The following is a 144,179-nucleotide window of genomic DNA, read 5'->3' on the forward strand; positions in this document are numbered from 1 at the left end:
ATAAGAAGATTAGAAGACTTCAAGGGCTGCCGCATAGGCACTCTTAGTGCTAGATATAATTTTGACATCTCATACTGCAGCTCCATCACCTTCCCCGGCGGCGCTGTATACCTGGCGCCCTGGTTGCCGGGTACTTACAGCGGAGGGCTCCGGTTTTTCTCTTCAGGCACACACACTCGCCGCAGCTCTCTGGGATTGCGTGGCCGCATCAAGGGAGGAGGTAAGAGGGTCCGCCAGACGGGACCCGCTGCAAATCGCAATCCGGCGCGCCCATTAGGAGACAGGCTGCATGCGCTGGCGTGGACACTGTGTTGGTACAGGGACCCCCCTAAACCTCCAGGGCAAGGGCACATGTTGGATTCTCATATAATCCATTTTTGTATTGCCCGCAGTACCCAATGGTGAAGTCCAGCAAGGGGATAAGGCTCTGACCTGTAGCCCCTCCCCCAGCCCCTGGGCGCCATTTACAGTAAATGCTCCCACCCTGGAGCTGCATCTCTCTGTCTCCCTCACTCCCTGTCAGCTTTTGGCTTCCGATGAAGATGGCGTGTATGCTGACCACTCAGACACTGATCCAGATGTTTCTAATGGGGAGTCTGTTTCACAGGTGGATGTTCCTGACCTCTTAGAGGCTATCGGGCTGATTCTTCAAACTGATGATGATCCAGAACCTGCTGCTACCTCTAAGTAGCCGGATAGATTCAAATGTCAGAAGATTACTAAATTAGTTTTGCCTCATTCTGACCACTTGGTTGACATATGTCAGGAATCCTGTGAGAATCCCGGAAAGAAATTCACACCTCACAGGAAGGTGCTAGCTCGCTATCCCCTCGCTGCGGAGTTATGTAAAAATATGGAAACACCGCCGCCAGTGGACTCACAAGTCGATTGGCTGGTGGTGTCATCTGCTCTGCCTGTCACTACCGTCACTTCTCTCAAGGAACCGACGGATAAGCGTGTGGTGGGTTGTTTAAAGTCTATTTATACACTTTCAGGAGCTCTGCATAGGCCCACTATTGCGGCTACTTGGGCTGCAGAAGCTATTGAAGCATGGGCTCAGGCGGTGGAGGCTGAGCTGCCGTCCAATTTTCCTGATAATGCTAGACAATGTCTTCGTATATTGTTCCAGCCTCTCATTACATTAAAGAGGTGGCTTCTGATGCTGGTGTTCTGGCGGCCAAGGCCTCTACTACTTCTATTCTGGCTTACCGAATTCTCTGGTTGCGGTCCTGGTCTGTGGATCTGGACTCTAAGAAAACCCTGGAGGTGCTCCCGTCTAAGGGGAACATCCTTTTTGTTGAGGATCTCAACAAGATTGTTGATGACTTAGCTTCTGCTAAGACAGCATGTCTGCCTAGTACTGCTCCTTTAGCTCCGAAGGTTAAGAGTACTTCCTTTCATTCCTTTCAACCTCCAGGTAAATGAAAAGGTCAGGCGTACCCGAAACAGTCTCGCACTTCCAAAACCACCAAGCCCAAACCTAAACGTGCCTGGGCTGCCCGTTAGCCTGCTTCCAAATCAGACAAGCCTGTTGCATGACGGGGTGGGCCTCCCCATGAGGGATTCCAGGGTGGGAGGCCGACTTCTGCGGTTTACCCAGGTATGGTTGAAGACCACTTCAGACACTTGGGTTAGGGAAGTCGTCACTCACAGATACGCCATATCCTTCAAGACATGTCCCCCTCCTCACTTTTGCCTGACAGACATCCCTTCAGATCAGGTAAAGGCAAAAACTCTTCGTTTGGTGGTACAGTCTGTCCTGGACACAGGAGTGGTAGTGCCGGTGCCTCTGGCTCAGAGGGGCAGGGGGTACTATTCAACGCTGTTCCTAGTCCCCAAATTGAAAGGTTCCTCCCGGTCAATTCTCAACCTCAAATCTTTGAACAAGTTTGTGAGGGTCTCCAAGTTTCATATGGAAACTCTTCACTCTATTGTTCTGGCTTTGGAGCCAGGGGACTACATGGTATCCCTGGATATACAGGATGCTTACCACATCAGCAATACCTGCGGTTTGCTATTGGCAACCTCCATTACCAATTCCAGGACTTACCTTTTGGACTGACCATGGCTCCGCGAATCTTCACCAAGGTCATGGCGGTGATGACGGCTCTGCTCCGCCGTCAGGGTATCAGGATCCTACCATATCTGGATGACTTGCTGATCCAGGCGAATTCCCCAGAAGTTCTCCTCCGTCATCTGGATCTGACGGTCCACTTTCTGCTAGCCCACGGGTGGCTCATCAACTGGAAGAAATCATGCCTGGTCCCTGCCCAGAGCATGGTGCACCTGGGGGCGCTGTTGGACACACACAACCAGAGGTTGTTCTTGTCACAGGAGAAGGTCCTGAACCTTCAGGACAGGATACATTGCTTCCTCTCTCGTCCGCGAGTGTCGATACACTCGGCGATGCAAGTACCAGGCCTCATGGTGTCGGCTTTCGACATGGTGGAGTACGCTCAATTTCATTCCTGCCCTCAGCAGAAACTGATTCTTGCCAAGTGGGACGGCCTGCCTCACCGGATCAGGTCTCAAATGATCTCCTTGTCTCTGGAGGTTCATCTGTCACTGACCTGGTGGCAACAGGACCAACGATTGAGCAGGGGTCATCCCTTCTGGATCTCCAACTGGGTCCTCCGGACTACGTATGCCAGTCTGAGGAGGTGGGGCACGGTGTTGGAGCAACACTCTCTTCAGGGTTGGTGGACCAGGGAGGAGTCTCTCCTCCCGATAAACATTCTGGAATTGCGGGCGGTGTTCAATGCTCTGAAACTGGCCCAGCATCTGATACAGAACAGGCCTGTTCAAATACAGTCGGACAACGCTACCACGGTGGCGTACAAAAATCATAAAGGCAGCACTCGAAGCTGCATGGCAATAATGGAAGTGTAAAAAAATCTTCGATGGGCAGAACGCCATCTGCCAGCCATATTGGCAGTGTTCATTCTGGGAATCCTCAACTGGGAAGCGGACTTCCTCAGTCGTCAGGACATACACGACGGAGAGTGAAGCCTTTATCCAGAAGTATTTCAACTCCTAGTGGACAAGTGGGGCCTACCCGATGTAGACCTGATGGTGTCTCGACTCAATCACAAAGGTTCTGGTCTTTGGAGCAAGAACAAGGGATCCTCAAGCAGCGTTCGTGGATGCACTGGCAATTTCATGGACTTTTGGCTGCCATACGTGTTCCCTCCGGTGTCATTCCTGCCCAGAGTAATAAGGAATTTCAAGCAAGAAGGAGGAATACTACTTCTGATTGCTCCATCGTGGCCCAGACGGCATTGGTTCTCAGACCTACAGGGTCTCTCATTAGAGCGTCCTCTTCTGCTTCCTCGTTCAGGGCCCTTGTGTCTACCAGGATTTGCCTGGAGGCGGGTATATAGAGGAGGCGGCGCTAGTCATCCTGGGAACAGTTAAAGCTTTTAACCTGTTGGTGCCTCGGATCAATATCCTACTCTACACCCTGATGTTATTCCCTGTGGAATCCAGTGTGCCTCACAGAAAGAGATTTAACAAAGGTAAGTTCTTACCATAAATCTCCTTTTATATGGTGCCACCAGGGATCCGCAGCGCCAAATTACAAAGTACATAAACAAATAATCAAAACAAGAAAACAGTGACTTACAGTTCAAGACAATATAGGACAAGTATAGGGTATACTGTATAAACCTAGCTGCATCAGCAGAGAACACTGAAATACAGAAAGTATCAGGGTGGCATAAAACTGAGGGATTTGGTGCTGTTGAAGGGAGTTTGAAGTAGAAGATAGTTTAAGTTTGATAGGAAAAGCACATGAGGGAAGAGGGCCTTGCTCGTAAGAGCTTACATTCTAAAGGGAAGGGACAGATAGATAGGGTGACAAAGATGGGGTAGACAGTGAGTGAGGATGAAATTTGTCTGGGTTTGGTGAAGAAGTGGGTCTTGAGAGCCAATTTAAAGTTTGTAGAGAGGTGGAGAGTCTGAGGGGGAGAGGTAGGGAATTCCAGAGAAAGAGATCAGCACATGCAAAATCATGGAGGTAGGAATGGGAGGAGGTAATTAGTAGGCATGAGAGGCGGCGTGCATTAGCAGAGTGAAGAGGATGGGTGGGAGTGTAAAGGGATATAAGATCAGAGATGTAAATGGAAAAGGAGTGGGTGATGGCTTTGTAAGTGAGTGTGAGAAGCTTGAATTGGATTCTAAAGGGGAAGGGGAGCCAGTGAAGGGCTTGTAAGAGAGGGGATGTGGACGTAGTATGTTCGGTGAGGAAGGTGTGCCGGACAGCAGAATTGAGGATAGATTGGAGTGGAGAGAGGAATTTATCAGGGAGGCCAGATAGGAGAAAATTACAGTAGTCTAGTCTGGAGATGACAAGTGAGTAGATGGGGGTCTTAGTGGCATCCTGGGTGAGAAACGGTCTGATCCTGGAAATATTTTTGAGATAAAAAAAAAACTGGTTTGTGAGAGGTACTGAATATGTAGTTTGAAGGAGAGGGAACAATCAAGGATTACTCCAAGACAGCGCACTTTGGGGCTAGAGCAGATATAGTGCCATCAATAGATAAAGAAATTGTGGGAGGTGAGGTTGTGTGGGAGGGTGGGAAGATGATCAGATCAGTCTTAGACATGTTAAGTTTAAGAATACGCTGGGACATACAAGAAGAGGTAGCAAATAGACAGTTGGAGATATGAGTGAGGAGAGCAGAGGAGGAGCCAGGTAAGGAAAGATGGTGGCTAGTTGCTGATGGTCTGGTGGAATGTGATGTACTGATTTATAAGTTAATTTGGATGTGAAGTAAGTGGCAAAGTCAAGAGCAGAGAGTGAGTAGGAGAGATGAGGTGGGGGTGGGCATAGGAGGGAGTTCAGAGTGGCATAGAGGCACCGGGGGTTTGAAGATTGGGAGGATGACATCCTTGAAGTATCACTGTTTAGCTAGGGAAGATCCCCCAGAATGGGAGTAGAGGTATCTGAAGGCCTGGCCACAAAAAAATCTGCTCCATGGCAATAATTGAGATGCATCAAGGTGTCTCTGGGAACACCTGCCAGGGCATTCTTTGCTTTAGGAAGATGATGTATGCGTTCGAAAAGGAAGTACTGTAGCGAGCCGTTTCATGAAAAGAGGTGTAAAGTATTGTGTAAGATCCACATTGGAGACAGATTCAGATATGCATCCTGTCGTCCAAGTTGCCGACTTTACTTTGCAAGGCCATGACCGCTGCTTGCAGTTCCTCACGAAGGGTGATCAGGTCATTATGGGATTTAACGACTTCATCGAGTTTATTTTCAAGGTAAACTGTACAGTGTCCTATAGCTTTGAAAGACTCTTGACAGGTCTGTAAGGCAGCCTTGAATTCTGTGGAAATGTCTGTTTTGAAGGAGGCCAATAGCTGCTTTGGGTTGGGTTTGTGTGACCGGCGGTCAGGAGACCGCCGGTCACAATACTGACACTGGGATCCTGGCTGTTGGATGGCTGGTGGGGAGGGAAGCTCAACAAAGCCCTTTACAGGCCACACCATGAAAATGTATATATTTCCTTCATTTTAATTCTTTTACACCCCCACCATCATCGTTGTTGATTACAACATCCCTATGAACAGTCCACATTCTCCTTGTGTCTCTAAACTACACCTTCCAACCTACTCTCTTGGCCTCTCCCATTTGACTCTTTTCTTTTTTTAATTGATCTTTATTTACTGATTTGATGGCCACTGAATTGATCTTGTATTCACTCGACTGTCCTTAGTTTCTGATTATCTAACATTTTTTAACACTACCTTCCCTCTCTCAGATCATCACCGTGCCATCTGAAAACTCTCCTCTGTACCTTTTATTGATACTGCGTCACGCTGCAGTTAGGGTGTTCTGTCAGCAGCTGTTAGTTCCCCTCTCTATCAGCTGTGGTGGTCAACTGTGACTACATTGGAACTCAGGGGTATATTTACTAAGGTCCCGATTTTGACCGAGATGCCGTTTTTTCTTCAAAGTGTCATCTCGGGAATTTACTAAACTCAAATCACGGCAGTGATGAGGGCATTCGTATTTTTTTGGAAGTCCTGCAAAAAAAATATGAATGAATACACCATCGGTCAAATACGCCAGCAAATTAGTAGAACTCAGTCATTTACTAAAAAGTGCAAATCTCAAAATATCCAAACACTGCCGTGAAAAATTACAAATCGTAAAAAAGTGCTAAAAAAAAACAGACCGTCTTTTTTGAACCGTGATTGGATAGGCATGCACGGATCCATGAGATCCATGCATGTATATCAGTGGGAAGGGGTGGGAAAGTGTTAATTGTAATTAAAAAAATTGCGTGGGGTCCCCCCTCCTAAGCATAACCAGCCTCGGGCTCTTTGAGCCGGTCCTGGTTGCAAAAATATGAAGAAAAAATTGACAGGGGTTCCCCCACATTTAAACAACCAGCACCGGGCTCTGCGCCTGGTCCTGGTTCTAAAAATACGGGGGACAAAAAGCGTAGGGGTCCCCCGTATTTTTGAAACCAGCACCGGGCTCCACTAGCTGGACAGATAATGCCACAGCCGGTGGTCACTTTTATACAGTGCCCTGTGGCCGTGGCATTAAATACCCAACTAGTCACCCCTGGCCGGGGTACCCTGGGGGAGTGGGGACCCCTTCAATAAAGGGGTCCCCCCCCTCAGCCACCCAAGGGCCAGGGGTGAAGCCCGAGGCTGTCCCCCCCATCCAAGGGCTGCGGATGGGGGGCTAATAGCCAAAGTTAAAAGTGATTGATATTGTTTTTAGTAGCAGTACTACAAGGCCCAGCAAGCCTCCCCCGCAAGCTGGTACTTGGAGAACCACAAGTACCAGCATGCGGCGGAAAAACGGGCCTGCTGGTACCTGTAGTACTACTACTGAAAAAATACCCCAATAAAGACATTACACACACACCTTGAAAGTATAACTTTAATACATACATGCACACCAACATACATACATACTTACCTATGTACCCACGCAGGTCGGTCCTCTTCTCCAGTAGAATCCATGGTGTATCTGTTGAAAAAATTATACTCACAAAATCCAGGGTAGAAGGCTCCTCTTCTTCTTGTAATCCATTTGTAATCCACGTACTTGTTAAAATAAAAAAACGGATACCCGACCACGAACTGAAAGGGGCCCTATGTTTTCACATGGGACCCCTTTCTCCGAATGCCAGGAACCCCCTCTGACTTAAGTCCAAGAAGGTTCCATCAGCCAATCAGGGAGCGCCACGTTGTGGCACTCTCCTGATTGGCTGTGTGCTCCTGTACTGTATGACAGGCGGCACACGGCAGTGTTACAATGTAGCGCCTATGCGCTCCATTGTAACCAATGGTGGGAACTTTGTGGCCAGCGGTTGACCGAGAGTCACCTCACCGCTGACCTCAAAGTTCCCACCATTGGTTACAATGGAGCGCGTAGGCGCTACATTGTAACACTGCCGTGTGCCGCCTGTCATACAGTACAGGAGCACACAGCCAATCAGGAGGGTGCCACAACGTGGCGCTCCCTGATTGGCTGATGGAACCTTCTTGGACTTAAGTCAGAGGGGGTTCCTGGCATTCGGGGAAAGGGGTCCCATGTGAAAACATGGGGCGCCTTTCAGTTCGTGGACGGGTATCCGTTTTTTTATTTTAACAAGTACGTGGATTACAAATGGATTACAAGAAGAAGAGGAGCCTTCTACCCTGGATTTTGTGAGTATAATTTTTTCAACAGATACACCATGGATTCTACTGGAGAAGAGGACCGACCTGCGTGGGTACATAGGTAAGTATGTATGTATGTTGGTGTGCATGTATGTATTAAAGTTATACTTTCAAGGTGTGTGTGTAATGTCTTTATTGGGGTATTTTTTTAGTAGTAGTACTACAGGTACCAGCGGGCCCGTTTTTCCGCCGCATGCTGGTACTTGTGGTTCTCCAAGTACCAGCTTGTGGGGGAGGCTTGCTGGGCCTTGTAGTACTGCTACTAAAAACAATATCAATCACTTTTAACTTTGGCTATCAGCCCCCCATCCGCAGCCCTTGGATGGGGAGGACAGCCTCGGGCTTCACCCCTGGCCCTTGGGTGGCTGAGGGGGGGGGACCCCTTGATTGAAGGGGTCCCCACTCCCCCAGGGTACCCCGGCCAGGGGTGACTAGTTGGGTATTTAATGCCACGGCCGCAGGGCACTGTATAAAAGTGACCCCCGGCTGTGGCATTATATGTCCAGCTAGTGGAGCCCGGTGCTGGTTTCAAAAATATGGGGGACCCCTACGCTTTTTGTCCCCCATATTTTTGGAACCAGGACCAGGCGCAGAGCCCGGTGCTGGTTGCTTAAATATGGGGGAACCCCTGTCAATTTTTTCTCCATATTTCTGCAACCAGGACCGACTCAAAGAGCCCGAGGCTGGTTATGCTTAGAAGGGGGGACCCCACTTAATTTTTTTTTCCATTTTAAACTATTTTATAAAATAAAAAAAGGTGCACAATGAACCCCAGCACGGGTCTCACAGATCCGGCCGTGATTCATTGTGTTAAAGTCGGCAGTGTTTTGCCAATCACTACCGTAAAACACTGAAAAAAATTACGAATGACATCGACATCGGAAAACACGAAAATGCAGAATACGACAGCTTAGTAAATTAGTCGTAATAAATTCAAAAAGTTGCAGTTTTACACTTTCGATTTCATTCGTGATTAATCTCCCACCAAATTGGGAGAATTATGAATGTTAGTAAATATACCCCACAGAGTTCATTGTGTGAAATAGAGTATATGTGCCTATATATCCCATCCGTCTCCTATGGTAACAGGGTAATAATGTATTCTTAGAATATAACCCACTGTGTACCGGCAGGTATAGGGCCATCACAGAAACCATTACAATTCAAACTCTAATTTAAGACCGTGTGGTTAAGTGTGTTAAGTTCATAGATGATCTTCATTTCGGCTTTTGCCAGTTGTGTACTAATATCCCTTTGTCGGCAGTGCCCTTTAATAAGTTTATTCCCCGCAAACCTTTTAATATGGTCAGTTGAGCAATTGTGTTTACTGTTAAAGTGGCTGGATAAAGAATGTGTGTCTAGACCTTTCCTTATATTCCGGAGATGTTCCCCCAGCCGAGTTTTTAGCGGTCTGGACGTCCTGCCAACATAGACCAAACTACAGGAGCACTCTGTTATGTAAATGATATTCCTACTATTGCACGTAATAAATTTCTTGATTTTTGTTTCTACTCCATTTAACTCTATTTTCCTTTGCTCACTTTTTACATTCCTGCACCCTAAGCAATTCCCGCACCGATGGAATCCTATGGTGAGAACACTACTCCTTATTTGTGCTCCGGGGTGCATGCTTTTTAACCACTTTGCTCCCTATATTTGCCGCTTTCTTATAGATGAATACTGGTTTTTCGGGTATGACTTTCCCTAAAACTGAATCCTTCTTAAGGATTCCCCAATGTTTGTGAAATTATTTTTCCACTGCTTTATATTGTGAATTGTAGCCTGTAATGAACGCCCATTGGAATTTATCCTGTCCTACTTGATGGGCAGGTTCTGAACATTAATGGATAGACACCCTGAACGAAGGGAACAACCCATGAAGAACCATCTGCATAGGTATCCACTTAGGACTAGTACGAGATCAGGGGAAAGAAATTAACGACCCTACCGGAGGGAGAGAACAACTTGGAAGAACGAGACATCGGATAGGTATAGAACACGGAATTATGATGCCTGATATACCAGAGATGATAATAGGAATAGATTTGCACCCCTTGAAAATTACAGAGATAGGTACCCCCTTTTTTAGGGGAAGGGAAGAGGAAGTTCCCACACAGGGATTAAAATCTAATAGGAAAATCAAGAGGGGTAAAAGGGGATGGATCAATACAAAGAAAGAAAAAAGGAAGGAAGGAAAGAAGGATCTAAGGAAAAGATGGAAAATCCTCAGGATGGCTACAAGAAATGAAGAAATGGCCACATGGCCAGAAAAACGTGTAGAGATTGTGAAGATTTGCAATATCAGTACACATGTGTTGACAGATGCAGAGACTAGAGTGCTTGGGAAGGGACTAAAATATGCCCCAACAGCAACTCTCAATAAATTTTCAGTGTTCATTGATGTCAATAAGTTTATACGAAAATTATGTATAAAGAAATTCTTCCTATCCAAGGAAGGAGAATCTGTAGAGGTGGACCAATGTGACGCCACCCCTTTTAGACCTAAGTCTGTTTTTTATCCCTCACATGTGAAAGGCAGTTTTATTGAAACATTCTACATTTTAGTGCATGACGACATTAGAAAAATTGAAAACAAAGGAGTCAAGTATAACCTAACAGGGAAGGAACGAAAGGCACTCAAGGACCTCAAGATGAATACAGGAATAGTCATTAAGCCTGCCGATAAGGGGGGTGGTGTGGTGGTTATGGACAAGGTCTAGTATGAAAATGAGGTCCATAGACAACTGGACAATGGATGTACCTATCAGAAGTTAAGAAATGACCCAACGAGAAGGATCATGATAGAACTACAGAGCCTGATTGAGAGTTATCGACAAAAAGGAATCTTAGAAGAGAGGGAGCAAAAGTTCATCTGGAACCCAGAACCAACGATACCAGTGATATATGTGCTTCCCAAAGTCCATAAAGATCCGGTACAACCACCAGGCAGGCCCATAGTGTTGGGGATTGACTCCATTACTGCCAAACTCTCGGAGTTTATAGACCATCACCTCCAACCACTTGTACTTACGAATAGGTCCCACATGAAAGACACTAAAGATGTACTTTCACTCCTACCCACAATCCTGTGGGAGGAGGATTACATTTTGGTGACAGGAGACGTGAAATCTCCATACACAATAATTGAACACACGGCGGGCATCAGTGCAGTTACTGGATATCTAAGGAGTAGTAACATAGAGAAAGGAGTACAGGAGTTCTTGATTGAGGGGATCACTTTCATTTTGAACAATAATTATTTTATGTTTGCAGGGGATTTCTTTTTACTGAAGGTTGGCACAGCCATGGGCACTAGGTTTGCCCCGAGCTATGCAAACATCTTCATGGGACAGTGGGAGCTCGATTACATCTGGAGCAATAATCCCTATGGGGCGAACCTAGTGTCCTGGATTCGTTACATAGATGATGTGCTTTTTGTTTGGAGGGGAGGGAGAGATCTCTTGGAAGATTTTTTTGGCTACCTCAACACAAATACACTGAATATACAATTTACTTTTGATAGTAGCCTGACCTCGGTCAACTTTCTGGATCTGACTATCTATGTGGAAGAAGGGGTCTTGAAAACAAAGACATACACTAAGCCAACTGATTCACAGGTTTATATTCATCCCACCAGCTGTCATCACAGCAATTGGCTCAATTGTATACCAGGCGGCCAGCTCAAACGTGTTAAATGTAATTGTTCAGACGAGAGTGTGTATCAACAGCAAGCAGAACAACTTATGGCAAGGTTCAAAAAGAGTGGGTACACACCAACAACGATAGATAAGGCCTTGAGTCAAGTACAATCCATGGATAGGCTGAAATTACTGGAGAAATCAGAACCTGCCCATCAAGTAGGACAGGATAAATTCCAATGGGCGTTCATTACAGGCTACAATTCACAATATAAAGCAGTGGAAAAATCATTTCACAAACACTGGGGAATCCTTAAGAAGGACCCAGTTTTAGGGAAAGTCATACCCAAAAAAACAGTATTCATCTATAAGAAAGCGGCAAATATAGGGAGCAAAGTGGTTAAAAGCATGCACCCCGGAGCACAAATAAGGAGTAGCATTCTCACCATAGGATTCCATCGGTGCGGGAACTGCTTAGGGTGCAGGAATGTAAAAAATGAGCAGAGGAAAATAGAGAAAATAGAGTTAAATGGAGTAGAAACAAAAATCGAGAAATTTATTACGTGCAATAGTAGGAATATCATTTACATAATAGAGTGCTCCTGTAGTTTGGTCTATGTCGGCAGGATGTCCAGACCGCTAAAAACTCGGCTGGGGGAACATCTCCGGAATATAAGGAAAGGGCTAGACACACAGGGGTAAATTTACTAAGGTGGGAGATTTTTAGAACTGGTGATGTTGCCCATGTCAACCAATCAGCTTCTACTTACCATTTATCTAGCTGCTTCTAGCAGATAATAGATATAATCTGATTGGTTGCTATGGGCAACATCACCAGTTCTAAAAATCTCCCACCTTAGTAAATTTACCCCACATTCTTTATCCAGCCACTTTAACAGTAAACACAATTGCTCAACTGACCATATTAAAAGGTTTGCGGGGAATAAACTTATTAAAGGGCACTGCCGACAAAGGGATATTAGTACACAACTGGCAAAAGCCGAAATGAAGATCATCTATGAACTTAACACACTTAAACCACACGGTCTTAATTTAGACTTTGAATTGAAATGGTTTCTGTGATGGCCCTATACCTGCCGGTACACAGTGAGTTATATTCTAAGGATACATTATTACCCTGTTACCATAGGAGACGGATGGGATATAAAGGCACATATACTCTATTTCACACAATGAACTCTGTGACTCTGTAGGTTTCATATTTGTAACTTTTCCTTTTTTTGATATGCATTCTCCTATTTTTGTTTTTGAGGCTAAATAATTTATCAAGCCCGTGGACATTGAATGAGGATGCCCCGCCATAAGAAAGTTTTGGGCTCCCAGAAAGAAAGGTGTAAATGAAAAGAAATTGTACAGCTCAATCATGCATCGGAAATATAGGAGAGAGATATGCGCAAACAAGGGAACGAACGAACATCTTTATATAGTTTTACGGGGCTTGTGTATTGTATCTATGACGACCAAATTTGATAGGAAGTTATGTATGAGGTACTCCTGAGGCATGTTTACCGTTACTATAGGAACCGGGCCCCCAATGAAGTGATGTATCGGACACTTGTGGGGAAGCTGATGTTTTGCTATGAAGACGCGGTTTGGAGCGCTTATGTCAGCATGGACAGAAGAGCATCGCATGGTTTCCATGGAAAGAAGGAGGGGGGACTTTGACACATGACCGCGTAGGACAGAAGGGATTGGTTAAGGAGCTCACACAGCTGTGGGTAGTGAACAGAGATCAGCAACCGCTCTTGATTGGACGAGGGCATTTTAAAAAGCATGTGGGGAAAGTGCAACACACTCATCACCTTGGTGAACACAAAGAAATGTACAATAACAGTGACTGCGCAATGAAAAACTCTGGGCAGCCTAGCTTCCACACATGAAGGGAAAAACACATAAAAATCCCTAGAATTTATGTACAACAAAATGATATGTGTGGCATACACTGGTGCTCGGAGTTTGAAGATGCTTCCCTAAAATGAATAGGGGTGTATTAATCCACAAATTTCAATGGACCAGATGATTTCATCTCAGAAATTAAAAATATATTTATTAAAAACAAAATACTAAAACACAATAATGGCATCTGACATATACATAAAGTGCAATCCGTGACTTGGCAGCAGAGGCTAGTGAAAGTGACCGTGCAATTCGTGAACACAAGATCTCTCACCATAAGATGAAGCTGCGGTGGGCTAGCTTGTGATTAAGCAGTAGGGTCCTAGGCTGAAAGTAGCCCAGCACCACCGCAGTAGGCTTGGTTCAGCGTATGAGTCCTTCCACTGGTGTCACTGCTCCTCGTCCATTACGTCCTCTGTCCAAAAAACAACCTGCATTCCAGCAGATAAATAATGTTTCTGGAATGACAGGTTATGAAGTCCCTAATTTTGTACTTTTTGCCATTCACTGTAAATTCTGTAGTTTTGCGAGGGACGTCTTTTCTAGTGGTCGTTCTGCACATCAAACATGCCCCACACCTGTGAAACCCCTGATTACATGTTCTCATCAGGGAATTCTCAGGAAGGCTACTCTTCACCAATCTATCTTTCAGAGTTTTAGCTTTTTTATAGATAAACATTGGTTTTTTGGGGATAATATCCCCAATAATTGGGTCGTCCTGCAGGATCCTCCAATTTTGTTTGAAGATCCTTTAAATTTTTTTATGGTGTGCACCATCTTGGGTGATAAACGCCCATTCATATGGATTTCCACTGCGTTCAAGGGTTGTTTTCTCCGTCAAAAGATCTTTTCTATCTGTACTTCTCACTTGTGCCTCTGCTCTCTTCTCACTTGTGCCTCTGCTGCCAAGTCACGGATTGCACTTTATGTATATGTCGGATGCCATTATTGTGTTTTAGTATTTTGTTTTTAATAAATATATTTTTAATTTCTGAGATGAAATCATCTGGTCCATTGAAATTTGTGGATTAATACACCCCTATTCATTTTAGGGAAGCATCTTCAAACTCCGAGCGCAAGTGTATGCCACACATATCATTTTGTTGTACACTCATCACCTTGAAAAAGACCCAGATAAAGGGTTGAAACGCGTTGGTGGGGCACAGCAATGGTGATACAGGCTCTGCACTTGCCAGGAGGGGTCAGAGGTCCAGTAAGCGGGTCCGGGTCGCTGACTGGTTATCGATCTTTTCTCTCACTCCCAGGAATTTCTGGTAATTGATTGAATCTTATTGTCACCTGAGCTGTTCCCATGATCTGAGTGTTGCCATTTGGAGGAGGACGGTGGATTTTAGTTTTTTATTGCTCATCTTTTATTGTTAGCTGGTAATTGCTTTGGATTCATCATTCAGTAGCCGCTCCGATTTAAAAAAAAAAGTGCTGTTTTATTTAAGTGTTTATTAAAAACGTATTATGCTATGCGTTTTTCTCTATCTTTCTAAATTCATGGTACATATGGAGGAAAATCGGTTGATGAAAACTGCATAACAAGTGGTACAAGGATGGAGAAGGAAGATTGCTTGTTTTGATACCGCCTTGATTTACGGATTAAAGAAATATATATACTGTATCTTCCTCTTCATTATAGTTGGTGCCTACATAGAAATTGCACACTACTTTCTGACACGTACCAGTTATCTGCCCTATTAGTGATTAATTTACGTTATCAGCATCTGCACTTCAAGTATCCCTGCTCCTGCAACCATCTGTTTGTCAAGCATTATTTCATATCACTGGTTTATCCGCACACCCCTGTTTCTTGCGTGTACCTGTAATAAACTTAATTTTGTGTTCACCGCCATCGCCAGTCAATTGTGGCTTCGCCGTTACCTAGGGGAGTTCATAACACTCAGTGTGAGGTACGCGGTCTACTCACCGGGCACATTGAAATCACCCACCTACATATTAGACTCCGCTGCCTTAGTACTGGGTATTCACCATCTCCATAAGTATGGTCAGCACCCATTGTCCTTCCGAGAGTTGTGATATAACTGCTGTTGAGCTCTAACAAGCTAATGACTACAAAGTTGATTCATTCAGACCCCATCGTTGTTATGGGGTGCAGCACAGTTTGCGCTGTGGGCAAAAAGTGGCTGCGCGCGCACACACACACACACACACACACACACACACACACACACACACACACACACACATTGCAGTCGCATCCCCGATTCACAGCGGTGGGTATTTTTGAGGCTGCAATGTGACATTGGGATGCAGGGTCGGGTTAACGGGGTGGGCTGGGACCATTTTCAGGACGGTTGCTTTCAACATCAGAAGTTTTAACAAATTATGAGTAACATTGGACCCATACTGCTTTAAAATCCCATGATAAAATCCTTCATACCTCAGCACCTAACTTCATATACAGGAAGGCACCAAACTTAAGAAACAGATTGGTGAGACATGCCCTGCAGCACAATACAGGCAACACAGTCAGACCTACAGGCTGCCGTTGGTGTAGAGTCTGCATTGCCTGGTCATCCATCCAAGATAATGGAGTTGATGGTCAAAGGACAATAAGAACCACCAATGTGATATATTGAATATGAGCCAATGTACTGTACCTTATCTAGATTGACCGAGCTTCCAGGGTAATTTATACCAGACTAGCAGAATACTGGAGAAATATTTTTTTTAAAATGGAACCTTATCCAATGTCACAGCAGATGTGAAACAGTTTATAGGTACACAGAAGGGTAATGATTTGGGGAGTCTGATTTCTTTAGCCTTAATTGGCTCAGCATCCGGGACTTGTGTTGGCTGCCAGGTATATGGACCTGGACACAGATTGTGTGGTCAGATATGTCCCCCATCAGTTCTGGAATTGCCATAAGGGGGTGGCTATATTGCTTTTTTTCATTACAAGGTATTTTGTATATACATTCAATAGGGACAGATGTACACTACTAAGGCTTGGAGAGTGACAGAGTGGAGAAAGATAAAGTACCAGCCAATCAGCTGCTAACTGTCATTTTCAAACACAGCCTGTTACATGGCATTTAAGAGTTGATGGGCTGGTGGTACTTTATCTCTATCCACTACATTTGTCCCATAGTAACAGTTTGATGAAAATACCAAAAGGTTAACATTATTTTACATTTTAAGCATTTTATCTTAATGTAACTATGTAGCATACCGTCCCATTTCTCCAAAGTATTTTCCTTGAGGCAATGTGTATCTTCTCTCCATCAAATTCTCCCGTTTTTATAAAATGTATATTAAACTTTTTTTCACGCTTAATAGTCACCCAATTATCAAGGACCAAATTGGAAGACAGTTCTCCTTTTTCATTAAAATATATTTCTTTACCATATTGATCTTTATACATAACCTTTTTTATATAGGCATGAAGCTTTTCCCAATTAAAGAGAGAGAGATTTAATGTTAGAGATAGACATTTATGAGCACATGTAGAAAACATAACTGTATGGTTAAAACAAAATAGTAAATTGGTGCAGCAGATTCAAAACACATTAATGATACAATATTTTGATTGTGAATACTCTTTATACAAACAATAAACCCATTTTTACATACCTGTTTATATTAGTCAGTACTCTAATTCAGATTTTTCAACTACTGTACATATGTGAATCATTAAAATATTTGGTTACATGATGTCACCCAAATAGGTCCATTCAGAATAAAGGGAAATCATCAGCAAACTTTGCAGATCTCATTAATACCCCTTTCACACAGAAAGCCAAATTAACGGATGAAGAAGTTCCACCCTGTAATTTGCCGATCAACACGGGTCCTTTTTGCTGTGTGAAAGAGTCATCCCGGATTGAAATTGGAGAGGCACTCTCCCTGCTTTGCATCCCCGCTGCTGCGCCTGGGCCCCCTGCTGCGGCTGCCGGCTGCTGTGCCTGTCACACTGTTTGACAGGCAGCGGCGTCGGCAGCATGAAGCTTCCCCCTGCCCCTCCTGACAGTGTCACCTTCAGTCCAGCGTCATTGTAGGTCCAGCCTGAAAAAGGGGCGGCGCTTACCGGCACTGAGGGGCGGAGCTACACGGGACCATGGCCATGCTGCAGAGGAAGGCAGAATACAGAGCCGGCCAGCCAGATGGTGAGTTGAGGGAGAGTGAGTGAGAAAGTGTGAGTGTGTGTGAGTGTGAGTGTCTACAGAATGTGTGTATTTGTACTGTATGCAGGGCCGGCTCCAGGCCTACTAGCACCCTGAGCGAGAAAATGTAAAAGTGCCCCCCCCCCCCCCCCGAAAAGTGGGCGTGACCTCTGGAAAAGTGGGCGTGGTCTCGTAACTTCATATCATCAAACTATAAATGTATTTTCACACAATTAGCAGCCTTACACATAGCCACAGTAGTGTTCCTTACACACAATGTCTCCAGTATAGTGCCAGATACACATAATGTGCAGTGCCAGATAGACATGACATGCCCCCCAGCAGTGCCAGCTACACATGACATGCCCCGCAGCAGTGCCAGCTACACATGACATGCCCCGCAGCAGTGCCAGCTACACATGACATGCCAGTGGCAAACGCAGGATTTGCATGGGGGGGTTTCCAGAACTGGGTGGAGCCAATCACGGGGGTGGGGACTGAGGTGACCCAGTATATGCTGGGTCCATAAAACTAGTGTGTCTGTGTGTGTGTGTGTGTGTGTGTGTGTGTGTATATATATATATATATATCTACACCTATATATACATATATATATATATATATATATATACATACACATACACATAGCATATTAATAATAATAATAATAATTTTATTTATATAGCGCTCTTTCTCCAACAGGACTCAAGGCGCTTTACAGACATCAAAAACAATACACATGATACAGAGGATTTAAGTAATACAGCAATAGATAAGCCACACAGACATAAAAGAAAACCTTAAGCACACAGAAAGCATAATGCAGGATTGGTGTAGGCATTTTGGGTAATTAAATATGCATACATATATATATATATATATATATATATATGTACACACACATACAGTACACATATATATACACATGTATATATATTTATCATATGTGTGTGTGTGTGTGTTTATATGTATGTATGTATGTATGTATATACATGTGTATATATGTATGCAGTGCACATGGCTATATATGTACTATAATTAAAATAAAGTAAACTTTTATTGCACTTGCAAGTGCCACCAGGAAGACAGCAGGCTGCAGAGGACGCTAGACAGTCATTAATAATACTCATGCAGCTTAAACAAAAAAAAAATTATTTTTTTTTTTTTAGTGGAGGGGGGTTTCTGGGTACTCGGAACCCCCCCCCCCCCCCTGGGTGCGCCACTGCATGCCCCCCAGCAGTGCCAGCTACACATGATAGTGTTCACTTTTTAGGGCATGGTGCTGATCACAGGGAGGGCACATTTTTAAGTTAGGAGGGCAAAATTATGTACATACTGCTTGTTGTTCCCATACCTATATGCCAAAGCATGGACAGTGCGCGCCGAAGGCGCGCAGCAAAAATTAAGGGGAGTTACTTCGTGGGGAAGGTACGTGGCCACATAATAGTGGCAATTTGCATTACACCACACAGTAGTGCAGCTAATACACACTGCACCAGGTAGAACCTCCTATACACTTTGCGCCAGGCACAGCACTGAGACACATTGCACCAGGGAGAGCACTGAGACACGTTGCCTAGCCACAGACGCCTAGCGGGAACACTACATGACATGCCCCCCAGCAGTGCCAGCTACACGTGACATGCCCCCTAGCAGTGCCAGCTACACGTGACATGCCCCCCCAGCAGTGCCAGCTACACTGACATGCCCCCCAGCAGTGCCAGCTACACGTGACATGCCCCCCAGCAGTGCCAGCTACATAAATAGCCACACAGTGCCAGATATGCACCCACAGTTCAGATACATAAATGCCCCCAGTGCCAGATACATAAATGCCCCCAGTGCCAGATACATAAATGCCCCCAGTGCCAGATGCATAAGTGCCCACACAGTGCCAGATACATTATTGCCCCCCACAGTGTCAGATACATTAATGCCCCCAGTGCTAGATATGCCCCCACAGTGCCAGATACATTAATGCCCCCAGTGCCAGATATGCCCCCACAGTGCCAGATACATTAATGCCCCTAGTGCCAGATACATTAATGCCCCCAGTGCCAGATATTCCCCCACAGTGCCAGATACATTAATGCCCCCAGTGCCAGATATGCCCCCACCGTGATAGATACATTAATGCCCCCAGTGCCAGATATGCCCCCACAGTGAAAGATACCTTAATGCCCCCAGTGCCAGATATGCCCCCACAGTGCCAGATACATTAAATGCCCCCAGTGCCAGATATGCCCCCACAGTGCCAGATAAATAAATGCCCCCCACAGTGCCAGATAAATAAATGCCCCCACAGTGCCAGATAAATAAGTGCCCCCACAGTGCAGATATACCCCCACAGTGCCAGATACATAAATGCCCCCACAGTGCTGATATGCCCCCACAGTGCCAGATACAGAAATGCCCCCACAGTGCCAGATACATAAATGCCCCCACAGTGCAGATACATAAATGTCCCCACAGCGCAGATATGCCCCCACAGTGCCAGATACATAAATGCCCCCCACAGTGCAGCTGACCCGACAGTGCCAGATATGCCCCCACAGTGACAGATCCGTAAATGCCCCCACAGTGACAGATCCATAAATGCCCCCACAGTGCAGATGACCCCACAGTGCCAGATATGCCCCCACAGTGCCAGATACATCAATGCCCCCAGTGCCAGATATTCCCCCACAGTGCCAGATACATTAAATGCCCCCAGTGCTAGATATGCCCCCACAGTGCCAGATAAATGCCCCCCACAGTGCCAGATAAATAAATGCCCCCCACAGTGCCAGATAAATAAATGCCCCCCACAGTGCCAGATAAATAAATGCCCCCAGTGCCAGATATTCCCCCACAGTGCCAGATACAATAAATGCCCCCAGTGCCAGATATGCCCCCACAGTGCCAGATAAATGCCCCCCACAGTGCCAGATAAATAAATGCCCCCCACAGTGCCAGATTGCCAGATAAATAAATGCCCCCCACAATACCTGCGGCGCGGGAAGGAGGCACTGCTGCTGTCAGAGGGCGCGGGCCGGGACCGGAGGACTCTTCCAATGGTGGTGTGATCTGCTGGGAGGGGGAGTGTGGCTGTCTGCAGGCTTGCCTGGATGACTTCAACGGTGGTGTGCTGTATGCGCGCTGCGCGGCGCCGGCGTCTGACGTCAGACGCCGGCGCCGCGCAGCGCGCATATTGCGCACCACAGTTAAAGGCCGGGGACTCGGGGAGAGCTGCACAGCAGGGTCGGCTCCAGGTACGAATATGGCGGCGCCAGCGCGCGGCGCCCATTAAGGGTGGCGCCCTGCGCGACCGCTCTATTCGAACATGCCTGGAGCCGGCCCTGACTGTATGTGTGTAATGTATGGACAGTATGTGTGTGTATGTACAGTATTTGTGTATGTAGTGTATTTGTGACTGTGCAGCATAATGTGTGTAAGCGGCACTGCTACAGGGGGCGTTACATGTAAATGTTACTGGTACAGGGGGCGTTACGTGTGTCAGCATCACTGGTACAGGGTGCTTTACGTGTGTAAGCGGCACTTATACAGGGAGCATTATGTGTATACGTGTCACTGCTACAGGGGGCGTTACATGTAAACGTCACTGGTACAGGGGCATTGCGTGTGTAAGCGGCACTGGTACAGGGGGCGTTACTTGTGTCAGCATCACTGCTACAGGGGGGCATTACGTGTGTCAGCATCACTGGTACAGAAGGCGTTACATGTAAGCGGCAATGGTACAGGAGGCGTTGCATGTGTAAGCGTAACTGGTGCAGGGGGCATTACATGTAAGCGTCACTGGTACAGGGGGGCATTACATCTGTAAGCGTCACTGGTACAGGGGGGCATTACATCTGTAAGCGTCACTGGTACAGGGGGGCATTACGTGTGTAAGCGGCACAGGTACAGGGGGCGTTACGTGTGCCAGCATCACTGGTACAGGGGGCGTTACGTGTGTAAGCGGCACTGGTACAGGGGGCATTACGTGTGTAAGCGGCACTGGTACAGGGGGCGTTACGTGTGTAAGCGGCACTGGTACAGGGGGTATTACGTGTAAGCGGCACTGGTACAGGGGGCGTTACGTGTGTAAGCATCACTGTTGCAGAGGGTTTTACACATGTAATCGTCACTGCTGCAGGGGGAGTTACGTGTGTAAGTGCCACTACTACAGGGAGCATTTTGTGTAAAAGCATTATGTGCGCTGTCCCTTTGTAAAGTATGGGAGGGCGCAAATTTATAGTTTGCAGGGCGGCTCCGAACACCCTAGCACCGGCCCTGACTTGAAGCCATTTGCCACTAATTGTGTATCGTCGTACATCAAACATTATAATAGCCTGGATCGACCATGATTCCATAGCCCATACGCATGGAAATATAGATTTTGGATGTGATTAGAATGATGGTGTCACTTTGGGTGGTTCCCTGAAATGTCTTAGACGATTGGTATCAGCTAACTATGGGCTCAATGTCACTGGTACAGAACAGACCTGTTGAAGTACAATCAGACAATGCCACCTACTTTACCCATCAAGGCGGTACCCGAAGCCAGATGGCAATGTTGGAAGTGTCCAAGATCAATGGGCGGAACGCCATCTGCCGACCATACCGGCAGTGTTCATTCCAGGTGTCCTAAACTTGAAAGCTGACTTCCTCAGTTGTCAGGATGTTCACTCCGGTGAGTGGGGTCTTCATCCCAAAGTCTTCTAACTCCTGGTAGACAGATGAGGCCTCCCAGACACGGACCTCATGCCGTCTCAACACAATCACAAGGTTCAAGTCTTCAGATCACGAACCAGGGATCCTCAAGCGGCATTCATAGATGAATTGGCAGTCCCGTGGAACTTTGGTCTTCCTTACATATTCCCTCCAGTGTCACTTCTGCCCAGGGTCCTTCGGAAGTTTGAATGAGAAGGAGGAATTGTCATTCTGATCACTCCAGTATGGTCCAGACATCACTGGTTGTCAGACCTACAGTGACTCTCGGCAGAGTGTCCCCTTCTGCTTCCTCAATGACAAGACCTTCTACAGCAGAGCCCTTGCCTGTATCCAGACCTGGTCAGACTGGCTTTGATGGCATGGCTCTTAAATCATCACTCCTAAGGACCAAAGGGTTCTCTGAGGCTGTTATTCAGACGATGCTGAAGGCCCGCAAACCGGCCTCTGCCCGGATTTATTCCAGAGTATGGCACCCTTACTTCACCTGTTGTGCTGCTAAGAATTATAATTCCTCTAAGTTCAGAACTTTCAGAATTCTGGCTTTTCTCCAGAGAAGTTCGGACTTGCCTCTCTCAAGGTATGCATCTCTGCCTTGTCGGTATGGTGCCAACCCAAGATTGCCTCCATACCTGATGTACACGCACTCCTTCAGGATGTGGTACGTATTCAGCCTCCCTATGTCCCTCCAGTGGCTCCATGAGACCTATCTATTGTACCGAAATCTCTTCAAGAGACTCCGTTCGAGCCTCTGGAATTAGTAGACCTAAAATGGCTTACGACCAAGGTCATTTTCTTGCTGGCTATTGCCTTTGCAAGGAGGGTTTTGGACTTAGGCACATTGTCCTGTTGTCCTTCCTTTTTAATTTTTCACTGTGATAGGGCAGTTATCCAAACTAGGCCTGGTTACCTACATAAGGTGGTTTCATCCTTTTACCTTAACCATGAGAATGTGGTTCCGGCCTTTATTGTTTCAGACTTGTCGGCTAAAGATCGGTCTTTGGATGTGGTTAGGACCCTATGTATATACGTGGACCGTCCAAACCCCATTAGATGGTTGGATGCCTTCTTTGTACTGTTTGGTTTCCACAAATGTGGCTGGCCTGCTAATAAGCAATCACTGGCCAGATGGATTAAAATAGTGATTGCACATGGTTATACGCAAGCTGGTCTTCCAGTTGCAGCTTCCATTAAGGCCCATACTTGGTCTGTTGGACCTTCTTGGACAGCCCGCCGTGCCAGGTCCACAGAACAATTGTGCAAGGCAGTTACGTGGTCATCGGTGAATGCATTTCTTAGGTTTTATGCCTTTGATACCTTCACCTCCCAGGATGCTTCCTTTGGACGCCAGATTCACACATCCTTTCCCTTGAGTACTGCTTTAGGACATCCCTCATGTTTCCCGGTGGAAATTTTGTGTACCCTGCTGCAGAAAATAAGAGTTATGGTAGACTTACCATGGTTAACACTTTTTTTTGCGAAGGACATTGGTTCCACAGGGTGCCCACCCTGATGCACCTAAGCTTCTTTGGCTTTATATGGCATTAGCCACTGGTACCTTCTCCTGTCAATGAGATTGTGTTCTTATGTGACTAACATCTTCCTTCTCTCTTGCCTGCTTCCTGCATTGGACTGGTAAACAAAGCTGAGTTCACAGTGCCTGGAGGTGGGTTTATAGAGCAGGGGAGGCAGGGGAGGCAGTACCTCCCCTGTCATAATAATTAAAATAATAAAAAGAAGATATTTATAACAGAGTCTGTGATAAATATCTTATTTTATTATTTTAATAATCTCCCCCCCCCCCCCCCGTGAAAATGTTGGGCTGGGAGGCAGCGGGAGAGGTGCCTCCCGCACCTAACATTAAAGTCCGGGCAGCGGGGGGCAGGCAGGGGGCGGGGCGCTGCAATGGGCTGTGAAAGCCCATTGAGAAAGTACAGGGAAGCGGCACCTATACTGGTGCCGCAATGACAGGGGAGTGCATTCAGCCCCGACGAATGCATGCCCCTGTCACTGCCCCAGATGTGATTGGCCAACGGATCCAGAGCTGGATCCGCTGTCCAATCACTAGCGAGCCCCCTTCCTGGCTGCAGCAGGCGCCGTGGGCTGTGTGGGCGCCCTCTGCAGCCGGCGCCGCTGACTGACAACAGGGGTCATAATTGACCCCTAGTGTCTGAGCGGCGATACAGTGGAAGAGACGTCATGAGTCATGATGTCTCTCCCATAGTACAGCAGAGACGAGCCGGCGGCCGGAGACGGAGGACGTCACTGCAGGAGCGGTAAGTACGTTTTTTTTTATATATGTGTGTGTTTGAGGTGCAGCAACGGGGGCACAACTACAAGGGGCGCAGCTATGGGGGCACAACTACCAGGGGCACAGCTATGGAGGCACAACTACCAGAGGTGCAGCTACGGGGGCACAACTACCAGGGACACAGCTACGGGGGCACAACTACCAGGGGCGCAGCTACGGGGGCACAACTACAAGGGGCGCAGCTACGGGGGCACAACTACCAGGGGCGCAGCTACGGGGGCACAACTACCAGGGGCGCAGCTACTGGGGCACAACTACAAGGGGCGCAGCTACGGGGGCACAACTACCAGGGGCGCAGCTACGGGGGCACAACTACAAGGGGCGCAGCTACGGGGTCACAACTACCAGGGGCGCAGCTACGGGGGCACAACTACAAGGGGCGCAGCTACGGGGGCACAACTACCAGGGGCGCAGCTACGGGGGCACAACTACCAGGGGCGCAGCTACGGGGGCACAACTACAAGGGGTGCAGCTACGGGGGCACAACTACAAGGGGCGCATTTACGGGGGCACAACTACAAAGGGCGCAGCTACAGGGGCACAACTACAAGGGGCGCAGCTACGGGGCACAACTATCAGGGGCGCAGCTACGGGGGCACAACTGCAAGGGGCGCAGCTACGGGGCACAACTAGCAGAGGCGCAGCTACGGGGCACAACTAGAAGGGGCGCAGCTATGGGGGCACAACTACAAGGGGTGCAGCTACGGGGGCACAACTACAAGGGGCGCAGCTACGGGGGCACAACTACAAGGGGCGCAGCTACGGGGGCACAACTACAAGGGGCGCAGCTACGGGGGCACAACTACCAGAGGCGCAGCTACGGGGGCACAACTACAAGGGGCACAGCAACTGGGGGCACAGCCACAAGGGGCACAGCTACTGGGGGCAAAGCTACAGGCCAGCCGGCAGCAGCACTCTCCCCTGTCTGTGCTAACGTCTTCCCGCGTCAGCGAGTGCATAATATTCATTCATTTCTCTCTCTCTCTCTCTCTCTCTCTCTCTCCTCCTGTGGATTACTTCGTTTGTAAGTATAATTTTCATTTTTACAGGTACCGGCCCTATTGGATTCTACTGGACAAGTGGACGTGACCGGCGTGGGATGTAGGTAAGTAATCTCTCTCTCATTTTTACAGGAACCACCTATTGGATTCTACTGGACAAGTGGACGTGACCGGCGTGGGATGTAGGTAAGTACAGTATGTGTGAGTGTGTAAGTTTTTTAAAAAACATTTTTACTTTCACGGTGTGTGTGTTGTGTTTTTATTTGGGTATTTTTGTTGTTGTAGAACTACAGGTACCAGCGGGCCCGTTATTTCCCCACATGCTGGTACTTGAGGTTCTCCAAGTACCAGCAAGTGGGGGAGGCTTGCTGGACCTTGTAGCTCCACAACAAAAAACAATATTCTTTTTTTTACACACTTATGGCTATCAGCCCGGCACCCACCGTCCAGGGGTGCTGGGGACAGCCTCGGGCTTCACCCCTAGCCCTTGGGTGCCTGGAGGGGGGGAGACCCCTTGATTTAAGGGGTCCCCACTCCTCCAGGGAACCCCGGCCAGAGGTGACTATTTGGGGGTGTAATGCCACGGCCGCAGGGACCTACATAAATGTGTCCCCCGACTGTAGCATTATGTCCCTGGCTAGTGGAGCCCGGTGTTGGTTTTAAAAATACGGGGGACCCCTACATCTTTTGTCCCCCATATTTTTGGAACGAGGACCGGTCTAAGAGCCCGGTGCTGGTTGTCTAAATACGGGGAACCCCTGTCCGATTTTTTCCCAGTATTTAAACAACCAGGACTGGCTCAAAGAGCCCGAGGCTGGTTATGCTTAGGAGGGGGGACCTCACACTTTTTTTTTTTTTTACATTTTTTAACCAATTCAGACCCTTCTCCATTAAGTTAATGGAAGCCCTGGACAACAAAATTGCATTCATGTCCTCCTCCCACTCCCTTCCCAAACACAAATTTTTATTTATTTTTCTATAAAAATGTACAATATATCACAAGTATGATGAGCAGGCAGGCAGCGGGCATTGGCGGCATCGGACTGAGATGCAAATTTGTGGCGGAGGGCTGGGTCAGTTGATGGTAGGCAAGTTTTTAAGCCATTGGCGGTGGCAACAGACATTGGCTCAGAGGCAGTAGTGGGCATTGGCTCGGCGGCGGTAGGGGTCATCGGCAGGATCTGGCGGACATTATGGCTGTAGTCCCTCATCAGCCACTGACCTCACCGCACGCTACTGTTATAGAGGAGGGCCCCAATACATCCTGGGACAGCTAAAGCTTTAACCTGTTGGTGCCTGGATCCAGATCCATCTCTACACCCCAATGTTTCCCTGTGGAACCTATGTACTTCGCAGAAAAAGAGGTAACTATGGTAAGTCTACTATAACTCTTATTATATGTGTGTTTAATGACATTGGGGTCAAATTAATTAGATGCATAGTGTGCAAGTTGCCATTTCAATGGTGTGGAAACACCAGCAACAGCCCCACACTCACCTTTTATGCGACCCAGTCTTTCTCCAGATCCGTTGAGTTTTGTATGCAACCCTAAAGGGCTGAAAACAAAAAATTGTGGATTTTCCTGTCCAATTGCCTGAGAGACATTTACCATTTACTACTGCATTTTTTTTGCTGCCCCAGAGCATTCCAGCCAGTGAAGCGTCGCTAGTATCTAGGCCCAAGCAGGCACAGATGTCAACCCTGGTAATAATGGTACTGATACTACAGGCTGACAACATAACGTGTTACTCCTGCTGATTTCTACACTGCTCCTATTTTTCCTTTCTGGATAGAATGATATTATCTTATGCCTCAAGCGATCACTCACATTAATGCCATTAGGTCACAGTTACATGATCTGGTGATTATCTCAATAGGGATTATTGCACAGTTAGCCATACTGGTATCCATTTCTCGGACAAGGAAGGACTTTGGTCAACACATACAGGCTCTTAACTGCTGTACATACGGGCTATTAACTGCAGAACAACACTTTGCAAATGAGTAATACAATACAAATACAGCAGTGTGAATTCCTGGCGCAAAAAGTTGTCAACCCAATCTAAATCCTCAACCGATCTGTCCAAATAACAGGTCAAACAACAATGAATAAAAGTACAATGAGAGGATAGATCAAAGGCGATAACAAATTAAATTTAAGATAATACGTCACATATTTGGGTGTCCTTTCAGATGTTCACTCTTTCGATTGTCTCATGATATCCAGTTGTCAAACATGAAAAAAAGAAAGATGATACACATGCATGGGTGGTATTGCTTGAAGCACTTATTTGAACACCCTCTAAGTGTCCAGAAAAGAGAAGCCTATGGTGCCGGGCCCAATTTGCTAGTAGATGAGGATAGTATCTCGCCACCACTCTCCCGATTTTTAAGGACGTACCGAAACTCACATCAGAATAAATGAGATTAAGTGTGTAAAGGTATCTTTAGAACTCTATATCCCACGTGATCAAAAACAAGAAGAAGGCTGCTCTAGAAGCGTACCCCACTCACTTGGGAGGGGGATTAATTCCACATGTAAAGGTATCTTTCAAGCCGGGTTCAGGAATGGCAACCGCAGTAGTTCAAAAAGAATTTTATTAAGAGTCCATAAAACAACAATGAATTGCTTTTCTATGTGGTTTCCACTCTCTGGTCTGTACACAACATGCAGGTCAGGAATCATAGACAAAAACTGATGCAATCCGGATTTACACCAGTACAGTCCTGTTATGTTGGACATACTCCAAAAGTGGTGTCCCATAAAAAACAAAATAATTGAATAAAAATGATGAAAAACTCACTACCTGGTTTCACCAACGACGTTTCGACCTCCTGGGTCTTTTTCAAGGTGCATATCCAGGTAGTGATTGAATCAATATTTATGCTCCCAAACAGGAAATGATGATAATCGCAATGTATGATGGGTACAACGTTTTTGCAAGCATTATAATTAATTAAAAGAAAGGAATATGATAACTTAATATATCTAATAGGTGTAAAACATGCTTATAAGATCCTTAAAATATTTAAAACTAGTGGTGATGGTGAGGGTAGAGATTGCAAAACGGAACCGCCATGGCAAACGCCATGCGTTCCATTTTGCGTTTCACCTAACCGGAAGTGGAGAGCCGTGCGTGTCACGCTGCGTTCCACTGAACCGGAAGTTGTGCCGCGGTTCTTCCGCGATCGTTTGCGGAGAAAACAAACTGAACTGCTGTTCTTTGAATGTAATGAAATCTTTGTTTTCATATAGCACCGCCTTATTATTAGCCCTAAAGAGGGTGAATCTAGACGACAAAAGGCTAGGAACCGTAATAACAGACTTCCAGCATTAAATCATATACTTCACCTCACCGGAAGTGCGGCGCCATGCGTTTCAAATTGCGTTCCACATCTAGGAAGTGGATTAGCAAAGTTGTCTTATGCCAAAAAAATATTGCTTTTAAATAAAAATCTATATTCATGTTAAAATAAATAAGTGGGAGAGAGGGGAATTACCTTGTACAATACACTCAATAACCCTAGACATGGATTATGAAAGACTTAAATTTATATATGTGGATTCTGGAAAATAAGTTTAACCATTGTTGATGACGCTATTCTAAAGAAACCATTTGAGTTCGAAATCAGAGTTCAAACCTAAGGGAATCAGGGTGTTTAATTTAAACATCCAGTGCATTTCTGCTTTAGCTAAATTCCCTTCAATATCCCTATCTCTCCAGTTCGACCTCACTTGCTGAATTCCAAGGAAAAAGGATATTTTTGACGTGGATTAGATATACTACATTCGTTGTCACACAACGTGTCACACAACGAATGTAGTATATCTAATCAAATGTGAATGCGGTCTACTGTATGTAGGACGCACAGGTAGAGCATTAAAAACTCGTGTAGCCGAACATCTACGTAACATTAAAAAGGCGTAACTACACATACCCTATCAGAGCATTTTTTAAAAATACATAAATGCTCCACGTCAAAAATATCCTTTTTCCTTGGAATTCAGCAAGTGAGGTCGAACTGGAGAGATTTGGTTTAGGTTTGAACTCTGATTTCGAACTCAAATGGTTTCTTTAGAATAGCGTCATCAACAATGGTTAAACTTATTTTCCAGAATCCACATATAGAAATTTAAGTCTTTCATAATCCATGTCTAGGGTTATTGAGTGTATTGTACAAGGTAATTCCCCTCTCTCCCACTTATTTATTTTAACATGAATATAGATTTTTATTTAAAAGCAATATTTTTTTGGCATAAGACAACTTTGCTAATCCACTTCCTAGATGTGGAACGCAATTTGAAACGCATGGCGCCGCACTTCCGGTGAGGTGAAGTATATGATTTAATGCTGGAAGTCTGTTATTACGGTTCCTAGCCTTTTGTCGTCTAGATTCACCCTCTTTAGGGCTAATAATAAGGCGGTGCTATATGAAAACAAAGATTTCATTACATTCAAAGAACAGCAGTTCAGTTTGTTTTCTCCGCAAACGATCGCGGAAGAACCGCGGCACAACTTCCGGTTCAGTGGAACGCAGCGTGACACGCACGGCTCTCCACTTCCGGTTAGGTGAAACGCAAAATGGAACGCATGGCGTTTGCCATGGCGGTTCCGTTTTGCAATCTCTACCCTCACCATCACCACTAGTTTTAAATATTTTAAGGATCTTATAAGCATGTTTTACACCTATTAGATATATTAAGTTATCATATTCCTTTCTTTTAATTAATTATAATGCTTGCAAAAACGTTGTACCCATCATACATTGCGATTATCATCATTTCCTGTTTGGGAGCATAAATATTGATTCAATCACTACCTGGATATGCACCTTGAAAAAGACCCAGGAGGTCGAAACGTCGTTGGTGAAACCAGGTAGTGAGTTTTTCATCATTTTTATTCAATTATTTTGTTTTTTATGGGACACCACTTTTGGAGTATGTCCAACATAACATGACTGTACTGGTGTAAATCCGGATTGCATCAGTTTTTGTCTATGATTCCTGACCTGCATGTTGTGTACAGACCAGAGAGTGGAAACCACATAGAAAAGCAATTCATTGTTGTTTTATGGACTCTTAATAAAATTCTTTTTGAACTACTGCGGTTGCCATTCCTGAACCCGGCTTGAAAGATACCTTTACATGTGGAATTAATCCCCCTCCCAAGTGAGTGGGGTACGCTTCTAGAGCAGCCTTCTTCTTGTTTTTGATCACGTGGGATATAGAGTTCTAAAGATACCTTTACACACTTAATCTCATTTATTCTGATGTGAGTTTCGGTACGTCCTTAAAAATCGGGAGAGTGGTGGCGAGATACTATCCTCATCTACTAGCAAATTGGGCCCGGCACCATAGGCTTCTCTTTTCTGGACACTTAGAGGGTGTTCAAATAAGTGCTTCAAGCAATACCACCCATGCATGTGTATCATCTTTCTTTTTTTCATGTTTGACAACTGGATATCATGAAACAATCGAAAGAGTGAACATCTGAAAGGACACCCAAATATGTGACGTATTATCTTAAATTTAATTTGTTATCGCCTTTGATCTATCCTCTCATTGTACTTTTATACTTTGCAAATGAGGATGAAGTAGTTAAATATATCTACCATAAGTAGTGGCAAAGGAGAGGTAATGTATCTATTGTTTTTTTTCTCTTGGGATGATGGGGTATAAGGAGTTGGCTTTAAACTCCTATCTATGAGTCCGGTTCTGAGCCGCTCAATCAATTGTGGTTTGGACTCCTGTAGATGAGCTATTCAATTGCTTTGCCAATGGGAGCAGGTGCCTATTATTTCTGCTCTCACGCTCCTGAGGTAGTGAAAAAATTCCTCCAAAAAGTTCTGCTTTGGGTACCCAAATGGCAGCATGACCAAGACTTTAATGAATCTTGAGCATTTGGGCATGACAAGTGCATTAGGTAATGGGTGCCTGCAGCACTTGTGCCTATCAGCAATTTATGAATATCACCGTTTGGGCTCACATGACTTACGGGCACCCAAAAACAACTGAATTTCCCCAGTGGGTCGATTGTAAGAAAGTGTTGATATTTCAGCAATTTACAGCAAATGCAAGATTAAAAGCAGCAATTGTTGACACTGATTGGAATGCTGACACTGGCATCCTGACATTGATTGCAATGCCAGCACCGGAATGCCGAATGCCAGAATCCTGATCGAGCCACCTGTAGACTTTGAATCTGGTAAGCCGTGGATGGGGGTACTTGGGTTAAGGTTAGGCTGCGGGAGTGAAAGGGTTAGGTTTTGGCTGCGGGGAGGGGAGGTTAGGGTTAGGCTCCACTGGGGAGTGTTAGGGTTAGGCTACGGGGGGAGGGGGTTAGGGTCAGGCTGAAAGAAAGCTGGGTAGTGGGTTAGGGTGAGGTGGTGGGGGATCAGGGTTAGCTCACCTTTTGGGGAACTGTCAAGATTTTTAGCACCGGGATGCCACTGTTGGTACAGAATATTGACAGTCTGCATCCCAGGCACCATGCTATCGTATGTATTCCATATTAAAGTGTCTGGTACTGTACAAACTATCTCCCATTCTGTATGTGGGACTCATTGAGCCACCAAGTCCACTGTCTGGGAGTGGAGTGTGGAAAGGTCAGTGTTAGTGAAATTGGAGCATGATCTTACCAGTTAACTGGATCTACAAGGCATCACTGAGCAATTGGAGGTGTCTATGACTCATAAATAAATAATCTAGATGAGAATAAGTCTTATGGGGGTGGGAGTAGAATGAATAGTCACGATCTGTGGGATGTAGGAGACTCCAAAAGTTGGCCAGCTGGTTCTCATGAAAGTCCCACTTAACTTGATGGTGCTTAGCTGCTAAGAACCAATGGAAACTATTTGAGGTGTCAAGCAAAGGGTCCAGAGTCCAATTACGATCCCCTCCTAAAACTGTGATACCTTTCACTAAGGATTTAACTTGGTCTAAGGTAGATTTAAGAAAGGTATGTTGAGCATGATTAGGAGGTATACTGTATTTACTAAAAAGTTGATTTGGTTCGATGTTGATCGATTTTTGGTAAATTTTTGATTGATTTTGTGTTTCACGGTCTAAATCACACATTTACTAACAGATGAGTTTTGACATTGTTTAAAGAAAAATCTGGCAAAAATCATCTGTTAATAAATATGGGATTTAGACCCTGAAATACAAAATTGACCAAACATCGACCAATAGTGGACCCAGATCAATTTTTAGTAAATATACCCCTAAATTGCATATTTACTAACAGATGATTTTTCCCCATTTTTTTTATAAAAGGGTATCAAAAGCAATGGTTAGTAAATGTGTGATTTAGGGGTGTATTCAAAAAGAGTCAGAAGCTGCTGTTTTGTTGGAAAGACGGCAGCTTCCGACTGATTTAGGTCGGAAGGGGTTCTCACCTATTCAATAGGGGCTATTTTTTTCCGACAAGTCGGAATTCCCAACTTGTCGGAAAACATGTGGATCAGCGGAATAGCTGCGGATCCAATCGCTTTTGTCGGAAACGCGGCAAAATCCGTCAGGTTTTGGCCCCGTTTCCAACAATCTCAATCCGACTTACAAAAAAGTCGGATTGAGGAGATGAGATGGGGGAGCGGGGCGAGGGAGGGGGAGAGAGTGCTTACCAGCAGGCAGGTAGCTATGACTGGTGTCCCCCCGGCTAGGCTCTTTCGACTGGCACTGGGCTACACGTCTCCCTCCAGCTGCTCCCTCTATGGCTCCCTTCACGGCTCCAGCTGTGTCTCCCTCCAGCTGCTTCCGCTGCTACTCCCTCCACGGCTCCCTCCACTGCTCCAGCTATGGCTTCCTCCAGTAGCTCCCTGTGATCTCATACACGCGGAGCTGCTGACAGCTGCAGCACGGACAGGGCACAGGGAACGGGCAAATCTGACAGTCGGATTTGGCCGCTCATTGAATAGGGCTTGTCGGATCCATTCCGACAAATGCATTTCGGAATGGATCCGACTCTTATTGAATATACCCCAAAGACCCTGAAACACAAAATTTATCAAAATTGACCCAGCATCAACCAAAAATCGATCAACATCGACCCACATCGACTTTTAGTAAATATGCCCCTTGGAGTATAAACATTAGGAGTCTGCCTGGAATCAGTCTATGGACCATAACTTCAGAGATGGGGAGCCTCCATGAAAAAAGGATCACAACCCCTTTGAACTTCCCTTCAGAATTGTAACAGGAAAGCGGCAAACACAAAGTGAAGGGCCAAGGCAGGGCCGTAACTAGGGGGGGGGGGGGGGGGGGCAAGGGGGTCACACGCCCCGGGCGCTTGAATGAGGGGGGCACCAGGGAGGCTGTTTCTGCAGCCATAATTATCTGTGGGCACCGCGCGCGATTCTGGCTGCCGAGTTGTGACGTCACACGCAGCACGCATCGAGGAAGGAGAGGGAGAGAGGACAGAGACAGGAGCCTGGCCGGCAGGATTTGAACCCTTGCGCATAGAGCGCTGGAACGATGAGAGCTCGCTGGCTGCAGTCAGTGACAGTGAATGTCACTCACGCTGCAGCATTCTGCACTGTATTCAAAAGGCTCCTCTGACGGGAGCTTTCACGGAGTCTGCATGTCTCCAGCAGCCCTGAGCACACAGCCCTCCCCCATTCCTGGGAACAGGGGGAGGGACACAGTGCAGCAGTGGACTCTGAAGACGGGGAGGGGGGGGGGTAATCTGGTGCCGACTGTGACAGGGAAAGGAGATTTACGAGGTATGTTTCTCTGCCTGGCAGACAGCTCCCCCTGTACAACGTGTGTGTGTGTGTGTGTGTGTGTGTGTCAGTGTGCATCTGGTCCCTATACAGTGTGTGTGTCAGTGTGCATCTGATCCCTAGACAGTGTGTGTCAGTGTGTATCTGGTCCCTATACAGTTATACAGTGTGTGTCAGTGTGCATCTGGTCCCTATACAGTGTGTGTCAGTGTGCATCTGATCCTTATACAGTGTGTGTCAGTGTGTATCTGGTCCCTATACAGTGTGTGTCAGTGTGCATCTGGTCCCTATACAGTGTGTGTCAGTGTGTATCTGGTCCCTATACAGTGTGTGTGTGTCAGTGTGCATCTGGTCCCTATACAGTGTGTGTGTCAGTGTGCATCTGGTCCCTATACAGCAGGGCTGGCCAAACCGGTCCTCGAGATCTACCAACAGTTCATGTTTTCCAGGCCTCCTGGAGATCTGTAGAATTGTCAGCTAGGAATGAATGCAGCACATCTTAATTAATAATGACTACACCTGTGCACCAGCTAGGTGGTCTGGAAAATGTGAACTGTTGGTAGATCTCGAGGACCGGTTTGGCCAGCCCTGCTATACAGTGTGTGTGTGTCAGTGTACATCTGGTCCCTATACCGTGTGTGTGTGTGTGTGTGTGTGCGCTGATATACAATCTGTGTGCTCCTTGTCTGTGTGTGAGTGTCAGTGTTCCCCTGGGACCTGCACCATATGTGTGTCAGTGTGCCCTCTATACAATCTATGTAACGTGTATAAGCGGCTGTACTGTGGTGTAACGTGTATAAGCGGCTGTACTGTGGTGAAACGTGTATAAGTGTCTCCTCTACGGTGTAACGTGTATAAGTGGCTCTTTTGTGGTGTAACGTGTGGGATTTTACACACACACACACACACACACACACACACACACACACACACACACACACACACACACACACATATAATTAATTGTATTTTAATTATAATTTGGGTTTGTTTGTTTGTTTGTTCTTTTGGGGGGGGGGGTGCAAACTTCTTGTCTTGCCCCGGGTGAGAGCGATCCTAGTTTCGGCCCTGGCCAAGGCCAGACTTAAAGTGGGTCTCTTGTATCATAGTCACATCCACGCTACCATCCTAAAGGGAGTGTAGTAGTTTGGATCGCTTTTCAGGTCAATTAGGCCACGGGTGTTGATATAAGAAATTCTAAGTTTAGGAGCTGGAGTCATCGGAAAAGATTTAAAGAGCAATGTGGTGACGATCCCTGGAATGGGGTAGAGGAGGATGGGAAAAAGGAAGAATGAAGAAAGGAAGGAGGTCAAGAGAGTGAAATAATAAACATTAATATAATATAATGACAACAACAGCATAATTCCCGCAACCAAGACCTTGGAGCATAAAACATGATCCAACAGTTCAACGGATAGAAAGATTAATTGAAGGTAGAGGGGGTAAGTATCAAATAAGGCCCTAAAAGTTACAAAAGTATTGGCTGAATTATAACATGTTAACAATAGAATAGTACATTAAAAAACATAATATGTATTAAGCATAGAAAAACAAGTGAAATTGGATAAAAGCAAAAACATCTTAAACATATGGCAACAGTATGATTTCCCGACGGATGGAATGACGGTGGTCACAATACTGGACAGCGGCATCCCATCCATCAGAATCCCGATAAGTCACTGTAAAGTACACTAACCCTCCCCTGCCCCCTACCCTAACCCTCTTTTGTGGGTGCCTAACCCTATCCCTTCTGGGTGGTGCCTAACCCTAACCCTCCCGGGTGGTGCCTAACCATAACCCTCCCGAGTGGTGCCTAACCCTAACCCTCCTGTGTGATGCCTAACGCTAACCTTCCCTTCTCAGCTGCCTAAACCTTACCCTTTGTGCTTGGTGCCTAACCCTAACCTACCCTTCCGTGTGCCTAAACCTAACCCTCACTCCCTGGTCCATAACCCTAACCTTCCTGGCCCTGCCCCATAATCCTAACCCCTGTTCTCCTGCCTAAACCTAACCCCCCCCCCCCCCAGCGCGGCACCCATAGAGGGAGAATATAACCTGTGGTGAGCGCAGCGAGCCACCGTGACCGCAGCATGGTGAGCGCAGTGAGCCCGCAAGGAACTTGCTATCGCTCACCACCATGCCGGCATCTTGGTGGTTGTGAACCGGCATTGGTATACTGATGGCCAGCATCCCGACATTGGCGTTTCATGGGTGCAATGTGGGTGGTGCATACGGTCCCCTGGGTGCAGGGGGGCCAAACAACACACACATTGCACCCATGTAGTTTTAACACTTACCTTTCTACAGTCCCACGATAGGTGCTGTAGCCACTTTAGCTGCAGCAGCTGCGGCAAAAATTGTACACACAATGGCCGCCACGCATGCACAATACGTAATTTGTCTCTGGACCATGGAGGGCGCCATGTTTCTGGAGACCTGCGCATGCCCAGTAGACTCTGGCTCAATGTTGGAGCCTACAGCGCCATGGAGAGGAGGGGGCCAACCCGGAGTCTGTCCATGGGCCCCTCCTTTTTTTTTTAAACCCAGCTGCATCCTGGCCATCAATATCTCATACCGATTCCCCTGACTGCACCAGTACAGTATATTTTGGGATTGTGGGAGGAAGACGGAGTACCCAGAGGAAACCCTCGCGAGCACTTGGAGGATATACAAACTACAAACCGTTAGAGCTATGGCCTCAATGCTGTGAGGCAGTAATACTAACCACTACACCATCCGTGCTCCCCATGTAACACTTATCAAGTGCAATCTATAAAATGTTATAAGTAGTAGCTGATTGGTTACCATAGGCAAGTTCTCCACTGGCACACTACTCCACTCTTCACTGCTTCATGAATCTATCTAATTACTTGTATATAGGCCCTCATTCCGAGTTGTTCGCTCGGTATTTTTCATCGCATCGCAGTGAGAATTCTCTTAGTGCGCATGCGTAATGTTCGCACTGCGCATGCGTCAAGTAACTTTACTAAGAAGAAAGTAATTTTACTCACGGCTTTTTCGTCGCTCCGGAGAACGCATTGTGATTGACAGGAAATGGGTGTTACTGGGCGGATGTACGGCGTTTTAGGGGCGTGTGGCAGGAAACGCTACCGTTTCCGGAAAAAACGCAGGCGTGTCTGGAGAAACGGTGGGAGTGCTTGGGCGAACGCTGGGTGTGTTTATGACGTCAGCCGGGACCGAAAAGCACTGAATTGATCGCACAGGCAGAGTAAGTCTGGAGTTACTCAGAAACTGCTAACTCGGTTTTGATCGCAATATTGCGAATACATCGGTCGCACATTTAAGATGTTTAGATTCACTCCCAGTAGGCGGCGGCTTAGCGTGTGTAACTCTGCTATAATCGCCTTGCGAGCGAACAACTCGGAATGAGGGCCATAGTACACTAGACTTGTCTCTACTGCCACCTAGTGGCTAAAGTTATTATTTACCTTTAAATTAAATCTGTAAGACATTGGTGGTCTTTCTGAGTTGTTAGCTCGTTGCCGTTCTTCGTAACGCAGCGATTCGGTGGAAAATGCGCATGCGCATGGTGCGCAGCGTGCATGCGCTTAGTTATTTAAAACAAAACTTAGTAGATATGATGTTGCCCGAGTGGCGCTTTTCAGTCGCTCTGCTGATCGGTGAGTGATTGACAGGAAAGGGGCGTTTCTGGGAGGTAACTGAGCGTTTTCCGGGAGTGTGCTTAAAAAACGCAGGCGTTTCAGGCTAAAACGCAGGAGTGGCTGGAGAAACGGGGGAGTGGTTGGACAAACGCAGGGCGTGTTTGTGACGTCAAACCAGGAACTAAACGGACTGAGGTGATCGCAATCTAGGAGTAGGTCTGGAGCTACTCAGAAACTGCAGGGCAATAGCAATAGCAATTTAATAGCAATTCTGCTAATCTTTCGTTCGCAATTCTGCTATGCTAAGATCAGGGCCGGTGCTAGGGTGTTCGGCGCCCCCCTGCAAACTATAAATTTGCGCCCTCCCATATTCGCGCCGGGAAAAGGGGTGTGGGCTCACAAGTAAGGGGCATGGCCACACAATAGTACCCCCATTTAAAATTACGCAACAATGTAGCACAATCTTATTCCTCTTATACATAATGCCCCACCCGTAGTAGTAGCGTCATATGTAATGCACCCCAGTAGTAGTAGCATCCTTATACCTAATGCCCCCCAGTAGTAGTAGTATCCTTATACATAATGCCCCCCCCCAGTAGTAGTAGCATCCTTATATGTAGTGCGCCCCCAGTAGTAGACGCGTCCTTATACGTAGTGCACCCCCAGTAGTAGAAGCATCCTTATACGTAATTCCCCCCTAGTAGTAGTATCGTCCTTATACGTAATGCCCCCCCAGTAGTAGTAGCGTCATTACGCGTAATGCCCCCCTGTAGTAGTAGCATCCTTATACGTAGTGCACCCCCAGTAGTAGAAGCGTCCTTATACGTAATTCCCCCCTAGTAGTAGTATCGTCCTTATACGTAATGGCCCCCCCAGTAGTAGCGTTGTTTCACAAAATGCCCCCCAGTAGTAGTAGCGTCCTTACATGTAATGCCCCCCCCCCCAGTAATAGCGTCATTATACGTAATGCCCCCCCAGTACTACCATCCATAAAGTGCGCGTACACAGACCTACCTCTCGCACACACAAACACAATTCACACATATATACACACCCACCATATACACACACACACACACACACACACACACACACACACACACACACACACACACACACACACACACACACCATATATACAAACACACACTTCTCTCTCACCCTCTACTTACCTAAGCCAGTCTCCCTCGGTACAGCAGCCTGGTCCGTGTAGCCCCGCCCCCTTCTGGGCCGTTTAGCTCCGCCCCCTTCCGTCCCGTACACAGCCACTGCCACACAGGTGAGGTGAGGGGAGGGAGGAGGCTTTTCACGCTGCAGGCTCCGCTGCCAGTGACTGTCACAGTCATACAGTGACAGACACAGCACTGGCAGCAGCAGCAGCAGCAGCAGGGGGGCCAGGACGGCGCAGCAGGGAAGGAATGCAGAGCAGGGGGAGCGCCTCTCCGTCCCAGCGCCTCCCTGCACTGCATCCCTTCGCTGAGCGGGTAGCGCCGGGCCTGGCTAAGATACACTCCCAGAGGGCGGCGGCCTATCGTGTGCATTGCTGCTAAAAGCAGCTAGCGAGCGAACAACTCGGAATGACCACCATTGAAGTAAATATAGGCGTTAAATGAAGATACCACTTTTTTTGACTAAGGGGGTTATTCAGAGTTGTTACCAACCATAAAAGTTAGCAAATGGGCAAAATTATGTTGTACTGCAGGTGGGGCATATGTAACATGTGCACAGAGTGTTAGGGGTAAATTTAATAAAGTGTGAGTTTTTTTTAGAAGTGGAGATGTTGCCCAAAGCAACCAATCATATTCTACTTATCATTCAACAATTTTGAAGATAATAGTTAGAATCTGATATGTTGCTATGGGCAACATTTTCACTTCTAAAAAAATCACACTTTAGTAAATTTACCCCTCAGATTTGTCTGGAGTGTGTTTAAAATCTAAATTGCAGTGTAAAAAAAAAACACCAGACACTATTTACCATGCACAGAAACAATATAACCCACCCAAATCATCTCTCTGCACATGTTACATCGGTCCCACCAGCAGTGCAGCAGGGTTTGGCCAAATTGCTAACTTTTTTTAGTTTGCTAACAACCCTGAATTACCCCCTAAGGCCAGTATTCAATTAGCTGCAGTAATTTACTGCAGCTAATTACATACCTGAGACTATTCAATTGTTCCCGACGCTGGAATTTATCAGGGATTTTGTTTCGCCAGCCTAAGGCAGGGGAAGCAAAATCCATGATAACCAACACTATCAGCCTCATTTTTATCATAATAACACATAGGTCTGGGAACTTATCAAGATTCCTATGTGTTTACACACAAAAAAGGGGGGTAATTGAGTAGCCCAAAGTGAAACATCAGACAAAAATTCTGATAAAAACCCATTTTTTTTCATGCAAACTTTTATCGGAGACAATTGAATACCCCCAAGGATGATATTGCAAAGGTTTATATGTCATTTATTTTCTACCACATCTGGTAAAAAATATATAGTTAAATCCAAGTTTAGTTTCTTTATGAAGTCATAAAGTTCTCCTCTGACATAAATACTGTAGGTTTCCAGTAAGCAGTAAAAAAAAGTGTTGTAAATACAGATGAAACTCAGAAAATTAGAATATCGTGCAAAAGTTAATTTATTTCAGTAATTCAACTTAAAAGATGAAACTAATATATTATATAGACTCATTATATGCAAAGTGAGATATTTCAAGCCTTTATTTGTTAGAATTTTGAAGATTGTGGCTTACAGTTTAAGAAAACCCCAAACCCAAAATCTCATGATGTGCTCTAACATGTCCTGGAAGATGGCTGCGTTGACTCTGGGCTTAATAAAAGACAGTGGACCAACACCAGCAGATGACATGGCTCCCTCAATTAACAGCAGCCAAGCTTTATGGAGATGCTGAATTCATTTTCCAGCAGGACTTGGCACCTGCCCACACTGCCAAAAGTACCAAAACCTGGTTCAATAACCATGGGATTACTGTGCTGGATTGGTTAGCAAACTCTCCTGACCTGAACCCCATAGAGAATCTATGGGGCAAAGCCAAGAGAAAGATGAGAGACATGAGACCTAACAATGCAGAAGAGCTGAAGGCCGCTATTGAAGCATCCTGGTCTAACACCTTAGCAGTGCCACAGGCTGATAGAATCCATGCCACGCCTCATTGAGGCAGTAATTCATGCCATAGGGGCCCAAACCAAGTATTGAGTACATATGCATGATTATACTTTTCAGATGGCCGATATTTCTGTATTTAAAATCCTTTTTTAATTGATTTTATGTAATATTCTAATTTTCTAGTTTGTGATCTAACCTGAATTAGGCCCTTTATAGTATACTCACTTTGTATACATTTGTTTGAAAAAAGTTTATTTTACCATTGTTATTTAAAAATAAATACATATCATGCAAAGCTTGAGCCATGGTAGAGATAGCAAGGTACACTCGGTAAGGAAGTGCATCTTTAGTAAATTGTATGTAATATTGAAGATATGATTCTAATGTGCAGTTACGGATGGGCATATCACTTATTTTTTGGATAAGAATATTTTTTAGTTTATTTTTAGAGATGCAGTGAAATTCACTTATCCAGATATCCTCCAATAATGGGTCAATTGATTCATTTGGTTGGTGAACAATATCTAGAAATTCCTGTGCTCCAGGGATGTCATATGCAGGAAGTGAGAACACAAGACTACAGTTAGTTGGTAATCCCCATTTATGGGGTGTTGCAATCTCTGGTACAAGTGACCATGAAGCTGGAAGAATAAATGTCTTATTAACAATACATTGTGCTATTCTTACTAAAAAGTAAATAAAATGACGAGAATTTGTGCCACAAATTATAATAATCTCGGCAGTAGAATTCTGAAAAACATTCTCACTGATCATCTTCTCAATATGTTGGCCATGAATTTGTATCTTGAATTCCACACATATCCCATGAGTATATAACTGTCTGCTCAGCTGTTGGAGCTCACGGTCTCCACTGTCATCATCAGATGTTATGATCCCAACCCAGTTCCAGCCAAACCATTTCAATAATTTTACAATTGCCAAAATTTGCATCTGATCATTGTGAATTGTACGAAAAAAATGTGGATAAATTCTTCTGTCACTCAGCGCAGGGTCTCTGGCTCCATAACTGATCTAGAATTAACATTTATTTACAGTTAGATGACAAAATGAAAACATTTTATTTTCCTCTAAAACAAATACTGTAGGAAAAACTATAGTATGACTTATTTCAACTAAAGGAAAATATGAACTTTATAGTATGTGCTCAATAATATCCAGCAGCGGCTCCTACCTTTGTGGAGGAAGGGGGCTGCCGCTGGCCATGTTGCTTAGTCTGGAGGAGGAGAACCCCTGCCGCTGGCTGGGTTATGGCACCTGCACAATGGAGTTGACAGGCGCCAGCACTTGTGCATGGACACATGCGGGGGCTTGGCTGCACATGTGCAATCCCCCGGCTTCTATGGACTGCATCAGCTGCAGCCCATGGAAGCTGGCTAGGGTTGATGACAAGGCAGGGAGTGGCTTCCTATAGGAAGCCATCTCTCTGCTAATCACAGCCCAGTCTGGCAGTCCGAGAGGGAGGGAACACCTCCCAATGGGACTGTCTGTCCTGTGCGTGGCTGGCAAGTTGGACTTCCATTAGGAAGTCACTGCCAGTCACAGTGTAGCCACAATGGTGGATTTTACTCAAGGGGCTTCAGTTCTGCAGTCCATATTGTAGGTAAAACTTAAAAGCCACCACTGACAATATCTCTGTTCTGTGGCTCACTGCACTAATAAATACATTTACAAAGGATCCGTAGAAATTAGTAATAATCAAAATTAAAGATGTGCGCTGGCCCATTTTTGCTGCTTTTGGTTCTAATTCGTCATTGAATTTTAGTTTTGGATTCAGTTTTGCCAAAACTGCCTCATGTGTTTTGGTTTTGGCAGGGTTGCTTTGAGGGCTTTCAGCGACCTGGGCGGGCAATAGGGGGCGTGGCTTCATACAGGGGGCGTGGTCAGTTACACCCCCTGTACAGTAGTAGCGCCACTGAAATGATGTGCGGTGCGCGATGACGTCATCGTGCACCGCACAGTAAAGGTCCTCTCCACAAAGGGAAGCTAGACGCGTTGCGTCTAGTTCCCTTCACAGCGGGGGGCAGCGGCAGCGGGACAGAGCGGGCAGCGGGGGGCACAGCAGCAGCGGATCTTGCCATGGTGCGGCGCCCTCCGGATGGCGCCGGCGCTCCGGGCAAAAGTCCTGCTTGCCCGTGGCAAGATCCGCTACTGGGTTTTGGATCTGTATTTTTTTTCCAAAAATTGATAACAGCTCAAAATCCCATAATTCTGGCCTTTTTTTATTCCTACAGTATTTTAAACTCAATAACATTAATTTCCAGTTTATAGCACATCAATGAAACCTTGCCACACAGCAGTGACAGAAAAAAAGTGGTGCAAGATGGAATTGTCCTTGGGTCCTCCAAGACAACTTTATTTTGCATATTAAAAAAGACAATAGAAATGTTTTTGTTACAAGTGCAGTGAGGTAGGACAATACACAGAAGAAGTACAAACAATAAAACAATACATCTTTTTTCCCCACAAAAGACCTCTCACATTGTGGGGTATCACAGCACGTATGTATGTGCAAACAAATGCAGTTGGGGTCAGTGCACAGAGGTTAAACAAAAAAAAAAAAAAAAAAACCTTTTTCTACTTTTTAAAACTTATTTCAACTTTTTATTAACTTTTTAACTTTTTTTTTGCAAATGACAGTGTGAAGTCACACCGCTTATACTGTATTTATTGTGAACACAATGGGGTATGGACTGCAGAGTCACAGTGCTGCACCAGTGTGACACATACAGTAGATGTATAATTAATTTCATGCACTATAAAAAATAATAAACAATGATTTGCTAATTGTCTGTACCGTAAATCTAGTTCGGTCAATATTACACTAAGGGGCTGATGGAGTGGACAGGTAGGTCAGCTAAGCACTGGCATGGATGGACACAGTGGACAGCTCAACAACTGAAGTTTATGGACACATATACAGTATATGTCAGAAGCACTGGAGTGGATGGACACTGGACAGATATATAAATCAGCAGCACTGGAGTGGGTGGACACTGAACAGATATATAAATCAGCAGCACTGGAGTGGATGGACACTGGACAGATAAATACATCAGCAGCACTGGAGTGGATGGACACTGGACAGATAAATACATCAGCAGCACTGGAGTGGATGGACACTGGACAGATAAATACATCAGCAGCACTGGAGTGGATGGACACTGGACAGATAAATACATCAGCAGCACTGGAGTGGATGGACACTGGACAGATAAATACATCAGCAGCACTGTGGATACTGGACAGATATCAGCAGCACTTGAGTGGAAAAACACTGTACAATTATATGTCAGCAGCACTGGAGTGGGTGGACACTGGATAGTTATACGTCAACAGCACTGTAAGTGGATAGACACAGCACGGCACAGCAGCAGCCATGGAGTGGATGGACAGAACACAGCAGCCACCACTGGAGTAGATAGATGTATCACAGCACAGTAGAGCAGCCACTAGAGTGGATGGATGGAGCACAGCACAGGAGCAGCCACTGGAGTGGAGGAGAACAGCACAGGACAGGAGAGCACAGGAGAGCAGCCAATAAAATGTATGGACAGAGCACAGCATAGTAGCAGCCACTGGAATGGATGAGCACAGCACAGCACAGCACAGTAGCCACTGGAATGGATGAGCACAGCACAGCACAGCACAGCACAGCACATAAGAGTAGCCACTGGAGTGGATGGACACAGCACAGCAACGTGGACGAGTCTGGAACTGGTGCCCGAATCACTGCCGCGGGTACGGGTCATTGGATAGACACAACTTAGGTCTACAGTCATTAGGTCGACCATGGATGGTCAACATGCATTAGGTCGACAGGGACAATAGATTGACAAGGGTTTTTTGACTGACTTTGGCGTCATTTTCTTCGTTAAGTGACCGAGAACCCCAATTAGTGCACTGTGTCCCCTCGCATGGCTCGCTTTGCTTGCCATGCTTCAGGAAAGGTGCCTCGCTCTGCTACCGCTTCGCTCAGCACAGGTTACCATTCCAATCGTAGTCCACGTGGAACGTTAAGTATGAAAAAATCCAAAAAAGTGATAAACCCATGTCGACCTAGTACATGTTGACCTAATGACCATGTCGACATATTGACCATGTCGACCTTCAGTGATTGACCTAATGACTATCGACCTATGCTGTGTCGACATAACGACCGTATCCCAAGCCGCAGGAGGTGTCTGTAGGATACAGATGCCTCCCGCCAGCATCTGTGATCTGCGGTGATGATCACGTCCACCCAACCATCAGAGATGTATGCAAGCCACCAGGTTTGCATTTGTCTCTGAATCAGGCACTATAAACTGGAAACAAAGTTAAAATATTGAGCACATATTTCTTGTGGAAATTGACTTTTTTGACTATTGTACAGAAAGTATAAAACACTACTGAGAATTTTGTCTCTCTGTATAAATACCTTGCATGACAAGATAAGGGTTATTCTATACATGATGATGACAAGATAAAACTGTCCCTTTAAAATCCTGATACATTCTCTGTAAGACCATCCCTCTTTCATTGCCATGAAATACATGAAATACTTGCTATTGGAGTCACTTTTATTTGTTAGATATTCATAACAATAAGAGGACATTGAGAGATATAGATGTGTACAATTTATATTTATGTACTGTACTGGAGATGAGCAGTTCAGATTTTAGAAAATCCGAACCCACCTAAACTTTGCCAATCTGATTAAATCTGAGCTGCTGCTCAAGTTTTCCCACCAGACCTGGATTCCACATCAAGGCAAAACATCATCATACCAACATCGTATTCTTGCAGGTTTTGGATTCTATATAAGAACTTGTTCTGGTGACTCTGCACCATTTGACTCCGGGCACACTGCTAAGTGCTGCATTTTGCTCTGCTGTGTCCATCCACAAGCTGTCACTGTCACAGTGTTACTCTGTCCCTTTGTACATCCATCCACAAGCTGTCACAGTTTCCCTGTGTACATCCAGTGAAATTGAGGACTCCACCGTGGAAGTGCAAGAGGAAGAGGGGGGTATTTGTGTTGCAGACAATGGCACTAATGGTGATGTTGAGTATGATAATGTTGTTTGTGTAAGTCAGGCACCAGTGGAAGCAGCTCTTGGCCATGATAAGAAGAAGGCCATTGTCATGCCTGGGCATACAGTAGGACCAGAAAACCTACCTCTTATGTGTAGAATAATTTGTACCCAATTCCTGACATTTGTCAAGCCATCTGTAGCAATTATTAAATCACAGTTAGTAGAGGTAGGTACGATAAGCATCGAGCAACATCCTCCCTGTTATGTCATCTGTAGTGAGCTTACAGTATGAAAAGTTTTTGTCAATATCAGAAGCTTGTGCTAAAAAAGTAACAAGAAGAAGTCCTGTATCAGTTAGCTCATTTCTTTCAACTAGATCCCAGAACCTGTAATCTCCGACACCAACACCTTCATCCTCAATATCCTTAGTAATGATCGGAGGTACAGTAGTCCTGTATCAAATTTGATAAGGCTAAGTGACTCCTAGCCTATCAGGATTAATAAAAAAGTCCTTTAGTGCTAGGCCTGCTGCTGCTGGTAATACATCTTTATCCCAGAAGGGAACCAAGAACACTAGTATTTAAAAAAAAACTATTGACTGTTAAACAATCTTTTGCAAGGAGAAGCAGGTATGACAACTGCCGACCGGTTGCACAGTGGATTACTGATGCCATGATGGATATGCTAGTACTAGATCTGTGGCCAATATCTGCCCTTATTGCAGTGGATTTTAGACAGTTAATTGAGGTCCTGTGTCCCCAGTACCAAATTTCATCTCGGTTCCATTTTACTAGACAAGCAATGCCTTGCCTGTACCAGGACATTATTTACTAATCATTGCCTAACTAAAGAATACATGACTGTGACATCCCACTGGATGGGTTTCAGCAACAGCAGTAGTAGTATCTAACAAACAATGGGGGTCATTCCGAGTTGATGGCACGCTGCCAATTTGCGCTGCGCTGCGATTAGGTCTCTACTGCGCATGCGTATGCACCGCAATGTGCACGCGCGTCGTATGGGTACAATGCGGATCGTTGCTGAGCTATGGATTTAACGAAGAATCCATACACACAGCCGATCGCAAGCAGATTGGCAGACAGTTTATGGGTGTCATCTGACTGTTTTCTGGGAGTGGTAGAGAAAACGCAGACGTGTCCGGGCGTTTGGAGCGTGGGTGTGTGACGTCAATTCCGGCACCAAAAAGGCTGAAGTGATCGCAAGGGCTGAGTAAGTTCAGACCTACTCTGATACTGCACAAAATGTTTTTGCACAGCTCGGCTGCACAGGCGTTTGCACACTTGCAAAGCGAAAATACACTCCCCCCTTTGGCGGCGACTATGCATTTGCACGGCTGCTAAAAACAGCTAGCGAGCGATCAACTCGGAATGAGGGCCAATACCAGCTAATTCAGAGGGGTGTGATTCATCAAATCGACAGTGTCTAGGTCGACAATGTTTAGGTCGACCACTATAGGTCGACAGTCACTAGGTCGACATGGATGGAAGGTCGACAGGGTTTCTAGGTCGACATGTGCTAGGTCGACAGGTCTAAAGGTCGACATGAGGATTTTTTTTTTGTGTCGTTTTCTTCGTAGAGTGACCGGGATCCCAAATTAGTGCACCGCGTCCCCTCGCATGGCTCGCTTCGCTCGCCATGCTTCAGGAAAGGTGCCTCGCTCTGCTACCGCTTCGCTCAGCACAGGTTACCATTCCAATCGTAGTCCACGTGGAACGTTAAGTATGAAAAAATCCAAAAAAGTGATAAACCCATGTCGACCTAGTACATGTTGACCTAATGACCATGTCGACATATTGACCATGTCGACCTTCAGTGATTGACCTAATGACTATCGACCTATGCTGTGTCGACATAACGACCGTATCCCAAGCCGCAGGAGGTGTCTGTAGGATACAGATGCCTCCTGCCAGCATCTGTGATCTGCGGTGATGATCACGTCCACCCAACCATCAGAGATGTATGCAAGCCACCAGGTTTGCATTTGTCTCTGAATCAGGCACTATAAACTGGAAACAAAGTTAAAATATTGAGCACATATTTCTTGTGGAAATTGACTTTTTTGACTATTGTACAGAAAGTATAAAACACTACTGAGAATTTTGTCTCTCTGTAGAAATACCTTGCATGACAAGATAAGGGTTATTCTATACATGATGATGACAAGATAAAACTGTCCCTTTAAAATCCTGATACATTCTCTGTAAGACCATCCCTCTTTCATTGCCATGAAATACATGAAATACTTGCTATTGGAGTCACTTTTATTTGTTAGATATTCATAACAATAAGAGGACATTGAGAGATATAGATGTGTACAATTTATATTTATGTACTGTACTGGAGATGAGCAGTTCAGATTTTAGAAAATCCGAACCCACCTAAACTTTGCCAATCTGATTAAATCTGAGCTGCTGCTCAAGTTTTCCCACCAGACCTGGATTCCACATCAAGGCAAAACATCATCATACCAACATCGTATTCTTGCAGGTTTTGGATTCTATATAAGAACTTGTTCTGGTGACTCTGCACCATTTGACTCCGGGCACACTGCTAAGTGCTGCATTTTGCTCTGCTGTGTCCATCCACAAGCTGTCACTGTCACAGTGTTACTCTGTCCCTTTGTACATCCATCCACAAGCTGTCACAGTTTCCCTGTGTACATCCAGTGAAATTGAGGACTCCACTGTGGAAGTGCAAGAGGAAGAGGGGGGTATTTGTGTTGCAGACAATGGCACTAATGGTGATGTTGAGTATGATAATGTTGTTTGTGTAAGTCAGGCACCAGTGGAAGCAGCTCTTGGCCATGATAAGAAGAAGGCCATTGTCATGCCTGGGCATACAGTAGGACCAGAAAACCTACCTCTTATGTGTAGAATAATTTGTACCCAATTCCTGACATTTGTCAAGCCATCTGTAGCAATTATTAAATCACAGTTAGTAGAGGTAGGTACGATAAGCATCGAGCAACATCCTCCCTGTTATGTCATCTGTAGTGAGCTTACAGTATGAAAAGTTTTTGTCAATATCAGAAGCTTGTGCTAAAAAAGTAACAACAAGAAGTCCTGTATCAGTTAGCTCCTTTCTTTCAACTAGATCCCAGAACCTGTAATCTCCGACACCAACACCTTCATCCTCAATATCCTTAGTAATGATCGGAGGTACAGTAGTCCTGTATCAAATTTGATAAGGCTAAGTGACTCCTAGCCTATCAGGATTAATAAAAAAGTCCTTTAGTGCTAGGCCTGCTGCTGCTGGTAATACATCTTTATCCCAGAAGGGAACCAAGAACACTAGTATTTAAAAAAAAACTATTGACTGTTAAACAATCTTTTGCAAGGAGAAGCAGGTATGACAACTGCCGACCGGTTGCACAGTGGATTACTGATGCCATGATGGATATGCTAGTACTAGATCTGTGGCCAATATCTGCCCTTATTGCAGTGGATTTTAGACAGTTAATTGAGGTCCTGTGTCCCCAGTACCAAATTTCATCTCGGTTCCATTTTACTAGACAAGCAATGCCTTGCCTGTACCAGGACATTATTTACTAATCATTGCCTAACTAAAGAATACATGACTGTGACATCCCACTGGATGGGTTTCAGCAACAGCAGTAGTAGTATCTAACAAACAATGGGGGTCATTCCGAGTTGATGGCACGCTGCCAATTTGCGCTGCGCTGCGATTAGGTCTCTACTGCGCATGCGTATGCACCGCAATGTGCACGCGCGTCGTATGGGTACAATGCGGATCGTTGCTGAGCTATGGATTTAACGAAGAATCCATACACACAGCCGATCGCAAGCAGATTGGCAGACAGTTTATGGGTGTCATCTGACTGTTTTCTGGGAGTGGTAGAGAAAACGCAGACGTGTCCGGGCGTTTGGAGCGTGGGTGTGTGACGTCAATTCCGGCACCAAAAAGGCTGAAGTGATCGCAAGGGCTGAGTAAGTTCAGACCTACTCTGATACTGCACAAAATGTTTTTGCACAGCTCGGCTGCACAGGCGTTTGCACACTTGCAAAGCGAAAATACACTCCCCCCTTTGGCGGCGACTATGCATTTGCACGGCTGCTAAAAACAGCTAGCGAGCGATCAACTCGGAATGAGGGCCAATACCAGCTAATTCAGAGGGGTGTGATTCATCAAATCGACAGTGTCTAGGTCGACCACTATAGGTCGACAGTCACTAGGTCGACATGGATGGAAGGTCGACAGGGTTTCTAGGTCGACATGTGCTAGGTCGACAGGTCTAAAGGTCGACATGAGGATTTTTTTTTTGTGTCGTTTTCTTCGTAGAGTGACCGGGATCCCAAATTAGTGCACCGCGTCCCCTCGCATGGCTCGCTTCGCTCGCCATGCTTCGGGCATGGTGCCTTCGCTCCGCTACCGCTTCGCTCGGCACACTTTACCGTTACAATCGTAGTCCACGTGGATCGTTAAGTATGAAAAAATTCAAAAAAAGAAAAAAAAATGTGAAAAACTCATGTCGACCTTTAGACCTGTCGACCTAGCACATGTCAACCTAGAAACCCTGTCGACCTTCCATCCATGTCGACCTAGTGACTGTCGACCTATAGTGGTCGACCTAAACATTGTCGACCTAGACACTGTCGATTTTCAGACCGGATCCCAATTCAGAGGCAGGCTACTCTGTGTAACACCTGCTTCACTAAGAGGCATACCACCGACAACCTCTTAGAAAAACCAAGGGATGTCATGGCAAAATGGCTTACCCTGCTTGGGCTGTCCTAAGGATTTGTGAATTCTATACTAATTAGTCTAAGGCAGTGTGCTGTATATTGGGAATACACATGTGAATACCACTATATATAAATGACAGCAGCCACATGTGAATTATTCCCGTGATAAGGATTCTGTAACCCTTTGAAACTGATGAATATAGAGCAACGGTGATATTTAATGTAGGAGTGTGTAGCATTGGACACAATTGCATTTACTAGTTGAATGTATAAAACCAGCCTGGCAGCAGCATTATACTACACATTTCAGAGACTGCTAAGAAAAGGATGTATACATGAAGCTGATTTAGGTGGCTAACCCGGTGGCACACAACATGATACAATATTGTATTCTGGCATAAATATACTGTATTCAATTAGGCTGTGACTGATAGGCAGGAAAATGGTTTACTTACAGTATGATAAATCCTGTAGATAAGAATACTATAATTTCAAAGTCACGAGCATATATTTTGATGTCAGGGCCTTGATTAGCTGTCTCCGTATTAGATACTGTTCTATATTCACTCATAAGCGTTTATGTAAAGGGAAAAGACCCAACTGTACGGGCTGTTACAATGTTGCCGCATTGGGCAATAAAACCACAACACTGTAAGATCTAGTATGACACAGTATGACTCTTCTTAATAAGCCTCCTAAATTCAGTCTCTGTAGGCAATGTGCTTCTGCTATTATATATGCATATTAATTACTATAGCAATATAGGCAGGGGCATTGAATAGAAACATAGAATTTGTCGGCAGATAAGAACCACTTGGCCCATCTAGTCTGCCCCCTTTTTTTAATATTATTTTTATCTCTAACCTTAGTTAGTTTTGGTAATCCATGTCAGGGTTATATTTAAAGTGTTATGACAATAGGGAATTAAGGACAAGCTGTGATATATACCTCAAAGGCAAATAATAGTGAGGATTTTGAAGGCTGCAGTAACTTGTCGGACCCTGAATGCATAATCATATTTATTAAAGTTTATCCTCATACTGAATAGTGAAATTATTATATGGTGGTCCTGGTTCTATAAACACCAATAACACAGCATATGGTAATATAACAAATTACACACAGTGAATACTTTTAATGGAACCAGTATCTTTTATTTAATAATATTTTTCCGTATATATTTCACATCATTTTAATCGTTTGACATTAAAAGTTATATTTTAGATTAATTATAATATTTTCTTCTTTCCGTGCGCCAACAAAGAGACAATCTTTTCTATCCTCTTTTTTGTCAGCTACACAACAAACCATGACATTGGGAGAGAAGAGGAAAATGAAGGAGTAGATGAAACTAAATTATTCCGCTAAGTACTGTATGTCAGCCGTGTAGATCAAGTCCTTTATTTGCTTTGCCATGATCCAAGGGTTGCCAATACAGTGTCTTGAAATTGAATCACTATATTATGGCGATCGTGCATGATCCTATGATTAAGTCCTATATTGTGTCTTTCTTTCCAATAGACCCAGATCTTAAGATATGCAAATAGCTCCTAGTGAACAAGTTGGCAGCTCAAGTGACACATGGCACTACAATGTCTCCTCCTTCAGTTTTTTAGGCAACTACAGTTGCCAGGAAAAAACTCAGCTTTCCCAAAAGAACCAGAGGTAATGCAAAGTCAACACAACTTTTTGACTTCTGGTTGGGTCTTAAAGAATTTACTAAAATTAGTGACACCTCTACTGTAACTCCATCTAATATCGTCATCAACCAGAGAATAGTGAAGGGTTATTTTATTGACACCATACAAACAGGCATGTCAAAGAATCCCTTTGACTACTGCAACTAAAAAAAAGGCAATTTGGAGGCCCTTGTACAAACTGGCTTTGCATTACTTAAGCTGCCCACCCACCAGTGTGTACTCAAAAAGAGTTTTCAGCACAGCCAAGAGCCTTGTCAGCGATCGGTGTAGGAGGCTACTTCCTCAACATGTGGAAAAGCTGATGTTCAGCAAAATGAACTACAAATCCACAAGGAAGAACCATACTAGCAATTACATCAAAGAACAGAGACTTCTGTAATGGTGGATTCCAGCAGGAATTAATTGATATTGTGTGAGGATGATGTACACACTAATGGGAGTGAGGATGGAGATGATAATGATGACATCTTTTCACTAGTGTAGAGATTTTATCTTAACTGCCTTAAGCCCATGGTAGCGAATTTTGTGGGAGCCCACACAAACCAAGCACTTCAGCCACAAAAGTGGTAGTCCCTGTCGCAAAAGTGCTTGGTTTGTTAAACTGTGCATATCTAATAGAAGGGTGGCTGGGAGGGCCCAAGGACAATTCCATCATGCACCACTTTTCATTTCTGCCACTGCTGTGTGCCAATGTTTCATAGATGTGCTACACATTGCTGTGTGTTTTGTGCCGTTGCTCTGCCACTTAGTAACCAGCCATCTTGCTGCAGCCTTTGGTCTAAACTGGATGAAAATAATATTGTGGGGTAGTCAAAATTGAGTGGAAATGACTAGAAATTAATATTAAACTGAAGCAGGTGCAAACGTACGCATGCACCCATGAATGCCATGCTATGCCGGGATTAATTGCATGTGATGCAGATGCATTGCAGACAAATATGTATGAGGACACATCTGTATAAGCTGTAGAAGCTGCAGCAACTTCTATACTGTTTACTAACTTTGGCAACTCAACAATAGGAGTACCACCATTTGTCTTCACAGAAACCTCACATTGCCAGTGCAGTCACCTGCATACAGCAATACAACAGTCTCTACAAAGTCAAGCAGCTTAACAGTTCCAAAACTCTGACCTCTCAGAGATCTCATACACTGTCAGCACAGCTACCTACATAAGACAATACAGCAGTCTCTACACAGTCAAGCATCTACACCCCACCACCATGTCACAGAAAATGACATCTTCATACAAAACAAGGCCACAAATCTGTGGTTCTTCAAAATCATCATCTGTCAGTAATGCAGTCATCATTGCACGTGCAAAAGCTGAAGTCGCCAAAGTATGGTCAAACTTTGCGGTCAGAAGAGGCAATTGAAAATAGAAAAGCCACATTTAGAAGCACAGAAACAAGCAAAGAAATCACATTTGGAAGCAGAGAAATAACATCTGGAGACAGAGAACGATATGGAGAAAAAACCCTTAGAAGCAATTAAAACTCACTGCCGAGAAAGAAGTTGTAGCTGCGGTAGCTGAAGCAGATTTCTTGGATACTGCAGAACATTCTAATATTAAAAGAGTCATTAATGTACTCAGCTCAGAGCTTGGATCCCAAGATTCACTGCAACACACATCATAATATATCTATCAAGTCTATAGGCAGCAACCCTCCATCAGTACAAGGTATGCAACCAGACTTCCTCAGTGAAAGAAGCAAAACGCGCTTTGCAGTGCCACCACAAGTCAGCAACAAACTCAAATTTGCAGGAAAGAGAATTCTATACACAGTCTACCTACGAGCAACAACTCTCCCCCATGCCAGGTGCTTGAATCTGCAAACTGCAACAAAGACACTGTCACAATCCTGACTGTAGGTTTCATATTTGGTGACTTACCCCTGCCATCTGTCCCGGATCCTGTGTCTTTTTACTCACTGAGTTAAACAGCTTGTCAGCACTATGAGTTTTCCTGAGTTCTCTGCCTGAAAGGTAATAGTTAATTAGCTCCTCCTGTGGTGATCTCCTGTGTGAGGCTGAATTCAGTAATCTGAAGTTTAGGCCTAAAAGCCAGCATCCTATGTTTTGCAGAAGTTCAGGCTTCAGTGTTCTCTCGGCCTGCTAGGCCTCACTCTACATCACAGCCTAGTCTAGAGTACTCACATGACAGTGACTGTTCACCTGACCCAGAGTTGTCCAATCCTCTACCAGCCTGAGACTCTCTGCATCACCTAACCCTGCTCACCAATCACCAAGGACCAGGAAGTATAAGTTGGGAGACTGAGTTGGAAACTGGGCCAGTTCCTCGTGTCACACACAGCTCTGTGTGAGCTTTGAAGCTGAGCTCCCTGAAGGTAACCCTTGTACTTTAGTTCCTGTGAAAACTCTGTTCCTTTGTTACCCAGTTTTGTTTACATTTGTGTTCCCACTGATATTCACTATTTCCACGAGTCTCAACGTAAAGGCACAGCTGCAGTGTTTCATCTTAAAGGCACAGTACAGTATTCCATAGTCTCAACTGTAAACCACAGCTGCCGTGTTTCATCTTTATTGCTGTTGCAGTTGTGATCTCAAGAGCACCCGTATCCCTGTGGCTTCAGTGCTTCCAGCACCTCCGTGCCTCCAAGCACCTCCATGCCTCCAAGCACTTCTGCACCTCCAAGCACTTCAGTGCCTCCAAGCACCTCAGTGCCTCCAAGCACTTCTGCACCTCCAAGCACCTCAGTGCTTCCAAGCACCTCAGTGCCTCCAAGCACCTAAGTGCCTCCAAGCACCTCAGTGTCTCCAAGCACTTCTGCACCTACAAGCACTTCAGTGCCTCCAAGCACCTCAGTGCCTCTAAGCACCTCAGTGTCTCCAAGCACTTCTGCACCTACCAGCACTTCAGTGCCTCCAAGCACTTCTGCACCTCCAAACACCCAGTGCTCACAAGCGTAAGTGGTGTCTCCAGCATCCGGTACGCCTCCATTCATTCCTCAGCACCTTTTCAAGTTCTGTCTTTCAGGAGACCTCCAGCATCCATACGTGCCTCCTGTCTGCCGACCAAATCCTGCATGAGGAAAACCTAGATTCGGCCATCTCAGCTGCGGTTCCTCTTCCTGGTCACCGGAAGAAACCCAGAGTCCACAACACTCCCAAACCAGGTCAGTAATAGTATTCACATTGTCCTCCAGTCGCCCGCACAGACTTCACTAACACTGGGTTCACAAAACCACAGTCATGACAGTAGGAACTGGCCATATGGACCCGGCCGAAAGTGTTTGTCTGACGCAGGACCTCCTAAGCAATATTGTAGGACGCTTGGAGGGTTTGGAGTCGACTCAGCATCAATTGGCACAGTGTCTGCAGCGGAATTAGTTCTCCAGAGATTCTCAGACCTTTTGCACTAAGACTCCTGACCAAATGCAGGTTTTCTACCAGATGTTAGTACAGTTACAAGAACTTTTGTCTAGTATTCTTTCTGTGATGCCTGATCTCTTCAGGAATACTACCAACGTTGTTGAACCTGTTTTGTCCCATCCAGTTAATAAAGTCTCTTTCTCTGTGCAAGGAAAAGTTGTTCATCAGATCTATCCACGGCCCAAGCTCTCTGAAGCTGAATGTCAGTGGCGTAGGGAGCTACACCTCTGTCTTTACTATGGAAATTCCGGTCATTTTGTTAAAGACTGCATTCTTCGCAAGCCAGGGAATGGTGACAATTCTCAGTATCATGGTGCTCATGTCTACAAGTCGTGCACAGTAGCTGATCCTGCTACTGCTGACGGGGGTATCAAGAAGGCTACTCTGAAAGAGACTCAAATTTATGACTGGGGTCCGGTGATTAAAAGACCTTATCCCAAGTTGGGTGTCCAGAGAAGAATGTTCAAGCAATTTAGAGTCACAGAGGAGTCGGAGTGTTCAGCCCCAGGAGGGGCATCTTCAGAGTGTCCAGCCCCAGGAGGGGCGTCTTCAGAGTGTCCAGCCCCAGGAGGGGCGTCTTCAGAGTGTCCAGCCCCAAGAGGGGCTTCCGTGTCTACAGCCCAAGGAGCGGCGTCCGTGTCTACAGCCCAAGGAGGGGCATCCGTGTCTACAGCCCAATGAGGGGCGTCCGTGTCTACAGCCCAAGGAGGGGCATCCATGTCTACAGCCCAAGGAGGGGCATCCGTGTCTACAGCCCAAGGAGGGGTGTCCGTGTCTTCAGCCCAAGGAGGGGCGTCCATGTCTTCAGCCCAAGGAGGGGCATCCATATCTTCAGCCCTAGGGAGGGGTTCAGAGCGTCCAGCCCCAGTGAGGGGTTCAGAGGGTCCAGCCCCAGAGAGTCTTCAGAGTGCTGCCCAGCCAGAGAGTCTACAGAGTGCTGCCCAGCCTCGTGAAGTGGGGGCTCTTGCCTCAGCCCAGCCCTGTGAAGTGGGGGCTCTTGCCTCAGCCCAGCCCCGTGAAGTGGGGGCTCTTGCCTCAGCCCAGCCTCGTGAAGTGGGGGCTCTTGCCTCAGCCCAGCCCCGTGAAGAGGGGGCTCCTGCCTAAGTTCAGCCCCGTGAAGTAAGGGCTCCTGCCGGTCAAGCAATATTCCAGGCTCCACCTGGTCAGTCCGTCCCGGTTCCAGCCGGTCCAGCAATACTTCAGGTTCTGCCTGGTCAGTCCGTCCCAGTTCCAGCCGGTCCAGCAATACTCCAGGCCCAGCCTGGTGAGTCCGTCCCGGTTCCATCCGGTCCAGCGGTACTCCAGGACCAGCCTGGTCAGTCTCCTTTGGCTCCAGCCAATTCAAGTATCCTCGGATCCAATCCAGTCCTACTCGTCCAGCCAAAGATTTCTACAATACAGAATTGAATAGGATACCGTCGTGCGCAAGTTTAGCAGCTAGTATAGTCTCAAAGTTTCTAAGGAGGTTTTCCTTCACCCCTCACCCATATAGTGCACAACAGAAAAATAGAGACCGAGACTTAACTAGCGCGTTCTCAGGTTCTTCTGATTCTTATGATCCCATGGAATTTCTTTGCTCAGGATCGAATCCCATATGAAACAAAGGATATGTGTATATAGTGAAGTACTGTTTTAATAGTAAACATATACCACATGCAAATACATCCAATACAATTGATAAAAAATTATAAAAAAATTGATAAGCAATCCAATATATTGCACAATCCCTTCAAGCATACATATGAGGACGGACTAATTACCAGATGATTCTGAACTGTGGTTTAGACAGTTCAAACAGCGCATGAAAGATGTAATGTGGGGTTACCGGATCTTCCCACCATGCCACTCAGATCTTGTTGAGAGCCTGGTCCTTACGTCCGTCCTCAGGCTTGTTCAGGAAACAACCTACGCGTTTCTACCCCTGCCTGGGGTCTTTCTCAAGGTTTGCAAGCTGAATGATTCCCTTCCTCCTACTCCTGTTATTTAAACCACAATCTCCCAATCAGAAAGCTAGGCGCCCAGCTGAATCCTATACATCATTATTTCCTACAAGTCCCATGATCCTCTGCCAGAGCGTCCATAGCAACTTAACGTCACTTCCGGTCCCGTTATACTTCATTTCAATAAGATGGGATTTTATAAGGTATTAGGTGTTTTTACTTATTTTATACATCCTATTATACTGTGACTTTCTTTTAAATCGGATTTTATGTGGTGACTGTCTCCTAAATTACATTTTAGAAAACATGGACAAAGAGCTGCACTTGGATATGCCATCATCTAAGTATAATGACTTATACCTGTAAGAATTTTTCCCCCATGGACAGATGACAGGGGAAAATCCAGGACGCAAAAGATCAAGCCCTCCGGTTCCCATGACAACGGGACCGGAAGTGACGTTACATCTCCAGGGGAAAGAATTAATTGTGGTGAAAACCTGTAAACAACAATAGAAGCTCCGGACACCCAAAGCAGGGAGGCCAGGATAGGAATCCTGTCCAAAGGTGGAACATTGAACCAGCCATAGGACACCGCAAGAACGGAGCGCTTAGAGCGTCCGGTTCCCATGACAACGGGACCGGAAGTGACGTCGCGCTACAGTGTGCGGAAGGGAATAATACAAGGAGAAGCGGGTTGTCATGGCAACGAGCAGCTACACGGACTAAGGGGGCGGTGCAGCAAAAAGTATGCTTATACAGCCCCTGGCAGCCATACGAGATGTATGTGTAGAGGAAGTTGAGGTTGTCATGGCAACAAACCCGCCCAGAAGCTGTACAAAGGATTAGGAAGTTGCTATGGACGCTCTGGCAGAGGATCATGGGACTTGTAGGAAATGATGATGTATAGGATTCAGCTGGGCGCCTAGCTTTCTGATTGGGAGATTGTGGTTTAAATAACAGGAGTAGGAGGAAGGGAATCATTCAGCTTGCAAACCTTGAGAAAGACCCCAGGCAGGGGTAGAAACGCGTAGGTTGTTTCCTGAACAAGCCTGAGGACGGACGTAAGGACCAGGCTCTCAACAAGATCTGAGTGGCATGGTGGGAAGATCCGGTAACCCCACATTACATCTTTCATGCGCTGTTTGAACTGTCTAAACCACAGTTCAGAATCATCTGGTAATTAGTCCGTCCTCATATGTATGCTTGAAGGGATTGTGCAATATATTGGATTGCTTATCAATTTTTTTATAATTTTTTATCAATTGTATTGGATGTATTTGCATGTGGTATATGTTTACTATTAAAACAGTACTTCACTATATACACATATCCTTTGTTTCATATGGGATTCGATCCTGAGCAAAGAAATTCCATGGGATCATAAGAATCAGAAGAACCTGAGAACGCGCTAGTTAAGTCTCGGTCTCTAAAGATTTCTACAGTTTCAGTCTGTTCAAGCTCATCTGGACTCAAACCAATTCCAAACATTGGTCCGAGTAAAGGACTTTCACCATCTAGTTCTAAAATTAGACTTCAGTCTGTCTCTGATTCTGTTTCCTCGTCTTCCAGCATTGAGTCCACAGCGTCTGCAGGGAAATCTAATACCTCTTCTCATCAATGTCGGAATAAATCTGCTGTAGCCGCCAAAGTCAAGAAAAATCCCAAGGCTACTCATTTAAAGTCTGAACGTGCTCCAGAGCTGGATACTGATCTAAGTACAGTTTTCTCAGCTTTGTCCCTAAGCTTGTCTGAGCAACTTAATGTTCCATCTGCTGATTTGGATACAGGACTTCAGGCTGATTTCGCTGAGAAGGACACCGAAGTTACTTCCTCAATACAGTCACCAGAGTTGTTTACCTCAGTCGCAGACGCAAGTGGTGCTGCTTCGGGGAGAATTACTAGCATCTCCATCCAGAAGATTTCAAGTGATTTCTCAGTCTTATTTGAGGACTTCAGCCAGACTACTTCAGAAGGGATAGTTTCTCATCAGCCTGACGTTCTACAAACTAACTCCAATCTAGCTTCTGAGAGTGCATCATCGGTTTCAGTCTCTAAGCTTTCATCTGATGGTTTACCACCTATTTACTATGATGGAGATTTATTGCAATATGCCGCTCTGGTTGAACAATTTCTCTCTCTGATGGAGTCGGATCCTTCGGGTGCAGTAACTCCTTCCAACGTTACTCGATATCTGTTCCTGGCATTCAGAGGAAGAGCTTTGGAGTGGGCCAACACGCTTTTTGAGAGTAATGATCCTGTGTTCCATGACTTACAGACTTTTAGTAATGCTGTGGTTAAATAATTTAGTCCTAAACCTTTGGAATCTGACTCGATAAAAGACTCATGCACTAAAGCGAATGCAGAAGGAAGTTTGTGCTGTCCTCCCAGGCATAATCTAAGAATCTCCTTCGGTAAGAATCCGACCATTAAAATTGCTCATGTAGGAGTCTCTACTAGCCCAGAGAATTTAAAACTCCAGTGCACTTCCTTTTCAAGTGCAAACCGTGTATCTAAGGGAGATTCATATCTTCCATTAGACTTGGACTCAGACTCTGAATTTGATCCAGTTCATGATGCTACTCCTTTCATGGGAGGTCCCATGTTTTCTAAGGAAGGTTTTTCTTTACAGGAGATTCTGCTCTCTTGGTCAAAACCAAATGTTCCCGTAAGAAGAAGAGGCATCGACAAAGGTCCTAAGTTCTTCTGTATGAATTTCTCAAGTTCCTCTAAGATTCAAGATGGGTTTCCGGAGTCCACCCTTGAAGAGGGGGGTACTGTCACAATCCTGACTATAGGTTTCATATTTGGTGACTTACACCTGCCATCTGTCCCGGATCCTGTGTCTTTTTACTCACTGAGTTAAACAGCTTGTCAGCACTATGAGTTTTCATGAGTTCTCTGCCTGAAAGGTAATAGTTAATTAGCTCCACCTGTGGTGATCTCCTGTGTGAGGCTGAATTCAGTAATCTGAAGTTTAGGCCTAAAAGCCAGCATCCTATGTTTTGCAGAAGTTCAGGCTTCAGTGTTCTCTCGGCCTGCTAGGCCTCACTCTACATCGCAGCCTAGTCTAGAGTACTCACATGACAGTGACTGTTCACCTGACCCAGAGTTGTCCAATCCTCTGCCAGCCTGAGACTCTCTGCATCACCTAACCCTGCTCACCAATCACCAAGGACCAGGAAGTATAAGTTGGGAGACTGAGTTGGAAACTGGGCCAGTTCCTCGTGTCACACACAGCTCTGTGTGAGCTTTGAAGCTGAGCTCCCTAAAGGTAACCCTTGTACTTTAGTTCCTGTGAAAACTCTGTTCCTTTGTTACCCAGTTTTGTTTACATTTGTGTTGCCACTGATATTCACTATTTCCACAAGTCTCAACGTAAAGGCACAGCTGCAGTGTTTCATCTTAAAGGCACAGTACAGTATTCCATAGTCTCAACTGTAAACCACAGCTGCCGTGTTTCATCTTTACTGCTATTGTAGTTGTGATCTCCAGAGCTCCCGTATCCCTGTGGCTTCAGTGCTTCCAGCACCTCCGTGCCTCCAAGCACCTCTGTGCCTCCAAGCACCTCCATGCCTCCAGCACCTCCGTGCCTCCAGCACCTCCGTGCCTCCAAGCACTTCTACACCTCCAAGCACTTCAGTGCCTCCAAGCACTTCTGCACCTCCAAGCACCTCAGTGCTTCCAAGCACCTCAGTGCCTCCAAGCACCTCAGTGCCTCCAAGCACCTCAGTGTCTCCAAGCACTTCTGCACCTACAAGCACTTCAGTGCCTCCAAGCACCTCAGTTCCTCCAAGCACCTCAGTGTCTCCAAGCACTTCTGCACCTACAAGCACTTCAGTGCCTCCAAGCACCTCAGTGCCTCCAAGCACTTCTGCACCTCCAAACACCCAGTGCTCACAAGCGTAATTGGTATTTCCAGCATCCGGTATTCCTCCATTCATTCCTCAGCACCTTTTCAAGTTCTGTCTTTCAGGAGACCTCCAGCATCCATACGTGCCTCCTGTCTGCCGACCAAATCCTGCATGAGGAAAACCTAGATTCGGCCATCTCAGCTGCGGTTCCTCTTCCCGGTCACCGGAAGAAACCCCGAGTCCACAACACTCCCAAACCAGGTCAGTAATAGTATTCACATTGTCCTCCAGTCGCCCGCACAGACTTCACTAACACCGGGTTCACAAAACCACAGTCATGACAGACAGTCTTCTGCACACAAAAGTGGTATGATACAAGCAGGCAGGAATCATACAATCCTAGCAAGTATGACTGCACACCACTTACCCGCCATGCTAATGCACCAATAGCATCTCCTAGAGCAAGCCAGGACACATTATACTTTGCTAAGTTTCTTGCATAATGTGAACTAGTAACATGACTTTCAAAGTTCAATGATCACCCTGAGAGCTCAGAGCCTAGAAATCCTCTTTCCAAAATGCAATCAGAGAATTAGGCCTTTCATATAGTGAAAATATAGACCTCTTGATTAAATGGCTTGGGAATGAATCCGCGGAACATGCTAGAAGGATGAGTAATCAAGATAAATAATAGGTGAAGTATGTCTTAGAGATGTACGCAAGCCAGCTTCAGTCAACAGCAGGTTGAACTTGATGGACAGCTTGTTTTTTTTTCAACCTCATAAACTATGTTACGATGTTACCTACACTTTAGAAACTGGACACCCTTCTCTTGTCCATTCACATCACAATCACTTCCTCATAAAAGAAATACCACACTGTACTGTCATAGACTCCTAGTGACAACCACATCTATGACAACTACCAAGATAATATGGGGTACACAGTCTTCCAAGCAACAAAAAAAGGATGACCAGGTGGCAATGTCCATAGAGGACAAACTATTCTTGGAAAAATGTAGAATGTATAAGTAAACGATGATGCCTACAGCTGGGTTGCACCTCTCTCCTTTAGGACACACAGACAACACCTACCTAACATCAGAGAACAAGTACTTATACACTTCTCTTCATTTAAATGCAACTTTCACAGGGAACCAGAGACGAAATATACAAATCTGAGAATGGTCTTGCCAAGATACAGTAGCTCCCATTCTTAAAGACACAGAAGAATGCTAGTACCTGCCAATGTTTGGAGTATATCACCCAAAGAAACCAGGTCAGATTAGATTCATATTTGATTCCAGTACCAAGTTCAGAGGCATCCCCTGCAATGTTCTCCTTACAGGTCCAGATCGTAACAAAAATCTGCTTAGAGCACTCATCCATATCTGAAAGGACTCTATTGCCTTCACAGCCAAAATTCAACAAATGTTCTATTGCTTCCTCGTGAGAGAAAAATACAGGAATTTCCTAAGATTCCTTTGGATCAGAGACAAAGGGCCTAATTCAGACCTGATCGCTGTTGTGCGAAATCGCAAGGTGGACGATTATCGATCGACTGCACATGCATATGGATTGTAGTGGCAGGCATCACTAAACTGCGAAAAAAATCCAGCAACTTTTTAGATCGCTAGGCATACGCAAGTTGATTGACAGGAAGCGGATGTTTGGGGGGTGGTAACTGGCTGTTTTCTGGAAGTGTCAGGAAAAATGCAGGAGTTCCCAAGCGTTTAAAGGGAGTTTGTGTGACATCAGCTCTGGCCCCAAACATCCTGTTTCTATCGCACTGTAGGAGTAAGTCACAGATTGGAAAAAACATTTGATGGTGAGCGAGTTGCGATTAGATTTGCAACTGACAAGCGTTTGCAGTGATTTTCGTAAGCTGTACACAGACTTGCACAGGGCGGGTTTTCACTGTGTCTGGTCAGCGACTATCTGATCGCAAACCTCTGCATATTCGCATTGGAGCATTAAGGTCTGAATTAGGCCCAATGACCCTTCTAAAGATATTGCAGAGTACCACATGCGGGTACACATCTTTGGTAACAGCCCTTCCCCTGCAGTTGCTATCTATGGACTGAGATGTTCAGCGCAGGAGGGTGAGCTAGAGTATGGTTCTGATCTTAGACTACTCATAAAAAAGATTTCTACAAAACTGACTGTTTCAAATCTATAAAAGTAAAAACAATTCAGCGCTAGTAACTAGTTAGATAAATATACTGAGAAATTTATTGAGAACATACACCATCAATTTCATGCACATTAGCATATAAATACTGTCGCAACAGATAAAAATTAATAAAAATACCAAGATTAAAAATTGGGCGAAAATCAACACTGCTGAATTTTATCATGAAAATTTCTTGAAATGCTGGGTATATTGCAAGAGGCCTGATTCCTAGGGAAATTTTAGTACGTTGTTACCAGTTCACTGTAATGAGTCCTCCAATAGGTTAGCACTCCTTAGATATGGAGATCCTCTCACTGGTTGGATTGTCCCATGCTGGTACTGATTAAGGGAAATGAACCGTAGCAAGGTCCTGGTGTTGTTACCTTCCCAGAAATTGTCCCATGGGGTTCACAGTTCCCAATAGTTGGATTGCAGGCAGATCTCAAAGTTTGAAAGTCCTAGTCTTATTACTGACGCGTTTCACTGCTGGCGCAGCTTTTTCAAGGTGTAAATGCAGTGTACAAGAATCCCTTAAATAGCAGTGTTGATCATAATGCCCCGCAGGTGTGCAATAACCAATCAATTAATAAAATTATCAAATTCAAACACTAACCTAGTTAAATTGTATTATGAGATGCCAGAAAACAGTCCTATTGAGCATTAGCAAAAACGAGGTGTAAAAAGTGCTTAAAAACACTATTTTAATGAACTCATTATAGTCACATGATCGCTATTCCCGGAAGTAGGAAGAGATTCGATAGCACACTAGGCGTGAGTGTCAAGCCTCTCTTTCGATCAAAAGCAGGAAAGAGTTCGTATGGCCAATCAGAAGCTAGTCACGTGATCAATATCCGATCACGTGACCTCGTAAACCAACTCGTTGCTTGGCAACATTAGTAATCCTTATTTAAAAAACACCGAACCTATTTTATGATCAGGGAACAGGAAGAAAGTTTAGCTCATCCTTACTTGGTCACATGACCCAATTGTAGTCACATGATAGAGCTACCTCTGGTAACCTAGCAACGCCAGGAGCCGTTGTCAGGAATAATTACATCATAACACTATAAATCTTTTTGGCAATGTATATGTGATATCGCCGCCGCCGGATAGATAGCGTTACCCGGTGCACCACGCGACCGCGAACGCAGTCGCACAGTGCACCCCATCCCCCGGCCACCTCCGTACCCCACAACATCACCTGATCCAAACATTGATCCGATTCCAATGAATAAGTACATTACTACGGCCTCTTAAGTGATATGATCACAAATATCAAATATTTTTTCTAATTAAGGCACATGATATAGTACAGTGAATTTCTAATGGGTCTCATAGTCCACATATTGAAACCATAACAAGTTGCCTAGCAACACTAGAGACCGTTGGATGTTATCCCAAAGGTTCTATCTCAGAATACACACTAAAATGTGGAAATCACAGCACAAGATTATGAACTCCATAGGCAGAGTGCAGAGGGCGCCGTCGCTGTCATATAGGTGGTGCCGTCTGGCGCGCTCCTCGACCGCTAGTATGCCCATAATGCACCCTGGGCGCACCATCCGCCCAGAGACGGCCACAACCACAAACACCCCTAAGCCCACAAATTACCTAATATTGTATCAGATGAAAAAAAGATATATTGTATCAATTAAATTGGTCATGTGACCATATTCTGCAGCCACTTGACACTAATGATACTTCTAATCTTTTATTGCAAGTAAAAGCCTCATCTTAATGTTAGTAACAATGTAAGGATCCACATTTAGACACAATTACAATTGGGAGCTGGATCACAGCTTCCTCATATTATAAAAACATTGGCTGAATTAACTATACACATCCCCAGTCTACACCAATATGTTCCATTCATTAATTGGGGAACAAATCATATATAATCATTTTAAACAAGTTAAGTGACCCGAAACTGCTCATTCTTATAAATTCTTGGATCTCTCAGAATTTGTCTAGATCACATAGAATAAATTGTAGTTATCAATATTCATTCATTATTCTGATAGATTTAATACACAGATAACAGCACTTATAGGTTACCCTCCTCTTTCACAAAATTGCATTCAACTCCAAGGCCTCATTCCAAGGGGTCAATTGATGCGACTCCGTAGGAATTGTTTTACTATGGAATCTTTTTTGTTACAGGCAGATAAATACTTCAGAAGTTTAGAGATAGAGAATACCCTCAATACATACTAGATACTGCTATGAAAAAAACATTGGCAATGTATAGACAGTCATTGTTGGTTCATAAAACCCGAGCTGCTCATCCAGATAAAAAGAACAGAGAGTTGGCCTTTATCTCAAAGTTTGACAATGAATTGAAAAACATCAAATCTATAATTAAACAGAATTATCCGATGTTAAGAAGTGATCCTATTTTGTTTAAAGTACTCCCCCCAACCCAGAGTTCATTTTTAAGAAAAGTAAGTCTCTAAAAACAATTTTAGCCCCTAGTCAACTGAAAACTAGAGATGAGCGGGTTCGGTTTCTCTGAATCCGAACCCGCACGAACTTCATGTTTTTTTTCACGGGTCCGAGCGACTCGGATCTTCCCGCCTTGCTCGGTTAACCCGAGCGCGCCCGAACGTCATCATGACGCTGTCGGATTCTCGCGAGACTCGGATTCTATATAAGGAGCCGCGCGTCGCCGCCATTTTCACACGTGCATTGAGATTGATAGGGAGAGGACGTGGCTGGCGTCCTCTCCGTTATAGTAGAAAAGAGTAAAGACTGAGTGACTTAGTTATAATTGTGGGGAGGATTGGGGACGGGGAGCAGCTGTTAGGGAGTACAGTGATTTAGATTAGGAGAGAGAGAGAGAGAGATTGACCTGATTTACTGGAGCTTAGGAGTACTGTAGAAGAGAGTGCAGAGTTTACTAGTGACTGACCACAGTGACCACCAGACAGTGCAGTTTTATTTAATATATCCGTTCTCTGCCTGAAAAAAACGATACACACAGTGACTCAGTCACATACCATATCTGTGTGCACTGCTCAGCCCAGTGTGCTGCATCATCTATGTATATATTATATATCTGACTGTGCTCAGCTCACACAGCTTATAATTGTGGGGGAGACTGGGGAGCACTGCAGTGCCAGTTATAGGTTATAGCAGGAGCCAGGAGTACAAGACAGTCACATACCATATCTGTGTGCACTGCTCAGCCCAGTGTGCTGCATCATCTATGTATATATTATATATCTGACTGTGCTCAGCTCACACAGCTTATAATTGTGGGGGAGACTGGGGAGCACTGCAGTGCCAGTTATAGGTTATAGCAGGAGCCAGGAGTACATATTATATTAAAATTAATTAAACAGTGCACACTTTTGCTGCCGGAGTGCCACTGCAGTGTGACTGACCAGTGACCTGACCACACTGACCACCAGTATAGTTAGTAGTATACTATATTGTGATTGCCTGAAAAAGTTAAACACTCGTCGTGTGACTTCACTTGTGTTGTGTTTTTTTTTTTATTCTATAAAAAACTCATTCTGCTGACAGACGGTGTCCAGCAGGTCCGTCATTATATAATATATATACCTGTCCGGCTGCAGTAGTGATATATATATATTTTTTATATCATTATTTATCATCCAGTCGCAGCAGACACAGTACGGTAGTTCACGGCTGTAGCTACCTCTGTGTCGGCACTCGGCAGTCCGTCCATAATTGTATACCACCTAACCGTGGTTTTTTTTTCTTTCTTCTTTATACATACATACTACGACATCTCTTTATCAACCAGTCTATATTAGCAGCAGACACAGTACAGTACGGTAGTTCACGGCTGTGGCTACCTCTGTGTCGGCACTCGGCAGTCCGTCCATAATTGTATACCACCTAACCGTGGTTTTTTTTTCTTTCTTCTTTATACATACATACTACGACATCTCTTTATCAACCAGTCTATATTAGCAGCAGACACAGTACAGTACGGTAGTTCACGGCTGTGGCTACCTCTGTGTCGGCACTCGGCAGTCCGTCCATAATTGTATACCACCTAACCGTGGTTTTTTTTTCTTTCTTCTTTATACGTACATACTACGACATCTCTTTATCAACCAGTCTATATTAGCAGCAGACACAGTACAGTACGGTAGTTCACGGCTGTGGCTACCTCTGTGTCGGCACTCGGCAGTCCGTCCATAATTGTATACCACCTAACCGTGGTTTTTTTTTCTTTCTTCTTTATACATACATACTATGACATCTCTTTATCAACCAGTCTATATTAGCAGCAGACACAGTACAGTACGGTAGTTCACGGCTGTGGCTACCTCTGTGTCGGCACTCGGCAGTCCGTCCATAATTGTATACCACCTAACCGTGGTTTTTTTTTCTTTCTTCTTTATACGTACATACTACGACATCTCTTTATCAACCAGTCTATATTAGCAGCAGACACAGTACAGTACGGTAGTTCACGGCTGTGGCTACCTCTGTGTCGGCACTCGGCAGTCCGTCCATAATTGTATACCACCTAACCGTTGTTTTTTTTTCTTTCTTCTTTATACATACATACTACGACATCTCTTTATCAACCAGTCTATATTAGCAGCAGACACAGTACAGTACGGTAGTTCACGGCTGTGGCTACCTCTGTGTCGGCACTCGGCAGTCCGTCCATAATTGTATACCACCTAACCGTGGTTTTTTTTTCTTTCTTCTTTATACGTACATACTACGACATCTCTTTATCAACCAGTCTATATTAGCAGCAGACACAGTACAGTACGGTAGTTCACGGCTGTGGCTACCTCTGTGTCGGCACTCGGCAGTCCGTCCATAATTGTATACCACCTAACCGTGGTTTTTTTTTCTTTCTTCTTTATACATACATACTACGACATCTCTTTATCAACCAGTCTATATTAGCTATATGTCTATATGTGCTGATTGGGGAGGGTTTTTTGGAAGGGACATCCTGCGTGACACTGCAGTGCCACTCCTAAATGGGCCCGGTGTTTGTGTCGGCCACTAGGGTCGCTAATCTTACTCACACAGTCAGCTACCTCATTGCGCCTCTTTTTTTCTTTGCGTCATGTGCTGATTGGGGAGGGTTTTTTGGAAGGGACATCCCGCGTGACACTGCAGTGCCACTCCTAAATGGGCCCGGTGTTAGTGTCGGCCACTAGGGTCGCTAATCTTACTCACACAGTCAGCTACCTCATTGCGACTCTTTTTTTCTTTGCGTCATGTGCTGTTTGGGGAGGGTTTTTTGGAAGGGACATCCTGCGTGACACTGCAGTGCCACTCCTAAATGGGCCCGGTGTTTGTGTCGGCCACTAGGGTCGCTAATCTTACTCACACAGCTACCTCATTGCGCCTCTTTTTTCTTTGCGTCATGTGCTGATTGGGGAGGGTTTTTTGGAAGGGACATCCTGCGTGACACTGCAGTGCCACTCCTAAATGGGCCCGGTGTTTGTGTCGGCCACTAGGGTCGCTTATCTTACTCACACAGTCAGCTACCTCATTGCGCCTCTTTTTTTCTTTGCATCATGTGCTGTTTGGGGAGGGTTTTTTGGAAGGGACATCCTGCGTGACACTGCAGTGCCACTCCTAAATGGGCCCGGTGTTTGTGTCGGCCACTAGGGTCGCTTATCTTACTCACACAGTCAGCTACCTCATTGCGCCTCTTTTTTTCTTTGCGTCATGTGCTGTTTGGGGAGGGTTTTTTGGAAGGGACATCCTGCGTGACACTGCAGTGCCACTCCTAGATGGGCCAGGTGTTTGTGTCGGCCACTAGGGTCGCTTAGCTTAGTCATCCAGCGACCTCGGTGCAAATTTTAGGACTAAAAATAATATTGTGAGGTGTGAGGTATTCAGAATAGACTGAAAATGTGTGGAAATTATGGTTTTTGAGGTTAATAATAATATGGGATCAAAATGACCCCCAAATTCTATGATTTAAGCTGTTTTTTAGGGTTTTTTGAAAAAAACACCCGAATCCAAAACACACCCGAATCCGACAAAAAAAATTCGGTGAGGTTTTGCCAAAACGCGGTCGAACCCAAAACACGGCCGCGGAACCGAACCCAAAACCAAAACACAAAACCCGAAAAATTTCAGGCGCTCATCTCTACTACATATTTAAAGACCCCAAAAGAAACTCCACGGGTATCTCCATTGATCTGTGGTTTTTACAAGTGTGGGGCAAACAGGTGCACAACCTGTCTTCATGTGTGCAACAAAACCAAGGAAGTTATTTCTCCTGTTGATCAGAAAATTCTTAAAATTTCTAGTTTTATCAACTGCAGTACTACTTGGGTTATTTACCGTCTGCAATGCAGCTGTAAATTGAATTCTGTAGGCAGGACAACCAGAAGTTTAAAACTAAGATTCATGGAGCATCGTAGGAACATCATCAATGGGGTAACGAACCATAGTGTCCCGAGACACTTTTTGAATTTTCATAACAAAGATCCATCATCTTTAACGATTATAGGTTTAGAACATATTAAAAAAAAACAGAAAGAGGAGGAGATAGGTACACCCGCCTATGTAAACAGGAAATTTTTTGGACATTCCAACTTGATTCTTTATACCCCAGTGGCCTTAATGAGGCCTTGGAGTTGAATGCAATTTTGTGAAAGAGGAGGGAAACCTATAAGTGCTGTTATCTGTGTATTAAATCTATCATAATAATGAATGAATATTGATAACTATAATTTATTCTATGTGATCTAGACAAATTCTGAGAGATCCAAGAATTTATAAGAATGAGCAGTTTCGGGTCACTTAACTTGTTTAAAATGATTATCTATGATTTTTTCCCCAATTAATGAATGGAACATATTGGTGTAGACTGGGGATGTGTATAGTTAATTCAGCCAATGTTTTTATAATATGAGGAAGCTGTGATCCAGCTCCCAATTGTAATTGTGTCTAAATGTGGATCCTTACGTTGTTACTAACATTAAGATGAGGCTTTTACTTGCAATAAAAGATTAGAAGTATCATTAGTGTCAAGTGGCCGCAGAATATGGTCACATGACCAATTTAATTGATACAATATTTCTTTTTTTCATCTGATACAATATTAGGTAATTTGTGGGCTTAGGGGTGTTTGTGGTTGTGGCCGTCTCTGGGCGGATGGTGCGCCCAGGGTGCATTACGGCCATACTAGCGGTCAAGGAGCGCGCCGGATGGCACCGTCTATATGACAGCGACGGTGCCCTCTGCACTCTGCCCATGGAGTTCATAATCTTGTGCTGTGATTTCCACATTTTAGTGTGTATTCTGAGATAGAACCTTTGGGATAACATCCAACGGTCTCTAGTGTTGCTAGGCAACTTGTTATGGTTTCAATATGTGGACTATGAGACCCATTAGAAATGAACTGTACTATATCATGTGCCTTAATTAGAAAAAATATTTGATATTTGTGATCATATCACTTAAGAGGCCGTAGTAATGTACTTATTCATTGGAATCGGATCAATGTTTGGATCAGGTGATGTTGCGGGGTACGGCGGTGGCCGGGGGATGGGGTGCCCGGTGCACGGTGCGACCGAGTTCGCGGTCGCATGGTGCACCGGGTAACGCTCTCTGTCCGGCGGCGGTATCACATATACAATGCCAAAAAGATTTATAGTGTTATGATGTAATTATTCCTGACAACGGCTCCTGGCGTTGCTAGGTCACCAGAGGTAGCTCTATCATGTGACTACAATTGGGTCACGTGACCAAGTAAGGATGAGCTAAACTTTCTTCCTGTTCCCTGATCATAAAAGAGGTTCGGTGTTTTTGAAATAAGGATTACTAATGTTGCCTAACAGCGAGTTGGTTTATGAGGTCACGTGATCGGATATCGATCACGTGACTAGCTTCTGATTGGCCATACGAACTCTTTCCTGCTTTTGATCGAAAGAGAGGCTTGACAGTCACGCCTAGTGTGCTATCAAATTTCTTCCTACTTCCGGGAATAGCGATCATGTGACTATAATGAGTTCATTAAAATAGTGTTTTTAAGCACTTTTTACACCTCGTTTTTGCTAATGCTCAATAGGACTGTTTTCTGGCATCTCATAATGCAATTTAACTAGGTTAGTGTTTGAATTTGATAATTTTATTAATTGATTGGTTATTGCACACCTGCGGGGCATTATGATCAACACTGCTATTTGAGGGGTTCTTGTACACTGCATTTATACCTTGAAAAAGCTGCGCCAGCAGTGAAACCCGTCGGTGATAAGACTGGGACTTTCAAACTTTGAGATCTGCCTGCAATCCAACTATTGGGAACTGTGACCCCCATGGGACAATTTCTGGGAAGGTAACAACACCAGGACCTTGCTACGGTTCATTTCCCTTAATCAGTACCAGCATGGGACAATCCAACCAGTGAGAGGATCTCCATATCTAAGGAGTGCTAACCTATTGGAGGACTCCTTACAGTGAACTTGTAACAACGTACTAAAATTTCCCTAGGAATCAGGCCTTTTACAATATACCCAGCATTTCAAGAAATTTTCATGATAAAATTCAGCAGTGGTGATTTTCGCCCTATTTTTAATCTTGGTATTTTTATAAATTTTTATCTGTTGCGACAGTATTTATATGCTAATGTGCATGAAATTGATGGTGTATGTTCTCAATAAATTTCTCAGTATATTTATCTAACTAGTTACTAGCGCTGAATTGTTTTGCTTTTTTTCTGTTTACATTAAGGGTCTAACTAGCCCTTTATTCAGCAGCTTGAGGATCCACAACATTTGTCACCGCCATTCTACCTTGGTAGTTTTTCTCACTGTTTTGCCCACGCATGATGGAATATATACTATTTTCTAGTGATGTGCACCGGAAATTTTTCGGGTTTTGTGTTTTGGTTTTGAGTTCGGTTCCGCGGCCGTGTTTTGGATTCGGACGTGTTTAGGCAAAACCTCACCGAAATTTTTTTGTCGGATTCGGGTGTGTTTTGGATTCGGATGTTTTTTTCAAAAAACCCTCAAAAACAGCTTAAATCATAGAATTTGAGGGTCATTTTGATCCCACAGTATTATTAACCTCAATAACCATAATTTCCACTCTTTTTCAGTCTATTCTGAACACCTCACATCTCGCAATATTATTTTTAGTCCTAAAATTTGCACCGAGGTAGCTGTGTGACTAAGATAAGCGACCCAAGTGGCCCACACAAACACCTGGCCCATCTAGGATTGGCACTGCAGTGTCACGCAGGATGGCCCTTCACAAAAATACTCCCCAAACAGCACACGACACAAAGAAAAAAAAGGTGCAATGAGGTAGCTGTGTGACTAAGATAAGCGACCCAAGTGGCCGACACAAATACCTGGCCCATCTAGGAGTGGCACTGCAGTGTCACGCAGGATGGCCCTTTCAAAAAAATACTCCCCAAACAGCACATGACGCAAAGAAAAAAAAGAGGCGCAATGAGGTAGCTGTGTGACTAAGATAAGCGACCCAAGTGGCCAACACAAACACCTGGCCCATCTAGGAGTGTCACTGCAGTGTCACGCAGGATTGCCCTTCAAAAAAATACTCCCCAAACAGCACATGATGCAAAGAAAAAAAGAGGCGCAATGAGGTAGCTGTGTGACTAAGATAAGCGACCCAAGTGGCCGACACAAACACCTGGCCCATCTAGGAGTGGCACTGCAGTGTCACGCAGGATGGCCCTTCAAAAAAATACTCCCCAAACAGCATATGACGCAAAGAAAAAAAGAGGCGCAATGAGGTAGCTGTGTGACTAAGATAAGCGACCCAAGTGGCCGACACAAACACCTGGCCCATCTAGGAGTGGCACTGCAGTGTCACGTAGGATGGCCCCTCAAAAAAATACTCCCCAAACAGCACATGACGCAAAGAAAAAAAGAGGCGCAATGAGGTAGCTGTGTGACTAAGATAAGTGACCCAAGTGGCCGACACAAACACCTGGCCCATCTAGGAGTGGCAGTGCAGTGTCACGCAGGATGGTCCTTCAAAAAAATACTCCCCAATCAGCACAAGACGCAATGAAAAATGAAAGAAAAAAGAGGTACAAGATGGAATTGTCCTTGGGCCCTCCCACCCACCCTTATGTTGTATAAACAGGACAAGCACACTTTAACGAACCCATCATTTCAGCGACAGGGTCTGCCACACGACTGTGACTGAAATGGCTGGTTGGTTTGGGCCCCCACCAAAAAAGAAGCAATCAATCTCTCCTTGCACAAACTGGCTCTACAGTATAAAAAAAAGACACCACAGGTATACAATGTAGATGGATGGATAGTATACTTATGGACGACGAGTGACGACACAGAGGTAGGTACAGCAGTGGCCTGCCGTACTGCTATATACAGTATAATGGACCTGGTGTACACTGTCAGCAGACTGCTAAACTAGTACTACTAGTATAAAGAAAAAAAGACACCACAGGTATACAATGTAGATGGATGAATAGTATACTTATGGACGACGAGTGACGACACAGAGGTAGGTACAGCAGTGGCCTACCTTACTGATATATACAGTATAATGGACCTGAGGGACACTGTCAGCAGACTGCTAAACTAGAACTACTAGTATAAAGAAAAAAAGACACCACAGGTATACAATGTAGATGGATGGATAGTATACTTATGGACGACGAGTGACGACACAGAGGTAGGTACAGCAGTGGCCTACCGTACTGCTATATAGTATACAGTATAATAAATGGACCTGGTGGACACTGTCAGCAGACTGCTTAACTAGTACTACTAGTATAAAGAAAAAAAGCCACCACAGGTATACAATGTAGATGGATGGATAGTATACTTATGGACGACGAGTGACGACACAGAGGTAGGTACAGCAGTGGCCTACCGTACTGCTATATAGTATACAGTATAATAAATGGAACTGGTGGACACTGTCCCCAAACAGCACATGATGCAAAGAAAAAAGAGGCTCACCAAGGTCGCTGTGTGACTAAGCTGAGCGACACAAGTGGCCGAAATAAACACCTGGCCCATCTAGGAGTGGCACTGCAGTGTCAAGCAGGATGGCACTTCAAAAAAATTGTCCCCAAACAGCACATGACGCAAAGAAAAATTAAAGAAAAAAGAGGTGCAAGATGGAATTGTCCTTGGGCCCTCCCACCCACCCTTATGTTGTATAAACAGGACATGCACAAGGGGGCGTGGCTTGAGGCCTGACTGAGAGGTAGTGCATTCAGAGAGCTCCTGCTGGATTAAAATCAAATAACCCCTATAAATAGTTTTTACCCCACCTGCATCTCCCCCATACCACCCCACAATTGCCCCTGTTGACTAGGGCACTTAGGGAGTGAGCTGCAGTGCCGGAGCATGGGCTTGCCATGTGCTTGCGGGTTGTGGCCTTCCCAAGGAGGTGAAGCCGGGGCCTAAATTTGTTACCATCCCCGCCCGAGATCACCCGCCGCCCGGCCGCCAAAACGCTGCTCCCCGGCCTTCCCCGCTTCCACACTGAATACCCCTTACCTGGGGGGCCTTGACAGAGCTGCAGAGACACAGATAAGTGTCCCTGAACGAGCGGGGCCGGAGCCGAACAAACTCGAGGAGCTCCGGTGGCGGCGGCCATCTTGGATGTGGCGCCTGACGGAACTCAGGCGCTACACCACTGCACAACGCCTGCTGACCGCGGAGGTGAATGGGGGGGGCGAGCGGAGGTCGCTGAGAGGCCTGGGGACACCCAACATTAAACAAACGCCTGGGGCAAAGCCAGGAAAATTCATAAAAGAGCACCCCACTCACTTTTGACGGCGGCCATCTTGGAGGTGGCAGAACAGACTCATCTTACCTTAAATGCCCTATGCTGCCCCTACAGGTGCTGTGAGGAAATGATCTTCCTATTTTGACAGGGAATTAAATTAAAACCTCACCTCCGCAGATGCTGTTTCATATCTCCTACACTACATCCCATACAAACACAGAAAAGTGTATGGTGAATCAGGACGCTCTCCCGTGAACTCCTCTCACTGCTTTCACAGATTAATAGGACCTAAGTCCTATAAATGATGTAATTTCACGGATGCCTGACTTCCCCCCCACCCGGACCAACTGTTGAATACGTAACATCCAGGTGGACCATCCTTGTTATCACTCCTTAAAAGGACGTTCTCCGTTCAACAGATATTATGAGCAGAGCGAACACCAGAGCAAAAAAATCAGGAGCTACACAAGATATATCACAACACTTCTCACGCTGGGAAAAACCGTCAGAAGCTTCTTCTCCATCCTCACCGATGCCTACACCCATCATGGACCAGACGGACGCACCCTCAACTAAGGCGGACATTCAATCTCTCCAGTACATGATACTAGATCTTAAGAATTCATTTACGACAGCTCTCCAGACAGCGATTGGAGAATTAAAATCTGATATGGCGACACTAGACTCTCGCACTACCGCACTGGAAGCACGGGTGGATCACCAACAAAATTTTCACAAACAAGTAGGTGAAGACATGAGTTACCTATCCAGCGAACTGGAACTTCTTAAGGATAAAGTCGAGGATAGTGAAAACCGCGAAAGACGGAACAATTTGCGTATCCGCAATGTCCCTGAATCTATCACAGCCTCCGAACTGGAACCATACCTCCAACGCTTGTTTACACACCTGGTCCCGTCGCTTTCAAATTCTGTCATCTCGATAGAAAGAGCTCATCGCGCCCTGAGACCTAAACCGAAAGACTCTGAGCCTCCCTGCGATGTTATCCTCCGATTTCTGTCCTTCAAGATTAAGAATAGTATCACTCTGGCGTGCAGAATTTCAACCTCAATCTTATTCGAAGACTCCCGGCTTCAGATCTATCAAGACCTGTCACCGGTGACCATTGCTAAACGACGCGATTTACGCGCTGTTACTTCCACATTACGTGACAATGGATATAAATATCGCTGGGGATTCCCTTTCCGCCTCATTGTGGAGATTGATGGCAAAATTCACACCATTCGCTCTCCTGATGACGGAGACAAATTGCTTCGAAAGTTGCAGCTGTCTCCAGCTGCTACCTCATAGACATGAAGTTCCTTTCGTTTAATTTCAATGTTTTAGTAACGTTTAATATACTCGATGTTATTCTCATTCTTGCTCAAATGCTATGTAAGCTTTGTTGTAGGTCCCGCTCCACACGCTAATGTCCATTTATTTTATTTTTAGAAGGTTCTTGCTAGCGGACATTTATACCTCAAGTAATGCTATGTTGCTATCTCGCTGGGCTGGTCGGCGGCTTGGAGACATTGCCATATAGAGAGAATATTGGATTGAATCCTTTCCCGATATTGTGTGGGGTGTCTCGAGCCGCCGACCTGTCTGGCGATCTTACCACTTGCTCTAGTATTATCACTACTTTGATACTATTTGTTATATGATCATTCATGTTATGAATACCTCCTCCCCCGAATCTTAGGGATTAAAGTTATTAACAAGCATAGAGGGTCAACACCCTCGTCTGTTATATTGCATTTGTATCCCACCAGTGGGCTCTCATCTTTCTTTTCTTTGAGAGCTCAAACTTGGCAGCCGAGTATCCTGCCTGCTGGATACTACGTCTGCTTTATTCTTTTTTGTTTCTCTTTCTTCTGTTCCCCTCCTCTCTTAGACTCCGATTGCAGTACGCATAGTCCGGGTCCCTGGGGATTTCCAGCGAATTACTCCCTCTTCAGTTTCAATCATGCCGCTAAAATGCCTGTCCATTAACGTTAAAGGGCTGAACACTCCCCAGAAACGCTCTCATCTCCACAGATCTCTCAAAGCATTAAAAGGTGACGTGATTTTCTTACAGGAGACACACTTGAAATCGGATTCCCATCCCTCCCTGACATCTAAACAATTTCCTATGGCCTGGTATTCCAATCATACAGCAAAAAAACATGGGGTGGCTATCTTAATAAGGGGGTCCATTCCTTTCCAACTCATAGACTGTAAACACGACAATGAAGGTCGTTATGTAATGGTGAGGGGAAAAATCGGACACGAGGAGCATACCTTGGCTAATTTGTACTCTCCAAACACTGACAAATCCAAATTCTTTCGCAAGTTTTTCCATGACCTCTACTCATATAGACGAGGCAAAGTACTTGTTGGTGGAGATTTCAAAATGGCTCTCACGGGCATGGACAGGTCCGGACCCTTGCGTAGTAGTCAAACCCCGAATTCCTCCGCATTACACAGGGGCATGGCCGAGGCTGGTTTGTTCGACGTCTGGCGATTTCTTAACCCGACCACCAGGGACTATACTTTCTACTCCAATCCGCACGATGTGTACTCCCGTATTGATTTGTTCTTGAGTTGTGCACCTCTCTCCCGCACCGCTCGCTTTTCTTCGATAGTCCCACTTACCTGGACTGACCATGCGGCTTTAACTGCGACATTTGACATCTTCGACATACCTGACGGCAGACCGACATGGAGACTAAACGAGACGCTATTGAAGATCCCTAAGTTTCAGGACTTGATTGAAACAGAGCTTAGAGAATATTTTACGACTAACGTAGAGGGTGACAGCAGTATAGCCACTATATGTGGAAGCCCATAAGGCGGTCATCAGGGGATCCATTATCCAATTTGCATCACGTCGTAAGAGAAACCGAGAAAACCAAATCGCCCTATTAACCGATAAGATTGCAACATTGGACCAGGAACATAAACGCACATACTCTAAAAAAACTCTAGCCGAACTTTCTAAAGCACGCGATGACCTACAATCTCTCTTGGCGGAGAATATTGAGCGCTCGCTTCGATGGGCTAATCAATCGTTTTACAATAAAAGTAACAAGGCACATACTTTATTAGCTAACCAACTACGTGCCAAAAAGGCTAACCAATGCATCCATACTATCAGACAACCTTCAGGCAACAGTACCTACGACCCCAAAAAAATTAATAGTATCTTTTTTGACTATTACAGGACACTCTATAACCTTGATCCCCCGTCCGACACCCTAGCACAAGCCGACCAGACACAACAGTATTTAGATTCATGCGCTCTTCCTCGTATAGACGATGCAACTAACTCTACTCTCAATGCTGATATTTCTGTTGAGGAAGTTGAAGCGGCACTGAAAACCCAGAAACCCTCCAAAGCACCTGGCCCGGATGGCTATCCGATGGTGTATTACAAGACCTTCGCCCCTCAACTCGTCCCTCATATGGTCTCCCTATTTAATAAAATATTACGAGGCACGCCCTTACATACCGACACTACGACATCCCGCATTATTGTAATTCCAAAGCCCGGAAAAGATCCCTTGCATTGCACAAATTACAGACCCATATCTTTGATAAACACCGACCTCAAACTTTTTGCCAAAATATTAGCAACCCGCCTGAATGCTGTGTTACCATCATTAATAGACCCTGACCAAGTGGGATTTATCCCTGGCCGTCAGGCCTCGGATAACACCAGACGCACCATTAATTTGATTCACCAAATAAACTCGACAAAAACACCAGCGATTGCCTTGGCGCCGAAAAAGCATTTGATCGCATTTCCTGGCCTTTTTTGTTTTCTACCTTATCAATGTTTGGCCTCCACGGACATTTCATCACTGCAATAGAGGCCCTCTATTCCAACCCTACATCTATGGTCCTGACCAATGGACTGAGTTCACCTCGATTTAGTTTGAAGAATGGCACTTGTCAGGGCTGCCCTCTCTCGCCCCTACTTTTTGCTCTATGCATCGAACCTCTCACGGCCCGTATTAGACTTAATGCAGACATTGGGGGGATTACAGTGGGGCAGAAATCATACAAAATATCATTATTTGCAGACGACGTGCTCCTGACATTATCCAACCCTTTGATTTCTCTTCCTAATCTACAAAAAGAATTACTCCTATATGGAACCCTCTCTGGTTATAAAATAAATCACACCAAATCTGAGGCCCTCGCATTTAATATCCCATCCCAAACCCATTTGATTCTAACCTCATCTTTCCCTTTTCTTTGGAGACCCTCGGCTATCAAATACCTCGGCATATTCATTACTAAATCCTATACCAACCTATACCAGGCTAATTATGTCCCTATGATTAAAACTCTCGCCCAAGACCTGGACAAATGGGACAGATTATTCATTTCATGGATTGGACGGATCAACGCCCTGAAAATGAATCTCCTTCCCCGTATTCTTTACCTATTTCAGACCATTCCGATAATGGTGCCCCGAGTGACTCTGGCTTCATTGCAATCATTGTGCAACAAATTTATCTGGGCTCACCGTAAATCTCGATTAAGACGAACTCTGTTGACTAAAAGTGCTACTTCAGGTGGATTGGGATACCCTAACCTTCAGGCTTATTTTAATGCCTGTCACCTTAATCACATGGTGTTTTGGCATTCCCCACAAGGGAACAGAAAATGGGTCGATATTGAGAACTCAATATATCAGGGCGTCCCCCTCGACTCTCTTCTATGGCTCCCCAGGTCCTGCAGACCAGCCTCGGCCTATTCAATCCCTACGATTAAATTCACCCTGGGACTGTGGGACAAACTCCGCAGCACCTACAATCTATCCTCACACCCCTCACCCTTAACACCTATCTGGGGACACCCTGCCTTTCCCCCAGGCTGCGAGCGAAAAATAGCGGCCCCATGGCAATCTCAGGGCATCACGAGATTCATCCATGTTAAAGGTCACTCAGCACCGATATCGTTTGGAGATTTTCAAGAGCGCCTTGGTGTGCCATCCTCGTGTCATTACCATTACATTCAAATTCTCAGTTTTCTCAAATCTCAGCTTAAAAATACACCTTTGAAACCACCCACCTCCTTTGAACATATGTGCTTACTTTCAATTGGCAAAAAGGGGAACATCTCAACAATATATAACTCTATCTTGACCCCAGACCCCCCGGACCGCGAACCCCATGAACTAGCCTGGGAATCAGATCTCTCCCATCCGTTGGAAGATGATCTATGGGAAGAAATCAGAATGCGCATAGCTAAAGCGTCTATTAGTGTGGCACTCAGGGAAACATGCTATAAGGTCTACACCAGGTGGTACTTGGTTCCCTCCAGACTACATTCCATCTACCCCACGACATCAAATATGTGTTGGAGACTCTGTGGAGAGGAGGGCACCTTTTACCACATATGGTGGACGTGCCCCTCGATTCGCCCATTTTGGAAAATGGTAGGAGCACTTGTAGCTCAAACATGCGGACATAATTTAGACCTCTCCCCTGAAACTGCTCTACTTCATGCCCCCATACCAATGTTACCCAAAACCCAGGACAAGCTTGCCATGCTACTTTGCATGGCGGCAAAATCTCTGATACATAAATGCTGGAAAGACCATAAACCTCCCTCCAAGGCATTACTAATGTCCAAGATTAATTATATAGCCAGTATGGAATATATTACAAGCCTAAGAAATAACACAGTGGCCCAGTTCCACAACATCTGGTCTCCTTGGTACCTCGCTCGGTCTTTATTGATGCCCGGACTATGTTGATGCTGCTAATACTGCTAACTCTGCTAATACCTCTATCACCTATGTTGTCTCCCCCTCTCCTATTGATACGTGGAACTGTTCCCACCCTCTTGCCTCCCTATATGTAATTGTCCCAATGATTTCCCTCTATCAAGCTATATACTCTAGCGTCCTCTCTCCCTGCCTTTTCTTTTTCTCTTTTACTTTTACTCTTCATGGGTTTACTCTAGAGATGAGCGGGTTCGGTTTCTCTGAATCCGAACCCGCCAGAACTTCATGTTTTTTTTCACGGGTCCGAGCGACTCGGATCTTCCCGCCTTGCTCGGTTAACCCGAGCGCGCCCGAACGTCATCATGACGCTGTCGGATTCTCGCGAGGCTCGGATTCTATCGCGAGACTCGGATTCTATATAAGGAGCCGCGCGTCGCCGCCATTTTCACACGTGCATTGAGATTGATAGGGAGAGGACGTGGCTGGCGTCCTCTCCGTTTAGAATTAGAATAGATTAGAGAGACACTTGATTTGCTAATTTTGGGGAGCATTAGGAGTACTCAGTAGTGTACAGTGCAGAGTTTTGCTGATAGTGACCAGTGACCACCACTTTTATTTATAATCCGTTCTCTGCCTGAAAAAAGCGATACACAGCACACAGTGACTCAGTCACATACCATATCTGTGTGCACTGCTCAGGCTCAGGCCAGTGTGCTGCATCATCTATATATATTATATATCTGTCTGACTGCTCAGCTCACACAGCTTATAATTGTGGGGGAGACTGGGGAGCACTACTGCAGTGCCAGTTATAGGTTATAGCAGGAGCCAGGAGTACATAATATTATATTAAAATTAAACAGTGCACACTTTTGCTGCAGGAGTGCCACTGCCAGTGTGACTAGTGACCAGTGACCTGACCACCAGTATATAATATTAGTAGTATACTATCTCTTTATCAACCAGTCTATATTAGCAGCAGACACAGTACAGTGCGGTAGTTCACGGCTGTGGCTACCTCTGTGTCGGCACTCGGCAGCCCGTCCATAATTGTATATACCAGTGACCTAACCGTGGTTTTTTTTTCTTTCTTTATACATACATACTAGTTACGAGTATACTATCTCTTTATCAACCAGTCTATATATTAGCAGCAGACACAGTACAGTGCGGTAGTTCACGGCTGTGGCTACCTCTGTGTCGGCACTCGGCAGCCCGTCCATAATTGTATATACCACCTAACCGTGGTTTTTTTTTCTTTCTTTATACATACATACTAGTTACGAGTATACTATCTCTTTATCAACCAGTCTATATATTAGCAGCAGACACAGTACAGTGCGGTAGTTCACGGCTGTGGCTACCTCTGTGTCGGCACTCGGCAGCCCGTCCATAATTGTATATACCACCTAACCGTGTTTTTTTTTTCTTTCTTTATACATACATACTAATTACGAGTATACTATCTCTTTATCAACCAGTCTATATATTAGCAGCAGACACAGTACAGTGCGGTAGTTCACGGCTGTGGCTACCTCTGTGTCGGCACTCGGCAGCCCGTCCATAATTGTATATACCACCTAACCGTGGTTTTTTTTTCTTTCTTTATACATACATACTAGTTACGAGTATACTATCTCTTTATCAACCAGTCTATATTAGCAGCAGACACAGTACAGTGCGGTAGTTCACGGCTGTGGCTACCTCTGTGTCGGCACTCGGCAGCCCGTCCATAATTGTATATACCACCTAACCGTGGTTTTTTTTTCTTTCTTTATACATACATACTAGTTACGAGTATACTATCTCTTTATCAACCAGTCTATATATTAGCAGCAGACACAGTACAGTGCGGTAGTTCACGGCTGTGGCTACCTCTGTGTCGGCACTCGGCAGCCCGTCCATAATTGTATATACCACCTAACCGTGGTTTTTTTTTCTTTCTTTATACATACATACTAGTTACGAGTATACTATCTCTTTATCAACCAGTCTATATATTAGCAGCAGACACAGTACAGTGCGGTAGTTCACGGCTGTGGCTACCTCTGTGTCGGCACTCGGCAGCCCGTCCATAATTGTATATACCACCTAACCGTGGTTTTTTTTTCTTTCTTTATACATACATACTAGTTACGAGTATACTATCTCTTTATCAACCAGTCTATATATTAGCAGCAGACACAGTACAGTGCGGTAGTTCACGGCTGTGGCTACCTCTGTGTCGGCACTCGGCAGCCCGTCCATAATTGTATATACCACCTAACCGTGGTTTTTTTTTCTTTCTTTATACATACATACTAGTTACGAGTATACTATCTCTTTATCAACCAGTCTATATATTAGCAGCAGACACAGTACAGTGCGGTAGTTCACGGCTGTGGCTACCTCTGTGTCGGCACTCGGCAGCCCGTCCATAATTGTATATACCACCTAACCATGGTTTTTTTTTCTTTCTTTATACATACATACTAGTTACGAGTATACTATCTCTTTATCAACCAGTCTATATATTAGCAGCAGACACAGTACAGTGCGGTAGTTCACGGCTGTGGCTACCTCTGTGTCGGCACTCGGTAGCCCGTCCATAATTGTATATACCACCTAACCGTGGTTTTTTTTCTTTCTTTATACATACATACTAGTTACGAGTATACTATCTCTTTATCAACCAGTCTATATATTAGCAGCAGACACAGTACAGTGCGGTAGTTCACGGCTATGGCTACCTCTGTGTCGGCACTCGGCAGCCCGTCCATAATTGTATACTAGTATCCAATCCATCCATCTCCATTGTTTACCTGAGGTGCCTTTTAGTTGTGCCTATTAAAATATGGAGAACAAAAATGTTGAGGTTCCAAAATTAGGGAAAGATCAAGATCCACTTCCACCTCGTGCTGAAGCTGCTGCCACTAGTCATGGCCGAGACGATGAAATGCCAGCAACGTCGTCTGCCAAGGCCGATGCCCAATGGCATAGTACAGAGCATGTCAAAACCAAAACACCAAATATCAGTAAAAAAAGGACTCCAAAACCTAAAATAAAATTGTCGGAGGAGAAGCGTAAACTTGCCAATATGCCATTTACCACACGGAGTGGCAAGGAACGGCTGAGGCCCTGGCCTATGTTCATGGCTAGTGGTTCAGCTTCACATGAGGATGGAAGCACTCAGCCTCTCGCTAGAAAAATGAAAAGACTCAAGCTGGCAAAAGCAGCACAGCAAAGAACTGTGCATTCTTCGAAATCCCAAATCCACAAGGAGAGTCCAATTGTGTCGGTTGCGATGCCTGACCTTCCCAACACTGGACGTGAAGAGCATGCGCCTTCCACCATTTGCACGCCCCCTGCAAGTGCTGGAAGGAGCACCCGCAGTCCAGTTCCTGATAGTCAGATTGAAGATGTCAGTGTTGAAGTACACCAGGATGAGGAGGATATGGGTGTTGCTGGCGCTGGGGAGGAAATTGACCAGGAGGATTCTGATGGTGAGGTGGTTTGTTTAAGTCAGGCACCCGGGGAGACACCTGTTGTCCGTGGGAGGAATATGGCCGTTGACATGCCAGGTGAAAATACCAAAAAAATCAGCTCTTCGGTGTGGAGGTATTTCACCAGAAATGCGGACAACAGGTGTCAAGCCGTGTGTTCCCTTTGTCAAGCTGTAATAAGTAGGGGTAAGGACGTTAACCACCTCGGAACATCCTCCCTTATACGTCACCTGCAGCGCATTCATAATAAGTCAGTGACAAGTTCAAAAACTTTGGGTGACAGCGGAAGCAGTCCACTGACCAGTAAATCCCTTCCTCTTGTAACCAAGCTCCTGCAAACCACCCCACCAACTCCCTCAGTGTCAATTTCCTCCTTCCCCAGGAATGCCAATAGTCCTGCAGGCCATGTCACTGGCAATTCTGACGAGTCCTCTCCTGCCTGGGATTCCTCCGATGCATCCTTGCGTGTAACGCCTACTGCTGCTGGCGCTGCTGTTGTTGCCGCTGGGAGTCGATGGTCATCCCAGAGGGGAAGTCGTAAGCCCACTTGTACTACTTCCAGTAAGCAATTGACTGTTCAACAGTCCTTTGCGAGGAAGATGAAATATCACAGCAGTCATCCTACTGCAAAGCGGATAACTGAGGCCTTGGCATCCTGGGTGGTGAGAAACGTGGTTCCGGTATCCATCATTACTGCAGAGCCAACTAGAGACTTGTTGGAGGTACTGTGTCCCCGGTACCAAATACCATCTAGGTTCCATTTCTCTAGGCAGGCGATACCGAAAATGTACACAGACCTCAGAAAAAGAGTCACCAGTGTCCTAAAAAATGCAGCTGTACCCAATGTCCACTTAACCACGGACATGTGGACAAGTGGAGCAGGGCAGGGTCAGGACTATATGACTGTGACAGCCCACTGGGTAGATGTATGGACTCCCGCCGCAAGAACAGCAGCGGCGGCACCAGTAGCAGCATCTCGCAAACGCCAACTCTTTCCTAGGCAGGCTACGCTTTGTATCACCGCTTTCCAGAATACGCACACAGCTGAAAACCTCTTACGGCAACTGAGGAAGATCATCGCGGAATGGCTTACCCCAATTGGACTCTCCTGTGGATTTGTGGCATCGGACAACGCCAGCAATATTGTGTGTACATTAAATCTGGGCCAATTCCAGCACGTCCCATGTTTTGCACATACCTTGAATTTGGTGGTGCAGAATTTTTTAAAAAACGACAGGGGCGTGCAAGAGATGCTGTCGGTGGCCAGAAGAATTGCGGGACACTTTCGGCGTACAGGCACCACGTACAGGAAACTGGAGCACCACCAAAAACTACTGAACCTGCCCTGCCATCATCTGAAGCAAGAAGTGGTAACGAGGTGGAATTCAACCCTCTATATGCTTCAGAGGTTGGAGGAGCAGCAAAAGGCCATTCAAGCCTATACAATTGAGCACGAAATAGTAGGTGGAATGCACCTGTCTCAAGTGCAGTGGAGAATGATTTCAACGTTGTGCAAGGTTCTGCTGCCCTTTGAACTTGCCACACGTGAAGTCAGTTCAGACACTGCCAGCCTGAGTCAGGTCATTCCCCTCATCAGGCTTTTGCAGAAGAAGCTGGAGGCATTGAAGGAGGAGCTAACACGGAGCGATTCCGCTAGGCATGTGGGACTTGTGGATGCAGCCCTTAATTCGCTTAACAAGGATTCACGGGTGGTCAATCTGTTGAAATCAGAGCACTACATTTTGGCCACCGTGCTCGATCCTAGATTTAAAGCCTACCTTGGATCTCTCTTTCCGGCAGACACAGGTCTGCTGGGGTTGAAAGACCTGCTGGTGACAAAATTGTCAAGTCAAGCGGAACGCGACCTGTCAACATCTCCTCCTTCACATTCTCCCGCAACTGGGGGTGCGAGGAAAAGGCTCAGAATTCCGAGCCCACCCGCTGGCGGTGATGCAGGGCAGTCTGGAGCGACTGCTGATGCTGACATCTGGTCCGGACTGAAGGACCTGACAACGATTACGGACATGTCGTCTACTGTCACTGCATATGATTCTCTCAACATTGATAGAATGGTGGAGGATTATATGAGTGACCGCATCCAAGTAGGCACGTCACACAGTCCGTACTTATACTGGCAGGAAAAAGAGGCAATTTGGAGGCCCTTGCACAAACTGGCTTTATTCTACCTAAGTTGCCCTCCCACAAGTGTGTACTCCGAAAGAGTGTTTAGTGCCGCCGCTCACCTTGTCAGCAATCGGCGTACGAGGTTACATCCAGAAAATGTGGAGAAGATGATGTTCATTAAAATGAATTATAATCAATTCCTCCGCGGAGACATTGACCAGCAGCAATTGCCTCCACAAAGTACACAGGGAGCTGAGATGGTGGATTCCAGTGGGGACGAATTGATAATCTGTGAGGAGGGGGATGTACACGGTGATATATCGGAGGGTGAAGATGAGGTGGACATCTTGCCTCTGTAGAGCCAGTTTGTGCAAGGAGAGATTAATTGCTTCTTTTTTGGGGGGGGTCCAAACCAACCCGTCATATCAGTCACAGTCGTGTGGCAGACCCTGTCACTGAAATGATGGGTTGGTTAAAGTGTGCATGTCCTGTTTTGTTTATACAACATAAGGGTGGGTGGGAGGGCCCAAGGACAATTCCATCTTGCACCTCTTTTTTCTTTTCTTTTTCTTTGCATCATGTGCTGATTGGGGAGGGTTTTTTGGAAGGGACATCCTGCGTGACACTGCAGTGCCACTCCTAGATGGGCCCGGTGTTTGTGTCGGCCACTAGGGTCGCTAATCTTACTCACACAGTCAGCTACCTCATTGCGCCTCTTTTTTTCTTTGCGTCATGTGCTGTTTGGGGAGGGTTTTTTGGAAGGGACATCCTGCGTGACACTGCAGTGCCACTCCTAGATGGGCCCGGTGTTTGTGTCGGCCACTAGGGTCGCTAATCTTACTCACACAGTCAGCTACCTCATTGCGCCTCTTTTTTTCTTTGCGTCATGTGCTGTTTGGGGAGGGTTTTTTGGAAGGGACATCCTGCGTGACACTGCAGTGCCACTCCTAGATGGGCCCGGTGTTTGTGTCGGCCACTAGGGTCGCTAATCTTACTCACACAGTCAGCTACCTCATTGCGCCTCTTTTTTTCTTTGCGTCATGTGCTGTTTGGGGAGGGTTTTTTGGAAGGGACATCCTGCGTGACACTGCAGTGCCACTCCTAGATGTGCCCGGTGTTTGTGTCGGCCACTAGGGTCGCTAATCTTACTCACACAGCTACCTCATTGCGCCTCTTTTTTTCTTTGCGTCATGTGCTGTTTGGGGAGGGTTTTTTGGAAGGGCCATCCTGCGTGACACTGCAGTGCCACTCCTAGATGGGCCCGGTGTTTGTGTCGGCCACTAGGGTCGCTAATCTTACTCACACAGCTACCTCATTGCGCCTCTTTTTTTCTTTGCGTCATGTGCTGTTTGGGGAGGGTTTTTTGGAAGGGACATCCTGCGTGACACTGCAGTGCCACTCCTAGATGGGCCCGGTGTTTGTGTCGGCCACTAGGGTCGCTAATCTTACTCACACAGTCAGCTACCTCATTGCGCCTCTTTTTTTCTTTGCGTCATGTGCTGTTTGGGGAGGGTTTTTTGGAAGGGCCATCCTGCGTGACACTGCAGTGCCACTCATAGATGGGCCCGGTGTTTGTGTCGGCCACTAGGGTCGCTAATCTTACTCACACTGCTACCTCATTGCGCCTCTTTTTTTCTTTGCGTCATGTGCTGTTTGGGGAGGGTTTTTTGGAAGGGACATCCTGCGTGACACTGCAGTGCCACTCCTAGATGGGCCCGGTGTTTGTGTCGGCCACTAGGGTCGCTAATCTTACTCACACAGCTACCTCATTGCGCCTCTTTTTTTCTTTGCGTCATGTGCTGTTTGGGGAGGGTTTTTTGGAAGGGACATCCTGCGTGACACTGCAGTGCCACTCCTAGATGGGCCCGGTGTTTGTGTCGGCCACTAGGGTCGCTAATCTTACTCACACAGCTACCTCATTGCGCCTCTTTTTTTCTTTGCGTCATGTGCTGTTTGGGGAGGGTTTTTTGGAAGGGACATCCTGCGTGACACTGCAGTGCCACTCCTAGATGGGCCCGGTGTTTGTGTCGGCCACTAGGGTCGCTTATCTTACTCACACAGCGACCTCGGTGCAAATTTTAGGACTAAAAATAATATTGTGAGGTGTGAGGTATTCAGAATAGACTGAAAATGAGTGTAAATTATGGTTTTTGAGGTTAATAATACTTTGGGATCAAAATGACCCCCAAATTCTATGATTTAAGCTGTTTTTTAGTGTTTTTTGAAAAAAACACCCGAATCCAAAACACACCCGAATCCGACAAAAAAAATTCGGTGAGGTTTTGCCAAAACGCGTTCGAACCCAAAACACGGCCGCGGAACCGAACCCAAAACCAAAACACAAAACCCGAAAAATTTCAGGCGCTCATCTCTAGTTTACTCCCAGTTTTAGTATAAAATTTATACTATATCTATAAAATAAAACGAGACAGGTCAAGTACGCGCTTAGAAATTAGCAGGGAGCATATTACTAATATCTGTTGGTCTATGATTTCATAGAATTTTTTTATATTTCTAACTTGATATGTGAAACGGTTGTTTTCATGTTCTATTTCCCTAACCTGCACAAGTCTGTTTTTGTTAACCTTGTGATTACTGACCACTCTCAATAAAAACTCTAACTTTAAAAAAAAAAAAACAGGACATGCACACTTTAACGAACCCATCATTTCAGCGAAAGGGTCTGCCACACGACTGACTGAAATGACTGGTTGGTTTGGGCCCCCACCAAAAAAGAAGCAATCAATCTCTCCTTGCACAAACTGGCTCTACAGAGGCAAGATGTCCACCTCATCATCATCATCATCCGATTCATCACCCATTTCACTGTGTACATCCCCCTCCTCACAGATTATTAATTCGCCCCACTGGAATCCATCATCTCAGGTCCCCGTGTACTTTCTGGAGGCAATTACTGCTGGTGAATGTCTCCACGGAGGAATTGATTATAATTCTTTTTAATGAACATCATCTTCTCCACATTTTCTGGAAGTAACCTCGTACGCCGATTGCTGTCAAGGTGAGTGGCTGCACTAAACACTCTTTCGGAGTACACACTGGAGGGAGGGCAACTTAGGTAGAATAAAGCCAGTTTCTGCAAGGGCCTCCAAATTGCCTCTTTTTCCTGCCAGTATACGTACTGATGTACCTACTGATGTACCTACTTGGATGCGGTCACTCATATAATCCTCCACCATTCTTTCAATGGTGAGAGAATCATATGCAGTGACAGTAGAGCACGGTGGCCAAAATGTAGTGCTTTGATTTCAACAGATTGACCACCCGTGAATCCTGGTTAAGCGAATTAAGGGCTCCATCCACAAGTCCTACATGCCTAGCGGAATCGCTCTGTTTTAGCTCCTCCTTCAATGTCTCCAGCTTCTTTTGCAAAAGCCTGATGAGGGGAATGACCTGACTCAGGCTGGCAGTGTCTGAACTGACTTCACGTGTGGCAAGTTCAAAGGGTTGCAGAACCTTGCACAACGTTGAAATTATTCTCCACTGCACTTGAGACAGGTGCATTCCCCCTCCTTTGCCTATATCGTGGTCAGATGTATAGGCTTGAATGGCCTTTTGCTGCTCCTCCATCCTCTGAAGCATATAGAGGTTTGAATTCCACCTCGTTACCACCTCTTGCTTCAGATGATGGCAGGGCAGGTTCAGGAATTTTTGGTGGTGCTACAGTCTTCTGTACGCGGTGCCTGAACGCCAAAAGTGGCCCGCAATTCTTCGGGCCACCGACAGCATCTCTTGCACGCCCCTGTCGTTTTTTAAATAATTCTGCACAACCAAATTCAAAGTATGTGCAAAACATGGGACGTGCTGGAATTTGCCCAGATGTAATGCACGCACAATATTGCTGGCGTTGTCCGATGTCACAAATCCCCAGGAGAGTCCAATTGGGGTAAGCCATTCTGCGATGATCTTCCTCAGTTGCCGTAAGAGGTTTTTAGCTGTGTGCGTATTCTGGAAAGCGGTGATACAAAGCGTAGCCTGCCTAGGAATGAGTTGGCGTTTGCGAGATGCTGCTACTGGTGCCGCCGCTGCTGTTCTTGCAGCGGGAGGCAATACATCTACCCAGTGGGCTGTCACAGTCATATAGTCCTGAGTCTGCCCTGCTCCACTTGTCCACATGTCCGTGGTTAAGTGGACATTGGGTACAACTGCATTTTTTAGGACACTGGTGAGTCTTTTTCTGAGGTCTGTGTACATTTTCGGTATCGCCTGCCTAGAGAAATGGAACCTAGATGGTATTTGGTACCGGGGACACAGTACCTCAATCAAGTCTATAGTTGGCTCTGAATTAACGATGGATACCGGAACCACGTTTCTCACCGCCCAGGCTGCCAAGGCCTCAGTTATCCGCTTTGCAGCAGGATGACTGCTGTGATATTTCATCTTCCTCGCAAAGGACTGTTGTACAGTCAATTGCTTACTGGAAGTAGTACAAGTGGTCTTCCGACTTCCCCTCTGGGATGACGATCGACTCCCAGCAGCAACAACAGCAGCGCCAGCAGCAGTAGGCGTTACACTCAAGGATGCATCGGAGGAATCCCAGGCAGGAGAGGACTCGTCAGACTTGCCAGTGACATGGCCTGCAGGACTACTGGCTTTCCTGGGTAAGGAGGAAATTGACACTGAGGGAGTTGGTGGTGTGGTTTGCAGGAGCTTGGTTACAAGAGGAAGGGATTTACTGGTCAGTGGACTGCTTCCGCTATCGCCCAAAGTTTTTGAATTTGTCACTGACTTATGATGAATGCGCTGCAGGTGACGTATAAGGGAGGATGTTCTGAGGTGGTTAACGTCCTTACCCCTACTTATTACAGCTTGACAAAGGCAACACACGGCTTGACACCTGTTGTCCGCATTTGTGTTGAAATAATTCCACACCGAAGAGCTGATTTTTTTTGTATTTCGACCAGGCATGTCAATTGCCATATTCCTCCCACGGACAACAAGCGTCTCCCCGGGTGCCTGACTTAAACAAACCACCTCACCATCAGAATCCTCCTTGTCAATTTCCTCCCCAGCGCCAGCAACACCCATATCCTCCTCATCCTGGTGTACTTCAACACTGACATCTTCAATTTAACTATCAGGAACTGGACTGCGGGTGCTCCTTCCAGCACTTGCAGGGGGCATGCAAATGGTGGAAGGCACAAGCTCTTCCCGTCCAGTGTTGGGAAGGTCAGGCATCGCAACCGACACAATTGGACTCTCCTTGCGGATATGTGATTTCGAAGTACGCACAGTTCTTTGCTGTGCTTTTGCCAGCTTAAGTCTTTTCTTTTTTCTAGTGAGAGGATGAGTGCTTACATCCTCATGTGAAGCTGAACCACTAGCCTTGAACATAGGCCAGGGCCTCAGCCGTTCCTTGCCACTCCGTGTCGTAAATGGCATATTGGCAAGTTTACGCTTCTCCTCAGACGCTTTTAATTTTGATTTTTGGGTCATTTTACTGATCTTTTGTGTTTTGGATTTTACATGCTCTGTACTTTGACATTGGGCATCGGCCTTGGCAGACGACGTTGATGGCATTTCATCGTCTCGGCCATGACTAGTGGCAACAGCTTCAGCACGAGGTGGAAGTGAATCTTGATCTTTCCCTATTTTTTTTAACCTCCACATTTTTGTTCTCCATATTTTAATGCGCACAACTAAAAGGCACCACAGGTATACAATGTAGATGGATGGATAGTATACTTATGGACGACGAGTGACGACAAAGAGGTAGGTACAGCAGTGGCCTACCGTACTGCTATATACAGTATAATGGACCTGGTGGACACTGTCAGCAGACTGCTAAACTAGTACTACTAGTATAAAAAAAAAGACACCACAGGTATACAATGTAGATGGATGGATAGTATACTTATGGACGACGAGTGATGACACAGAGGTAGGTACAGCAGTGGCCTACCGTACTGCTATATACAGTATAATGGACCTGGTGGACACTGTCAGCAGACTGCTAAACTAGTACTACTAGTATAAAGAAAAAAAGACACCACAGGTATACAATGTAGATGGATGAGTAGTATACTTATGGACGACGAGTGATGACACAGAGGTAGGTACAGCAGTGGCCTACCGTACTGCTATATACAGTATAATGGACCTGGTGGACACTGTCAGCAGACTGCTAAACTAGTACTACTAGTATAAAGAAAAAAAGACACCACAGGTATACAATGTAGATGGATGGATAGTATACTTATGGACGATGAGTGACGACACAGAGGTAGGTACAGCAGTGGCCTACCGTACTGCTATATAGTATACAGTATAATAAATGGACCTGGTGGACACTGTCAGCAAACTGCTAAACTAGTATAAAGAAAAAAAGCCACCACAGGTATACAATGTAGATGGATGGATAGTATACTTATTATTATTAATGGATGACGAGTGACTGATGACACAGAGGTAGGTACAGCAGTGGCCTACCGTACTGTGCTATATACAGTATAATGGACCTGGTGGACACTGTCAGCAGACTGCTAAACTAGTACTACTAGTATAAAGAAAAAAAGCCACCACAGGTATACAATGTGGATGGGTGGATAGTATATTTATGGACGAGTGACTGACGACACAGAGGTAGGTACAGCAGTGGCCTACCGTAATGCTATATACAGTGTAATGGACCTGGTGGACACTGTCAGCAGACTGCTAAACTAGTTTAAAAAAAAGCCACCACAGGAGTGTTTTTCAGGCAGACAAACGTATACTGGTGGTCACTGTCAGCAAAACTGTGCACTTTACTCCTGCTATAGCTGCTCCCCAGTCCCCACAATTAGGCAGTGTGAGCACTCAGCACAGATATATCATGCAGCACACTGAGCAGTAGCACAGATATGGTATGGAGCGTTTTTTTCAGGCAGAGAACGGATAAAAAAAAACTGGTGGTCACTATCAGCAAAACTCGGCACTGTTCTCCTCCTAACAGCTGCTCCCCAATCCTCCCCACAATAGTAAAATAAACAGAGCAAAAGCAATCAACTGTCTCGTTTAAAGGAGAGGACGCCAGCCACGTCCTCTCCCTATCAATCTCAATGCACGTGTGAAAATGGCGGCGACGCGCGGCTGCTTATATAGAATCCGAATCTCGCGAGAATCCGACAGCGGGATGATGACTTTCGGGCGCTCGGGTTAACCGAGCCATACGCGAGAATCCGAGTATGGCTCGGACCCGTGTAAAAAGGGTGAAGTTCGGGGGGGGGGTTCGGTTTCCGAGAAACCGAACCCGCTCATCACTACTATTTTCTGGTTGCTGGGATGCCGGCTGTCAAGGTACTGACAGCGACATCCTGGCCATCAGTATTCCGGCAGCGGGGCGAGTGCTAGAAAACCTCTTGTGGGCACTTTGGCTCGCTGCACTAGGGTTGTTATGGAAGCCCACAGATTGAGGAAATCCTGTGGCGCTGGTGTTCTGGCGCTGGTATTCTAGCAGTGGCATTTGACCGCTTGTTGGGATATCGGCATCAGCATTGTGACTGTGTAGTGACTGTGTAGCCTCCTCACACGATGCAGCAATCAGCCTTCTTAAGAGAGTTCAGGGCGTACTTGCCTATTCTAATATCATTCTTCACAAAATAGCTTCCAACCATAAAGGAGTGATGGAAGCCTTCCCTAGATAATACCAGTGACTTAAGGGATTTGGATTTTGGAACTGATTCTCCACCATCTCAACGTAGCCTTGGTCTCTTATGGGGCTTAAAATCTAACTCCTTTACCTTCCGAGTGAAGAAGGAAAAAAGACCCTTCACTCGCAGAGGTGTCTTGTCTGCTATAAACAGCTTGTACAGATGGGGCCACGATCATCTTAGCTTCTATGCTGTGCCTAGGCACACCATGGTTTATTAGCATAAGCCTTTCATCTATTGTTCTCAGCTGCAATACAATAAGAAAGAACAATACAGCGGGGGATTAAGTCTGACTGCCCTGGCTCACAGGAACGTGCTGTCAGGGGAGGCAGGGGAGGCAGTGCCTCCCCTGTACCTAATCATTCAAATTACAAAGAAGATACTTATGACACAGGTTCTGTGTCATAAGTATCTGTTACTCTTTATATTATTTAAAGCATGTAAAAAAAAAGTTTTAAACGTGTTCGGAGGCACCGTTTTCGGTGCCTCCTGCTGTCAATATATAAAGGCCGGAAATGGGGGGCGGGGCCAAACGCCGGGCAGTTGAAGCGGCAGTAGAAGCCCATTAAAAAAAGCCAGATAAGTGGCACCCATAGAAGTGCCTCTGTGACAGGGGCGTGCTTTCAGCCCATGTGAAAGCACGCCCCTGTCACTAACACTGATGTGATTGGGCAATGGGCAGGGCTGAACTGGCTGCCCAGCACCAAACCACCCCCCATTCCTGGGCTGGCTGATGCGAGCAAAACGCCCCCCCCCCCTGCCCCTCCAATTTTATACCAGCAGCGGCCGATAAACCGCCCCCTCCCGCTCCCCCTGCTGGAGTTTACAGATGATTATATGCAGGACAGCAGCGGAGGTCCTGCCCCTCTCTGAGGGCCACCCGCCGCCGCCGACTTTCTCAGACAGCGCCAGTGTTCAGGGCCGCAGACTCTGGGGCACTGGCAGCGGGCAGCGCTGCTGCCATCGCTGCGCTGCCTGCTGCCAGTGCCCCAGAGTCAGCGGTAATGTGGCTACCTACTGTAGTGTTAAGGTTCCGGACAGGAGGGGGAGGAGGAGCCACGTTCTCAGCTCCTCCCCCCAGAGTCAATAATACAGCCTGTGTGGTTTGGAATTGGCCAGCCGGAGGGGGAGGAAGGGCCTCTCTCTTAGCTCCTCCCCCATACTCCCTAATGCTGCCCGTTTGCGACTCCCCAGCTAGAGGGGGGAAAAGGGGTCAATACTTCATGTCCCCTGACATGTCCATGTCCATGAGAGGGAATCAATTTCTATGTGCAGCAGCATGATTGTCCACACCACAGTGGCAGGGAGGAAAAACAATATCCTGGAGTTGTAAAGGTGGCAAGTGCTGTTCAGCATCTCTTTGTCAGTCCATTGGCCCCCCACTCTCTATCTATCTATCTCCCCTCAGCTCCCACTCTCTCTATCTATCTATCTCCCCTCAGCTCCCACTCTCTCTCTCTATCTATCTCCCCTCAGCTCCCACTCTCTCTCTCTATCTATCTCCCCTCAGCTCCCACTCTCTCTATCTATCTATCTCCCCTCAGCTCCCACTCTCTCTATCTATCTATCTCCTCCTCAGCTCCCACTCTCTCTCTCTATCTATCTCCCCCTCAGCTCCCACTCTCTCTATCTATCTCCCCCTCAGCTCCCACTCTCTCTCTCTATCTATCTCCCCCTCAGCTCCCACTCTCTCTTTCTATCTCCCCCTCAGCTCCCACTCTCTCTATCTATCTATCTCCTCCTCAGCTCCCACTCTCTCTATCTATCTATCTCCCCCTCAGCTCCCACTCTCTCTCTCTATCTATCTCCCCCTCAGCTCCCACTCTCTCTTTCTATCTCCCCCTCAGCTCCCACTCTCTCTATCTATCTATCTCCTCCTCAGCTCCCACTCTCTCTATCTATCTATCTCCCCTCAGCTCCCACTCTCTCTATCTATCTATCTCCCCCTCAGCTCCCACTCTCTCTATCTATCTATCTCCCCTCAGCTCCCACTCTCTCTCTCTATCTATCTCCCCTCAGCTCCCACTCTCTCTCTCTATCTATCTCCCCTCAGCTCCCACTCTCTCTATCTATCTATCTCCCCTCAGCTCCCACTCTCTCTATCTATCTATCTCCTCCTCAGCTCCCACTCTCTCTCTCTATCTATCTCCCCCTCAGCTCCCACTCTCTCTATCTATCTCCCCCTCAGCTCCCACTCTCTCTCTCTATCTATCTCCCCCTCAGCTCCCACTCTCTCTTTCTATCTCCCCCTCAGCTCCCACTCTCTCTATCTATCTATCTCCTCCTCAGCTCCCACTCTCTCTATCTATCTATCTCCCCCTCAGCTCCCACTCTCTCTATCTATCTATCTCCCCCTCAGCTCCCACTCTCTCTCTCTATCTATCTCCCCCTCAGCTCCCACTCTCTCTATCTATCTATCTCCCCTCAGCTCCCACTCTCTCTATCTATCTCCCCCTCAGCTCCCACTCTCTCTCTCTATCTATCTCCCCCTCAGCTCCCACTCTCTCTATCTATCTATCTCCCCTCAGCTCCCACTCTCTCTTTCTATCTCCCCCTCAGCTCCCACTCTCTCTCTCTATCTATCTCCCCCTCAGCTCCCACTCTCTCTATCTATCTATCTCCCCTCAGCTCCCACTCTCTCTATCTATCTCCCCCTCAGCTCCCACTCTCTCTCTCTATCTATCTCCCCCTCAGCTCCCACTCTCTCTTTCTATCTCCCCCTCAGCTCCCACTCTCTCTCTCTATCTATCTCCTCCTCAGCTCCCACTCTCTCTATCTATCTATCTCCCCCTCAGCTCCCACTCTCTCTATCTATCTATCTCCCCCTCAGCTCCCACTCTCTCTCTCTATCTATCTCCCCCTCAGCTCCCACTCTCTCTCTCTATCTATCTCCCCTCAGCTCCCACTCTCTCTATCTATCTATCTCCCCTCAGCTCCCACTCTCTCTATCTATCTATCTCCCCTCAGCTCCCACTCTCTCTCTCTATCTATCTCCCCTCAGCTCCCACTCTCTCTATCTATCTATCTCCCCTCAGCTCCCACTCTCTCTTTCTATCTATCTCCCCTCAGCTCCCACTCTCTCTATCTATCTATCTCCCCTCAGCTCCCACTCTCTCTATCTATCTATCTCCCCTCAGCTCCCACTCTCTCTATCTATCTATCTCCCCTCAGCTCCCACTCTCTCTATCTATCTATCTCCCCTCAGCTCCCACTCTCTCTCTCTATCTATCTCCCCTCAGCTCCCACTCTCTCTATCTATCTATCTCCCCTCAGCTCCCACTCTCTCTCTCTATCTATCTCCCCTCAGCTCCCACTCTCTCTATCTATCTATCTCCCCTCAGCTCCCACTCTCTCTCTCTATCTATCTCCCCCTCAGCTCCCACTCTCTCTATCTATCTATCTCCCCTCAGCTCCCACTCTCTCTCTCTATCTATCTCCCCTCAGCTCCCACTCTCTCTATCTATCTATCTCCCCTCAGCTCCCACTCTCTCTATCTATCTATCTCCCCTCAGCTCCCACTCTCTCTATCTATCTATCTCCCCTCAGCTCCCACTCTCTCTATCTATCTATCTCCCCTCAGCTCCCACTCTCTCTCTCTATCTATCTCCCCTCAGCTCCCACTCTCTCTATCTATCTATCTCCCCTCAGCTCCCACTCTCTCTCTCTATCTATCTCCCCTCAGCTCCCACTCTCTCTATCTATCTATCTCCCCTCAGCTCCCACTCTCTCTCTCTATCTATCTCCCCCTCAGCTCCCACTCTCTCTATCTATCTATCTCCCCTCAGCTCCCACTCTCTCTCTCTATCTATCTCCCCTCAGCTCCCACTCTCTCTATCTATCTATCTCCCCTCAGCTCCCACTCTCTCTATCTATCTATCTCCCCTCAGCTCCCACTCTCTCTCTCTATCTATCTCCCCTCAGCCCCCACTCTCTCTATCTATCTATCTCCCCTCAGCTCCCACTCTCTCTCTCTATCTATCTCCCCCTCAGCTCCCACTCTCTCTATCTATCTATCTCCCCTCAGCTCCCACTCTCTCTCTCTATCTATCTCCCCTCAGCTCCCACTCTCTCTATCTATCTATCTCCCCTCAGCTCCCACTCTCTCTCTCTATCTATCTCCCCTCAGCCCCCACTCTCTCTATCTATCTATCTCCCCTCAGCTCCCACTCTCTCTCTCTATCTATCTCCCCTCAGCTCCCACTCTCTCTATCTATCTATCTCCCCTCAGCTCCCACTCTCTCTCTCTATCTATCTCCCCTCAGCTCCCACTCTCTCTATCTATCTATCTCCCCTCAGCTCCCACTCTCTCTCTCTATCTATCTCCCCTCAGCTCCCACTCTCTCTATCTATCTATCTCCCCTCAGCTCCCACTCTCTCTCTCTATCTATCTCCCCTCAGCTCCCACTCTCTCTTTCTATCTATCTCCCCCTCAGCTCCCACTCTCTCTCTCTATCTATCTCCCCCTCAGCTCCCACTCTCTCTCTCTATCTATCTCCCCCTCAGCTCCCACTCTCTCTCTCTATCTATCTCCCCCTCAGCTCCCACTCTCTCTATCTATCTACCCCTCAGCTCCCACTCTCTCTCTCTATCTATCTCCCCCTCAGCTCCCACTCTCTCTCTCTATCTATCTCCCCCTCAGCTCCCACTCTCTCTCTCTATCTATCTCCCCCTCAGCTCCCACTCTCTCTATCTATCTATCTCCCCCTCAGCTCCCACTCTCTCTCTCTATCTATCTCCCCCTCAGCTCCCACTCTCTCTATCTATCTATCTCCCCTCAGCTCCCACTCTCTCTTTCTATCTATCTCCCCCTCAGCTCCCACTCTCTCTTTCTATCTATCTCCCCCTCAGCTCCCACTCTCTCTATCTATCTATCTCCCCCTCAGCTCCCACTCTCTCTCTCTATCTACCCCTCAGCTCCCACTCTCTCTTTCTATCTATCTCCCCTCAGCCCCCACTCTCTCTATCTATCTATCTCCCCTCAGCTCCCACTCTCTCTCTCTATCTATCTCCCCCTCAGCTCCCACTCTCTCTCTCTCTCTATCTATCTCCCCTCAGCTCCCACTCTCTCTCTCTATCTATCTCCCCCTCAGCTCCCACTCTCTCTCTCTATCTATCTCCCCTCAGCTCCCACTCTCTCTCTCTATCTATCTCCCCCTCAGCTCCCACTCTCTCTTTCTATCTATCTCCCCCTCAGCTCCCACTCTCTCTATCTATCTATCTCCCCCTCAGCTCCCACTCTCTCTTTCTATCTATCTCCCCTCAGCCCCCACTCTCTCTATCTATCTATCTCCCCTCAGCTCCCACTCTCTCTCTCTATCTATCTCCCCCTCAGCTCCCACTCTCTCTCTCTCTCTATCTATCTCCCCTCAGCTCCCACTCTCTCTCTCTATCTATCTCCCCCTCAGCTCCCACTCTCTCTCTCTATCTATCTCCCCTCAGCTCCCACTCTCTCTCTCTATCTATCTCCCCCTCAGCTCCCACTCTCTCTTTCTATCTATCTCCCCCTCAGCTCCCACTCTCTCTATCTATCTATCTCCCCCTCAGCTCCCACTCTCTCTATCTATCTACCCCTCAGCTCCCACTCTCTCTTTCTATCTATCTCCCCCTCAGCTCCCACTCTCTCTTTCTATCTATCTCCCCCTCAGCTCCCACTCTCTCTATCTATCTACCCCTCAGCTCCCACTCTCTCTTTCTATCTATCTCCCCTCAGCTCCCACTCTCTCTATCTATCTATCTCCCCCTCAGCTCCCACTCTCTCTATCTATCTCCCCCTCAGCTCCCTCTCTCTCTATCTATCTCCCCCTCAGCTCCCACTCTCTCTCTCTATCTATCTCCCCCTCAGCTCCCACTCTCTCTTTCTATCTATCTCCCCCTCAGCTCCCACTCTCTCTTTCTATCTATCTCCCCTCAGCTCCCACTCTCTCTATCTATCTATCTCCCCCTCAGCTCCCACTCTCTCTATCTATCTCCCCCTCAGCTCCCACTCTCTCTTTCTATCTATCTCCCCCTCAGCTCCCACTCTCTCTATCTATCTCCCCCTCAGCTCCCACTCTCTCTATCTATCTCCCCCTCAGCTCCCACTCTCTCTTTCTATCTGTCTCCCCTCAGCTCCCACTCTCTCTATCTATCTATCTCCCCTCAGCTCCCACTCTCTCTTTCTATCTATCTCCCCTCAGCTCCCACTCTCTCTATCTATCTCCCCCTCAGCTCCCACTCTCTCTATCTATCTATCTCCCCCTCAGCTCCCACTCTCTCTTTCTATCTATCTCCCCCTCAGCTCCCACTCTCTCTATCTATCTATCTCCCCCTCAGCTCCCACTCTCTCTATCTATCTATCTCCCCTCAGCTCCCACTCTCTCTATCTATCTATCTCCCCTCAGCTCCCACTCTCTCTTTCTATCTATCTCCCCCTCAGCTCCACTCTCTCTATCTATCTATCTCCCCTCAGCTCCCACTCTCTCTTTCTATCTATCTCCTCCTCAGCTCCCACTCTCTCTATCTATCTATCTCCTCCTCAGCTCCCACTCTCTCTTTCTATCTATCTCCTCCTCAGCTCCCACTCTCTCTTTCTATCTATCTCCCCCTCAGCTCCCACTCTCTCTATCTATCTATCTCCCCTCAGCTCCCACTCTCTCTTTCTATCTATCTCCCCCTCAGCTCCACTCTCTCTATCTATCTATCTCCCCCTCAGCTCCCACTCTCTCTATCTATCTATCTCCTCCTCAGCTCCCACTCTCTCTATCTATCTATCTCCCCCTCAGCTCCCACTCTCTCTATCTATCTATCTCCTCCTCAGCTCCCACTCTCTCTATCTATCTATCTCCCCCTCAGCTCCCACTCTCTCTATCTATCTATCTCCTCCTCAGCTCCCACTATCTCTTTCTATCTCCCCCTCAGCTCCACTCTCTCTATCTATCTATCTCCCCCTCAGCTCCCACTCTCTCTATCTATCTATCTCCTCCTCAGCTCCCACTCTCTCTTTCTATCTATCTCCTCCTCAGCTCCCACTCTCTCTTTCTATCTATCTCCCCCTCAGCTCCCACTCTCTCTATCTATCTATCTCCCCTCAGCTCCCACTCTCTCTTTCTATCTATCTCCCCCTCAGCTCCACTCTCTCTATCTATCTATCTCCCCTCAGCTCCCACTCTCTCTATCTATCTATCTCCTCCTCAGCTCCCACTCTCTCTTTCTATCTATCTCCTCCTCAGCTCCCACTCTCTCTATCTATCTATCTCCTCCTCAGCTCCCACTCTCTCTATCTATCTATCTCCCCCTCAGCTCCCACTCTCTCTATCTATCTATCTCCTCCTCAGCTCCCACTCTCTCTTTCTATCTATCTCCTCCTCAGCTCCCACTCTCTCTATCTATCTATCTCCTCCTCAGCTCCCACTCTCTCTATCTATCTATCTCCCCTCAGCTCCCACTCTCTCTTTCTATCTATCTCCCCCTCAGCTCCCACTATCTCTTTCTATCTCCCCCTCAGCTCCACTCTCTCTATCTATCTATCTACCCCTCTGCTCCCACTCTCTCTTTCTATCTATCTCCCCTCAGCTCCCACTCTCTCTTTCTATCTATCTCCCCCTCAGCTCCCACTCTCTCTTTCTATCTATCTCCCCTCAGCTCCCACTCTCTCTATCTATCTATCTCCCCCTCAGCTCCCACTCTCTCTATCTATCTATCTCCCCCTCAGCTCCCACTCTCTCTATCTATCTATCTCCTCCTCAGCTCCCACTCTCTCTATCTATCTATCTCCCCCTCAGCTCCCACTCTCTCTTTCTATCTATCTCCCCCTCAGCTCCCACTATCTCTTTCTATCTCCCCCTCAGCTCCACTCTCTCTATCTATCTATCTACCCCTCTGCTCCCACTCTCTCTTTCTATCTATCTCCCCTCAGCTCCCACTCTCTCTTTCTATCTATCTCCCCCTCAGCTCCCACTCTCTCTTTCTATCTATCTCCCCTCAGCTCCCACTCTCTCTATCTATCTATCTCCTCCTCAGCTCCCACTCTCTCTATCTATCTATCTCCCCTCAGCTCCCACTCTCTCTTTCTATCTATCTCCCCCTCAGCTCCCACTCTCTCTATCTATCTATCTCCTCCTCAGCTCCCACTCTCTCTATCTATCTATCTCCCCTCAGCTCCCACTCTCTCTTTCTATCTATCTCCCCCTCAGCTCCACTCTCTCTATCTATCTCCCCCTCAGCTCCACTCTCTCTATCTATCTATCTACCCCTCTGCTCCCACTCTCTCTTTCTATCTATCTCCCCTCAGCTCCCACTCTCTCTTTCTATCTATCTCCCCCTCAGCTCCCACTCTCTCTTTCTATCTATCTCCCCTCAGCTCCCACTCTCTCTATCTATCTATCTCCCCCTCAGCTCCCACTCTCTCTTTCTATCTATCTCCCCTCAGCTCCCACTCTCTCTATCTATCTATCTCCCCCTCAGCTCCCACTCTCTCTTTCTATCTATCTCCCCTCAGCTCCCACTCTCTCTTTCTATCTATCTCCCCCTCAGCTCCCACTCTCTCTTTCTATCTATCTCCCCTCAGCTCCCACTCTCTCTTTCTATCTATCTCCCCTCAGCTCCCACTCTCTCTTTCTATCTATCTCCCCTCAGCTCCCACTCTCTCTTTCTATCTCCCCCTCAGCTCCCACTCTCTCTTGCCCCCTCCCCCCCCTCTCTCTCTTGTTTACTCTCTCTTCCTCGCCCCCCCCCTCTATCCACCCCCCTCTCTCTCTTTCTCTCTATTCTGCCCCCTCCATCTCCCACATCACTGTCTCTCCCTCTTGCCTTATTCCCCAATTTGTAACTGCTTGTAGTACGTTTTCCGTGCATTAACTAGTTCTGATTTGGGTGAAGAATGAGTTGCCGGCGGCTGGGTCCCTGGCGGCCAGCATACCGGCACCAGGATCTCGACCGCCGGCTTATCGACAGCGGTACAAGCCCCTCTTTTCTCCCAAGAGGGAGGAAATGTGTTGATATGCCGGTTGTCGGGATTCCGGCGCCAGTATACTGTGCGCCGGGATCCCAACAACCGGTATACTGAATACCACCCTTCTGATTTTTACTTACATACTGGCTTATTGCTATATTTGGTGGTCTCCCCCTGTTCCTCCTCCCTCTCTCCAGTCACCCCGTATTCCTCCTCTCTGCCATCTCCCTCTGTTCCTCTCTCACTCCCATCTACCCCCATTTCTCCTCTCTCCTGTTTCCCCACTACTTCTCCTCTTTACTGTATATACCCCTATTCCTCCTCTCTCTGTCTGCAATATCCTCTATTCCTTCTCTCTCTCTCTCATCTCCCTCTATTCCTTCACTCACTCCCATCTACCCCCATTTCTCCTCTCTCCTGTTTCCCCACTACTTCTCCTCTTTATTGTATATAACCCTATTCCTCCTCTCTCTGTCTGCAATATCCTCTATTCCTTCTCTCTCTCTCATCTCCCTCTATTCCTTCACTCACTCCCATCTCCCTCTATTCCTTCTCTCTCTTCCTTCTCCCCTTATTCCTTCTATCTATTCCTTCTTCCACTATTCCTCTCTCGCTGCCTGCCGTCTCTCCCATTCCTCCCCTCTCCCTCTATGTTGTATCCCCTCTATTCCTCCTCTCTGTCTCCAGTTTCCCCCTATTCCTTCTCTCTCCCATCTCCCTCTATTCCTTCTCTCTTCCTTTTCTATCTTCCTTCTCTCCTATCCCTTATCCCCCTATTCCATCTCTCTCTTCCTTCTCCCCCTATTCCTCTCTCTCTTCCTTCTCCCCCTATTCCTCCTCTCTCTGCTGTCTCCCCCTGTTCCTCACATCTCCATACTTCTCCTCTCTCTTCCATCTCCCCATATTCCTCCTCTCTCTTTCCCATAAATGTATAAAAATGTACAATATATTAGCCTCCTGCTCATCACAAGTTTGATGAGCAGGCAGGCTGTGGGCATTGGCGGGGGCATTGCCAGTAGCGGGCATTGGATCAGCGGCTGTAGGAGTCATCAGCGCTACTCAAAGGACATTATGGCTGCAGTGCCTCACCAGCCACTGACCTCACCGCACGCCACTGCTGGATCAGTAAAATCCTATTAAAGGCCAAGATACAGATGGCTCTATCTGTATGACCCGCTAGGATTTTCTGCTCCTGTCACTCTCCAGGGTAATGCCCTGCTCAGAGACCTAACCTGTGAGTCATCCAACTGGGAAGTCCTACTGCCTCCTCAGAAAAGGGATTTGTGTGAAAAGTGGAGAAATTCTCTGACCGCCTTAACCAACCTTTATAATACATGTTTATATGCTCCTATGTGTATTCTCTGATGCTTCAATCCAAGCAAGTGCTACTGTCGCATTTCTTAAAACTGTGGACATTAATGGACAATGGGGGTAATTCAGAGTTGATCGTAGATGTGCTAAATTTAGCACATCTATGATCATTTACTCTGACATGCGGGGGGACGCTCAGCACAGGGCTAGTCCACCCCGCATGTCAGGCCCTGCCCCCCGCACAAGTACAGAAGCATCACTCAGCGGCGATGCTTTTGTACTTGACAAGTAGCTCCCTACCTGTGCAGCTCCTGTGCAGCTCCTGCGCGCTGGCAGGGAGCTACTTGTCGCATCCCTGGTCGCAGCAGCTGTGTGTGATGTCACACAGCAACTGCGGCCCACCCCCTGCACAGTCCGGGCATGCCTCTGTTGCCTGGACCGCGCCCACAAAATGGCAGCCAAACACGCCGGCCCGCCCAGCGAACGCCTCTGCCTGTCAATCATGCAGAGGCTATCGCTGGGATGATATGCCGATAGCATCTCTTGCATGCACGTGCGCACGTGCAGTTCAGACCTGATCACAGCAGTGATCAGGTCTGAATAAGCCCCCATGTCATATTGGATTTGTCATGGGCAAAACGAACACTCGACTAGAACTTTGTGCTGCAGTACTGGCTGAACTCATTTCATCTGAGTTGCCAATTGGACTCTCAAGAACAGGATTCTACACAGACAGAAAAGTAGTGTTAATCTGCATTTGCATTGAGACTAGTGATGTGCACCAGACATTTTTCGGGTTTTGTGTTTTGGTTTTGGATTCGGTTCCGCGGCCGTGTTTTGAATTCGGACGCGTTTTGGCAAAACCTCCCTGAATTTTTTTTTCCGGATTCGGGTGTGTTTTTGGATTCAGGTGTTTTTTACAAAAAAACCCTCAAAAACAGCTTAAATCATAGAATTAGGGGGTCATTTTGATCCTATAGTATTATTAACCTCAATAACCATAATTTCCACTCATTTCCAGTCTATTCTGAACACCTCACACCTCACAATATTATTTTTAGTCCTAAAATTTGCACCAAGGTCGCTGTGTGACTAAGCTAAGCGACCCAAGCGGCCGACACAAACACCTGGCCCATCTAGGAGTGGCACTGCAGTGTCAGACAGGATGGCACTTCAAAAAAATAGTCCCCAAACAGCACATGATGCAAAGAAAAAAAGAGGTGAAATGAGGTAGCTGTGTGACTAAGCTAAGCGTCCCAAGTGGCCGACACAAACACCTGGCCCATCTAGGAGTGGCACTGCAGTGTCAGACAGGATGGCACTTCAAAAAAATAGTCCCCAAACAGCACATGATGCAAAGAAAAAAAGAGGCGCACCAAGGTCGCTGTGTGACTAAGCTAAGCGACTCAAGTGGCTGACACAAACACCTGGCCCATCTAGGAGTGGCACTGCAGTTTTCTAGCGAGAGGATGAGTGCTTCCAACCTCATGTGAAGCTGAACCACTAGCCATGAACATAGGCCAGGGCCTCAGCCGATCCTTGCCACTCCGTGTCGTAAATGGCATATTGGCAAGTTTACGTTTCTCCTCAGACGCTTTTAATTTAGATTTTTGGGTCATTTTACTGAACTTTTGTTTTTTGGATATTACATGCTCTCTACTATGACATTGGGCATCGACCTTGGCAGACGACGTTGATGGCATTTCATCGTCTCGGCCATGACTAGTGGCAGCAGCTTCAGCACAAGGTGGAAGTGGATCTTGACCTATTTTACCCTCCACATTTTTGTTCTCCATTTTTTAATGTGTGGAATTATATGCCAGTATCAATAGCAATGGCCTACTACTATATACAGTATACTGCGCACAACTGAAATGCACCACAGGTATGGATGGATAGTATACTTGACGACATAGAGGTAGGTAGAGCAGTGGCCTATTGTACCGTATTGCTATATATTATATACTGGTGGTCAGCAAACTGTGCAAAACTGAAATGCACCACAGGTATGGATGGATAGTATACTTGACGACACAGAGGTAGGTAGAGCAGTGGCCTTCTGTACCGTACTGCTATATATTATATACTGGTGTTCAGCAAACCTTGCAAAACTGAAATGCACCACTGGTATGGATGGATAGTATACTTGACAAAACAGAGGTAGGTAGAGCAGTGGCCTTCTGTACCGTACTGCTATATATTATATACTGGTGGTCAGCAAACCTTGCAAAACTGAAATGCACCACTGGTATGGATGGATAGTATACTTGACAAAACAGAGGTAGGTAGAGCACTGGCCTACTGTACCGTACTGCTATATATTATATACTGGTGGTCAGCAAACTGTGCAAAACTAAAATGCACCACAGGTATGGATGGATAGTATACTTGATGACACAGAGGTAGGTAGAGCAGTGGCCTTCTGTACTGTACTGCTATATATTATATACTGGTGGTCAGCAAACTGTGCAAAACTGAAATGCACCACAGGTATGGATGGATAGTATACTTGACGACACAGAGGTAGGTAGAGCAGTGGCCTACTGTACCGTACTGCTATATATTATATACTGGTGGTCAGCAAACTGTGCAAAACTGAAATGCACCACAGGTATGGATGGATAGTATACTTGACGACACAGAGGTAGGTAGAGCAGTGGCCTACTGTACCGTACTGCTATATATTATATACTGGTGGTCAGCAAAATTATGCACTGTACTCCTACTAAATACTACAATGCAGCACAGATATGGAGCGTTTTTCAGGCAGAGAACGTATAATACTGGTGGTCACTGGTCAGCAAAACTCTGCACTGTACTCCTCCTATATAATACTACTGGTCCCCAGTCCCCACAATAAAGCAGTGTGAGCACAGATATATGCAGCACACTGAGCACAGATATGGAGCGTTTTTCAGGCAGACAACGTATACTGGTGGTCACTGGTCAGCAAAACTCTGCACTGTACTCCTCCTATATAATACTGGTGGTCCCCAGTCCCCACAATAAAGCAGTGTGAGCACAGATATATGCAGCACACTGAGCACAGATATGGAGCGTTTTTCAGGCAGACAACGTATACTGGTGGTCACTGGTCAGCAAAACTCTGCACTGTACTCCTCCTATATAATACTGCTGGTCCCCAGTCACCACAATAAAGCAGTGTGAGCACAGATATATGCAGCACACTGAGCACAGATATGGAGCGTTTTTCAGGCAGACAACATATAATACTGGTGGTCACTGGTCAGCAAAACTCTGCACTGTACTCCTCCTATAATACTGCTGGTACCCAGAATAAAGATATTTGCACTTTTGCAGCCCCCTGAAACAAAGTGAGAGGACGCCAGCCACGTCCTCTCACTATCATTTCCAATGCACGAGTGAAAAATGGCGGCGACGCGCGGCTCCTTATATAGAATCCGAATTTCGCGAGAATCCGACAGCGGGATGATGACGTTCGGGCGCGCTCGGGTTAACCGAGCAAGGCGGGAGGATCCGAGTATGGCTCGGACCCGTGTAAAATGGGTGAAGTTCGGGGGGGTTCGGGATCCGAGGAACCGAACCCGCTCATCACTAAATGAGACCAGATGATTCCATGTTTTTGTCAGCAATCAAAGTGCTACGGATCAGGAGATCCAGCAATCCAAAACAGTGGCACTATGGCCCTCATTCCGAGTTGTTCGCTCGCTAGCTGCTTTTAGCAGCATTGCACACGCTAAGCCGCCGCCCTCTGGGAGTGTATCTTAGCTTAGCAGAATAGCGAACGAAAGATTCTTTGCCGTTTCTGAGTAGCTCCAGACCTACTCACAGATTGCGATCAGCTCAGTCCGTTTAGTTCCTGGTTTGACGTCACAAACACGCCCTGCGTTCGGCCAGCCACTCCCCCGTTTCTCCAGACACTCTCGCGTTTTTCCCTGACACGCCTGCGTTTTTTAGCACACTCCCGGAAAACGCTCAGTTACCACCCAGAAACGCCCCTTTCCTGTCAATCATTCACCGATCAGCAGTGTGACTGAAAAGCGCCGCAGGATTCACAGCAAAGTTGTTTTAGTTAAAAAATAAATAAATTGCAGCATAGCGAAAATCGGCAATGAGCGAACAACTCGGAATGACCCCCTATGTACAGTATCTACTGTTCACAATTCTGTAGACCATGCTACAAGAGCTGTCTCAGCCAGTCTTCTTGAAAACTCTTCATGTTTCATAGGACCTGAATTATTGTATGAGACAGATTGAAACTTTCCTGAAAGATAGAACACAAAGCCTCATATGTCATGATCCATCCACAGGTGACTACATACTAGAGATGTGTGGGGGCACTTTTCGTGTTTTGTGTTTTGGTTTTGGATCTGGATTGGTTTTTCCAAAACCACCCTTTCAGATTTTGGTTTTGGATCTGGATGATTTTTGAAAAAAACACAAAAACAACTAAAATCACAGAATTTGGGGGTAATTTTGATCCTACGGTATTATTAACCTCAATAACATTGATTTCCACTCATTTCCAGTCTATTCTAAACTAGAGATGAGCGGGTTCGGTTTCTCTGAATCCGAACCCGCCAGAACTTCATGTTTTTTTTCACGGGTCCGAGCGACTCGGATCTTCCCGCCTTGCTCGGTTAACCCGAGCGCGCCCGAACGTCATCATGACGCTGTCGGATTCTCGCGAGGCTCGGATTCTATCGCGAGACTCGGATTCTATATAAGGAGCCGCGCGTCGCCGCCATTTTCACACGTGCATTGAGATTGATAGGGAGAGGACGTGGCTGGCGTCCTCTCCGTTTAGACACTTGATTTACTAATTTTGGGGAGCATTAGGAGTACTCAGTAGTGTACAGTGCAGAGTTTTGCTGATAGTGACCAGTGACCACCACTTTTATTTATAATCCGTTCTCTGCCTGAAAAAAGCGATACACAGCACACAGTGACTCAGTCACATACCATATCTGTGTGCACTGCTCAGGCTCAGGCCAGTGTGCTGCATCATCTATTATCTATGTATAATATTATATATCTGTCTGACTGCTCAGCTCACACAGCTTATAATTGTGGGGGAGACTGGGGAGCACTACTGCAGTGCCAGTTATAGGTTATAGCAGGAGCCAGGAGTACATAATATATTATATAGTGAGTGACCACCAGACACACAGTGCAGTTTATTTAATATATCCGTTCTCTGCCTGAAAAAAGCGATACACACAGTGACTCAGTCAGTCACATACCATATCTGTGTGCACTGCTCAGGCTCAGGCCAGTGTGCTGCATCATCTATATATATTATATATCTGTCTGACTGCTCAGCTCACACAGCTTATAATTGTGGGGGAGACTGGGGAGCACTACTGCAGTGCCAGTTATAGGTTATAGCAGGAGCCAGGAGTACATAATATTATATTAAAATTAAACAGTGCACACTTTTGCTGCAGGAGTGCCACTGCCAGTGTGACTAGTGACCAGTGACCTGACCACCAGTATATAATATTAGTAGTATACTATCTCTTTATCAACCAGTCTATATTAGCAGCAGACACAGTACAGTGCGGTAGTTCACGGCTGTGGCTACCTCTGTGTCGGCACTCGGCAGCCCGTCCATAATTGTATATACCACCTAACCGTGGTTTTTTTTTCTTTCTTTATACATACATACTAGTTACGAGTATACTATCTCTTTATCAACCAGTCTATATATTATCAGCAGACACAGTACAGTGCGGTAGTTCACGGCTGTGGCTACCTCTGTGTCGGCACTCGGCAGCCCGTCCATAATTGTATATACCACCTAACCGTGGTTTTTTTTTCTTTCTTTATACATACATACTAGTTACGAGTATACTATCTCTTTATCAACCAGTCTATATTAGCAGCAGACACAGTACAGTGCGGTAGTTCACGGCTGTGGCTACCTCTGTGTCGGCACTCGGCAGCCCGTCCATAATTGTATATACCACCTAACCGTGGTTTTTTTTTCTTTCTTTATACATACATACTAGTTACGAGTATACTATCTCTTTATCAACCAGTCTATATATTAGCAGCAGACACAGTACAGTGCGGTAGTTCACGGCTGTGGCTACCTCTGTGTCGGCACTCGGCAGCCCGTCCATAATTGTATATACCACCTAACCGTGGTTTTTTTTTCTTTCTTTATACATACATACTAGTTACGAGTATACTATCTCTTTATCAACCAGTCTATATATTAGCAGCAGACACAGTACAGTGCGGTAGTTCACGGCTGTGGCTACCTCTGTGTCGGCACTCGGCAGCCCGTCCATAATTGTATATACCACCTAACCGTGGTTTTTTTTTCTTTCTTTATACATACATACTAGTTACGAGTATACTATCTCTTTATCAACCAGTCTATATATTAGCAGCAGACACAGTACAGTGCGGTAGTTCACGGCTGTGGCTACCTCTGTGTCGGCACTCGGCAGCCCGTCCATAATTGTATATACCACCTAACCGTGGTTTTTTTTTCTTTCTTTATACATACATACTAGTTACGAGTATACTATCTCTTTATCAACCAGTCTATATATTAGCAGCAGACACAGTACAGTGCGGTAGTTCACGGCTGTGGCTACCTCTGTGTCGGCACTCGGCAGCCCGTCCATAATTGTATATACCACCTAACCGTGTTTTTTTTTTCTTTCTTTATACATACATACTAGTTACGAGTATACTATCTCTTTATCAACCAGTCTATATATTAGCAGCAGACACAGTACAGTGCGGTAGTTCACGGCTGTGGCTACCTCTGTGTCGGCACTCGGCAGCCCGTCCATAATTGTATATACCACCTAACCGTGGTTTTTTTTTCTTTCTTTATACATACATACTAGTTACGAGTATACTATCTCTTTATCAACCAGTCTATATATTAGCAGCAGACACAGTACAGTGCGGTAGTTCACGGCTGTGGCTACCTCTGTGTCGGCACTCGGCAGCCCGTCCATAATTGTATACTAGTATCCAATCCATCCATCTCCATTGTTTACCTGAGGTGCCTTTTAGTTGTGCCTATTAAAATATGGAGAACAAAAATGTTGAGGTTCCAAAATTTGGGAAAGATCAAGATCCACTTCCACCTCGTGCTGAAGCTGCTGCCACTAGTCATGGCCGAGACGATGAAATGCCAGCAACGTCGTCTGCCAAGGCCGATGCCCAATGGCATAGTACAGAGCATGTCAAAACCAAAACACCAAATATCAGTAAAAAAAGGACTCCAAAACCTAAAATAAAATTGTCGGAGGAGAAGCGTAAACTTGCCAATATGCCATTTACCACACGGAGTGGCAAGGAACGGCTGAGGCCCTGGCCTATGTTCATGGCTAGTGGTTCAGCTTCACATGAGGATGGAAGCACTCAGCCTCTCGCTAGAAAACTGAAAAGACTCAAGCTGGCAAAAGCACCGCAAAGAACTGTGCGTTCTTTGAAATCCCAAATCCACAAGGAGAGTCCTATTGTGTCGGTTGCGATGCCTGACCTTCCCAACACTGGACGTGAAGAGCATGCGCCTTCCACCATTTGCACGCCCCCTGCAAGTGCTGGAAGGAGCACCCGCAGTCCAGTTCCTGATAGTCAGATTGAAGATGTCAGTGTTGAAGTACACCAGGATGAGGAGGATATGGGTGTTGCTGGTGCTGGGGAGGAAATTGACCAGGAGGATTCTGATGGTGAGGTGGTTTGTTTAAGTCAGGCACCCGGGGAGACACCTGTTGTCCGTGGGAGGAATATGGCCGTTGACATGCCAGGTGAAAATACCAAAAAAATCAGCTCTTCAGTGTGGAGGTATTTCACCAGAAATGCGGACAACAGGTGTCAAGCCGTGTGTTCCCTTTGTCAAGCTGTAATAAGTAGGGGTAAGGACGTTAACCACCTCGGAACATCCTCCCTTATACGTCACCTGCAGCGCATTCATAATAAGTCAGTGACAAGTTCAAAAACTTTGGGTGACAGCGGAAGCAGTCCACTGACCAGTAAATCCCTTCCTCTTGTAACCAAGCTCACGCAAACCACCCCACCAACTCCCTCAGTGTCAATTTCCTCCTTCCCCAGGAATGCCAATAGTCCTGCAGGCCATGTCACTGGCAAGTCTGACGAGTCCTCTCCTGCCTGGGATTCCTCCGATGCATCCTTGCGTGTAACGCCTACTGCTGCTGGCGCTGCTGTTGTTGCCGCTGGGAGTCGATGGTCATCCCAGAGGGGAAGTCGTAAGCCCACTTGTACTACTTCCAGTAAGCAATTGACTGTTCAACAGTCCTTTGCGAGGAAGATGAAATATCACAGCAGTCATCCTACTGCAAAGCGGATAACTGAGTCCTTGACAACTATGTTGGTGTTAGACGTGCGTCCGGTATCCGCCGTTAGTTCACAGGGAACTAGACAATTTATTGAGGCAGTGTGCCCCCGTTACCAAATACCATCTAGGTTCCACTTCTCTAGGCAGGCGATACCGAGAATGTACACGGACGTCAGAAAAAGACTCACCAGTCTCCTAAAAAATGCAGTTGTACCCAATGTCCACTTAACCACGGACATGTGGACAAGTGGAGCAGGGCAGGGTCAGGACTATATGACTGTGACAGCCCACTGGGTAGATGTATGGACTCCCGCCGCAAGAACATCAGCGGCGGCACCAGTAGCAGCATCTCGCAAACGCCAACTCTTTCCTAGGCAGGCTACGCTTTGTATCACCGCTTTCCAGAATACGCACACAGCTGAAAACCTCTTACGGTAACTGAGGAAGATCATCGCGGAATGGCTTACCCCAATTGGACTCTCCTGTGGATTTGTGGCATCGGACAACGCCAGCAATATTGTGTGTGCATTAAATATGGGCAAATTCCAGCACGTCCCATGTTTTGCACATACCTTGAATTTGGTGGTGCAGAATTTTTAAAAAAACGACAGGGGCGTGCAAGAGATGCTGTCGGTGGCCAGAAAAATTGCGGGACACTTTCGGCGTACAGGCACCACGTACAGAAGACTGGAGCACCACCAAAAACTACTGAACCTGCCCTGCCATCATCTGAAGCAAGAAGTGGTAACGAGGTGGAATTCAACCCTCTATATGCTTCAGAGGTTGGAGGAGCAGCAAAAGGCCATTCAAGCCTATACAATTGAGCACGATATAGGAGATGGAATGCACCTGTCTCAAGTGCAGTGGAGAATGATTTCAACGTTGTGCAAGGTTCTGATGCCCTTTGAACTTGCCACACGTGAAGTCAGTTCAGACACTGCCAGCCTGAGTCAGGTCATTCCCCTCATCAGGCTTTTGCAGAAGAAGCTGGAGGCATTGAAGAAGGAGCTAAAAGGGAGCGATTCCGCTAGGCATGTGGGACTTGTGGATGCAGCCCTTAATTCGCTTAACAAGGATTCACGGGTGGTCAATCTGTTGAAATCAGAGCACTACATTTTGGCCACCGTGCTCGATCCTAGATTTAAAGCCTACCTTGGATCTCTCTTTCCGGCAGACACAGGTCTGCTGGGGTTGAAAGACCTGCTGGTGACAAAATTGTCAAGTCAAGCGGAACGCGACCTGTCAACATCTCCTCCTTCACATTCTCCCGCAACTGGGGGTGCGAGGAAAAGGCTCTGAATTCCGAGCCCACCCGCTGGCGGTGATGCAGGGCAGTCTGGAGCGACTGCTGATGCTGACATCTGGTCCGGACTGAAGGACCTGACAACGATTACGGACATGTCGTCTACTGTCACTGCATATGATTCTCTCAACATTGATAGAATGGTGGAGGATTATATGAGTGACCGCATCCAAGTAGGCACGTCACACAGTCCGTACTTATACTGGCAGGAAAAAGAGGCAATTTGGAGGCCCTTGCACAAACTGGCTTTATTCTACCTAAGTTGCCCTCCCACAAGTGTGTACTCCGAAAGAGTGTTTAGTGCCGCCGCTCACCTTGTCAGCAATCGGCGTACGAGGTTACATCCAGAAAATGTGGAGAAGATGATGTTCATTAAAATGAATTATAATCAATTCCTCCGCGGAGACATTGACCAGCAGCAATTGCCTCCACAAAGTACACAGGGAGCTGAGATGGTGGATTCCAGTGGGGACGAATTGATAATCTGTGAGGAGGGGGATGTACACGGTGATATATCGGAGGGTGAAGATGAGGTGGACATCTTGCCTCTGTAGAGCCAGTTTGTGCAAGGAGAGATTAATTGCTTCTTTTTTGGGGGGGGGCCAAACCAACCCGTCATATCAGTCACAGTCGTGTGGCAGACCCTGTCACTGAAATGATGGGTTGGTTAAAGTGTGCATGTCCTGTTTTGTTTATACAACATAAGGGTGGGTGGGAGGGCCCAAGGACAATTCCATCTTGCACCTCTTTTTTCTTTTCTTTTTCTTTGCATCATGTGCTGATTGGGGAGGGTTTTTTTGGAAGGGACATCCTGCGTGACACTGCAGTGCCACTCCTAGATGGGCCCGGTGTTTGTGTCGGCCACTAGGGTCGCTAATCTTACTCACACAGTCAGCTACCTCATTGCGCCTCTTTTTTTCTTTGCGTCATGTGCTGTTTGGGGAGGGTTTTTTGGAAGGGACATCCTGCGTGACACTGCAGTGCCACTCCTAGATGGGCCCGGTGTTTGTGTCGGCCACTAGGGTCGCTAATCTTACTCACACAGCTACCTCATTGCGCCTCTTTTTTTCTTTGCGTCATGTGCTGTTTGGGGAGGGTTTTTTGGAAGGGACATCCTGCGTGACACTGCAGTGCCACTCCTAGATGGGCCCGGTGTTTGTGTCGGCCACTAGGGTCGCTAATCTTACTCACACAGCTACCTCATTGCGCCTCTTTTTTTCTTTGCGTCATGTGCTGTTTGGGGAGGGTTTTTTGGAAGGGACATCCTGCGTGACACTGCAGTGCCACTCCTAGATGGGCCCGGTGTTTGTGTCGGCCACTAGGGTCGCTAATCTTACTCACACAGCTACCTCATTGCGCCTCTTTTTTTCTTTGCATCATGTGCTGTTTGGGGAGGGTTTTTTGGAAGGGCCATCCTGCGTGACACTGCAGTGCCACTCCTAGATGGGCCCGGTGTTTGTGTCGGCCACTAGGGTCGCTAATCTTACTCACACAGCTACCTCATTGCGCCTCTTTTTTTCTTTGCGTCATGTGCTGTTTGGGGAGGGTTTTTTGGAAGGGCCATCCTGCGTGACACTGCAGTGCCACTCCTAGATGGGCCCGGTGTTTGTGTCGGCCACTAGGGTCGCTAATCTTACTCACACAGCTACCTCATTGCGCCTCTTTTTTTCTTTGCGTCATGTGCTGTTTGGGGAGGGTTTTTTGGAAGGGACATCCTGCGTGACACTGCAGTGCCACTCCTAGATGGGCCCGGTGTTTGTGTCGGCCACTAGGGTCGCTTATCTTACTCACACAGCGACCTCGGTGCAAATTTTAGGACTAAAAATAATATTGTGAGGTGTGAGGTATTCAGAATAGACTGAAAATGAGTGTAAATTATGGTTTTTGAGGTTAATAATACTTTGGGATCAAAATGACCCCCAAATTCTATGATTTAAGCTGTTTTTTAGTGTTTTTTGAAAAAAACACCCGAATCCAAAACACACCCGAATCCAACAAAAAAAATTCGGTGAGGTTTTGCCAAAACGCGTTCGAACCCAAAACACGGCCGCGGAACCGAACCCAAAACCAAAACACAAAACCCGAAAAATTTCAGGCGCTCATCTCTATTCTAAACTCCTCACACCTCACAATATTATTTTTAGGCCAAAAGGTTGCACCGAGGTAGCTGGATGACTAAGCTAAGTGACACTAGTGGGCAGCACAAACACCTGGCCCATCTAGGAGTGGCACTGCAGTGTCAGACAGGATGGCTGTTTTAAAAACTAGGCCCCAAAGAGCATATAATGCAAAGAAAAAAAAGAGGTGCAACGAGGTAGCTAGATGACTAAGCTAAGCGACACAAGTGGGCGTCACAAACACCTGGCCCATCTAGGAGTGGCATTGCAATGGCAGACAGGATGGCAGTTTTAAAAACTAGGCCCCAAAGAGCATATAATGCAAAGAAAAAAAAGAGGTGCAACGAGGTAGCTAGATGACTAAGCTAAGCGACACAAGTGGGCGTCACAAACACCTAGCCCATCTAGGAGTGGCACTGCAGTGGCAGACAGGATGGCAGTTTTAAAAACTAGGCCCCAAACAGCACATGCTTGACAATGTACTTCACTTTAATTTAATTGAATTTAATTGTCACTTGGCAATGACTTCCGATGAATGCGCTGCAGTTGACATATAAGGGAGGATGTTCCTAGGTGGTTAATGTCCTTACCCCTACTTATTATGGATTGACAAAGGCAACACATGGCTTGACACCTGTTGTCCAGATTCGTGGAGAAATAAATCCAGACCAAAGAGGTGAATTTTTTAGTTTTTTGCCCAGTCATGACAATAGGCTTTCATCCCACGGACAACTGTCTCCACTGGTGCCTTATTCAAAAATACCACATCACCATCAGAATCCTCATAGTCAACTTCCTCCACAGCGCCAGCTACACCAATATCCTCCTCACCCTGGTGTACTTCTACAGTGACATCCTCAATCTCAATATCAGCAACTGGACTGGTGGTGCTCCTCCCAGCAGTTGCAGGGCGCGTGCAAATGGTGGTAGGAGCCTCCTCTTCCCATACAGTGTTGTGAAGGTTAGGCCCAGACATCGCAACCGTGGACACACTTGGACTCTCCTTGGGGATTTGTGATATCTCTGAATGCACAGTTTGTTGTTGCCAGCACCCCTGTAATTTTACAGCATACAAGATATGGCCAGTGTACATTGATTTTCACTGCAGCCTAGAATTATTAAAGCATACAAGACAGGGCCAGTGTACATTGATTTTCACTGCACCCTAGAATTATTACAGCATACAAGACAGGGCCAGTGTACATTGATTTTCACTGCACACCTGAATTTTTATAGCATACAGGGCCAGTGTAATGTTCTTTGAACAGCAGCACCCCTATATTTTACAGCAGTGTGCTTTTAATTTTTAACAACTGCACCCCTGAATTTTTACAACATACAGGGCCAACAGCACCCTTATATTTGACAGCATACAGGAGCAGTGTGCTTTTAATGTGTAAGAACTGCACCCCTGAATTTTTATAGCAGACAGGGCCAGTGTAATGTTATTAAGACATCAGCACCCCTATATTTGACAGCGTACAGGAACAGTGTGCTTTTAATTTGTAAGAACTGTGCCCCTGAATTTTTATAGCAGACAGGGCCAGTGTAATGTTATTAAGACATCAGCACCCTTATATTTGACAGCATACAGAAGCAGCGTGCTTTTCATTTTTAAGAACTGCCCCCGAATTTTTATAGTAGACAGGGCCTGTGTAATCTTATTAAAACATCAGCACCCCTATATTTTACAGTGCATCTCCCCCCTGTACAACACAGTGACAGCCAGGACAGGAACACCCATGTATGTTCAGCTGCAGCACATGAAACACCAGTGACAGCCAGGACAGCACCCCTAACACAGCACAGGGACACCACAGGGACTGCAGCAGCACCCCTACAGAGCACACACTGACGCCGCCACCCACAGAGAGACAGAGGTCTTTCTCCCTCACTCTCCAAGTCCGGAATGAAAATGGTGCCGACGCACGGCTGCTTATATGGGATCCAAATCCCACGAGAATCCGACAGCGGGATAATGACATTTTGCCTCATTCTGGTTTCCGAGTCTGGCGGGAAGTCCCGAGCCGGACTCGGATCCGTGCTCGGAGCATGAAGTTCAGGGGGGTTCGGTACTCAGGAAATCTCTACTACATGCAGTACCAAATGTCACATTTGTGTTTGTTTGTGAACTCTAGCTGGGTACTTGGGCTGGGTTATAGCTAGAGGAATGCTGTGGGAAATTGGAAGGTCTACAATATTTTCTACACATTGACAATTGTGGATGTAGGGCCTAATTCAGACCTGATCACAACAGTATGCATTCGCACACTTATGTGCGATTCTGTGTGATCACTACACACACGTGCGAACGTACACAAATACACTCACACATCGCACACAAAAATGACTCTACACAACAGTGGAGGTAACTATACTTCAGCGCACATAGCGATACGCTGCAATGTGATTGTGTATCCATTCGCATGTGTGTAAAGTGATCACAAGCTAGCGGACGATCACAAACAGGCCATCATTTTTTTAAACCTTCTACCTAAGAAATCTATGCGTCATTTAAACACTGCAAATTTTAGAGTTTGATGACCTAATTGTTTAATGTCATTAAGCAGTTTAGGCACCAAACATATCAACATAGTATGGCTGATGCCGTAAATGCTCAATACACAGAATATTTTATTTAAATAGTATAGTATAGACAGAGTATATATATATACATATATATATATACTGCATATACACAAAGGTGTTACCTGGCACATGTCCTGAACAATATTGAAATGCTCCGGTGCCCTCCTCGGGCATGGCAGCCCATATGTAGACAAGCGGAGATAAAGGCGGCACTCGGGAGTCTTTTTAGCTGCTTACATTTTAATAATGTGCATCCAACATATGTTTCGGGCTGTGAGCCGTTGTGTGTTTATAAATATAAATTAGTGATGTGCACCGGACATTTTTCGGGTTTTGTGTTTTGGTTTTGGATTCGGTTCCGCCGCAGTGTTTTGGATTCGGATGCGTTTTGGCAAAACCTCCCTGAAATTTTTTTGTCGGATTCGGGTGTGTTTTGGATTCGGGTGTTTTTTACAATAAACCCCTGAAAAACAGCTTAAATTATAGAATTTGGGGGTCATTTTGAACCCATAGTATTATTAACCTCAATAACCATAATTTACACTCATTTCCAGTCTATTCTGAACACCTCACAATATTATTTTTAGTCCTAAGTTTGCACCGAGGTCGCTGGATGACTAAGCTAAGCGACCCAAGTGGGCGACACAAACACCTGGCCCATCTAGGAGTGGCACTGCAGTGTCAGACAGGATGGCACTACAAAAAAATAGTCCCTAAACAGCACATGATGCAAAGAAAAAAAGAGGCGCAATGAGGTAGCTGTGTGACTAAGCTAAGCGACCCAAGTGGCCGACACAAACACTTGGCCCATCTAGGAGTGGCACTGCAGTGTCAGACAGGATGGCAGATTAAAAAAATAGTCCCCAAACAGCACTTGATGCAAAGAAAAAAAGAGGCGCAATGAGTTAGCTGTGTGACTAAGCTAAGCGACCCAAGTGGCCGACACAAACACTTGGCCCATCTAGGAGTGGCACTGCAGTGTCAGACAGGATGGCAGATTAAAAAAATAGTCCCCAAACAGCACATAATGCAAAGAAAAAAAGAGGCGCAATGAGGTAGCTGTGTGACTAAGCTAAGCGACCCAAGTGGCCGACACAAACACCTGGCCCATCTAGGAGTGGCACTGCAGTTTTCTAGCAAGAGGATGAGTGCTTCCATCCTCATGTGAAGCTGAACCAGTAGCCATGAACATAGGCCAGGGCCTCAGCCGTTCCTTGCCACTCCGTGTCGTAAATGGCATATTGGCAAGTTTACGCTTCTCCTCAGATGCTTTTAATTTAGATTTTTGGCTCATTTTACTGAACTTTAGTGTTTCGGATTTTACATGCTCTCTACTATGACAATGGACATCGGCCTTGGCAGACAACGTTCATGGCATTTCATCGTCTCGACCATAACTAGTGGCAGCAGCTTCAGCACGAGGTGGAAGTGGATCTTGATCTTTCCCTATTTTACCCTCCACATTTTTGTTCTCCATTTTTTAATGTGTGGAATTATATGCCAGTATCAATAGCAATGGCCTACTACTATATATACTGTGCAAAACTGAAATGCACCACAAGTATGGATGGATAGTATACTTGACGACACAGAGGTAGGTAGAGCAATGGCCTACTGTACCGTACTGCTATATATTATATACTGGTGGTCAGCAAACTGTGCAAAACTGAAATGCACCACAGGTATGGATGGATAGTATACTTGACAACACAGAGGTATGTAGAGCAGTGGCCTACTGTACCGTACTGCTATATATTATATACTGGTGGTCAGCAAACTGTGCAAAACTGAAATGCACCACAGGTATGGATGGATAGTATACTTGACGACACAGAGGTAGGTAGAGCAGTGGCCTTCTGTACCGTACTGCTATATATTATATACTGGTAGTCAGCAAACTGTGCAAAACTGAAATGCACCACAGGTATGGATGGATAGTATACTTGACGACACAGAGGTAGGTAGAGCAGTGGCCTACTGTACCGTACTGCTATATATTATATACTGGTGGTCAGCAAAATTATGCACTGTACTCCTACTATATACTACAATGCAGCACAGATATGGAGCATTTTTCAGGCAGAAAACGTATAATACTGGTGGTCACTGGTCAGCAAAACTCTGCACTGTACTCCTCCTATATAATGCTGCTGGTCCCCAGTCCCCACAATAAAGCAGTGAGCACAGATATTTGCAGCCACCTGAATAAAACTGAGAGGACGCCAGCCACGTCCTCTCACTATCATTTCCAATGCATGGGTGAAAAATGGCGGCGACGCGCGGCTTTATATAGAATCCGAATCTCGCGAGAATCCGACCGCGGGATGATGACGTTCGGGCGCGCTCTGGTTAACCGAGCAAGGTGGGAGGATCCGAGTCTGCCTTGGAACCGTGTAAAATGGGTGAAGTTCGGGGGGGTTCGGATTCCGACGAACCGAACACGCTCATCACTAATATATATATATATATATATACAAACAGAGAACCCAGCACTCACCAAAGTAAACTCACTTATCCTCAACAATTCAATAAATAAATGATGGGGGTTTAGTTGGTGGATTGGCCAATGCACGGAAGCCTGCATACCGATTTTCAAGGTACCCCACCTTCATGCAGGTCCTACACTATCACAGAGTCTCAAAACCTGACTACTTCACTGCTGCATCATCTGCCTGCTAGATGTAATGTGTACCTGCCACAGACTTTATGGCTTTTAAAGGCACACTAGTCACCTATTGCACTGGCTCAAAGATGATTGCTAAAGAACAGCTGAGCTGTGTACCCCGCTTCTGTGGTGGAGAGTGCAGTGTTACATGCACCCCACCCTGTGAGTGGTAAGTGCATAGCTGTGCCCCGCTTCTGGTGTGGTGAGTGCTGTGGTTTTTCCTTTGTGTGTATATATATATATATTTATAGTGTAACAAGGAAAAAGCGGCACTCAGAGACTGTGTTAATCAAAATTGTATTCCACACAAGTTTGATTAACACAGTCTCTGAGTGCCGCTTTTTCCTTGTTACACTGCACCATTTGTATTGGAGGGCACTTAAGCAATCTGCTTAAGTTTGACAGTTTTCACCCACGTGCAACTGTCTCAAGTTTACCGTATTCCCAATATCTAAGGGTTTGTCGGATTAACAGTAAATCAGAGATTAGGGATCTCGAGTTGACCAAAATGACAAATAAATTTCTAGAACGTGGGTACCCGGCAGATGATCTGCAGAAAGCCAAAAACAAAGCTCTTAAAGGGACACGAGAACAATTATTAAGACCCAACAATAAGAAAGCACTGGAGGGCAAGTTCCCGTGGGTTACTCAATACAATTCGAGTAGTACTCACCTCTCTAGAAGAGTTAAACAACTGTGGCCTATAGTGGCCTCAGATAAAGAACTAGGCGAGGTGTTTAATTCCAGATTGTTAATTAGCCACAAGAGAAATAAGAGTATAAGAGATTATGTTGTAAAAACCGACATCTCTGAATTTGAGAAGCCTAAACGACATTTCCTTAGTAAGAGACAAGGATGTTTTCGATGCAGTGGCTGCACGACTTGTAGCTACCTCACCCAAGGCGATAAATTCAGGCATCCACATACAGGTAAAACATTCAAGATTCTATATCCGTTATCTTGCGACTCTAAATTTGTCGTATACCTCCTCACATGCCCATGCGGGTTATCATATGTGGGTAAAACAGATTGCGCCTTTAAGACGCGAATGGCGCAACACAGATATGCTATACGAGAGGCCATTAAGAGCGGTGACAGTGAACAACCGGTGGCCAGGCATTTTGCCAAAGCCAAGCATAGCATGGCCACACTTAGATATAAAATAATTGATCATGTGCCACAGTCACTGCGGGGGGGCGATAGATCTAAAAAACTGCCGCAATTAGAGGCCAGATGGATACATAGACTTAATACTATCCATCCCAATGGCCTCAATGATTCGCTGAATCTAAGATGCTTCCTATAGAGTTGATATTGGTATGATACCCCGTGATTGATGTTTATACAGGCACGGGCCATATTTAAATCTAAAGGCGAACACAATTTATTTTTTATTTTTTTATTCGTTTATTAGGTTCTTTTGTATGGATCGCCATATTTAGATCAGGCAGGTCAGCATTGGAGGTGGAAGGAAATGTTCTTACACTTGGTTTAGTCATAGTCTAATCATGTTTTTATGCACCAGCATATTCTGTATTTTTAACACGATTTTTATTTTTTTACACAGAATGTATTTGATCTGATTTGCACATAGCACTGATTAATTGCACACAGAATATGTGGAGTTTTGAGATGAACAATATGACGGTACTACCTATTTTGAATTCACTGTTTATAAGTAACTATGGCAACCTTGGTTACAGCGTCAGCACGTCAGCTGGACGGACCGGCGCAACGTCACTTCCGGAGAGACGGGGTGAAGCGGCCGGGATCTGATTAACACAGTCTCTGAGTGCCGCTTTTTCCTTGTTACACTGCACCATTTGTATTGGAGGGCACTGGAGCAACGTTGACAGTAAGGAGGGAGTGCCGGTCCGCAGTAACTTTATATATATTTATATATATATGAATACATATTTTTATTACAAAAAATAGAGAAATGGATACATGTATAAAAAAAACAGGATAAATGACATAGATAAGATAGAGAGAAAACTATGGCCCTCATTCCGAGTTGTTCGCTCGCTAGCTGCTTTTAGCAGCATTGCAAACGCATTGCAATTCTGCTACTCTTTCGTTTGGTATTAGCAGAATACCAAACGAAAGAGTAGCAGAATTGCTGTTAAATATTTTCTTGCAGTCTCTGAGTAGCTCCAGACCTACTCCTAGATTGCGATCAGCTCAGTCCATTTAGTTCCTTGTTTGACGTCACAAACACACTTTGTGTTTGGCCAGCCACTCCCCCGTTTCTCCAGACACTCCCGCGTTTTTCCCTGACACGCCTGCGTTTTTTAGCACACTCCCAGAAAACACTCAGTTACCACCCAGAAACGCCCCTTTCCTGTCAATCACTCACCGATTAGCAGTGCGACTTAAAAGCGCTGCTCGAACAACAGCAAAACAGCTACATTTTTAGTTAAATAACTAAGCGCATGCGCCCTGCATACCATGCGCATTTAGGAACAAATTGCAGCATAGGGAAAATTGGCAATGAGCGAACAACTCGGAATGATGACCTATATGTGATTATCTACAAATAAAAACACCACACACAATAGGTATATTTAAATGTTTACTTTTTTTTTACTTACTTTACATCATTTGTGAAAACATTTTTTTGAAACAAATAAAAAAAAAACAACAACATTGGCCAGCAGGGCCCTTGTCTGGTCCTCCATGTTTTGTAGGACTTGACGGATTAATTGGTTTCGATCTTCAACTTCAGTGCCTGTAAAAAGTGGGATATTGAGAAAAATATCAGTATTTGAAATCAGAATGCAATAGTGAAGGAAAGACAAAAATACACTTCAAAAGCTCGCTGTCTACGTGTCATCCTTGACTCAGAACTGTCATTTGTGCCACAAATTCAATCTATCGCTAAATCATGTTACATGCATCTAAAAAACATCCAAAGTATGACCGTATTTACACAGGACACTGCAAACACTCAAATCCATGCGCTCATTATCTCCCGCATTGATTATTGCATTAGTCTCCATACTGAAAAATGAAAAACTGTTACAGCGCACAAGAAATAACGTTAAAAACACAATTATATTTATTTTTCACAGGTCAGCATTCATTTTATAGACCATAATAGTAAAACTTCACATAGACATATAATAAAACAGCTGTCATAACTTTCCAGCTTTGAGGATGAACATGTGTGGGATAAGCGGTTTGGGGTGAACCTGGTCCTATAGGTCAGATATATTGATGATTTATTTATAATTTGGAATGGAGACCTTAGGTCACTTTACACATTCAGTAATAGTTTAAATAATAATACTTTTGGTTTAAAATTCACTTTCACGGTTAGTTCTTCACAAATACATTTTCTGGATATCACGCTCTTGGTGGAAGGTAAAAGGCTAGTCACAGAGACCTATGTTAAGCCTGTTGATCAAAACAGGTACAGTATCTAAATTATGAAAGTTTGCATCAAGAAAATACGGAAAAACAACATTCCAAAAGGTCAGCTAATAAGAACTAAGAGAAATTGTTCCTCAGTGGTTTCCTATCAGAAACAGTAAAGCACTCTTATGAAATCATTCACAGATCAAGGCTATCCAGACACAGTTGTTGAAAAAGCAGACACTTTCATTACCAAAAAGCCTGTTTGTTACCGTTGTTCTGGTTGCACAACCTGCACCCATATGCTGACAGGTTCAGTGTTTTCGTTGCCTCTAACTAATAAGAAGGTATATATCCACCACACGGTGACCTGTACATCCATGTACATTATTTATCTGATAGTATGCCCATGGGGCCTATGCTACGTAGGGAAGACTATCAGGTCTCTACGTGAATGCATGACCCTCCATCGGTCCGCGATCAAGGTGGCGCTAGCCGGAAAGACATCTGATCAACCTGTGGCCAGACATTTTCATGAAGCTCAACACACTTTGTCTGGCCTTAAGCATATCATAATTGACCAGGTGCCTAAATATTTGCGTGGGGGTAACAGAGAGGGTCTGATTCTTAGGAAAGAATCAACCTGGATTTTCAAGCTGGGCACCATTCATCCTTCTGGCTTAGACGAAAGGATTATATGGAGCACCTTTGGTTAGGACCTAATTGAGCATTGCTGATGGCAGTCCTTACCTCACCATTGGACAAGTGCACGGTTTACAACGGATCTGACTATTAAGGACATTATCATTCATCCTTTAAATTTATACCGATTCTACTTTATCTAAATTGTATTTTTTTGTCCTATGTTGTATACTGACACTTGATATTTCATAGTCACTGCTTTTCCACTCTCTATCCATGACACAGGGCGTTCTGGTGTAGACTGTCCAATAGTACCCGGGCACGGCACATCTTCAACGTTCTGCACCTTCCTAACAATACACTTTTTAGACTCTGGTCGTTACATAGTTATAGTTCTATTGTATGCCTGCACCCTGCCACTGGTCTGTGGTTTCATGCACATTTTGTCTTTATTTCTAGCCGCGCCACCCCGGGTGTTTTCACTTTTCCCGGTGTTGCCTAGCAACAAGCCACCTCTGACATCGCACAGACGCGCCGACGCGTCACCACTCAGCGCGGCACAGCGTCCACGGCGGGCTCCGGAGCGGCAGCACTTCCTTTTGGTCGGTGGGTCTCCTTCTACTTAAGGTGAGTCATTTCACACACACACACTTGTACACATCTTGACAAAGGGGTTTAAGTCCCCGAAACGTTGATGGACTTTTTTCTGATGGTCTAATACAACTGACTTTTACACAAGTCCTTGAGTGCCGCAGATTTCTTTGTTTATTGTTGGACTCTACTGAGGGCACCAGGGCATTTCTGGATCTACTACCGAGTGCCGGGCTGTTTCCATTGTGTATATATACATATATATATATATTATTTATTTATTTATTTATTTAATATATATATATTTATTTACTAGGTATTGCAAACCCATTAGATATTTACAGGGAAAGAGGCCCAGTCTCTGTATCCAATATATATATCATATAATATATATAGATTTTTTACTAACATTTTATATGTTGGCATAAGTAATGACTGATATATATTTGATTTTAAGTGTATAAAAACGCTATATCAATATGGATTAGACTATTATATATTTTTCTTACTATGAAAGAGGAATTTATTCTGTAATATAAACAATTTTGTTGATATATGACCTAACAGTTATATTAATGTAAAGATGACATGGTTGCTTTTGTTATCTAAGGTTTATATGTACTGTATGTACTATATTTCTATGTATTTTTGATAATGTATTGCTGCTATAATGATAATATTATCAGCGTTATTAGTAGAGATGTGCACCGGACATTTTTCGGGTTTTGTGTTTTGGTTGTGGATTCGGTTTCACAGCCGTGTTTTGGATTCGGACGCATTTTGGCGAAACCTCCCTGAAATTTTTTGGGCGGATTCGGATGTTTTTTCCCCCCAAAAACCCTCAAAAACAGCTTAAATCATAGAATTTGGGGGTAATTTTGATCCTATAGTATTATTAACCTCAATAACCACAATTTCCACTCATTTCCAGTCTATCCTGAACACCTCACAATACTATTTGTAGTCCTAAAATTTGCACCGAGGTCGCTGGATGACTAAGCTAAGCGACCCAAGAGGGCGGCACAAACACCTGGCCCATCTAGGAGTGGCACTGCAGTGTCAGACAGGATGGCACTTAAAAAAATTGGCCCCAAACAGCACATGATGCAAAGAAAAGAGAAAAAGAGGTGCACTGTGGTCGCTGGACGGCTAAGCTAAGCAACACAAACATCTCAATATCACAGGAATTATTCGTTCTAATCAATGGTATTATTGGTCCAAATCACTGGAAGAAAATGACAAAATCACTGGAATTATTCGTTCTAATCAATGGTATTATTGGTCCAAATCACTGGAAGAAAATGACAAAATCACTGGAATTATTCATTCTAATCAATGGTATTATTGGTCCAAATCACTAGAAGAAAATGGAATGGATGGATACTTGCAGTGACACAGAGCTGCAAGATACAGCAATGGCCTACTGTACAACTATATACTGTTAGTCACCAAAATGCAGCACTTTAATACTATATATACTGCTCACAAAAATGCCGCACAGATATGGAATGGATACTTGCAGTTACACAGAGCTGCAAGATACAGCAATGGCCTACTGTACAACTATATACTGTTAGTCACCAAAATGCTGCACTGTAATACTATATATACTGCTCACAAAAATGCTGCAGATATGGAATGTATACTTGCAGTGACACAGAGCTGCAAGATACAGCAATGGCCTACTGTACTGTACTACTACAATTATTATATAGATGACAGATATAAAGTTACATTGTGGGGGAATCCAGTATACGTTCTGTCACCAGGTACCAGTGAATGACCACATCATGTATATAGGTAATAGATATAAAGTTACATTGTGTGGGAATCCAGAATACGTTCTGTCACCAGGTACCAGTGAATGGCCACATCATATATATAGGTGACAGATATAAAGTTACATTGTGAGGGAATCCAGAATACATTCTGTCACCAGGTACCAGTGAATGACCACATCATGTATATAGATGACAGATATAAAGTTACATTGTGGGGGAATCCAGTATACGTTCTCTCACCAGGTACCAGTGAATGGCTACGTCATGTATATACCTATACTGGTGGTCCTCAGTCCCCAGAATGCAGAACACTGATCAGATATTTGCAGCACACTGAGCACAGAAATGGAGCATTTTCAGGCAGAGAATGTAGATATTTTCAGCACACTGAGCACAGATTATTTGTAGCACACTGAGCACAGATATTTGCAGCACACTGAGCACAGATTACGGAGCTTTTCAGGGAGAGAATGCTGCCATGTCCTCTCCATTCAATCTCCAAAGCACAAGTGAAAATGGCGGCGACGCGCGGCTCCTTATATAGAATACGAATCTCGCGAGAATCCGACAGCGGGATGATGATGTTTGGGCGCGTTCTGGTTAACCGAGCAAGGCAGGAAGATCCGAGGCTGCCTCGGAACCATGTAAAATGGGTGAAGTTCGGGGGGGTTCGGATCCCGAGGAACCGAACCCGCTCATCTCTAGTTATTAGAGTTAATTCATGTCTGTCTTTTATTTCTATAAATCAATTGTATGCGCAATAGAATAAAGTAACACAAACAAAACAGTACATTTGAGAACTGAAACATTCACACCCAGATGTAATAAGGATGTCTCTATCCATCTTGCGTTCCAAAACCAAAATGAGGCTTGGTATGAACATTATACGCAAGCGAGCGGGGAGCCGCATTGCTTAAAAGGAGAGAACAGCGGCAAAGCATATTATTTCTGAGGAAGCCGCTGAGAATTACAAGAGTCGGGGAAATGCATCAAAGCTTCAGAATCACATGGATCAGCACTATATTCCACCCAGAGACGATTTGCCCTGCACGGACGGTCTCTAGAGATAACTGCAAAAATGGTTTATAGCACCCACAGTCGAGAGAACCATCTGAGGTGCATCATATGCAGTTTAGCGGTGAGAACAAGCACTGGAATAAAATCCTAATCATGGTCTGGACAGATGTGAAAAAAGTGACTTTTTTGCATTATTAACAATAAGCAGCTTAAAAGTTTCCATGAACAATTATATTATTCATGCTGCTTAATCAAATCAGGTGTCTTCACATCACAAAATTTGCAATTGACTGGTGTGGCTGTGGAGCACTCAATATTATATATAAAAACCCAGGAACAATTGGTTCTTCCAATATGCTCTAATCAGTTACCAAGCTGAGGACAAATGTACGGTTTAGTCAGATGTTGAGCTGTGGAAACACAGTCTATTTTTAACTAGTGAATGCTGAGCGTATCTTTCAAAAGCTGTTTCTTGATACTGATATACAAAATTGTATCTATTAATGTTGCTACAAATGTGTCAAATATGGTATCACTGAGCTGGAAAGATATGACAGCTGTTTTATTATATGTCTATGTGAAATGTTACTATTATGGTCTGTAAAATTAATGCTGATCTGTGAAAAATAAATATAATTGTGTTTTTAACTTTATTTATTGTGCGCTGTAACAGTTTTTCATTTTTTCTACGATCTTTGGGGGCTGAGTATCCCCCATGTTTGCAGCAGCTAGTAAATAAGGAATATACAATAAATAACTACAGATTATTTGATCAGACGTTTGGATACACACCTTTTGCTTATTCAGTCTCCTTACTGGTCTTCCCAAGAAAAGACTGTCACCACTACAATCCATTATGACTGTAGCTGTGAGGCTAATCTTCCTAGCAAGATGTTTATTATCTGCGGATCTGCTCTGTCAGTCCCTACTTTGGTTTCCTATATTCTACCGTATTCAGTTTAAAATACTTCTGCTCACATATAAAGCTATTTTACAAACTACATCAATATACTGTATTTCTCTTTACTTATCTCAAAATATCACACAACTCGACCTCTCAGCTCTGCATCTCTCATCTGCATGGAACACTCGCTCCCATTCACAATTGCAGGACTTTCGTTGGCCAGAACCCACCCTATGGAATGCCATCCTATGCATAATAAGACTCTCCTGTAGCTAACAAACTTTCAAGTGTTCCCTGAAAACTCACCTCTGCAGGCAAGCAAATCAAAATCCTGAACCACCCACATGACCTTCAGAAGCTTGCATATGTATCTAATACATCCCATCAGGACTGTCTTTGCAATCTGGTGGGTCCACTATGCTCTAGATAGTGCCTATCATTGTGTATCCTTCCTAATTCCCAATAGATTGTAAGCTTGCGAGCAGGGCCTTCCTACCTCTATGTCTGTCTTTTATTACTATGAATATGCTGCAGTATATAAGAAACTGTTAAAAATAATAATAATAATAATAATAATAATAATTAGCATTAATGTGCTTACGTTCACCATTCACTCAAGACTCTTCCGCCTCTTCCTCATTCCTTGTTGGAGGTCTGGTGGGGTAGGGCTTTTTGTTTTTAGCTTTTATTATTTTAAATGTACACTGGGGTAGAGCCCCTGGATGGATGGACAGATCATTCCTTTCAGATACAGTAGGCAGAGCACCCCTTTTTCAGATACAGCAGACAGAGAGAGCACCCCTTTTTCAGATACAGCAGATAGAGAGAGCACCCCTTTTTCAGATACAGCAGAGAGCACCCCTTTTCCAGATACAGCAGACAGACAGAGCACCCCTTTCAGATACAGCAGACAGGGCACCTCTTTTTCAGATACAGCAGACAGCGCACTCCTTTCAGATACAGCAGACAGAGAGAGCGCACCCGCCCCACGCCAAACAACACAATACTGAGATGGACACGTCCATCCAGTACACTCTCAACAGCCAGAGTGAAGATGACACGATCACCAGGGACTTATATAGAATCCAAAACTCGCAAGAATAAAATGCCAATGCTAATTTTTAATTGTATTTGTTTAAATGTCAGATGAGGATGATCAGCTCACGCAGCCTGGAGGGGGGGGGGGTCCTAGTCCGCTCTCTGGGAAGGATACCCCAGAGTCACCGGCAGACCTGGAGGAGCCTGCTGAGCCCCCTCCAAGCAACCAGGAGCTACTCCTACGAAACCAACATCAATGCGAGAGGATGGAGCAGTTTCAATAACAGGTGCCTACGTGCCGTATTTTACATGGGGGAGGCGGCCCGCCAATACCGTTTCTTGCACATAGCACTAAAATGCCTAGTTACGGCACTGGTCATTGGTACGGCCTCACCTAGAATACTGTGTTCAATTCTGGAAGCCATATCTTCAGAAGGATACTAATACATTAAAGATGGCACAAAAAAGGGCAACTTAAATGGCGCATGGCCTACATCACAAAACATACGTTGGAAACTAAAAGATCTTAACATGTATAGTTTGGAGCAGAGAAGGGAAAAGGGGCATATGATAGATACTTTCAAATATATCAAGGGTTTTAACAAGGTACAGTGGGAGACATGCTTCAAAGGAAGAGACGTATTAGAACACAAGGACATGCACTGTAACCGGAGGGAGGTCTGTTCAGGTGAAACTTGAGGAAAAATTACTTTACAGAAAGAGTAATGGACAAGTGTAATAGCCTCCAATCAGAGGTGGTAGAGGCTAAGACAGTTGAGCAATTTAAACATGCATGGTATAGACATAAGAATATCCTTACAAAGAAATAAGGATCAAATAGGGTTTGAGGTAACATTATGGTTAAAAAAGAGCAGCGTAGATGGCCCAATTGGTACTTATCTGCCAACAAATTCTATGTTTCTATGGAATGCAGGAGACACCGGAATGGAACCGGAATGCAGGACACTGGAGTGAAACTGGAATTCAGGAGACACTGGAACAGAACTGGAATGCAGAAGACACCAGAAAAGAACCAGAATGCAGGAGAGACCTGAATGACATGGAATATAGGAGCAATAATGCAGCAAGTTGGTATGAAACTTAAAGTCCCTAGACGGGTTATATGCAGGAGCTCACAGGAGCATCTGAGCAGGCTAAAGACAACATTGCAGTGATTCTTGGCTCACAAGGAAGTCCTTAATTACCCCTGCCTGTTCAGGGATTGGCTGATAGTGTCATGTGATTGCAAGCTGGTCCCCAGATGATGTTTGTTTGATCACCTGACGCAGACTGTCATGGCTGTGCCCAACAATCAACAATGAGGGAGAAACTACACCTCATAGCCTGGGGAAAACATGGAGGCTGCAATGATCTATAGATACTGCAGCAGGGATAGTGCTGCTGCGGGACTCAGGTGACTTGATTTGTAATGGAGACAAAGGGGGTCATTCTAAATTGATCGCTCGCTGCCATTTTTCGCAGTGCAGCGATCAGGTCAGAACTGCGCATGCGTATGCAACGCACTGCGCATGCGTATGCAACGCACTGCGCAAAGGTGTCGTACAAGTGCAAAGCGGATCGTTGCCGAGCGATGGATTTAATGAAGAATCCATTTGCATGGGCGATCGCAAGGTTATTGACAGAAAGAGGGCATTTGTGGGCAGCAACTGAATGTTTTCAGGGAGTAGTTGGGGAAACGCAGGCATGTCAAAGCATTTGCAGGGCGGGTGTCTGACGTCAATTCCGGGACTGAATAGGCAGAAGTGATCGCAGCAGCTGAGTAAGTTCTAAGCTACTCAGAAACTGCACAAATTGTGTTTGCATCGCTCGGCTGCAAAAGCGATCGCACTCTTGCAATGCTAATATACACTCTCTGGTGGGCGGTTACTATGCGTTTGCATGGCTGCAAAAAGTAGCCAGCGGGCGATCAACTCGGAATGACACCCATAGAGCGGGGATACCAGTAAGTGACCCAGCGAGAGAACATAACAGCACAATTTGTGATACCATATCACAATCTCAGCTATTGTCAATGCTAGACCTTAGACTTCAGTTTCTAATTACTCAGAAGATCCATTTCTGTTTAATGCCGCCACTCTTCTTACTCTAAAGACATGGACATGCAACCGTATTACAGGTGTTTGCAGGCTTTGAACTTGTTTACGTTGATGTTTAAATAAGTCCTTAGTGTCAAACTCCCCAAACCTTATACACATACAAAGGGGGTGCAGATGCAGTAAACGATCATTACAATATAATAAAATATAATATATCATATGAGGTTGTTGGCAGTGGCGGAACTAGCGAGCGGTGGGCCCAGGTGCGACAAAATGCTTTGGGCCCCTCCATCCCATCCAAGTCCACCTTGTCACCCCTTGAGAGGATCTGGTGAGGGGGACCTGCTCAGGGCCAGATAAATGGATACCTAGCAACAGTGCCTTCACTGTGTGCAAGAAACGGCATCGGAGCCCCCCCCCACCTCCATGTAAAACAGGGGCAGTGCGCGCCATAGGCGCGCCAAAAAATATAGGGGCATGGCTTTGTGGGGAAGGGGTGTGGCCACAAAATAGTACCACAGCGTCCCCTTTTTACACATTATGGCAGACAGCATCCCATTTTTTACACATTACGGCAGACAACGCCCCCTTTTACACATAAAGGCAGACAGCGTCCCCTTTTTACACATTACAGGAGACAGCGTCCCATTTTTTACACATTACGGCAGACAGCGTCCTCTTTTTACACAGTACGGCACAGTTTCCATCCTTCTTTTTCATGTCAATCTGGCTATATAGATGCATAGCATACCAGCACCTACAACTTACCATTATTGCAGTCCTTCAACGAAGCTTGATCTTTGGTTCTCCAACTTTGCCATGCAGTACCCATGATAATTGCAGCATTAATGACCAGTTGATAGAGCAGGAGATTGTATAACAATAATATTCATCATCTAACTGTCCAATTAACAAACAGGGACATTTTAGAGCATATGAAATACAGATATAGTACAGAATATGATTTAGAGACTTAATTTGTGTCTCTCTTTACAAGTCTTTCTCTTACCTTTCTTCTTGGTATAGAGGTGAGGGAATGCCGACATGGTACTCATTCTTGCTGTACTGACATCAGTCATCAGCTATTGAGTGTTTTACTGAGAGGCACCCCACCCAGTGTACACCGATATACCACTCTGCAACTATATGGGTTGGTAATAGTAAGGGTCTCTCACCCCGTATTCGATGCACAGCAGATACGGGGAAGCAGAACCCAGAACCATACCACGAGACCCTGCCTATTTCCTTCATCCTATATAACAACCAGTATAAAATTCAGCCATATTCTATTTCAAAGGCTGAGGCCAAATAATTCCATATCACACCAGTATAATTTTAACTTTATGTTTATTGTTATTGTTTGTCATATTTTGCCTTTTAACACATTAGCAGTCTTTTACTCCCTTTTAGTTTTTTATTTTCATTAAAAGTTAAGTATTAATGTCAATGTTTAGACACATCAAGGAAAGCTTATAAGCAATTGTATACCTGTGTGCCATAAAATGAGAGTCCTTTTCCATAATCTACGGTTCTTTCTTTGACTGTTGACCTTGTCTGACTTTTGACCCTGTCTGACTTTTGACTGTCGACCATAGAGTGTCTAACTAATGCCTGTCTATCTTTTAACTGTCTGTGAGCTATACCACACCTGTATATACAGTACAGATGCAAATAGTGCAAATGAATGTGTTACAGGTACAGTATGGTCTATTGATGTAATGGATTTATAACCATCCAAATCCCATAGTATTAAGTATAATGGGAATAGATTCAAGCTCCTCTCTAAGTTCCTGGATGCCAAATCACTGTGCTTAGCATCTCTGTGCAGTATTTTGCATTTGAGTACTAAATAGCACGAACAGCTTCTAAAGTACAGTACTCTGCTGTAAAGGCTACAGCAGCAAGTGTTATCTTTATAAGTATAATGGGAAGAGATAAAAGCTCCTCCCTAAGTTCCTGGATGCCAAATCACCGTGCTTAGCATCTCTGTACAATATTTTGTATTTGAGTACTAAATAGCACGAATAGCTTATAACGTATACAGAGGCAAGTGGTATCTTTCTAAGTATAATAGGGAGAGATAAAAGCTCCTCCCTAAGTTCCTGGATGCCAAATCACCATCCTTAGTATCTCTGTACAGTATTTACATTTGAGTGCTAAATAGCATGAACAGCTTGTAACGTACTCTGCTCTAAAGATTACAGCGGCAAGTGTTATCTTACTAAGTATAATGGGGAAAGATAAAAGCTCCTCCCTAAGTTCCTAGATGCCAAATCACTGTCCTTAGTATCTCTGTGCAGTATTTTCTATTTGAGTACTAAATAGCACGAATAGCTTGTAACGTACTCTGCTGTAATGGTTACAGAGGCAAGTGGTATCTTTCAAAGTATAATAGGGAGAGATTAAAGCTCCTCCCTAAGTTCCTGGATGCCAAATCATTGTGCTTAGCATCTCTGTACAGTATTTTGTATTTGAGTACTCAATAACATGAACAGCTTGTAATGTACTCTGCTGTAAAGGCTACAGCGGCAAGTGTTATCTTTATAAGTATAATGGGTAGAGATAGAAGCTCCTCCCTAAGTTCCTAGATGCCAAATCACTGTCCTTAGCATCTCTGTACAGTATTTTGTATTTGAGTACTAAATAGCACGAATAGCTTGTAATGTACAGCGGCAAGTGTTATCTTTCTAAGTATAATGGGGAGAGATAAAAGCTCATCCCTCAGCTCATAGATGTCAAATCACCGTCCTTAGTATCTCTGTATAGTATTTTGCTGTAATGGCTACAGCGACAAGTGTTATCTTTACAAGTATAATGGGGAGAGATAAAAGATCCTCCCTAAGTTCCTGGATGCCAAATTACTGTGCTTAGCATCTCTGTACAGTGGGGCAGATGTATGACCATGTGCTATGGGCTACACTTTCCGCACACCCCAAATGTATTAAGGCCGGGTTACCGCTTGGTGTGCTGGTCTGTGCGTGCCCCAATTACCACCTTCCCATTCTGAAGATAGGAGTTTCTGATGTATGAAGGGGCTGTCTGTGGATTTCAAATTGTTATCCTCCTGTCCTATCACCAGCTTTAGCCTAGCACTGCGGTCCTTTCTGTCTCCCTTTTATTTTATTTTTTTACAATAATGAAGCTTTATTGATCTATTGATCCCCTGCAGCCTCTAGCGCCCGCACCTCCACATTGCCCAGCACCACACAGCATCCTTCCACGTCAAGTGTGCATGTGCAGGCACACATTCGCGGAGGCTGCTGGGTGGGAAGATAACAGTGCAGGCACAGTGCTGGAACGGACACCAGAGAAGATAGTAGGACTGCATCACTGAGGTGTGTTTTAGTGCATCGCTATAACAGCAGGAGGGGGGTTAATACATTCTGGTGATCAGTGACAGCATATCACCGCGATAATGCAGTGAAGTGCCAAGGGTACATAAGGAACGTTAGGGTACACTTTTATACATCTGCCCCAGTGTTTTGTATTTGAGAACTAAATAGCACAAACTGCTTGTAACATACTCTGCTGTAATGGCTAGAAGTGTGCACACTTCTATTGAATGTGAAGGTATATTACAATAGATTAAAAATAATAATAATAAAGAGAGTGTCAGAAAATAAAATACACTAGCAAATTGGGAATCGAACCTGGGACTCTCAGCATGGGAGGTGGAAGACTTCACTGCTTGCCCATGCTGCTTCATGGAAGAAACACAAGCTCATGTGTAAAAGTACTGTAAGCAGCAATCCCTTCCCATTGGTGTTTGTTTATGCCATTAAGGAACTTGGACGCTCATATTTGAAAACACGGTATTTATACACCACCTCCCCCTACCCCCATCCCACTTTCCCCTTCCTCCCTGGGAGCCTGCACAGTTCATACAGTAGACAGGGAGGGAGGTCAGGTTACAATAAATGTACAACACAATACTGTACTGTATATGAAAATCAGAGAGAGAACTGCAGTTGCTTTGATAGATGTTTAAATGGTACAGTAGCAGTGATCCCTTCTCATAAAGTACAACACAGAGTCTTTAAAGCCTACGAGCTACAGTACTATGTTACTTGAACAGTTAGTTGCATCAGAATACACTAATTTAGATTATTTGGTATGTCATAATTGCCACTGTGTATTTTAGATATTGAAATGAGTCACTCCTGCGGATTTACCCTGATTTACTGTACATAAAACCTGTATGCACACTTCTATTGAATCGTGAAGGTATATTACAATAGAATAAATTTAAAAAAAAAACACTCGCACTTTGGCAATCGAACCCGGGACTCTCAGCATGGGAGGTGGAATACTTCACTTCTCTTCAAGGAAGATATACAATCTTGCCCACACCACTTCAAGGAAGATATACAATCTCATGTGTAAAAGTACTGTAAGCAGCGATTCCTTCTCATTGGTGTTAATTTATAATTTATTCCATTAAGATGCTTGGATGCTCATATTGTACAAAACATACAGTATACTGTACATACTTTAACGTCAGTGAACTACATTATTGCTTTCACACATTAGTTGTGTCTGCATACACCATAATAATTTTTACTGTATTTCTTTGTCTACGGGACTTGGACGCTCACATACAGTAACATGCCAATTGACAAGTCTTTTAATGTGTTCGTTTGCATCTGTATAAACTACTGTATATATATATATATATATATATATATATATTTATTTATATTGACCCTCTCTGTCTGACCATTGGTCTGTGTGTACATTAACATTACAGTCATCACTGACCATTTGCCAGAGCTTATACTGTAAATCATTCCACCGCTATTCACTCTAAAGTACTAGATTAGTGGAGCATTAGCCGCGCAGTGGTGGAAATGTGTATTGCATGCTGAGTATGTAGTCGTGCCTCAATGCGCCTATCCGTGATTATACTCAGCAACCTACGCTATCGCCTAGGTGTGACTAAACCTCAGTTTATGTGGAGAAACAGTCAAGATAACAGATGCTCCACCTGTATCTCTACTTTGTAGCCAAGGAGCATGTGGCAAGATGCCAAACTCAACCTAAAACCTGGTGACATTGTGCTCATCAGAGATCGAAAGTCAAAATGTAATGAGTGGCCTTTAAGTCTTGTCACCAAAACATTCCCAAGCAAGGATGGGAAGGTCCATAAGGCTAAGCTCAAGATTTGCAAACACGGAGAGACTAAGTTGTTTCTCAGACCAGTATCTGTAATGCTCTTACCATAATTAAAACTCTAAGAAGGGAATGGTATCAGTGATACTCGACAGGAAGTATCAAGCCTTCAGCATATGTCTTTCATGTCCTGCTTTCAGCATATGTTTGTTATATCATATTATTTCTATGTTTAAATTCATTTATGTTATCAGCCCCATCTAGTGGTCAGCACAGAAGTAGGTTAATTGTGAACCTCATGGGCCATCATGTACCATGGGCCATCATGTACTCATGGGCCATCATGTAAGCCTGACAGTACCATACCTCCAAACTGTCCTGATTTTCGCAGGACAGTCCCAAATTTGGGGGACAGTCCCACTCGCAGGCAGCAGTGTCCCGTGGTGGGTGGGCAGTTAGGAGGCTCCTGTAGTCACTGCTCTGTCTAGCAGAGCAGCAGTGAATAGATGATGTGCATATGCGACTGCTGGCAAAGCATACCCAAGCCATATATGTCTATTATTAAGGGGCATTATTATACATTTCCATTGTAATGTGGACACTATTATATGTTTCTATTATACCAGGGGCACTAATACAGTATATATTCCTATTATAATGGAGCATTACTTTATAGAGTATTGTTATCAAATTGGAGGCTTTACTATATATATTTATTATACTGGGGCATTACTATATATTTCTATTATGCTGGGGTTATCACTATCTATTTCTATTGTAAAGTGGACACTACTATATATTTCTATTATTATTGGGCATTACTATATATTTATATGGTAATGTGGGACACTACTATATATTTCTATTATACCGGAGCACTACTACAGTATATATTCCTGTTATAATGGGGGCATTACTATGTATTTTTATTAAATTGGGGGCATTACAATATATTTCTAATATACTGGAGTTACTACTATGTATTTCTATTTTACTGGGGTTATTACTATGTATTTCTATTATACTGGAGGCAGTACTATTTATTTCTAGCCTTGAAAGGGACTGTACTATGTGACCACACCCCTAGTGTAATGTAGCCACTCGCTAGTGTCGTGTGGTCATGCCCCCTCATGACACATGGCCACACCCATTTTCAGCTCAATCAATACCACTAAGAAAATATTTCTACTTGCTCCACTGAATAAACACCGATCTTCAGATCATCACATCTGATTGGGATTATTGAAAAGTAGAGATGGTTTTGCTGTATGCCTGAAATTTGTCAAGGAGATTTAGGGAAAGGCAGAACAAGCATCTTAGACAGAAGGGGAAAAGTGGAGGAGAGATAAATAGGAGGTATATAGAAAACAATAACTGCACAACCGCAATCAATGCAACAAATGACTAGTACAATATACTAGTGGGACAAGATAATAAAGGCTTGCAAGAAGGAAATAAAAAAATCAAATAATCTGTGCCATAAAACCATAGTGACACCAACACTTTCCAAGCTTCCCTAAGTCTTCCTATGATACAGAAGCTAGCTTGTACATTAAAAACAACAGAACAATCATGTGAAGATAAGCAGGAGGGACGGGATGCGGTCACCATAATGGAATATCGACGCCGGAATCCCAAAAAGGGGACAGAACACCAACCTAGGAATCTCGACCGTTTGGATCCCGATTATCAGCACAATAGCCTGGGAAGTACTATGCCGGGATGGGGGGTTAGGTTTAGACAACCCCTGTGGAACTTAGGGTTAGGGTGCGGGGGGGGGGGGGGAGTTTGGGAGGATGGGTGTTAGGCAGTGTGGAGGAGGAGTTAGGTTTAGGCACCACCTGGATAGGTTAGGGTTAGGTTGCAAGGGAGGGTTAGAGTTAGGCACCTAAAAAGGGAGGGTTAGGGTAGGAGGAGGGTTACATTTTGTAGCACCCCATGTTGGAATTTCAAATTACAGGATGCCGCTGTCAGTCTCCTGGCCATTGGAATTCCGACAGCCAGCATTTAGTTCCCAACCCGGAGGGACACCAGATCTGAACCTGTGCACCATTGCAATGAGCAATACCGTGTGCACTCCTCAGACCCCACACTACTGGGTCTATTCATGAAGCAGTGAAAACAGTGAAGAAGTGAGCCTGTGGGAACCAATCAGCTGCTCTGTACAATTGTGTAATATGCAAATTAAAATTGTTACTTCGATGCTGATTGGTTGCCATGGGCAACTTCTCCACTGACTTACCTGACCCCTAGAACTTAAAACTGACAATATAGAAAAGAGAAAAACATTTGGAGTATGTGTGTGTATATGCTGGAAATTGTGAACTGCATAAAACTTATCCGGGCACATGTGATGTGTAATATTTTCCTTAACATCATACCGTGGAGTAAATAACAGCCCTTCTGCTGGCCCTAGATTCTGTGTGATGGTAAGAATATTTGCTTCATATGGACAAATATTTAATATTTAATATTTAATAGTTTAATCCTCACAGAAATGTGTCACTAGAATGTAAAAAACAAAATGTGTAAACATGTTTAACAGCAGGAAATAATGAGGTTTGTATTTGTAACAGAAACAAGATGTTACTATATACGGCATTGGATAGAAGTGAATGACTAAAGGGCCTGAATCTCTTCCACTCCAATCATAGGTGAGTGGTCCACACTATGATAACAATGCAGAACACTGCCTGGAAAGTCAGTTATGTTCATGCAAATATTAAACTTAACTGAACTTACCTGTGCATACCCATATACATTCAGCAGTTGTGCCATAGGAATGGTGGTGAACGAATTAAGATCTCCAATAAAACCAGCGACTTTACCATGTTCCCTGCATGAGTAATTAGGAATCATCTCTTGGTGTCCAGACAGTATCTCTAAAATATGCTTTACAGTTTTAATCTCACTTCCACAAGAATCATACAGATGGTAGCCCAGAGTAATATTGGGCAGAATATCTGGGTTATTGTTAATCTGATTAATTATAAAGATAAAAGCTCTGAGATGTCTGTATTCTCTACGGTGTACACTGTTTAAACAAAAAGAAAGACATTGCACAAATGTCATTGCTGTTTTTGTTAATTCCTTTTCTTTTATTATTATTATTTCAGGTTTTTTCCCCCGAAAAATAAAAGTGAAAAGTTTTGTGCATTGGCCCTCATTCCGAGTTGTTCGCTCGTTAGTTGCTTTTAGCAGCATTGCACACGCTAAGCCACCGCCCTCTGGGAGTGAATCTTAGCTTAGCAGAATAGCGAACGAAAGATTCGCAAAATAGCGAATAGAAATTTCTTAGCAGTTTCTGAGTAGCTCCAGACCTACTCACAAATAGCGATCAGTTCAGGCCGTTTCGTTCCTAGTTTGACGTCACACACACGCCCAGCGTCCGGCCAACAACTCCCTCGTTTCTCCAGACACTCCCGCGTTTTTGCCTGACATGCCTGCGTTTTTCCGCATACTCCCAGAAAACGGCCAGTTTCCGCCCAGAAACACCCACTTCCTGTCAATCACACTACGATCACTTCAACGATGAAAACTCTTCATTCTGCCGTGAGTAAAGTAAGTTCTTAGTAAAATTACTAAGCGCATGCGCACTGCCTTAATCGCTCCGTAGCGAAAATCTTCAACGAGCGAACAACTCGGAATGGCCACCATTATTTCAATATTAACTTTAACATTTAACAGCAAATGGAATCACCAAGAGATAAAAAATAGCACTTTTCATTGGATGCTAAATAATATAATGTCAAATATTATTTCCAAAATTGCAGATATACAGTTATGGTATCTTTAGTTTCGCCAGTATTGCTTGTCCACATATCTGTAGTTAAGTGAATAGTCAATGACATTTTTTAGGCAAAGGACAACTTTTTGTTTACTAAACTGGAAAAGGTGAGGAAATACTGGTTTGGTAAAATTGAATCAGGATGGAATTTGGTATTGGTGACACATAGGGTGACATGTAATAGGATGAGATTTGTAGACTTGTGAGACTTTTAGTCAAAAAAAATCTGAAATTGCCTGTTTTGAGTAAATCGCAAATGTAATAGGATGTGATTTGCCCTCTAATTCGCATTTTTCACAGAGAAAATTGCATATTTTCACCTGTCGATTTCCTTTCGCACTTTAAATCGCATCCAGATGTTTTCCCATTCAAAAGTATATAACTCACAAATGTAATAGGATGCGATTTTGGAAATCGCACTTAAAAATTGACTAAAAACCGCACACAAAACAGACCAGGTAGAGATAGGCGATTTGGAGTACTTCCACCACCCAAAAAAAACCAAAGGGTTACATTTTGCACAGGTGAGCCATACTTTCATCAGAAACACCCTTACAAATATCCCTACATCTTCCAGGGCACCTGTGAGGGATTGAGCAATGGAGTTTTTGCAGTCAGGAGTTGAGCTGTGTGTATGTGATTTTGTGCGTTTGGAGGAGCTGCGCAGGAGAAGGGCGCAGGCTGCGCACCAGATCCAGGTCCCCAGACCACTTTGTGCTTCATGTAGGTACCGTGCGAGGGTGTGCCTGGACTCCCTCTCCGATCAAGAGGTGGTGGAGATGTTTCGGCTGAACTGCACAAACATCTTGAGCTTATCTGAGCAGGTGAGACATGATTTGGAGCCATATGGCTCTGCCAACTATGCAGTGTCTGGGCTGCAAAAATGAATGTGTGCCCTGCATTTTTTTGCCACAGGCACCACTCAGTCTGTAAGCTCTTGGTCGCTGGGGGTTACACAAGCCACTTTCTCAAGGCATTTAACTCATGTGTTATATGCCTTGAAGAAGCTGTGGTGCACATACTGTATATCGCATTCCCAAGTTCTGAGTCCGAGTGGCAGGACCTGAAGGTGGCATTCTATCAGCTCTCAGCATTCCCTAAAGTGCTGGGGGCCATAGACTGCACCCACATTGGGATTCGGGCACCACACGTGAGGGGGTATGTCTTTGTCAATTGACATGGGCATCACTCTCACAATGTGCAGGTGGTGTGTGACGCTAACCTTAGATTTCTCAGTGTGGTTGCAGGTTACCCAGGGTCTTGCCATGATGCTTATATCCTGCGTCACTCATCCTTTTGGGATACTTCCAGCAGCACACCATGCCTGAGGGATGGCTACTTGGTAGGTACATTTAAGTTATCTCTTAATGTGTTTCCTAATATGTCCTTTTAAAAGTACTGTTTTACTGCCTAACAATGCTGCATGACCCTGACCCATAATGGTGTGCTTATTTGGTCAGTAACACACTTATTTGTGCCATGAAGTCAACTTACATTCCTCTAATGATTGTGCTTATGTGTGGTAATAACTGACTGTTAGGTTCTGGTAATTAACTATACCTTAGTGTGTAACAAATACCTGAAAACAAATGTAATTAATCATTCACAACCACAACTTATGTTTTGCAGGGGATTCAGGGTACAGGTGTCTACCATGGCTCATGACACCTCTGCCTAATCCACAAGGCCCTTCACAGCACCAGTATAATGATGTACACATTGCCACCCGCAATGTTGTGAAAATCACTTTTGGGGTGCTGAAAAGTCATTTCAGGTGTTTGGACCAGTCATCAGGTACACTACTTTATCAACCACCCAAAGTAGTGATGATCGTCCAGGCTTGCTGCATAACATTGCCCTGGGCCAAGACAATTATGCAGAAGAAGGTATTGCAGCAGTCATGGAGGAAGCTGAACCTACATGAGTTAGGGCAAATAGGATTATGCGGAGGGTGGATGTGATTTGGAATGAGATTATACGGCTGTATTTCTCAGGTAATTTGCTTGAATTTCCTTCCTTCAGTTAAAAATAAAAAACCCCATATTCGTTTCAATCAGTTCCATTAATATATATATATATATATATATATATATGAACTACCATATCTTCCGGCACTCCAGACTTCAATTTTCCTTGCTCTGGTGCCCTCCTCTGGGGTAATAAGCCCTGGTATGCAGATGTACACTGGAATAGGCGGCACTCAGAGACTGGTCACAGAAGGTTAACCGTGCAAAAAAGCCCCTTGGGGCGTACTTTATTGTGGCGTTTCGGGGATGCATCCCCGAAACGTCACAATAAAGTACGCCCCAAGGGACTTTTTTGCACG

This window comes from Pseudophryne corroboree, chromosome 1, assembly GCF_028390025.1.
Source record: "Pseudophryne corroboree isolate aPseCor3 chromosome 1, aPseCor3.hap2, whole genome shotgun sequence".
NCBI classification, from domain to species: domain Eukaryota; kingdom Metazoa; phylum Chordata; class Amphibia; order Anura; family Myobatrachidae; genus Pseudophryne; species Pseudophryne corroboree.